This window comes from Carcharodon carcharias, chromosome 2, assembly GCF_017639515.1.
Source record: "Carcharodon carcharias isolate sCarCar2 chromosome 2, sCarCar2.pri, whole genome shotgun sequence".
Classification (NCBI taxonomy): domain Eukaryota; kingdom Metazoa; phylum Chordata; class Chondrichthyes; order Lamniformes; family Lamnidae; genus Carcharodon; species Carcharodon carcharias.
In genome coordinates, this window is record NC_054468.1 from 132141752 (window position 1) to 132256832 (window position 115081).

Genomic DNA, 115081 nt, shown 5'->3' on the forward strand with positions numbered 1-115081 from the left:
TGTAATTTGAGATTTTGATAAGGGCTGTTTCAGTTCTGTGGCAGGAGTAGAAACCTGATTGGAAGGGTTCAAAGTGGGAGTTGCAGGAAAGATGGAAATGGATTTGGGAGTCAACAACATGTTGAGTGGAATCATCCCAGATTTTGCACTAAGTGCAGTGCAGTGGCTGCGATGGTGGGTTTTCACACTGTAATGCCCCAAACCCGCAGCATTAATTATGCATTCCCAGGATGGCAGGTGAGCTCCGATTTGCCAGCCACGCCATCACCTCCCTTCACTTCATCACGCCTGGCGCCATATTTAAAGTACAGCCGTGCTCAGTGCTTCCAGCTCAGGACTACAGCAAAGAAGATATGGCCAGGAAAGGCAAGAAGACTGCAGTCCTTGAGCGCCTTTTGAACACCATGGAGGCCTGCTGTGATGTCCTCCAGCCCTGCTCTGGTCACAGGAGGGACAGCTACATTACCACACTGGCTTGGTAGGCGATGGCAGTGATGACCAGTGCCAATGCTGCACTGAAGGGGTTGGCCATTCAATGCAGATAGAGGATGAATGATCTCATCTGTGCAGCCAGGGTATGGCAACAATCTCATCACTCTAAACTCCCACACTCAAGCCTATCACACATTCATTGGCATCTCACTCACTGCCAGTTCAAGGGGCCTCACCGCCCATTCTCACACACATACCCTCACATGTCCATCTGGCCTCATCTCCTCTGGAGACTGCCTCCTCAGTCCTCACCATCTTGGGGCAACTTGCACAGATCAACATGTGCCCCCACACACACCCTGGGATACCCTCCTTCCCCAGTACAGCTCTCGTCCTGCAGCCTCTTCCCTTGCCTGAGGACACATCCCCATTCCCCAAGCAAGACCTAGCCCTGCAGCCATTGGAAAGCCAATCATATATTGCTGATCTGATAGGTAGAGACCTACCAGTGAGCCCCCCCCCCCCCTGTTGTGCTGTCTATGAAGCCTGGCACTGATGACTGTGAGGTAGGCAAACAAACCTTGAAGTCCTGGGTGAAGTGCAGCCCGCAAAGTGCACACTTTATACGTGCTATTGCGAAACACGTCGCTGGGAAATCATGCCATCATGGGTGAGCGATCTAGCTGGAGGGGGGGGTGCACAGGGTGTGGGATGAGTCGAGCGGCTGGCCTTATAACTATATGCTGATGTATTACAGTGAGGCTCCCGATGTTCGATGGTGGGGAGCGCAGCCCGTCATCGGTGGTGGAGCAGATGATCACAAACTGGTTTCACAATGTCATGAAACCGACTTTTGGCCTTTTCACCATATTGTCCGCTCACGCCACCAAACATGCTCGACGCCAGTGTGCACAGAAAATCCTGGCCATTGACTTTGGAGAGAAAAGGAAGGTGGAAATAGGACGGTAGCTTGCAAGGACAGGGGGCCAACTATGGGTCTTTTTGAGGGGGTGGTAATGGCAAATTTAAAGGGCAGTACCTGAGGAGAGAGAACAGTTGACACTAACAGAAAGAGTCACCATGGATTTGGAAAGGGAAGCTCATGCTCGATGATCTAAATTGCATTTTTTGAAGAGATGATTTAAGTACTGGACAGGGAATGTCCATGTGGGTGTTATTTATGTGGAAATCCAAAGATGATAAAGTCTTCCACAAGTGATTGTTAGTTAAAGTTGAAGCCCATGGTATTGAAAGCAAATAATACTAATAGATGGGCAAAACTGTGGCAAATGAATTTCAATGTATGGAAATGTGAGGTCATCTGCTTTGGATCTAGAAATGGCTGAACAGGGTACTTTCCAAACGGTGAAAAGCTAGAAACAGTGGTGGTCCAAAGGGACTTGGGGTCCAGGTACGTTAATCATTAAAATGTCAGGAATAAAAACAGAAAGTGCTGGAAAAAGTCAGCATTTGCGGAGATAGAAACAGGGTTAACAGTTCAGGTCAAACACCTTACTTCAGCACTAAAGGCTGGCCATTATATCTAAGGGATTAGAATAATGGGGGTAAAAATCATGCTTCAGCTGTAACAAAGCCCTGGTCAGGCCACACCTGCAGGCTGTTCTGGGCACCACACCTTAGGAAGGTATATTGGCCTTGGAGGAAATGCAGTGTAGATTTACTGAAATGATTCCTGAGCTTCAGAGGTTAAAATACAAGGAGAGATTAAACAAACTTGGATAACAGCAAAATACAGCGGATGCTGGAAATCTGAAATAAAAACAGAAAATGCCGGAAAAACTCAGCAGGTCTGGCAGCATCTGTGGAGCGAGCAACAGAGTTAACGTTTGAGTCCAATATGACTTCTTCAGAACTGAATTGGACTCAAAACATTAATCCTGTTTCTCTTTCCACAGATGCTGCCAGACCTGCTGAGCTTTTCCAGCATTTTCTGCTTTTATATTAAACAAACTTTGGTTGTATTCCCTGGAATTTAGAATGTTATGGGATGTTTTGATGGAAGTTTTCAAGATAATGAAGGGAACAGATAGGGTAGTTTGGGAGAAACTATTGCCACTCACTGGGGAGTCAAGGACTAGGAGTTATAGTTTAAAAATTAGAGCCAAATCTTTCAGGAGTAAAATTAGGAAACACATCTTCATGTAAGGGGTGGTGGAAATTTGGAACTCTCTTCCACAAAAGGCAACTGATGCAAGATCAATTGTTAATTTTAAATGTGAGATTGGTCAATTTTTATTAGCCACAGTATAAAGGAATATTGGGAAAAGGTGAGTGTATGGATCCACGATCTCATTGAAAGGCAGGACAAGCTAGAGTGGCTAAACAGTCCACCCCTATTCTTATTACCTAGCATGGGGAGCAAGAAGGGAAGTTGGGTTGTTCTGTCGAAGGGTCATGAGGACTCGAAACGTCAACTCTTTTCTTCTCCGCCGATGCTGCCAGACCTGCTGAGTTTTTCCAGGTAATTCTGTTTTTGTTTTTGTTTTGGGTTGTTAACAGTTTGGTGGGAGTAGGGCCAAGTGAGCAGGAAGTTTGCCTCATGGACAAAGTGAATCACTTGAAAAAAGTTGTATTTCCTAGAGCAGGAGAGGTTAGGATGGAATTGAACGGGAATGTTGAAAATTGGGAATGAAAGAGCAAATCATAGAATCATACAGCAAAGAGGGAGACCATTGTCCTATTCTCTTTGTGCCAGCTTTTTGAAAGAGTTGTCCAATTAGTTTTCCAGCGTTTTCCTGTAACCTTGCAACTTTTTCCTTTTCCAGTACACAAACATTCCTTTTTGAAACTTACTGTTGAATCTGTTTCTATCACCCTTTCTGGCAGCGCATTCCAGATCGGAATGACAAAATAGTGAAAGATTATTTCCACCCTCTGTACATTTGTGGCAAGGGGCATAAACTTAAGGTTAATACCAAACCCATATAAAGGGCAAAAAGAAAAAAAACTTGCATTTATATAGCACTTTTCACTGCCATTGGACATCTCAAAGCGTTTCACAGCCAATGAGGTACAACATTTTGGAAGTGCAGTCACTGTTGTAATGTAGGAATAAATTTTAATAAATAGCATAAATGTTTTCTGCAAAGGATTAACAGAATGCAAAATAAATTACTGCAAATAGCTATTGAAGCCGAACCAATCACAGAGTTCAAGAAGGAATTAAACATATGAAAAGGAAAATGCTTAAACACTGCTGGAAAAGAGCTGGGAAAATGCGATTAGAGAGGGGTAGCTCTGATATGGAGGCAGCAGTGATGCAGGTATGATTGACAAAGGTCTTCTTCTGTGCTGAATGTCTGTGATGCTATGATAAATCAGCACAAAGTTGGCAATCTCCTTCAAAGAAGAGATAAAGATTGCTCGCATGGGGAATGAAACAATTCAGAATGTTTCTCTGTTGGAGTGGATTAGTAGGAGTATTACTGGATATACTGCATTTGGACTGGAAGTATTTGATGCTGACCCTGTGTGATGAAGATATTCCATTATCCAGCAGTGACTCATCGCACCTCAACACACAGAATTTCACCATAAAAGCTAAATTAGAAATAAGCGCAGCATGACAAATGTCCTCTCTCTTCATCGGATGAGTTTTTTTCAGTTCTCGGTTAGACTGCAGGGCTGCTTAGATCCTCAATCTCTTGACTGCAGATGGGAGTCTGAAAGAGGGAGACAGGCATTGATTGAGGAGTCAAAAGGAGGATAATCGAAAACAAATAAAAACGCTGGGGGCTTTTTGGAGGGAAGTTGAGAAAGTGGCGGTTGCTGAATAAAATTCAGTTATAATCCTCTCCTTTCAGGGATACAAGAATCAGATAGCAAAAAAAAAATTAAAATAGCGGATTCTGAAAGTACACAGCAGGCTCTTCAACATCTGCAAATAGCAGCAAGACCATCATTCCATTAATTCAATTTCAAAATCATATGGTGTGAATTGTGTTCTTAGCAATGAGAAAAATTAGCTGGGAAAGATTGAACCACAGATTCTTGTGAGTGCATGTGAATTATCATACTGTGGAAGTATATTTTCAAGCTGTTTAAAAAACAATTCAGCCAAGTGCCATTCACAGGAACCACCCTCAAAGCAAAAAAAGATTGTTGCAAAACACATGTCAAATCACAAATATTTTACTTGGGACTCAGACACAAGACTGAAAAACGTGGAGAGCTTCAGTATGGTGACAAGGCTGAGAATGTAGGAAAGTGGAATGAAATAGGGAAAAAAAATAGCTGTAGGGAGAAATCAATTATCTGAAGGCAAACACTCAGAATATCTGATTATAAAACAAACTAACCGAAAATGCTGGGCAGGTGCCTGAAAAGATCATTTGAATTATGGAAATTTCAGCACAAAGAGGTACATTCACACTCTGAAAGTATACCCAATAGCCAGTAGTGGTGCTGTAACTGCTCAATTGTGGATCTCCCAGCTCCTCAACTTGTTCTACAAAGCAACAATTTCTACAATTAACTCTACTACCATGCTCCCCACCACCCTCACCCCATTGCCATAAGCCTTATCCTTAAGTATGATTAGCAATAGAAAGTCAAGGTCAAGAAGATGATGCAGAGCAGATATACTAGAATGATATTAGGAATGAGGAAATTAAGTCATGTGCAGAGACGAAAGAAAAGGAAATTGCTGCCCGTGGAGCACAGAAAGTTAAGAGTAGATTTAATAGTATTTAAAATTGTGATAAGCAGATAGAGAGAAACTGTTTCCACAGTTAGGAGGGTGTAATTACAAGGTGACAATTGATCATGCACCTCAAATTGGAGTGTGACTTGTATTGGAAGTTAAACTTTGAGGTGATGGATCCATTTTAAAATTGATGCAGGTAGACTTCATCTTCACTGTACTGGGTCATGCATGAAAAATGCACTTACACAACAGGGCCTCAGTCTTGAATTGTAGAATCTTACAGCAGTCGGCCAACTTGCCCATCATACCTGTATCAGCTCGTTGAAAGAGCACCCCAATTTTTTCCCTTTCTAGTACTTGTCCAATTATTTGTTATTTACGATTGAACCTGCTCCTGCCACTGTTTGTGAAAGATTTTTTCACATCCGAGTTGATTTTTACATATGCCGCATTTAATGGCTCGGTGTGAAACCATGTTTCCTTGCATTTTGCACCACGGACCAACATCACTCTCTTCCAGCCAACTTCTCAAGCTGATTCTGGGAACAAATCGATACTCGTGTACCTTCTGGATCTTGCCTTCTCTTTAGATTAATCTGGAATCATCATTCTTCAAGAGAAAATGTGATCGAAAACATTGGGAAATCTATGACTTGGCCAATGAAAGTTTGCACAGGCAATGATGACTACTTGAGTCAAGAGCTAACTGGGCTATTAAGGGATAATTGGGTATAGTTATAACTTGGCACTCAGATATTCCAAATTGGGCTGCCCATTATGAAACCATCCAATTTCATCACTAGTTTTAACCTGAAAGTTAAAAATCGCATCCCACTTGTCGGAAGGCAAAACCAGGGGTCATTAATATGAGATAGTCACTAATAAATCTTATAAATAATTCAGAAGAAATTTCTTTACTCAGAGAGTATGAGAATGTAGAACACACTACCACATGCAGCAGTTGAGGCAATTAGCATAGATCCCTTTAATGGGGTAAAAACAGAGCATGCTGGAAATACTCAGCAGGTCTGGCAGCATCCGTGGAGAGAGAAACAGAGTTAATGTTTCAGGCTGTGAGCTTTCATCAGAACAGGGGAGGCTAGGTAAATAATGAGAGGGAAAAGGTTAGAAGAATAAGTTGATAAAGCGTGAGGAAGTAAATTGGGAGCCTTGTGTGGAGCATCAATACCAACATAGACCCATTGAGCCAAATGGCCTGTTACTGATATGCAAATATTATGGCCTGGATCTTCCGATGGCAACAGCCGCGAATGTTCAGGATTTTGCCACTGTTGCACGCCGGACCCTGTGAACATTACAATACATGCACATGCTATATTGGGAAGGCCTTAAAATTAATTTAAAGCTAAACCCGAACAATTAACACCTCACGCCCCATCCCCAATCCCACCCAAAACTCCCCATTCACCATCCCCAAACTCCTGGAAGATCTGGGCTATATGTAATTCTACGTACTGGGTATACCGTCTCCTGCATTGGCTTTCATTAAATTAGATTCATCTAGACACGTTAAACTTCCTTCTAATTCCACTATGGGTAATCTTTGCCACAGATATATTTTTGGAAGACATTGAAGAGACAGTACTGTTAACTGAGCAAATATAACCGCTTTACAGAGTTATAGTCTCAGTATGGGTTGTGCACTGAGATGGAGCTAGTTAGACAACAAGCACACAAAGAGAACAGAAATATAGTGAGCAGTTATGGTGCTGCACTAAGAGAACTGAAGGCAGTCATCTGCTTAAATCACATAATTATGTAGGCAATGGAAAAGAAAAAGAAATATTTGCATTTATGTAGCGCCTCTCCTTGGCTATCCCAAATTACTTCATAGCCAATTAGGTACTTCTGAACAATCATTAGTGTTAAAATGTGGTAAATGCGGCTGCCAATTTGCACAGAATAAACTCCCACAAACAACAAGATAAATGACCAGATCATCTATTTCAGTAGTTTCAAAATTTGTGGATGGTACAAAACTTGGAAGCATTGTGAACTGAGAGGATTGTGTAGAACTTCAGGTTAGTGGAATGGGTGGACAAATGGCAGATGAAATGTAATGTACAGAAGAGCGGTAGAAAGAACATGGAGAGACAATATGAAATAAAGAGTACAATTCTCCAGGAGGAGCAGCTGCAAAGGGGCCTGTGTGTAAGCATGCTTAAGTCATTGGAGGTGGCAAGATAAGTTGAGAGACTGGTTAATAAAGCACACAGCATCCTAAGCTTTATTAATAGGGGCATAGAGTATAGAAGCAAGGAAGTTATATTAAACTTGTATAGAACACTGCTTCGGCCTCAACAGGAGTTTTGCATCCAATTTTGGGCACCACACTTTAGGAAGGACGAGAAGGCATTAGAGAGGGTGCAGAAAAATATCACAACAATGGTTCCAGGGATGAGGAACTTAGCTACACAGAGAGATTGGAAAAGCTCGGACTGTTTTCCTTGGAGGGGAGGAGGTTGAGAAGAGAGTTGGTGGAGGTAAATAAAATCATGAGGGATCTGGACAGAGTAGATACAGAGAAACTGTTTCCATTGGTGGAAGGATCAAGAAGGACAGAACACAGAAGTTAATTGGCAAAGGAAGCACTGAAGACATAAGGAGAAACTTTTCCACATGGCAGATGATTATGATCTGGAATGTGCTGCCCAAAAGCATGGTGGAGGCAGGTTCAATTGAGGCATTCAAAAGTGAATTGGATTGTTACCTGGAAAGGAGAATGTGCAGGGCTACATAGAGAAGGCGGGGGAATGGCACTAGGTAAATTGCCCTGTGGAGAGCCAGCCAAGGGTTGGGCCAAATTGCTTCCTTCTGCCCTCTAACTATTCTGTCATCATATAATTCTGCAGTGTTGACTGAGGGATGAATATTGGCCAGGGCACCCCTGCTCCTCTTTATAGTAGTGCCATTAATAAAAAGACAATCATTGATGCCCATTGAGAAGACATAAAGGGTCTCAGTTTAATGTCTCATCCAAAAGATGGAACTTCTGACAGCTGAATTTTCAGGCCTCCGCACAGTCATAAACAGAGATGGGGGCCAAAAATACCAGTGCCAGTCAGAGGGATGCATGAGGCAGGCAGGCAGGCAATTATAGAGCCTTGTAAGTTTAGATTGGATTTTCCAGTTGGCCTCCAGTTTCCTGGCATGATGAGGAGGGCAGATTAACTGCCTGGAGACAAGCACCCAGTGGTAGGCCAGGATACCAGTGCACCAGGCAGGACTACAGTCTGCCTAGGTGAGGCTCACAGACAAAGTCCACCCCTTAGAGGAGCTCCCACCACACCTCCCCCAATCTCCCACCCACGTTGTTTGACTCATCTGTGGAACAGCTCTCCCAATTTTGCACAAGCCCCCAGCTGTTAGTAAGGAAGTCTTTGCAAGGTCAACAGTGTTGTCTGGTTTCATTCCTTATAGACTTTGTAGTAATTGTGATATAACTGAGGTTTGCTAGGCCATTTCAGAGAGCATTTAAGAGTCAACCACATTGCTGTGGGGGTCTGAATTTACATGTAGGCCAGACCAGGGCAGCAGATTTCTTTCCCTAAAGGACATTAGTGAACCAGATGGGTTTTTACAACAATCGACAATGTTTCATTGCCATCATCAAACTTTTAATTCCGGATTTTTTGAATTCAAATTCCACCACCTGCCATGGTGGGATTCAAACCCAGGTTCCCCAAAGCATTACCCTGTGTCTCTGGATTACTAGTCCAGTGACAATACCACTAAGCCACTGCCTCCCCCTTAGACTGCAGCCATGTACTCCTCTGAAGCTTGAAGGACTCTGATTAGCCCTGCAACTTCAAGAGCCCACCTTTTGCTCTTAATTGGACAAGGAGCACACATCCATGCCAATTAAAGGCTCACCTATTATGGGGTCCCATAATTTTCTGACTCAGCAGTGAGAGTGTAACCACTGAACCACTGCTGAAGCTACTGGAGGAACAAAAAGAGAAAGGGAGCAAATTGGTCAGGGCAGAAGCTAACAAGGGACAGTTTTGCTTGTTTAAAATGCTTTGCTTAGTATTCACCAACTAGTTCCTTTGTTCAGCCCACATGGTCACAGTTGCCTACAGAAATTACAGAGAAGGCAGATATCAGTTTCATACTTTTGCCTAACAAAACTGGAGAATACTAATGATCTACTAAAGCTGCTGCAATAATTATTCAATAATGTCCACATCTGTTCAGAGTCAGTCTCATTCATCAATCACAATTCTTATGCTAATACCAGGATCAAAATGCTTTTTTGGGAAGGCGGGCTAGAGGGAGGGGTCTACTCAAGTCACTTCCCTGACAGCATTATTGGAAGTTGTTAAAATATATTGTGAAATATCAAAAATGTGTACATCTCCTCAAAAGATCCCCTGAGAATCAGAGACATACCTTGAACTTGTGAAGTCAACCAGAACCTGTGTTTCCATCCTACCTCTCAACAATATATTTCACACAGGTTGTAAGACATAACTGGGCAAGACGCATCTCTTCGTGGTGGATGTCATTCACATCCTCTTCCTAAGTCTAGATTGTTTGACTTGGACTTTGCAATTTAGCCTTGGCTCATTGATAGCCCTCTCATTTCTGAGTCAGAAGGTTGTAGGTTCGATGCCCACTCCAGAGATTTAAGCATGTAATCCACGTTGCACTGTTAGGGTGGCTGTCTTTCAAATAAAATGTTAAACCAGAGTCCCATTTTCACCCTCAGCAGGGTGAAATATCCCACTGCATTATTTCAAAGAAGAGCAGAGAAGTTCTCCCCTGTATTCTGGCCCATGAGGTTGTGAAAGGCAAGTTCTTTCATTATAAGTATCACTGCACTGATAGCGACATTTCAAGTTTAAAGCATTTTGCCACCTGCTGGAGCTAGAGGTCAGAGAGCCAAGGCCAATAAAGTCTATGTACAATTTCCAGGAGTCCAGCAATTACTGTGTGATTTCAGCAAGTGCTTCTACAACATTCCCACCTCCAGTGTTCTCCCTCCATCTGGACCCCTCCCTCTGGATTCTTACCTGCTCTTGATCTTTTCATTGAGAACTGTCGGCGTGACATCGGCCATCTCAATTTCTCTGCTCCTCTCACCCACTCTAACCTGTCTCCTTCTGAACTTGCCACACTCCGTTCTCTCAGGTCCAAACCTTACTTTGTCATCAAACCTGCTGACAAGGGTGGTGCTGTTGTTGTCTCGTGTGCTGACCTCTACCTCGCAGAGGCTGAGTGCCAACTCGCAAACACTCCCTCCTATCCCCCCTGTACCATGACCCCACCACCGAACATCAAGCCATTGTTTCCAGAACTGTCGCTGACCTCAGTAACTTTAGGGATCTTCTCTCCACAGTTTCCTCATAGTCTCCCAACCCTGTACAGCCCGCTTCTACCTCCTCCCAAAATCCACAAACAGGATTGTCCTGGTAAACCGATCATGTCAGCCTGTTCTTGCTCCATGGAACTCATTTCTTCCTATCTTGACTCCGTTCTCCCTCCCCTTGTCCAGTCTCTTCCTAACTACATCCGCGATTCCTCTGATGCCCTACATCATATCAACAATTTCCAGTTCCCTGCCGCCTCCTCCTTGTATGACATTCCTGTGTTGGCTACCCCCAAAAAGAATTCAAAATAAATGAGTTAACATCAGTTGCAAAATAGCAGGAAAAGATATTGTGCAAAAGTGTTTGCCCACTGTTATAACCAGCAGCAATTTCTAGATTGGTAGTTCCACATCTCTGATCTTTCTATCTTTCTCTGACCTGAAAGGCAATTGCAAAATCATGTGAATCAATACCTCCAGATCATGCTCTTCCTATAACATCCCTTCTACAAAGATTCCAAAGCAGCTAAAGGAGGGTCTATGGCCCAAAGACAGTTCAGCTGTACAATGAGCTATTTTTGCATTCAGAAAATTAAATTCCGCATGTATGGAAGCCAAATTTTCATTTTTTTAAAGTAATTTTCTCCCTCCTTTTCCTGATAGAAGTAATTCATGCTGGTCTATGTTGGGAGGCAGCCCTTCAGTCCTATATCCAAATAGCCACCTCCCATGAATGAACCTCAACTGTTTTAATAGTGCAGAGGAACATCACTGCTAGATGCTCATCCATGCATTTGTTACCTAAGGTTTGACTATTCCAGTGCTCTCCTGGCTGACCACTCAGCCTCAACCCTTCATAAACTTGAGCTTATCTGGAGACCAGTTGCCTGTTTTCTTAACTTTTTTAAAATTCTTATCCTCACATTCAACTCTCCTCATGGCCTCACAACCCTGCACCATTTTTGTAACATGCTACAAACCTACAGCCCTCCAAGGACTTTATGTTACTCCAATTCTGGCCTCTTATTGCATTGTCAACTTCCTTCAACCCATCATTAGTACTTTCGCATTGCAAGTCATAGACTATGTATTACCCATCTCTGCCGCCATTCCACCAACTGCCTCTGTGTCCGATTTCCTTCATGCCACATTGGCAATCAAGTCCTCAGCTGTCTAGGTCCTAAGCTCTGGAATTCCCACCACAAATCTCTCTGCCTCTCTACTTCTCTCTTCTTCAAGACACTCCTTCAAACGAAGCTTTTGGTCAACTTGTCTGAATGTCTCCTTCTTTGGCTCGGTGTCAAATCTTTTGCCTGATAACATACCTGTGAAGCACTCAGACATTTTACTCTGTTAAAGATGCTATTATAAATGAAGTTGCTATTGTAGATCCAGAGAACAGAGTGTAGATGTGATCCTGTAGAACACTACTTATCCAAACAGGCCCTATCCCTTTTTGAACATGTGACTAATTTGGACCATTGATTATTCATTCATTTCAATATTGTACAACATTAAACCACATTAATTCAACATAGTAGACAATAATAACATGTGATAAAATAATCCTATGCAATAAGGGCTATCTGGGTGGTTCGGTCTGTTCAGGTAAGATGCCAACACACTGTATCCCTAAAGTGGCTAAATAAGACACTGTTCTAGTTAGAATATGGCAACAGTTGGTGTCAATCTAGAATTTGATAACATAAAAGGAAAATACGGTGGATACCAGAGATCTGAAATAAAAACAGAAGGTGCTGGAAAAGCTCTGGCAGCATCTGTGGAAAGAGACACAGAGGAATATTTCAAGTCCAGTATGACCCTTCTTCAGAACTGGAGTTTGAAAACATCTCTTCCTCAAATGGGCCTCATGCAAAGAAATTTAAAGAATGGCTATTTTAATGTTCTGAACCTTTAGTTCGGTAAAGGAATATATATTAACTTTAGCCAGGCAGGTTTTATTTCAAGGCTTCTGCTATATACAGGATGGCCAACTATATTTGAATGACAGGTTCAGATATTTTTATGCTAGAAATTTGACTTTAAGTTGAAAGATATTTATTTCCAATTATTACTTATTCCATTATGATGTAAAATCACAAAGAGCTAGATTAAAGAGGTGGAATTTAATGCGCTCCCCCGAGGTGAGTTTGCAATTTTGACCTGAGTATGTGGCCAGTTTTGTGGATGGGGCCTGCTTCAAGCAAATTGTGTGAAATGAATTTAAACCAGCAGAAAAGATCACGATAAACACAAAAGGAAGCGATTTTAGGTAAAACTCATTGACATTTTACATTTCCTGATCTTTTGTATAGGCTTGGTTGAATCCACCCTGATTATGTTGATATTACTAGCATATACAAGCGTAAGTTCTGCTCCCTAGTACCCTAACTATATCTATTGTTCTTAGAGCTTCTATGTGCTTAAAATGAAAGGAAGTTACAAATCCATGTCCCAGTGCACTTTCAGCACTATCGCTTGCAGTCAAATGTCATAAGCTTTTATTCAGAGCCAACTTTGAGTATTAAGATTTTTGGGAGTTGTGTCAGGTTTTTGAAGCTGCTGGTCAGTTTTGGCTAGTTTCCTAATTTGGAGTGTATATTAGTTATTTATGGTAACTAAAGTTTGCAGTTTATTTTGAACAGCAGCAAAGCAGATAACCCTCCGGTCTAAGGTTGCATTCTACCCCACAATTTGGGTTTGGAGTAGATTTCCCACTCAAAGAAAAAGTTTTTCTCTATCCAGCCTATGGTTAGAATCCCAGCTAATGTTACTACTGGACAAGGCAGATCCCAGAGTAGAACCTGGCTTGATGGATCCTGACTTTTATTTTTTGTTTAGAAACGTGGAGAGTGGCTACTGAACAGAGTCACAGGAGTCAACTGATGAACTTTTAACAAAGGAATAAAACATTTAGTAAACAAGAACAGATGAACTATATTACAATGCTCCTTCACCCACAACTATATATTTACAGATATGCACAGATTCGTAAGGATAACACAAATTACAAAAGCTATCTTACATTCTAATGTTCACAGTAAATACACAAGTTCAATAAACCATTAGGCGACCTGTGGTCAGATACACCCATACTCTGAAACCAAGTGGCAGGCGCCACCCCAAACAGCTGCTATTGATCCCTCATCAACTCCCCCCAGACACTTGTCACACAGTGAGCCAACTGGTCTCACTGAACTCTGTCTTTCACATGAGGGTTTCCAATCTCCACTCTTGAAGAATCAACTTTAGAATCTTCTCCCAAATGACTCTTTCTCTTGGACACCATCAACAAGAGTCCACCTCCAGGGTCTCAAATTCTCCTTCCAATGTTCCTCTCCCCAGATCGTCTTGTGTATTCAAGCTTTCTTCCACGCACTCTCTCTCAGCCTCAGCCATGTCAACAGAACACCATGGCTTCATATGCTCGGAGTAAAGAGTTACAGACCTTCAGCTGTCTCCTTGGATCTTCTGGCTTCTTGTAAGCCTATTTTGCTTTACGTCGGGGTCCTGCAGCTTTCTCCCTTTAAGCTTGGAGCCTTTCTTTTTTTCCTTTAGGACCTGCTCCCTGCAGTCCCGTCTCTCAGTAGACTGCTGACAACTTGGGATCTCCCTTGAGATCCAGAAGTCACTTGTCATTCACTGTTATTTTAACTTTAGAGCAACTCATCTAAGATTCTTAGACTTATCCTCCTCAGCAGTGTGCTGGTATGTCAACTAGAGAGAGACTTAAACCGTTCCCTTCAACTTAGAGCTGAATGACCAACTGAAGTCAAACTGCTTTCAGTTTCTTTGGCTGGAATTTTCCAGCAGCCCCGCAGCGGGTTCCTTCACGTTGGGACAAGCAAGCTATTGAAATCTCCATTCATGTTGGCAGGAACGGAAGATCCCGCCGGCTTGAGGAGCTGGAAAATTCTGGCCTTTGTGTCTGTGTGGGGCCTCTCTCTCTAGACCCCTGTTGCTAAGCAACAGCACAGTTTTTTTCTGTTGAGTTCTGTTGAAGGGTCATGAGGACTCGAAACATCAACTCTTTTCTTCTCCGCCGATGCTGCCAGACCTGCTGAGTTTTTCCAGGTAATTCTGTTTTTGTTTCAGTTTTTTTCTACCCTGTTTGTTTGTTTTAACTCCCCTTCATGAATCATAAACCTCATTAAAATGTAGGCATCTTTTGAAGTGAAACTAAAACTCAACTTCTCCCTTTAACACATAAATTCAGGAACACAAATTAAACTTCATTCCTAACAGCCACAAATACAAATATAACTTACTTAAACTATCTCTAGTTCCTAACACTATCAAATCCTTTAACCATCTTAAACTCCTCAATTAGATCACGCCCCAATCTTCTATACTCAAAGAAATACAAACCTGGTCTAAGCAAAACATAGGACCAGATTTTGATTCTGTAAGTGAATTGGTTTTGCTGAGTTAAAGTCCCACCCATAGTTTCTGGGCTAGTGTGGCAGGAACCCACCAATAAGAAAGCCACAACTTCAAAGTAGAGCTCTCGTTGGATAACACATATGCTTGTATCAGGAAACACCAAATGATGGAAAAGTTGTGGGTAACACCTCCTAATCTGGAACGAAAAGGTCAAAAAGAAAGTGGCAAGACTGGTTATAAGATGGGTACGATGTTGGGAGTGCTGCTTTCTGTGTTGTTCACTTTTGGTTTGATCCATTCAGATGGCAAGTAACTCATATCTCTTGTTTTATCACTAAATATTGGATGCTACTGACTATTTTTGAATTCTGTATGTCAGTGCTTTGTGCAATAGTTGGAGGTGGTGGAGAGCAGTAGCAGCAGCCAGGCCTAGAGGTGTCAGAGCAGTGACTAAATGCGTTGTTCTCACTGAATCAGACAGGATGTGGCTTCTGCTGCAGCTCATTAAAACTTGTGTTACAGTATTTGGAAAGCTCATAACTGAAGGTTTTGTCAGCGATATCGACTCTGAGCTCTAGCAGCTCTAGTTCACTGGTTTTGTCAGCCCCACAAATTACTATCCGGTAACTAAGCAGCAACTTAGTGTCCAGTTTATTTGAAGTGCTCAAAAATCCACTTTTTAAAATTCCACCCCGCCCCACTTTCTTAGCCCCTCCCCCAAGCAGCAGTGTGTGAAACCTCTATGTCAGAATGCGCTACTGATCCTCACTTTTGGGCAGGATTTTCCACACCCGCAAATGGTATGACCACAAACCAACCAAGTCAGGAATTCAAGAGGAATTTCTTTACATGATGGTTGGTGAGAATGTGGAACTTGTTGCCACATGGAATGTGGAAGCTAAGGACATTTATGCCTTTAGGGGTTAAGGTAAAGAGGATGATGCAGAGGCAAGGCAGGAATAGTGGGAGGGAGCTTGTGTGGAGTAATAAACATGTGCATTGGGCTGAATGGTCTGTTTGTTTCTGTGCTGTTGAACTCCCAACAACAATGAATTTGCAGACTTGATTGATGCTGCATTGTCTAACCTTCAACATACTCAATAACTTTCCATCAAATCCATTGTTTTCCTTCTACCACACCCCTCTCCTATTATTACCTCAATCATTATAACACTGTGACAATACTGTCCCTTCTTTAATTGTAATACTTCACTAGTAATGCATCATTTACCTGAGCAGTTGATTTTTAATGGGAAACATTCTGTAATCAAATTAATTTTTAAGTCCAACAATAAAAGTGGGATGTGACCCTTTTTCCAATGGTATTTAATTAACTGCCTGTTCGAGGAGTAGACAGTTTACATATTAATCTATTAACAGTCCATAGAGATTCCATTTAGTTTTTATTCAAATATCACATTGACTTTGTATCTAAACTTGCAGCTGTAATATGAACTTTATGATCAATGGCAGTAAGTATAATAATGTAATTAACCCTCTACAATCACTGGCTGTGGATAATTCCATTGAGTGCTTCATGCTATTCAGAAATTATTTTGTCTGCTGTGCACAGTTTGCAAAATCATAGTCAATACCGTGTTTATTGTCTGCTTGTTTTCAAGCTGTTTTTTTTCTCCCTCCACTCCTCTCCATGTATATTCCTGCTATTCAGTAAGGTTGCTTTCACTTGTTATGTAGCATTTATGTAGTGTAAAAGCAAATCACTTGGTCAAACTGGTCAATGCTGGCAGAGCTCCTGTAGGTCAGTGACCACAGTGGTGATGGGTAAATGGGTTTGGTACCAGTTACAAGCAGGATATGGGCAGCTTTCCTGCCTGAGATAGGGTTGTCCTGATGTCTTCAAGAATTGAAGATTAATCTCCAGGTCACTGCTGCGAGCAACCAAACAGAAAAATCATGGGGAAATTACAGTATGTTGTTTTCTTTGCATTTTCTTTGAATACTTTACCTGTTATAAAAATATTTGGAGACTGGGTTGGGGATGAGGAGGCTTTGATGAACCTTCAAGGTTAATTCAATTGGATAACAAGAGTCTGTTCTCCTCCTTTCCAATTGAACGTTGGAGAGCAGTGCACCTGAAGAGTGGACCAACTGTGAGAGTAGGGAGCAGTTTGAGGCAGAAGGTCATGTGATTAAAACCTCCAGAAATACACCTCCAGAAATATACAAAAATAAGTTCCAAAGCCTAGTGGGTAAATCTTAGTTCCCCTCAAAACTCGGGCTGATCTTGTCAAAGTTCAGTTGGGACTGTTTTAAAACTTCTGGTTGCTATGCGTCTACTAGAATGTATTTTTCTTCTGTTTGTAACGGCGTACAACTCATCGGAGTACCTGGAGCATCAGGGCCATTCACCTAGATGGATGCTGATGGGAAGCATGCCATATGGGGCACTGCAAGGTGCTAGGGCTCGCACCCCCTGCTACACAGGAGTGGAACTTCAGCTCCTTAGTTCCTCATAGGTTTAAGTCCACCACACAGCCCATTGGGTTATTGTTACACGTTAGGGTGTCTGGCACACAGCTTTGTGAGATGAGTGTGCATATTGGAGGTGGGAGGGTTTGCCTATCAGCGCCTGTGATTTGTGGCCTTCTTACCTCACCTCGGGTTCTTTTGCCAATCACTTAAATCTGTGTTCTCTGGTCAGTGACCCTCCTGCCAGTGGGAACAGTTTCACATTATCTAATCAATAAAACCCCTCATAATTTTGATCATCTTTATTATTTTTTTAAAAATCTCCCCTTAACTGTCTCTGCCTTAAAGAGAACAATCCCAGCTGCTATAGTTTCTCTGCATAACTGAAGTCCTACATCCCTGCTACCTGTATGGCAAATCTCCTCTCTGTTCTCTTGAAGGCCTGTTTTAAAAATACTATTGGTGAGAGGAATGTCAAATGCCTGATTTTGGGAAGTATCCAGGTTCAGTAACTTGCTGCAGTGATAATACAGCACAAGTAATTTTATTGCATCGCCTAGGCATGTAGACCCTCCCCCACTTCATTCATCGCTGTTGTGTCTTGTAACATTCCAGGCATTGGCAGAACAGAAAAGACTCCCATTGGTCCAGGAGTTCCCAGAGATATTAACACAACTGACTCTGGAGTTCAAAATGCCACCCTGATTGCAATCTATGGCTACAACAACCAATCGAATGACATCTTCCTGTTTAAAGTTCATAGAATACATAAAGCACAGTTACAGGTAAGAAGGATCATGTCCAAGTGCCATATTCCTAAACTGACCAACAGTCCACATTTCAAAATGAAGACACACAATTTAGAGATTCATAACTACTCTACATTGCCACAATTCAGAGAAGTCTCTGTCTTCACTGAGGAGGGGGATAAAGCAGATATTCTACTTAAAGAGGAGTGTGAAATATTAGATACAATAAGCATAGTGAAAGGGGATACCAGAATGATAGACATCCTTGAAAGTGGATAAGTCACCAGGGCCAGATGGATTGTATCTCTGGCTGTTAAAGGAGGTCAGAGAGGAAATAGCGGATTGTCTGTGGACCATTTTCAAATCCTCACTAGATACTGGGGAGGTACCAGAGGATTGGAGGTTTGAATGTTGTGCCGTTATTTAAAAATGGTGCAAGGGATAGACCAAATAATTATAGGCAGGTCAGTCTGACTTCAGTGGTGGGCAAATTATTAGAATCAATTCTGAGAGGATAAACTCTCACTTAGTAAGGAACGGATTAATCAGGGATAGTCAGCATGGTTTTGTTAGGGAAATGTTGTGGTGTCTTACTAATTTAATCAAATTTTTTGAGGAAGTAACAAGGAGGATTGATGAGGGTAGTGCGGTAGATGTTGTCTACATGGATTTCAGGCACTTGACAAGGTCCACATGGCAGACTGGTCAGAAAAGTAAAGGCCCATGGGATACAGGGGGATGTGGCGAGTTGGATTCAAAATTGGCTCAAAGACAGGGAATAAAGGGTAATGTTTGATGGATGTTTTTGCAAATGGAAAATGGTTTCCAGTAGTGTTCCACAGGGCTCAATGTTGGGTTCCTTGCTGTTTGTATATATTAATGATTTGGACTTAAACATGAGTGACGTGATTGGGAAATTTGCAGAGGACACAAAAATTGGCCATGTAGTTGATACTAAAAAGGATAGCTGTTGTCTGAATGATATCAATGGTTTGGTTAAGTGGGTGGAAAAGTGGCAGATGGAATTCAATCCAGAGAAGTGTGAGGTAGTGCATTTCAGGAGGGCAAACAAAGCTAGCGAATGCACAATAAATTGTATTGTAAAAGTATCGGGTGGGGTAGAAGAAGTGAGAGACCTTGGTGTACATGTCCACAGGTCTGTGAAGGTAGTAGGACAGGTGGATAAGGTGGAAAATAAAGCAAATGGAATATTTTCCTTTATGGGTGAGGTTTTGAGTACAAAAGCAGGGATGAAATGATGGAACTGTATAAAACACTGGTTAGGCCACAGCTGGGATCTTATGTACAGTTCTGATCGCCACATTCCAGGAAAGACATAATTGCCTTGGAGAGAGTACAGAGGAGATTTACAAGAATGTTGCTAGGGCTTGGAAATTGAAGCAATGAGGAAAGATTGGATGGGCCAGGGTTGTTTTCCTTGAAACTGAGGTGGCTGAGGGGTGACCTGATTGAGGTATGCGAAGTTATAAGGGGCCTAGATAGAGTAGACAGGGATGCCCTGTTTCCCCTAACAGAGAGGTCAATTATCAGGGGTCACAGGTTTAAGGTGATTGGTGGAAGGATTAGAGGGGACATGAGGAAAAACTTCTTCACCCAGAGGGTGGTGGGTATTTGGAATTCACAGCCTGGTTTGGTGGTGGAGGCAGGAGCCCTCAACTCATTTAAAAGGCGCTTGGACCTACACCTAAAGTGCTGCAGCCTGTAAGGCCATGGACCAGCTGCTGGAAATTGGGATTAAAATGGGCAGCTAGTTTTTTTTTAATTTTCTTTTTTGGCTGACACAGGCACGATGGGCTGAATGGCCTCTTTCTATACTGTAACTTTTCTATGGGCAGGATTTTTGGGTCAATGGGCTAGGCCGGGAGCAGCCAGGAAACAATCCACCACCTGCGATCAGCCCCCAACTGCGATTTCACACTGGTTGGCCAATTGACAGCCAGCCAGCATGAAAGGCACGTTGAGAAGCTCAGCGCTGCCAGGGTGGGGGCAGAAGGAGCGCGAGCGCAAAAGCGTGCACATGTGTGGGGAAGGGCGCACTGAAAGCTCCCTGAAGGCAGGGAGCTGAACAATTTTAAAATCAAAAGGAAAGATTTTTAAAATCTGAAAAAAATGTCCCAACATGGGACTCACAATAAACAGAATAAAAATTCTGCCCAAAAATTTATATATTTTTTTAATTTAATTGTGGAAATCTCATCCTGCCCATAGGCCTTTTAATTGTCGACGGGTGTACTGGCAGCTCTCGCGTGCGCCCGCTGACTGAAATATCGCACGAGTGCACGATGACATTGAGATGCTCGCCCAATGTCATCGCATGCTATTTTACACCCGATCGGGTCTGGCGCACACCCGCCCATGGAATTTAAAATTGTGCCCTATGGTTCTAAATGCCAGACACTGAGGTACTTACTCGAGCCTGTCAAGCATTCACACTATATTGAGACAGTCACAATTGAGTTGGGCTGGTCATGTAGCCATAATGCCTGACACTTGTTTACCAAATCAACTCTTCTATGGAGAGCTTGGACCTGGGATACACTTCAATGGCAGTCAAAAGAAGTGCTACAAGGGGTAGGTGGAATATGGATTTGAGGCCATAATCAGATTAGCCATGATCTTATTAAAGGTGGAGCAGGCTCAAGGGGCTGAATAGCCTACTCCTGCTCCATTTTGTACATGCATGTGTATGTAAGGACACTCTGAAGGCTTTACTTATGAGTTTTCAAATCCACCGAGTCCTAGGAGAAGCTCACCAGGTTTGCTGCACCTGGTGCAACCAAGTTTAAACTGGTACGGCCTCCTTCGAAAGCAAGTGCATATCCGAGGCAGAGAGGAAACATAAGAAAAGGAAATCCCGAACCAGCAACTTGTCCAAAACTCAATTAAATGTGGTATTCTGTCCCATTTACAACAGAACCTTCAGGTGCAGATCAACCTTAGCAGCCACCTACATAATCACTGGAACCCTACCAAACACCACGGATGATTAACATGGTCAACATCATGTGCAGTATCTAGGTCACCTTACTTTTTTATCTATACTTGTACTTGTATTTGTTCCAGTAGCTGTATGTGAATATTCCAAGGCCTGAACCTTCTGGTCAGCGTTTTGGGGGCGGACCCCGCTCACCAACGCATAAAATGACGCGCGGTGATGTCGGGCGTGCGTCCCAATGTCACAGCGCATCATTCCAATCCTCAGTTCAGCAGGCACACAGCGGAGTCAGCTGCGCACCCGCCGAACTGTCAAAGGCTTATTAAGGCCATTAATTAACTAATTAAACTGCTTCTCAGGGCTGCCCGTCCAACTTTAAGGTTGCCTGGCAGGCAAAGAGCCCAGACGGCCTTCTCATTTTTTAAGGAACCTCATCATAAGATCATAAGACATAGGAGCAGAAATTAGGCCATTCGGCCCATCAAGTCTGCTCTGCCATTCAATCATGGCTGATAAGTTTCTCAACCCCATTCTCCCGCCTTCTCCCCATAATCTTTGATCCCCTTACCAATCAAAAACCTATCTATTTCAGTCTTAAATACACTCAATGACCTGGCCTCCACAGCCTTCTGTGGCATCTACAGGTGGGATGAGGTTTCATGAAGGTATTATAACTTCAATAAAAAATTTTAATAAAATTCATAGACATGTCCCAGCTTGTGCGACACTGTCACATGAGGGGACATTTCCAATTAATTTTTTCAAAATTTTTTTTCAGGTTTTCACAATGAAATTAAACTGCCTGAGGCAGCTTCATGCCTCAGGGAGATTTCTGTGCTCATTCCCGTGCATGCGCAAAAGAGTGCAGGCCCCGACTCTCCCTCGTCCCCCCACCCACACAGGGAGCGCTCAGGTAAAATGGCAGCGTGCAGCCGATTGTGGGCAGTGATCAGCTGCATGCCTGCCCACGCCCACTCCCACTCCCACTCCCTTCCAGCCCGCCCGGTAGGGAGAAAATTCTCCCCCGAAAGATGAGCGTTATTTATGTTGTGTTATGGGACAGGAACCTAATATAATGTACACAGACACAGATATGGAATCATACAGAACAAAAGGTGGCCATTTGGCCCATTTGTGCCTATGCTTTGAAAGAGCTATCACTTAGTCCCATTTCCCTGCTCTTTCCCCAAAGCCCTGCAAATCTTTCCTTTCCAAATGCTGGAGGAGGGGGGTTCCAGGATTTTGACCCAGCGTTATGACCGATGCAGTTGGTAAAGTGGAGTTATTTAAAAATCCCAGAGGGAAATTTTAAACAACTGTCATAAACTGTAATTTTAAGTGTTATGTTTGAGATGCGACTCTAAATTAGGAATCAGACCACCAGTTTTACATTAAACTAAATGAAACATTTTATTAATTTACACAGGTTAAAATATATAGATACACAGGGCTTCAAATTACCACTAACTTTTAACAAATTCCCAAACTAATCTCCATTAAGGCAACAGCAACCCATAGACTTAACCGGACAGCAGACGTTTTCACCTTACGAATTCAATATGAGGTTCCTTTCACTTTGATTCCTGTGGAGACAGTTGGAGGCTTACAGCTGCCTTTTGATCTCACGTTGCCTCTGCTCTCCACATCCGAAAACTGCTGAAGTTATACCTACCACAGCCTACTGAATGTAAATTCTCATTGTATCACCAGCCTCTTCTAACTATTAAAACCCCTTTCATAGTACCAATTTTATTAGTAATATAAACATATTGTTTGGTATCTGCTAGATAGGTGTCAGTTTTCACCCCACTTCTTGCATGGTCTTTTCAAAAAATGCAAATAGACTCTACCTCTCTGCTTACCTCTCAAAACTAGTACATATCAAAGCAAGCAGACTAGCTGGTTTTAATCCAATTAAGACACACCCATAGACCAAACCTCCATTTTCAAAGAAAAACATTTTCCAATAATATTATATACATTAATAGCTTCATGATACCCAGCGACAGTGAAGGAATGGCAATATATTTCCAAGTCAGCTTGTGCGTGGCTTGGTGGGGAAATTGGAGGTGGTGGTGTTCCCAAGCATCTGCTGCCCTCATCTTTCTAGGTGGCAGAGGCAAGTTTGGAAGATGATGTCATAGGAGCGTTGGTGCGTTGCTGCAGTGCATCATGTCTATAGGTACACATTGCTGCCACTCTACGTTTGGTGGTGGAGGGAGTGAATGTTTAAGTACTGGATGGGGTGTCAATCAAGCCGGCTGTTTTGTCCTAGATGGTGTCAAGCTTCTTGAGTGTTGTTGCAGCTGCGTTCATCCAGACAAGTGGAGAGTATTCCATCACACTCCTGACTTGTGCCTTGTAGATGGTGGACAGCCTTTGGGGAATCAGGAGACGAGTTACTCACTGCACAATTCCCTCACTGCACAATTCCCAGGCTCTAACCTGCTCTTGTAGCCACAGTATTTATATGGCTGGTCCAGTTCAGTTTCTGGTCAATGGTAATCTCCAGGATGTTGATAGTGGGGGATTCAGCAATGGTAATGCCACTGAATGTCAAAGGGGAAGTGGTTAGAATCTATCTTGTTAGAGATGCTCATTGCCTGGCACTTATGTGCACAAATGTTACTCGCCACTTGTCAGCCCAAGCCTTTCCTGCATGTGGCCACGGACTGCTTCTGAATGTTCTGAATCAAACTGGCAATGTCTTGAAGATGACTTTCTGTCTTTACCTTAGAGTTAAATGTGATTTAGTCTCTCTTTGACTTGCAATCGAGTATGTATCTAACAATTTCTGCAGACAAATTAGAGGAATCTAAAGATTTTAAATGTTCCTTGTTTTAGATGTAAGGTGGAAGTTTGCTGCTCTACACACTAATTTTGCACTTTATCAGTGATTCAAGAATAAATCCAGTCTATACAGGGTGAGCAACTGTGTTCCAAGGAGATATAAAAATGGACCTATTTGCTTTTAAAGATTGTTGCTGGACTGAAGTATTTTCTAAACGTTGATATTGGAAGAACAGTATGTCGTAAAGGAAAACCATATAACTTCAAGAACTGCTCATTTGAAACACGGCCGCCATTGAATAAGGTAAAACAATTCCCTCCTTTTTATCTGGACCTGAATTTGGAGTAAAAACAAAGTGCTGGAAAAACTCAGCATGTCTGGCAGCATCTGTGGAGAGAGAAACAGAGTTAATGTTTCCAGTCCAATATGATATTGGACTCAAATGCTAACTCTGTTTCTCAATCCACAGATGCTGCCAGACCTGCTGAGTCTTTCCAGCATTTTCTGTTTTTATTTCAAATCTCCAGCCTCCACAGTATTTTTGTTTTTATTCCTGAATTTGAAAATGGGCCATCGCACATACAAAAGGGAATTAACTTAATTTCCATACTTTAACAATAACCGTTCCCCTGCTGAAACATCAAAGCCTACTCACACAAAAAAAAACACAAGCCCTTTTAGGGTCAGAGAAAGGCCAATAAGCCTAAAAAGCCTGTCTCTGACATTCCCAGTAAATATCATGCTTGTCAAATGAGGGATCACTATCACTGAAAAGTGAAGCACTTTTCCCCATTTAAGATACCTAATATTAGCAATTGGGTCGCCAAATCAGACGTGGTACAATTGGATGTAGTAACGCTCTCTACGCTGCCCAAACAATTACCATAACCCCAATTTTTACTGCGCCAGGTATGACACTTAACATTTCCTTGCGCCATCCAATGGAATCAGAGTAAGATTACCAACTGATGCCAAATTAAGCAGGACATTTTATGCTGCATGCTCTTAGCCTTTTAAGTACTGTGTTGAGGCTATTCAAGTTCAAGTTTCAGATTTACAAAAACAGGCTATCATTCCAGCAGCATGAACTGCAGTCAAATGCTGGGCCCAGAAGTTACGAGTTCTGTCTGTTTCAATAGGTTAGCAAAAGAGTAACCCCTACCTTGTAGAAGGGTGTCCAGGTATATCCAAAGGTTTCAGTGTTGTGTGTCACTGCAGTAAGATTTATATGAAGAATTATATAGGAATCATGACTGATTAATTATAACTTTGGCTAAATATTGGTAATTTAAACTAATTCAATAATAAGTTTGAAGTCGTTAAAAATTAGAAGCTGAGGATTTTCTTACTTTTTCATGATTATGTCACAGACAATAACAAGGGCTTGTTAAATGTGGTGTATATTTTATATAACCCAGGGCAAAGCAGAAATACACTAGTTTCTAAGTGTGCAATAGGTTTATTTACAAGAGTTTTAAAATATTGCTGCAATTACAAGCTGTCTGAACTCATGCTTACAGCTCAGCTTCTAATAACTTCTGTGTGTCTGTTTTCTTTCCTCTAAGTCCACACCCAGGCTTAACCAATCTAGCGCAGTGAGCTTAAATCAATTACTAGATTCATAATCAAACACAGAACAGCTGAACACCACAAAATACACTGGATTGTAGGATCAATGAGATAAACAAGAGAATTAAACAATGTGGCACACTCCCCAGTGCAATTGTAGTAGTTAATTTAATGTTGGGTCACAGTTGGGGATAGATACTCAACATAGAAAATATAAGCAGGAGTAGGTCATTCAGCCCTTTAAACCTGCTCTGCTATTCAATGTGATCATGGCTGATTCTCTATCTCAATACCATACTCCTGCTCTCTCCCCATACCCCTTGACGCCTTTAGAGTCTAGAAATCTATCCTTTTTAAATCTACCCTTTTTAAATATATTCAGTGACAGCCCTCTGGTAGAGAATTGCACAGGTTCACCACCCTCTGAGTGAAGAAGTTTCTCCTCATCTTAGTCCTAAATGGTTTACACACTATCCTGAGATTGTGACCCCTTGTTCTAGACACCACAGCCAGAGGAAGCATCGTCCCTACATCCAGTCTGTCCATCCCTGTCAGAATTTTACATGTTTCAATGAAATCTCCTCTCATCCTTCTAAATTCCAGTGAATACAGGCCTAGACTACCCAATCTCCCCTCATACAACAATCCTGCCATCCCAAGATTCAGCCTGGTCAACCTTCGCTGCACTCCCTCTATGACAAGTGTATTCTTTATTAGATAAGGAGACCAAAACTGCACACAATACTCCAGGTGTGGTCTCACCAAATCCCTGCACAGTTGCAATAAGACATCCTAGCTCCTGTACTCAAGTCCCTTTGCAATGAAGGCCAACACACCATTAGCCTTCTTAACTGCTTGCTGCACCTGCTTGCTTGCCTTCAGTGGTTAGTGTACAAGGACACCCAGGTCCCTTTGTACACCAACATTTTCCAATCTATCACCATTTAAATAATATTCTGCCATTGTTTTGCCTGCCAAAGTGGACACTTCACACTTATCTACGTTATACTGCATCTGCCATGTGTTTGCCCATCACTCAACTTGTCTACATCCTCCTCACTACTCACATTCCCACTTAGTTTTATATCATCAGCAAACTTGGAAATATTACATTTGGTTCCCTCATCCAAATCATTGATACATATTGTGAATAGCTGGGGCCCAAGCACTGATCCCTGCAGTACCCAATGAGTCACCACCTACCATTCTGAAAAGACCCATTTATTTTTAAACTGCGTTTCCTGTCTGCTAACCAATTCTCAATCCATGCCAATATATTACCCCAATCCCATGTACTTTAATTAACTTATGTCGGACTTTACCAAAAGCTTTCCGAAAATCCAAATACACCACATCCACTGGTTCTCTCTTATCTATTCTGCCTGTTACATCCTCAAAAGCTCCAGTAGGTTTATCAAACATGATTTCCCTTTCATAAATCGATGTTGACTTTGTCTAATCCCTTGATAATTTCTAAGTGTCCTGATATCACATCCTTTATAATAAACTCTAGCACTTTCCCTCCAACTGATGTTAGGCTAACTGGTCTGTAATTCCCATTTTTTTTTTACCCTCCCTCCTTTTTTAAATAGTGGGGTTACATTTGCTACCCTCCGATATGTTGGGACGGTTCTAGAATCTACATCATTTTGGAAGATGACAGCCAATGCATCCAATGTTTCCATGGCCACCTCCTTTGGTACCCTGAGATGTAGATTTTCAGGCCCTGGGGATTTATCAGCTTTCAGTCCCATTAATTTCTCCAGGACTGTTTTTTAAGTATTTCTAATTTCCTCCAATTCCTTCTCCTCATTAGATCCTCGGTTCCCTAGCATTTCTGGTAAGTTATTTGTGTCTTCCTCTGTGAAGACAGAACTAAAGTAGTTGTTTAACTGTTCTGCCATTTCCTTGTTCTCTATTATAAATTCTCCTGTTTTGGCCTGTAAGGGACCTACATTTGTCTTCACCAATCTTTTTTTTCTTAAATACTTATAGAAGCTTTTGCAGTCCTCTTTTATGTTCCTTGCAAGTTTTCTCTCATACTCTATTTTTCCCCTGTTAATCAATATCCTGGTCCTCTTTTGCTGAATTCTAAACTGCTCCCAATCCTCAGGCTTGCTATTTTTTCTAGCAACTTTACATGACTCCTCTTTGGATCTAATAGTATCCTTAATTTATTTTGTTAGCCACGGTTGGGCCACCTTTCCTGTCGTGTTTTTGCACCAGAAAGAAATGTATAACTCTTGTAATACATACATTCGTTCCTTAAATATTAGCCATTGCCTATCCAATGTCATGCCTTTTAAGAAGTTTCCCAATCTATCTTAGCCAACCCACACCTCATACCTTCATAGTTTCTTTTGTTTAGATTTAGGACCCTAGTTTTGGATTGGACTGCTTCACTTTTCAACCTAATGAAGAATTGTATCATGTTAGGGTCACTGTTCCCTAAAGGACCCCACACAACAAAATTATTAATTAACCTCTTCTCATTGCACAAAACCAAATGTAGGATAGCCTGTTCCCTAGTTGGTTCCTTGACGTACTTGTCTAAAAAACCATTTTGTACAGACTCCAGGAATTCATCCGCCACAGTATTTTGCTAATTTGATTTGCCGAGTCTATATGTAGATTAAAGACACCCATGATTACTCTAGCACCCATGTTACATACATCTCTAATTTCCTGTTTAATGCCTGTCTCCTACACACTGTTGCATCAGGACCATTGATGCATGAGAATTAACCAACCTGCTCTTAAAATTACAATTGAGTTCTTGAGGAGCAGCAATTAAAAAAACAATATAACCAACACATTATCGTGGCTATGATGATATTGTGACTCTTTTTAACAAAACATATTTTTCCGAAAAAAGCTACATTTCTAAAAGGCTGCAAATCAAAATAGCGCTCAGCTACCAGGCAGTTTTTGTGGATCCAGCTGTTCACTTTCAAGAGGACAAAGACAATCTTTACAGAATTACCTGGAAAAACTCAGTAGGTCTGGCAGCATCGGCGGAGAAGAAAAGAGTTGACGTTTCGAGTCCTCATGACCCTTCAACAGAACTGATTTTTGTTTACAAGGAGAGGGGTGAAATATAAGCTGGTTTAAGGTTGGGGGGTGGTGGAGAGAAGTGGAGGGGGGGCGGTGTTGTTGTAGGGACAAGCAACTAGTGATAGGAGCAGATCATCAAAAGATGTCACAGACAAAAGAACAAAAGGACACAGAGGTGTTGAAGTTGGTGATATTATCTAAACGAATGTGCTAATTAAGAATGGATGGTAGGGCACTCAAGGTATAGCTGTAGTGGGGGTGGGGGGGCATAAAAGATTTAAAAATAATGGAAATAGGTGGGAAAAGAAAAATCTATATAAATTATTGGAAAAAAAAAGGAAGCGGGAAGAAACAGAAAGGGGGTGGGGATGGAGGAGGGAGCTCAAGACCTAAAGTTGTTGAATTCAATATTCAGTCCGGAAGGCTGCAAAATGCCTAGTCGGAAGATGAGGTGCTGTTCCTCCAGTGTGCGTTGGGCTTCACTGGAACAATGCAGCAGGCCAAGGACAGACATGTGGGCAAGAGAGCAGGGTGGAGTGTTAAAATGGCAAGCGACAGGGAGGTTCGGGTCATTCTTGCGGACAGACCGCAGGTGTTCTGCAAAGCGGTCGCCCAGTTTACGTTTGGTCTCTCCAATGTAGAGGAGACCGCATTGGGAGCAACGAATACAGTAGACTAAGTTGGGGGAAATGCAAGTGAAATGCTGCTTCACTTGAAAGGAGTGTTTGGGCCCTTGGGAGGTGAAGAGAGAGGAAGTGAAGGGGCAGGTGTTACATCTTTTGCATGGGCATGGGGAGGTGCCATAGGTGGGGGTTGAGGAGTAGGGTGTGATGGAGGAGTGGACCAGGGTGTCCCGGAGGGAACAATCCCTACGGAATGCCGCCAGGGGGGTGAAGGGAAGATGTGTTTGGTGGTGGCATCATGTTGGAGTTGGCGGAAATGGCGGAGGATGATCCTTTGAATGCGGAGGCTGGTGGGGTGATAAGTGAGGACATGGGGGACCCTATCATGTTTCTGGGGGGGAGGAGAAGGCGTGAGGGCGGATGCGTGGGAGATGGGCCGGACACGGTTGAGGGCCCTGTCAACGACCGTGGGTGGAAAACCTTGGTTAAGGAAGAAGGAGGACATGTCAGAGGAACTGTTTTTGAAGGTAGCATCATCAGAACAGATGCGACAGAGGCGAAGGAACTGAGAGAATGGGATGGAGTCCTTACAGGAAGCGGGGTGTGAAGAGCTGTAGTCGAGGTAGCTGTGGGAGTCGGTAGGCTTTCAATGGATACATCATTGTAAGAATGCAAATTTGGCCACTTTTTTAAAAAAAAACTGCAGGTGGGAGGATTCAGACTGTAATTAAAATGATCACATTACCTTATTTGGGACAATGTGACGCTGCTGTGAGGTCACCTGATAACAGTGGCTATCTTGGTTCCCTGCTAAAGGTATAGCAGAAACTTCAAACTGCTTTCCAATGACATTTTTTAGAGACAGAATTCCAGAGAGAGGAGGAATCCAGGGCAAACAAAGCTGTCAGACTCGCGTAGTCAATTGGGCAACTAAAGTGCCAAACTGCAGTACTTGAAAGAAAAACAAATAACCTCTCTCTCTTGACCTTGAGCCTACCTGAGAAACCAGCCTCTGGCAGATCAACTTTGGGGACCATTGCAGCTGCTGAAATATCTCTGCAACTTCAAAGCCTTCATTGCAATGTAACAATGCAACTGCGAAACAACAGGCCTGCACCAAAACATAGACTGAGTTAAATTCCATTTTTATAATTACTGCTGTTATCTTCACCTGTAACTAATTTTATGTGTGAGGAAGTGCCATTATTTTATTAACCTCTAGGGCAAAGGGTGTGGGAAAAATAAATAACTTTTTTCCTTTTTTAAATACAAAAAGCTTGCTCCTAGGTTATTTAAAATTGATGCAATCACTCCTAGGGTAAGAAATACACACTTCCACATACAATGTATTTGATCACGGGCAATAAAAAGTGACACCTTAAAATTATCCGTGCCAGGATCTGGAATTTAGCTGAACTTTTTATAGAAGTCCAGATATTCGCTTTTATTTTTAAAATGAAGCCCAAAATTAACAGTAGATGAGCTAGAGCAGGGGCTCTGAATCTGTATGCTTCTGAGAACCCCACCCCTCCAACATCACTTAAAAATTCTGCAGACACCAGTAAGACTTTTTTGTACTAAAAATAATTTGTACAATTAAACATATTTTAGTTTGACTTGCATAAAGTGAAACTTGCTCCTGGTGCTAATTCTGACAAGATGTGGGAGTATCTCCAACAAGCACTTGCACATTCACATCATGCTCAATGTTCATCCTGGCTCAGTATTTTGTTTTCTTTGTCATTGCTGAAAATCCAGCTTTGCAAAAGTAGAGGTTGTATTAAATGGGACCAACACATTCAGCACTGCAGAAGAAAGTGCTGTATTCATCGGAGCACTCACATCAAAATGTCATCAGCAGCATTTTACTGAACTTCTGAGGGAGCTGATTGATAAACTATCAATGGAGTCTTCAAATCGCTTTGATGAGACACTTTGATGAGAATTCTCACTAAAGGGGTTTGTAGCCTGCAGGTGTGCAAGATTGTTCTGTTGTGAGTTCTGGAAACTAAGTGTTGACTAGCACTGCCAGCTATGGTTTGATGATGTCAAAATCAATGCTTTTTCTTGAATTTTTTTTATTCATTCGTGGGATGTGGGCATCACTGGCTAGGCCAGCGTTTATTGCCCATCCTTAAATCAGAGGGGAATTTTTAAGCGTCAACCACATTGCTGTGGATCTGGAGTCACATGTAGGCCAGACCAGGTGAGGACAGCAGATTTCCTTCCCTAAAGGACATTGGTGAACCAACCAGTTATGGTTTTATGGTGGTCATCAAACTTTTACTTCCAGATTTTTATTGAATTCAAATTCCACCATCTGCCATGGCGAGATTCAAACCCGGGTCCCCAAAGCATTACCCTAGGTCTCTGGATTACTAGTCCAGTGACAATACCACGACGCCACCACCTCCCCCATATCAAAGAATATAAGGGCTCAAACATATCCATTATCCACCCTCTCCCCAACCCCTTAAAGAAAAGTACTTTCTAAACTTATTTTCTTTTTGAATACATCAATTTTTTTTCACACCAGGTAAAAAGGAGTTCTCCAATTTTGCAGTTTTATTCAGCAGAGTCATTTAATTGAACATGTCTGTAAGGAACATAGTTTAGTCAACCTCAGCTCACTGTTTCATCAGTTTGTCAAGATCAGGTTTCTTACCAGCTAAGAAAGCGCGTACCCCTTCCCTGAAATGAAAAATACAGATAAGCATTCTGTCTTGAGATAGCCACCTCACCTATGTATACATGAACAAGGAATTGTGCTTTCACTCACTTCCTCACAAAGTCCAGCAAAATGCATGGGACTGAATTCTAAAGTGGGCCTCGGGACCCCAACAATGAGTCAAAAAGCTGGTCGTGAGCTTGTACTGGCAGGCAGCAAGGCTGTTTCAGTGATTTTCACCGCTGGCAGCCTTCAGTTAAGAAGGATGGCAGGCAGGCTCCTAATGCTGCCTAATTAGAGGACCAGAAGATCTTAAGCCTCAGCAGCATCACAGGGAGAGGCGCTCACTTCTGAGGTAGGCAAGAGACCTGGGGGTATGGAGAGTCGAGGGTTTTGGGGGGGTTTAAGTGGTTGGGGGGTGCAAGTGGAGGCACCTTCAAGCCAGGTCTTTAGAAAAATAACATTTTAATTTAGGAGGCCAAATGCCCTGCAGGACAGAGGGGAAACCCATCCGAAAGGAATCGTTTGGGCCGGAGGGGCCACAACTACAGACTGTGGAACCTCTGAGTCTGATACCACCACCCCACCCTCACTCTAGGCTGCTGCAAGGAGGCCACATCCAGGAAGCTGGGGGCCTCGACACCCTGCGGGGGAGGGGGGCTGTTCCACTGTCAGCAAAATGTTGACAGCCCCATATGACGGCCCTTAATTAGGGCCTTAATTATGTTAATCGGCTACCTTCCTCCATAAAGTGAGACTAGCCGCCTCACAGCAGGCCTTTGAAAACTTCCCTGGTGGCAGGATAATGACGGGGTGCTGTCCTGACTTGCCTGCCTGCTATTTTACCAGCCCATCCCGCTGCCTCCACCTCTGCCGCCTGGAAGCTGGCTGGAATTTGTTGCTCTGGTTTAATAAAATTAACGGGTGTTACCGTTGTATTGAAAACACCATGAAAGCCTGGTTCAATATCTTTTACAGCAAACGCTTCTTGGTGTAAAAAGCAATGTTCCAAATAGCTCAAGGTGTACTGGCTTTTATTTTGCACAACTCCAGATGCTTTCTAATTACTGCTGCAGCACCATCAGTGCAGACCCCAATGCAATTTGTTCAGCTGTGTGCCACTAAAGTTATGAAATCAGCTAACAACTTGAAAAAGTAATTTGACTTTGTTGAGCTCTTTGCAAAACAAGAAGTCTTGTTTTATTGCTTTAGTCCATAAGTATCAAGTGTAGGTGAGTAAATGGGACATTTTAGATATGCCTCGTGTGGATTTATCAAGTTGCATAACAAGTCATTGTTAGGCAGACAGTCAATACATTGCAAAACTGTCGTTTGACAGGGTCATTTAACATTGATAACTGTTCCAGTTGCTTGGCCTGTCTCCTCCTCTCCAAACATTTCCCTTAGGATTTTGAAGGCCAATAGCATTATCAACTCATCAGCAATCATATGCTTCTTTTTCAATCAATTTCTGCACCACCCAGTAGAATGGGACTACAAGCTTTATACTGGTGGTAATTGTGGATTTCATTCCTGTGTTAGTACCAACCACTTCCTTAGCCTTTCGCATGAAAAAAACAAACATTGTTTGTCCTCTATATTTCATGTTCAGTAATTAAATATTTCTGTAATTTTGAGGGTTTCAAGGGTTTATTGAACAGTACTTGCACAGATATTATACACTGCAATTGAGGTATATTTCTACTTGAGGTACAAATAAAATTGAAATTCAAGTGGCTAACTTTGTATTTCCTTCATTTTGCATTTCATTAATTTTAAATTTCATGCCTCCAGCTCCTCTGTGTTTTTCAGCCCTTATGGTCGAATTTGATAAAGGACGTTCTGCACCTTGCTCTGGGTGTTTTTTTGTTGCTAATGGTTGTATTAACATTAATCTATATCTGGCATTCATTGTGCAAACTTACCCCTGCATAGTGCAATATGGAAGTTGGAGTTGTCACCACCATGCTCAACCATGGAAGCTTTCATAGCGTTAATTGCTACTGAGTACATGGGAGTGGGACTAATTTGAAAGTTCTTTCAAAAAGCTAAAACTGACATGATAGACCAAATTGTAATTTTCCATGTTGTACACTTCTACGTTTTGCAATGTTCCATAAAATTGATGTTTTTGTAATTTCATTCCATGGTAGCTTATTACTGTTCTTGCACTGACTCCCACTAACCTTGTACTTCTCTTTTTTAGAGATTGACTTGTCATTTTGAAGTCTGGATTGCTTCTTGGAAACAGAGTTGGAAAGTGATTGCTCTAAATTGCCAGTGAAGTCCCAAGGACTGTTTTCTCCTTCCCTGGCCCACAGTTTGAAGGCTTTCTACAGGGGTACTCTCCTATTTCACATTTTCTCTTTGCTGTCTGAAGTGTTGAGGAGAAGACCCAGTTTCCTGCACAATTCATGAGGAGTTCCTCCTTGGAGGACCTTGGAGAATATGTCTGCTGGTATTGGAAGCAGTGCACTCAGTTTTTGCAATAGCATTCCTTGCTTTAATGATATTAATCGCCTTATTTCAAATGGGTTAACAGCAGTGTTAAATAAAAAATAATTGCATTTATTTCACAAGCTCAGGGTATCCCAAAGGGCTTTACATTGCAACAAAGGGTTTTTTAAATGTAGCCACTGTTGTATCATCAGAATTGTGGCAACCAATTTGTGCAGTCTCCTGAACATCAATGCGAAAACGATCAAATAATCTGCTTGCCCGTTCTTCTTCAAAATAAAGAAAGAGGATCTTTAACATCAATCTAAGAGGGCAGACGAGGCCTCAGTTTAACATCTCGTCAGAAAGACAGCACCTCTAACAATGCAGCACTCAATACTGCACTGGGAGTGTCAACCTGGATTATGTTCTCAAACGCCTGGAGTGGGAATTGTACCCACAACTGTCTGTCTCTGAGATAGAAGTGTCACCCATTAAACCAGAAGTAACGGTCAACAAAAGCCATGTACAAGTGGCTGCTTGTATGATCTGGTAGTATCAAATATAGTCTTATGTTACCACTCAAGAGGAATTTCTGCCCCAGAAAATGCTGGAAATCCACAATTCAATCAAGATCTTTAAAGGATACATCTGAGCATTGGGCTCCCTTTCTGTTACCCGAAGCTGACTGGCCCTGTGTATGCTCAATATTTTTGGATATGCTCTCTTTTACTTACATGGAGTTTTCAAAGCTGGTAAAGTTACAAAGGTTCATGAAGGTATTCATAAGGTGTTAGCCATGGCTCAATGATGACACTCTCTTGCCTCTGAATCTGTAGGTTGTGGGTTCAAGTCGCACTGCAGGGAGGTGCATTATCAGAGCGACCGTGGTTCAGGTGAAAAAGGAAACTGAGGCTTGTCTGTCCTATTGCATGGTTTTAAAAGATCCAATGTTCCTAGTTTGAAGAAGAGGAGCAGAGTGCTTCCTATTGTCCTGCAAGTATTTATCCCTCAATCAACATCGCTAAAACAGATTATCTGTTCACCAAGATAAAAGCAAAATACTGTGGATGCTGGAAATCTGAAACAAAAACATAAACAAAAATACCTGGAAAAACTCAGCAGGTCTGACAGCATCTGCGGAGAGGAATACAGTTGACTCAAAACGTCAACTGTATTCCTCTCCGCGGATGCTATCAGACCTGCTGAGTTTTTCCAGGTATTTTTGTTTTTGTTCTCTGTTCACCATGTTGCTGTTTGTGGAACCTTGCAGTGCCCAAATTGACTGCTATGTTTCCTATATTATAACAGGAGCGACACTTCAATGACTGTAAAGCACTTTGGAACATCCTGAGGTTGTGAAACACTCAGTAAATGCAAGCTCTTACTTTATTATGAAAGTTGGAATTAGCTTTTCTAGTTGAGTGTTTCAAGAGCTTTTCTCATTTTCTTCCAAGAACTGAGGTGTTGCTTCTTCTGAACAAGTGCAAGAATTTCCAATGAGTTGATTGTATTTTACTACTATAATTGAATAAAATTAATTATAGGCTGGTTGACTGTAGTGTTGTTTGAATGGAATCATTCAGCAGTAAATCGAGCTTTGTATTGCTGAGGCAGAGATATGTCTCTATCCAGTGGTGAATTTTTAAAATGGTTGCAATGCTGTACTTGCAGGGAGTGTGTCTTTGGAGATCATAGCCACCCAGCTCATCTTCAATCGCCTTGAAATTGAACAAAAATGTTGTTTGCATTATTGGTAACCAGACTGCCATTCCCTGCAAGCACTAATCGCCCTTGTTAATCCAGTGGGCCACATAGGTAAAGTTCTTAAAGGAAAGAGAGTGGCCTCTTCCTACCACGAGCAATTTGCATTGAATTCAACACATGCACTGAAACCATTGTTCAATTATCTAAACAAATCCAAGGTTTATTTGGTGATCTTTGCTTCATGTCATTTAAGCCTTCATTTAATCCTGCAGTTAGAGCTCACTTCAGTAATTCAAAGCCACATTTGGGAGGGAAAGAAATAAGATCACCCTGTTGCGTCTTATAATGTCCAGAAACAAAGCATTCTTTTTGTTTTGCAATGCCTAATACAAGGTGGCAAAAAGTTATATATGAACTATACATAATCCATCTCTATCACCTTTCGGCTATCTGCAACTGTGCCCCATTTCATTGGTCCACCCCTGATGGCCATGCTTTCAGGTGTGTAGGCCCTAAGTGCTTGAATTCCCACCTAGACATCTCTTTCTTTAAGAAGTTCCTTGAAACTAACTCTCTGGCCAAGTTTTTATTCACCTGTCTTAATAACACCTTGTGGTTTAGTATCAAATTTTGTCTGATAACACTAAGTAAAGAGCAAAAACTGTAGATGCTGGAAATCCAAAACAAAAACAAAAATACCTGGAAAAGCTCAGCAGGTCTGGCAGCATCTGCGGAGAGGAGCACAGTTAACGTTTTGAGTCCGATTCTGTGAAGCACTTTGGGATGACTTACTACTTTAAAGCCACTATATAATGAGTTCTTGTTGGCTGTCACATTTTCCAAATTACAACAGTTTTTTTATTCATTCACAGGATGTGGGCTTCACTGGCTAGGCCAGTATTTATTGCCCATTCCTAGTGAGTACGTTTCAAAAGTACTTCCTTGGCTCAAGTGCTTTGGGACATCCTGAGATCCTATATAATTGTAACTCATTTCATTTATGTGTAATGTCATCAACATAGCTTAAGAAAGCTCTATCTGGCACATATGTGCTTGCCCCATCTTCTGTTGGACTCACCCCGATGTACCTAAAAGACATAGCTGCTAGACTGGGTCTGCGACAAGTGGTAAGGGAACCAACAAGAGGGAAAAACATACTTGACCTCATCCTCACCAACCTGCCTGCTGCAAGTGCATCTGTCCATGACAGTATCAGTAGGAGTGACCATCACACAGTCCTTGTGGAGACAAAGTCTCATCTTCACATTGAGGATACCCTCCATTGTGTTGTGTGGCATTATCACTATGCTAAATGGGATAGGTTTCAGACAGATCTAGCAACTTAAGACTGGGCAACCATGAGGCACTGTGGGCCATTAGCAGCAGCAGAATTGTATACAACCACAATCTGTAACCTCAAGGCCCAGCAGATCCCCCACTCTACCATTACCATCCAGCCAGGGGAGCAACCCTGGTTCAATGAAGAGTTCAGGAGGATATGCCAGGAGCAGCACCAGGCTTACCTTAAAAAAAAGGGTCAACCTGGTGAAGCTATAACACAATGCTACTTGTGTAATAGCAACAAGTGATAGACAGAGCCAAGCAATTCCACAACCAACAGGTCAGATCTAAGCTCTGCAGTCCTGCCACATCCAGTCATGAATGGTGGTGGACAATTAAACAACTCACTGGAGGAGAAGGCTCCACAGATATCCCCATCCTCAATGATGGAGGAGCCCAGCACAGCAGTGCAAAAGATAAAGCTGAAGCATTCACAACAATCTTCAGCCAGAAGTGCCAAGTGGATGATCCACCTCAGCCTCCTCTGGAGGTCCCCAGTATCACAGATGCCAGTCTTCAGCCAATTTGATTCACTCCACGTGATATCAAGAAATGGCTGAGGGCCCTGGATACTGAGAAGGCTATGGGCGCTGACAATATTCTGGCATTAGCACAGAAGACTTGTGCTCCTAGCCAAGCTGTTCCAGTACAGCTACAACACTGACATCTGCCCGGCAATGTGGAAAATTGCCTAGGTATGTCCTGTACACAAAAAGCAGGAGAAATCCAACCCAGCCAATTACCACCCATCAATCTACTTTCAATCATCAGTGAAATAATGGAAGGAGTCATCAACAGTGCTATCAACCAACACTTGCTTAGCAGTAACCTGCCTACTGATGCTCAGCTTGGGTTCCACCAGGGTCACTCAGCTTTTGACCTCATTACAGCCTTGGTTCAAACATGGACAAAAAAGCTGAACTCCAGAGGTGAGATAAGAGTGACTGCCCTTGACATCAAGGCAGCATTTGACCAGGCGTGGCATCAAAGAGCCCTAGCAAAACTGGAGTCAATGGGAATCGGGGGGAAAACTCTCCGCTGGTTGGAGTCATACCTAACACAAAGGAAGATGGTTGAGGTTATTGGAGATCAATCATCTCAGTTCCAGGACTTCATTGCAAGAGTCTCTCATGGTAGTGTCCCAGGCCCAACCATCTTCAACTGCTTCATCAATGACCTTCCTTTCATCATAAGGTCAGAAGTGGGGATGTTCGCTGATTATTGCCCAATGCTCCGCAGCATTCATGAGTCCTCAGATGTTGAAGCAGTCTATGTCCAAATGCAGCAAGACCTGGACTATATCCAAGCTTACGATGACAAGTGGCAAGTAAGTTTTGCACCACACAAGTACCAGGAAATGACAATCTCCAACAAGCGAGAGTCTAACCAACGCCCCTTGACATTCAATGGCATTACCATCACTGAATTCCCCCACCATCAACATTCTGGGGGTTACCATTCACTGAATGGGATGAGTCAAATACTGTGGCTACAAGAGCAGGTCAAAGCTAGGAGGCCGGCAGCGAGTAACTCGCCTCCTGACTTCCCAAACCCTGTGGAAGGATTGCCAATCAAGCTGGCTGCTTTGTCCTGGATGGTGTCAAGCTTCTTGAATGTTGGAGTGGAGAGTATTCCATTACACTCCTGACTTGTGGCATCTACATGCCACAAGTCAGGAGTGTAATGGAATACTCTCCACTCCAACATTCAAGAAGCTTGACACCATCCAGGACAAAGCAGCCAGCTTGATTGGCAATCCTTCCACAAACATTCACTCCCTCGACCACTGACACACTGTGGCAGCAGTGTACACCATGTACAAGATGCACTGCAGAAACTGACAAGGCTCTTTAGGCAGCACCTTCCAAACCCATGACTGTTACCACTTAAAAGGGCAGCAGATACATGGGAACACCACCACCTGGAAATTCCCTTTCAAGTTACCCACCATCCTGACTTGAAAATATATCACCGTTCCTTTACTGTCGCTGAGTCAAAATCCTGGAAATTCCTCCCTAACAGCAGTGTGGGTGTACCTATACCACAGGGGCTGCAGCAGCTCAAGAAGGCAGCTGACCACCACCTTCTCGAGGGCAATTAAGGATGGGCAATAATGCTGGCCTAGCCCACACCCCATAATGAATTTTTAAAAACCTACCCTTCCTCTCCTGTTAACACCTGAATACAAAGGAGATACACAAAAAAAAGAAACCCAAAGCCAATTGATCATAGTTTCATAAAGTTTAGATAAGCTATGGAAAAGGACAAAGAGCAATCTAGAGTAAAATATATTTTATTGGAGAATGGTTAATTTCAGTGGGTTATGAATGGATCCTTCCCAGGTAAATTGGAATCAAAGATTGGCAAGCAAACCTGTTACAGAACAATGGGTTTCCTTTAAAGAGAAGATAGTTCAGGTACAATCAGAGTAAAATACCACCATGGGATAAGGTAGGGCAGAGCCTGCTGGATAAGAAAGTGATAGAGGGTAAAATTAACCAGATAAAGGGTATGTATGACAGGCGCCAGATTGGTATACAATTGAGAACTTTGTTAAATGTAGAAAGTTCAGAGGAGAAATGAAAAATCAGAGGCAGAGAATAAGAAACTGGCAGTTCAAATGAAAGGGGGTCCAAAAGTCTTCCATAGGCATATAAATAGTAGAAGGGTTGTAAGAGGTGGGGTGATTAGGGACCAAAAAGACACATGGAGCAGAGGGCATGGCTCAGGTATGAAATGTGTACTTTACCAAAGATGATGCTGCCAAAGTCATAGTGAAAGAGGAGGTAGTCGAGGCATTGGATGGGCTAAAAATTAATCAAGTGGAGGTATTTTTTTTTATTCACTCATGGGCTGTGGGCATTGCTAGCTAGGCCAGCATTTATCATCCATCCCTAATTGCCCTTGCAAAGGTGGTAGTGAGCTGCCTTCTTGAACCTCTGCAGTCTGTGTGATTCAGGTACGTACATAGTGCAGGTAGGGAGGGAGTTACAGGATTTTCACCCAGGGCAGTGAAGGAAGATTAGCTTTCGTTAAAGTTGATAAGTCACCAGGATCAGATGGATTGCATTCTAGGATACTGAGGGAAGTAAGGGTGGATTCAGGGTCCGTGCCAGAGAACTAGAGAATTGCAAATGCCCAGCAACCACAAACTGGTCAGTTTAACCTCAATGAATGGGAAAGGTTTTAGGAATGATAATCCAGGACAAAATTAACTGTCATTTGGATTAAGGAGAGTCAGCATGTCTTTGTTAAAAGCAAATTGTGTTTAACTAACTTTATTGAGTTTTTGATGAGGTAACAAGGAGGCTTAATGAGGTAAATCTGGTTGATTTGGTCTGTATGCACTTCCAAAAAGCATTTGCTAAAGTTGAAGCCCATGGAATAAAATGGACAGCGCCTGTGTGAATACAAAGTTGACTGAGTGACAGAAAACAGTAGTGGTGAATGGCTGTTTTTCAGACTGGTGGTAGGTATAGAGTTCCCCAGAGGTCAGTATTCCTGCTTATCTTGATTATACATTAATGACACTTGGGTGTACAAGGCACAATTTCAAAATTTGCAGATGACACAGAACTTAGAAATACTTTGAGGAGGGTAGTGATGGACAGTTAGCCTTTAAACCGACAAAGAGAGGCTGGCGGAATGGGAGGACACATGGCAGATTAAATTTTTTTAAAATGAAATGATACATTTTGGAAGAATGAACAGGGAAAGACGATATAGAATGAGATACAATTCTAAAGGGGGTGCAGAAACAAAGACCTTGGAGGAGTTATATGTGCACAAATCATTGAAGGTGGTAGGTAAGTTTAAAAAAGTGGTTAAAGGGGCATTCTTTATAAATGGAAGCATATAGACCACAAAAACAAGGAAATTATGACGAACCTTTATGAAACATGAACTTATTCCAATTGAGGCCGAACTATTGTGTTCAAATCTAGGCAGCAGACTTTAGGAAGGAAAGGATTTAGAGAGGGTGCAGAAAAAATTTACAAGAATTATTCCAGGGATGAGGGGTTTTGACTGAGTGAATAGATTGGAGATGCTGGGATTGTTCACCTTAGAAAAGTTTCAGGGGAGATTTGATAGAGGAGTTCAAAAACAAGAGAGATGAACAATGTGGATAGAGAGAAATTCTTCCAGTTTGTGGAGGGTCAAAACCAGAGTTCACAGATTAAAATGATTGGCAAAAGAACTAAAAGTGACATGCAGAAAGACATATTTACACAGTGAGTGGTTAGGATCTGCAATTCACTGCACGAAAATGGTGCAAGCAAATTCAATCATGGCTTTCAAAAAGGAACTGGATAAGCAACTGAACAGAAAAAAAATTGCAGGGTTACAGGGAAAGGGCAGGGGAGTGTGACTTGCTAAATTGCTCCTGCAGGGGGCCCACATGGACTCATCAATCTGAATGGCCCATTTTTCTTTTGTAACTATTTTATGATTCTAATTCAAGACTTCTGTCAGTGATATATCTGTAAGCCTCCAATGGTGAATAGGTGAGGCCCAACTGTTACTTTGTGGAACAATGGCCCAAATCTTCCGATCAAGGTCAGAACGATCAGACAAAATAATACCCACTTACCTTCCTCCAGTTTTCTTGGGCAATCTTTCGATGGAGGATCCTTCCAAACTCACTCAGCGCAGGAAATCTTGGAGACCACAGCAGAGGAAATTCATGCAGAAGCCACGCCCTCTGCTCCATGTGTCTTTTTGGTCCGTAATTACCTCACCTCTTACTACCCTTCTACTATTTATATGCCTATAGAAGACTTTTGGACCCCCTTCCATGTGGACTGCCAGTTTCTTATTCTCTGCCTCAGATTTTTCCCTTCACCTCTGAACTTTAACAGCAATTATCCCAAATGATTTTTCTCCAGGGTTGCACTCAGCATTGGACTGGAGACTGATCTTCAATTCCTGGAGACTCCAGACTAATCCTGGAGGGGTAGCAACCCCAATCCCCAGGCATTTCAAGGTTGGGAAAGGCTCAACAGAATTAGTCTCACCCACAAATATGGCCTCCCACCCACCCACTGATCTTTGGTGCTGTTCCTGCAAAAGGCCTTCTAACTGTTCAGCATCAAAGGGAGGTGAGTAGCAGTGGATGGTTGCATACTGGTAATGTTATTGGACTAGAAATCCAGAAGCTTGTCTTAGTTGTTCAAATCTCACCAAAGCAGCTGGGGAAATTTAAACTCAATTAATTAATAAATCTGGAAAAAAAATGCTAGTTTCATTAATAATAATTACATTATCATAAAAACATCACCTTTCCTAGTCTGGCCTACATGTGATTCCAGACTCAGAGCAATGAGTGTGTGACTCTTAACTGCCCTCTGAAGTAGCCTTGCAAACTACTCAGTTCAAGGACAAGTAGGGACGAGTAACACCAGTGACGCTCAGATCCCGAGAATAAAAAAAATCTTTCCTGGGCCAATGTTACCACTATTCTGCCATCACTACAACTTGCATTTTAAAAGCTGCTACTTTACTCATTATTAAATGTGGGAGTCACTGCAAAGTTTGCAATTTATTACTCATCCCTAGTTGCCCCCAAAAGATGGCAAAGTAACTGAGTGAAGGTAATTAAGAGTCAATCACATTATGTGGGATTGGAAACACATCTCATTGCTATTTGATGGTGTTGTGCAAAAATTGACTGTGATGTTCCCTACAATAGTAACCACAGTTCAAAAGTGGCTGTAAAGTGCTTTCAGACATCCTGTGGTCAAAAGCTGAGATAATGACCAGATAACCTTATTGTGATGTTGGTCAAGAGATAAATGTTAGCCAGAATACCAGGCAGGACTCCTCTGCTCTTCCTCCAGATGCTTCATGTTCACCAGAGGGGGAAGATAGGGCTTTGGTTTACCATTTCATCTGAAAGACAGCATGTCTGACACTGTATCTGTCCTTCACTTCACAAAGTACTGTAACTGCTGGAAATCTGAAATAAAAACAGAAAATGCTGTAAATTCTCAGCAGGTCTGGCAACATCTTTGGAGTGGGAAATGGCATTAACCTTTCAGGTCAAGTGACCCCCTTGTCCATTTCTCTCTCCACAGCTGAGCCCCAGCCTGCTGAGTACTTCCGGCACTTTGTTTGTATTTCAGATTTCCAGCACTTTGCTCTTGTATTAGCTTTAATTCACTGTCACTTCTTTTCTAGGAATGCCCACCCACCTCCCGAAAAGCTTCTGCTCTTCTCTCCGACAGGATTTTCAATGGTAGCGTTTACTTCGTTGATCTTCGTTGTTTTCCATTTCTTCTTGTGCTTGATCACGTATCAGACAAAACTTGCTTTCACAGCCACCTCTTTTCTCAGCAACTATTTCCAGCTCAGACTTGTTCTACCTGGATTATAACCTTCACGTTTCCACCCAGTTACAGATACCTACACGATATTGAACGTACCTTGAACCACTGCTCCGTCGCCTATGCTCCCACATGCACCCTCTCAACCTCTTCAGCAGCATCAGCTCACCATCTCAAAGCTGTGCTGGTCCACAATTCCATTTCATCTTTCACTTCATCTGGCGCTTTAACATAAAACATTTCCTCTCAGGCATTATGGTCAACTCATAGATACCAACACTGCACTGGATTGTCCTTCTTCACTTTCCTCTATCCCTATCCCTTCTTCCAATCTGACCCTCGCTATTTCATGATCATCCTTGATTTTCCCCTTTCTAGTCCTGAACTAAGTCTTCATCAAAGGCCTCTGCTTATGCCATCTCAATGAATGACAATCGCTGCAAACCAGTGAGTTCTTCTTCCGTTGCCTTCATGCCTACTTCTTTGGCAAGTCTTTACCCTGCACAGCAGACCTTTTCTTGTCTTCCAATTTCATCTTCCACCTGCACCCCTCTGTCTGGCCTCTTACTTTTTCTAAACCTTTCCATTGAGAACTGCTGTTGTGACATTCGCTGTCTTAATTTTGCTGCTCCATCACTCATTCTAATCTATCGCCCTCTGAATTCACAGCACTTCATTCTCTCAGGTCCAATACTAACATTGACAATAAACCTGCCTGCAAGCGTAGTGCTGTTGTTCGGTGAACCAACCACTACCTCGCAGAAGCTAACTCTGACATCTCCTCCTCCTTCCCAATGAATCAGAACCCCACCAAATATCAATCCATCATTTCCCAAATTATCCCTGACCTCATCTCCTCTGGAGATCTTCCCTACGTATCCTCCAACCTCTCAAACCCCATCCAAGAACATCCCACTTCTTCCTCATTCCCAAGATTCTCAACCAAGACTGCCATGTTAGATCCATTGTTTCAGCCTGTTCCTGCCCCACAGAACTGATTTCTCCCTACCTCGACTATTTTTTCCCTTGTTCCGTCTCTGCCCACCTACAGAAACCCTCAGCTCATTTAAAGTGTGTTTGGATGAAGACCTGAAGTGCCATGACCTGCAGGGCTACAGACCAAATGCTGGAAAAGTTGGATCAGGCGGAGTGGCTTGTTTTTTGATTGGCGCAGACATGATGGGCCATTCTATGATTCTATCCTATGATTCTACATCTGACAGCTCTGATGAGTGGTCACAACTTGAAACATTAATTCTGTTTTTACCTCCACAGATGCTGCCAGAGTATTTCAGCTTTTTCGGACTGTAGTCCTTCAGTCAGTAATGGTGGAGTATCAGCCTAGATTATGTACTCAAGTGTCTGAAATGGGACTTGAAATCACAACCTTCTAATTCAGAACAATGAGAGTAGTACTGAGCTATGGCAGACACTTGTTTCACACAGCAATATAAGGTTTTGTGAGGAAGCCTGGAATCCCACCAGGAACATTAATGTCATGCCTGAGGTGGGATGGTATAGAAATGTTCCAACCAATTCTCAGTCAGATTTTGAGTGATGCCAAAATGACAGGAGGCCCCTAATGGGTTCTGCTCCTCTGCTGAAATTATGTCCGCAGGTACCTGGAAGTGTGGGGCTGTCATTACATTAGTTGTGTTCACATCCTGGCATTCCACAAACAAGAAGCAACAAATAGTGCTACATTATTAAACAAAAAACGAAACACTGAAGAAAACGAAGTTCCTCATTTCTGCATGGTCATTCTTTTTAATGAGCAATGTAAAACAAACATGCTGCAGTCTTATAAATCTAGATGTCTGGAACATCTTAATGACTAGAAATACAATCCTGCAATGTCGCACCAACTGTCTTACAGAGACAGACTGGAGAACTTGATTTAAATCATTTGGGAATGTGGTTAGTGATCTTTCCTCCCAGCATCAGGCTGTAATTTATACATTGACAATAACTAAACTATAAGCCACAACAAGTCCATCCATCTTCAGTACAGATATTCTGGTAGACAAATAAAACACATTCAGATCCAATTTATAATGCAGTAACACACCATACCATGACTTGCTTATACCCAGTCATGCAATCGAAAAATGTTATCAGCAAGTTCACTTTTCATTCATTCTTCTGTGCACATCACCAGCAGTACTACTGACAAAACAGGTTTGCAACAGTTAAGAATTTTTCAACTTCATTTTGAAAACAATAAGCAGCAAGACGACAAGCCAGTGTCCGAATGGAGAACAGCCACCAGTCTGACCCACCGCTGTCTACAAGTGATAGCTGCGACCACTTGCAAAATTAGAACATTTAGCAGCCCAACTCGTAGGAACCTGAAATGACAGCTTCTGTACCTGTACGTCTTTATCAATCTGAGGTAGCCTGAATGCTGCAATCAAAACAGCAGTACATAGAGGCAAATTTTGGTAAGAGAAAATCCCATTTAGTCCATCAAATCAGCATAGTTTGATGTAAATTCTATCTCACCCATCACCCACGGATCCCCATTTCAAGAAACATGAAACCTCGCTGGAAAAAACAATTTAGTATGATAGCATCTCAAAACGGTTTAAAGACATCAATTAGCTATGAATAATTTATCTTCATTGCTAGTCTGTTCCATATGTTTGCAATCATGTGGCAGTGGACAGGAAAATGAGGGAATATTTTTCCAAATCTCTAAGCCCTGAAACTACTAAAGTGGAGAAAAGTACTGGAAGGTTAACAGATAGAACTGGTTATCAACCAACATCAGCCCATTAACACTGAGCCACCATTTGGAATTCAAATCATTAATTCTATCTTTCCCCACAGTCAACAAGTTCCTGGTGTCTTTCCTAAATTTAAAAATCCATGAAGCGTGACCCACATGTATCCTCTGTAACTGAACTAAATCCAATGCTCAATTGAACTGAGCCTAAAACCTGTCACATTATTAAGCAGAAGAATTACTAAAACTACAAACACTGCAGTTCAACGCTTAAACAGTAAATTTCCAAGTCCATAATGTTCATCAGGTAATTTCACAAAATTGGTTTATATGATTGCTACACTTTTAAAATAGGTACAATTATAGGCTTAGTGCAATGTGTTAATTCTATTAACTTTTATTAACCTATCTAACTTCAGAGCGATGAACTGGTTGATAACTAACAGACCAATAAATCCTTCCTCATTGTCAGGTTTAACAATCCACCAAGGAAGCCTGTTGATCTCGAAGGACAAACTCAAGAAAAATTAAATTTTGAACATTCATGTTTATGATCTTCAAAGCATGGTAACCTTTCCAAATACGTTTTGTTTATATATCAGTTGGCGGGATGTTCTAAATTAGCTTTTGTAGAATGACCTTCAGCAGAAATCTCTTCAATCCACACTATGATGTTAAACCTCGTTGAGATTCAGCCGGCTGAGAAAAGGGGAGTAGTACGAACCAAGGTACAGGTATCCGTCATGCTCGTCTGCCTCACTAACTGCGGGCACCACCACTCCATGAGGATCGTGGAAGCTCCTCCTAATAGATCCATCCTCATTCAGCTCCAGTACAAGGCCATACTTGGGCACAAACTTCATGGTCATCTCCTGACTGAACAGCTAAAAAGGGTACAAAGACCATAAACTGGAACTTCAGAATTACTGTTAAGCATTTTGCAAGAGAAAAAAAAAACCAGAAGATAACGGCCTCTCCTCTCAAATGGATTTCATGTAAATAAAATTGTGTAATAGCTGGTACCAATGAATAAATAAATTAGACAAATGAACACGGGACTGAACAAAAATAGAAATATAGAACCAATTTTGACAGAATTCCAGCATTTCCCCACCAATCCATTCTTGCTGAATATCAACAGATCAAACTCTAAGTTGAAACTCAGGGTCGAGGATGTAACCACCCAATTAAAATAAAACCCATTTGTAAGCTGACCAATTATAATTTTTCTTCAATTTCCATCCCTAAAATTCCCTTGCCAATAGAGCAACGCCTCCCACTTTACTGCTAAGGGTTAGAACATGTGTGTCCAACCTCCAGCCTGCAGGCCGGATGTTGCCCCCAAGGCATTTTAATCCAGAAAGCCACGTCGTTGGGCTCGACGGTTGAAGACATTATGGTCAAAATTTTGAAAAAATGCTGCGTGCCTGCTCGTCCAATGACAGGCTTGTTCTTCCCTCCAATAGCTGATCAGCAGGTTTTGAGGGAAGGGTGGGTGCTGTCCGACATGTGAAAAGGGCAGGCTAGCAGGCACGCTAATGGGAAGGTGGACGGACGTGTGGGAACGACAGCGTGCGCTTGTCTTCCTCACTCCCAGTCTCAGGTTTCTCACTCACTCAGCATCACACACCAACACACACTCACACAATGGGTGAGTGAGTGAATAGCCTGAGACTGGGAGTAGGCCTGGCACACACACACTGACCCCCTCATTCTGGTCATTTTTATTAATTCTTGTTTATTAAAAATATCAATTTCTTGCTTTGACATTGCTTTACTTTCACTCAGTTTTTTCTTTTCTGGGTACAACTTTTAAAAAAAAATTCAGTTTACTGTTGTGCCAAACCTTATCCTTCCAAAATGTCCTCATCTGCCCCGACAGAGAGAGAGAGAGAGAGAGAAATGGAAATGTGGCTCCCCAAGCAAAAAATTTGGACAAGCCTGGGTTAGAGCTTATTCTCGGGTACAGTTCCAGGGCCCTCTGATGATAACCTCACGTGCACTTCAGAGTGCCCCAGGCATCAATCAGAAGATGCAACTCTGATCAATACTTAACTTACTCTTCCATACCTGGAGATTCAGAAGTTAAATTTAGCATTCTCAATGCAGCCCCAGCATACAGTTAACTCAGAACCCAGTATGGATCGAAGCTGGAATTAGCTCAAGCTGTATAGCTGTGTTAACTGTGCGTCAGTAGTAGCACTCTCGCCTTGGAGTGAAAAGGATTTGGATTCACCTACTCCAGAGACTTGAGCCCATATTCCAGGCTGATATTCTCATTGCAGCACCCTGGCAATACTGCAGTGAGAGAGTTTAATTTAAGGGGATAAGTGGAACCTGAAGGTGTTAATGCACCAGTTTGAAGAATATTCAAACCTCAGTAGGTCACAAAACAAAGACAGTTAGTGGCAAGTTTCACGGTCAAAAAGAAAGTAGTACTTACTATGAAATAAATTTGCAAACAATGGTCAACTCTTGCAAATACAAATCTCCTTTCGAATGTTAAGCTGAGGCTGTCTCTGCCCTCTCAAAGAGAGGGCAAAGAGCAGGCGAGATCCTGGTCAATACTTAGCCCCAACCAATTCACAAACAGATTATCTGCTCATTATCAATTTGCAATTTGTGGGACCTTGCTCTGTGCAAATTCATTGTTTCCTACACAACTACAATGATTATACTTCAGAAAAGATACTTCATTGCTGAAAATCTGAGTTATTGAGGCTGCAACAGGCATTAAATAAATGCAAGCTCACTTCCTTATAACTCCGCACCATTTCAGAAAGTATGCGCAGGATTTCCCAGTTGGCCATTTAAAAAGTAGTTGCACTAGTTAAGGTTGGTGGGCAGGTCAGCAGCCCTGGCGGGGTTCAGAAAAAGCAAGAAACCTCATCCACGGGTGGGATGAGGTTTCATGTAGGTTTTTAAAAATTTAATAAAAGGTTAATTAAAAGTGATGGACCTGTCCCAACTCATGTGACATTGTCACATGAGGGGGACATGTCAGGGAAATTTTATTTTTCTATTTTTAACATTTTTGAATTGGGCACTGATCTCCCTGAGGCTGCACTTAGCCTCAAGGAGATGAGTGCGCTCTTTCACGCGCATGCGCAAAAGAGCGCACTCTCAGCTTAGGGAATCACCCCCACCCCTGCCCACACAGGGAGCGCATGGGGGGGGGGGGGCATGCACTGTTCCATACAGATTTAACTCATTTCAGCCATAGCACTGGCAAGTCTTACCATCACACACTCCACAAAATACACCCGTTCCCTGCCACCCCATTCACCTGAAGGATTGTGTTGTGGGGGGTTAAGTAAGCCAGTTTCCCTTCCTTAAACTTTTCCAGGAACCCCTACTGGAAAGTGCAGAAAGTTGCAAAGGACATTGATATATTAAGTGAATGGGCAACACTGGTACATGGAGTTCAATGTGGGGAAATGCAAAGTCATCCATACTGAACCCAAGAAAGATAGATTATTCTCAAAATGGTGAGAAGCGAGTAACTGTGGCACAAGAGATTTATAGATCTAAATACAGAAGTCACGAAAAGATAGCAAACAGGAAAAAAAAATTAAAAAGCTAACAGAATGTTGCCTTTTATCTCAAGGTGACTGGAATTTAAAGGAGTTATAGCTATGGTACTGGTGTACAAAGTTCTGAGTAGATCCTATTGCTTTTATTTCTGGGCTTCATACTTTGGGAAGAATATACTGACATTAGAAGTGGTACAGCTCAGAGTCGTCAGAATGATACCGAGGTGAAAATATAGTGGGTTTGGAAGTGCTGCAGCTTGCCAGCATTTCACCGTCCATTCCCTCACTTCTTAAGCCACCACCCCGGGCTGGTAAAATTCTGGCCAACATTTCAAGTCAGTGACCGTTTGTCAGAACAGTGCTCAAAGATACAACAGCAAGGTAGGAAAACAGTGACAAAGCAGTTGTTGGTTCCAAATGCATCTTTTGGTTCTTTACTTGCCCCACTTGCCATCTCTTATTGCCTACACTGTCATCCCTTTTATCATTAATCTCTTTTACTCCTTCACAAACATCCCCATTTCTTCCCTCCCTTTTACCTGCTTTGCTTAAAAACTGCCAGATATGTTAAGCACTCCCAGTTCTGACAACTGGTCACCAACCTGAAACTAATTCACTAGTACTCTAGTTTCTCTCCACAGGCGCTGTCAGACCTAAGTATTTCTAGCATTTTCAGTTTCTATCATAGAAAAAATGTCTACATTTACAACAAAAGGCTTCCAAAAGAAAAAGCTTATTTCTAAAGATTTGTTTTGAAGTGACATGATATTAAAATAATTATTTATTTTTCACAACTAGCATTTACTCTAAAAGTTAATCATTTGGTAGCCAGAGACGGGATTGATATATAAATATCTTACGCTCCAATGAAACCAAATATTTTGATTGAAGTTTGAGATGTGCTGGAGTCTCCTAAGATTTGGTGTTCAAACAGACTACAAACAGCAAAATAATGTTGGAATTAGGATAGAAGTGGAAAGTTTATCCAGGGTCATTTCAGGCAAAAGGAAACACAAAAGCGTGGAGAAACTGATTGTGTTAAGACAAGAGCAATGATGGGCCTAGGGGACAACACACAAATGTGGACCAGTACTTTATCGCATGGACAAGGTACCAATCAGCCTGTTTAAGTAAAGTGGAACATGAAGGTGTTAATGCACCTGTTTGAAGAATATTCACACATCAGAAAGTCACATATTGAGGACAGTTAGTAGCAGGCTTCGAGGTTAAACAATGGCCAACTCTTGTGAATACAAATCCTTTTCGGACAGCTTTATTAAAGCTAGAATTGTATAATTGATATAAAGGATGATCAAGACATCTTAGGTTCTCATCCTGACTCTCTCACTATTTCAAAAATAAAGTTCTAAAATTAAAGTAAATTTTCCCCAAGATATCCATTACATCAAAATATTAACGCCAGTTGGGAGTATGTGAATTGCAGAAGCTGAGGCCTTTGCAACAACCCAATATGTGTGACCTGAAAATTAAACACTTGGATCTGTGAAAACAAATGTTAAATTGAAATCAAACCCTGCGCAGATTAAGTGCTAAGGCAGACAAAAATCAATGACAATGAAGCACAAGTGTTGAATTCATCAAAATGGACTTAAAACATTTAAAATAAAAATAAAACTTGATTATAACTTCATGGACTCTGAACAGTAGGTGCTCTTTAAAAATGTTAACCACAGAGTCCTTCCAAGTGTCCTCACAGCTGCTGCCTACAATTTACCTCATCCTAGCAACAACTTGCATTTTAGTAGGGAAGGATGAACTTAAAACAATCACAATCACCAGGGAAAAGGTGTTAGCAAAGCTATTAGACGTAAAAGCTGACAAGTCCCCAGGACTGGATTGCCCACATCCTAGGATCTTAAAATGAAGTAGCGGCACAGACAGCAGATGCATTAGTTGCAATATTCCAATATGCCTCAGATTCTGGAACTGACCCAGCGGATTGGAAAATAGCAAACGTAATACCTTTATTCAAGGAAGGAGGGAGACAGAAAGCAGGAATCTGTAGGCCAGTCAGCCTAACATTTGTCATAGAGAAAGTGCTAGAGTCCATTATTAAAGAGGCTATAGCAGGATACATAGAAAATCATGTGATCAGGCAGAGCCATGTTTAATTAATCTATTAGAGTTTTTTGACAAAGTAATATTCAAGATGGATAAAGGGGAACTGTAGATGTGGTGCACTTGATTTCCAAAAGGCATTTGATAAGATGCCACATCTTGTTTAGTAACCTTTGATAAGAGCACATGTGTAGGGGCTAACATATTATAAAAGATTGGTTAGCTAACATGAAGCAGAGAGTAGGGATAAATGGGTCTTTTTCAGGTTGGCAAGGTGTAACTAGTGGAGTGCCACAGGGATCAATGTTGGGTCCTCAACTTTTTACCGTTGACACCAAGATAGGTAGGAAAGTAAATTGTCAAGAGGAGGTAGAGAGTCTGTAAAGGGTTACAGACAGGTTAAGTAAGTGGGCAAAAATTTGGCAGATTGAGTACAACATGGGGAAATGTGAACTTCTCCACTTTGGCAGGAAAAATAGAAAAACAGTGTACTATTTAAATGGAGAAAGATTTCAAAACTCAGTGATACAGAAGGTTCTCGGTGTCCTGGTACATGAATCACAAAGTTCTTATGCAGGTACAGCAAGTGATTAGGAAGGTAAATGGAATGCTGGCATTTATTGCAAGAAGAATAGAATATAAAAGTGGGGAAGTTTTACTACAGCTATACTGGGCCTTCGTGAGACCACATCTGGAGTACTGTGTACAGTTTTGGTTTCTTTATTTGAAAAAAAATAACTGCTCTAGAAGCAGTTCAGAGAAGGTTCACTCGACTCATTCCTGGGACGAAGGGCTTACCTAATGAAGAAAGGTTGAAAAGGTTGGGCCTATAACCATTGGAGTTTAGAAAAATGAGAGGTGATCTCATTGAAACATGTAAGATCTTGAGGGGTCTTGATAGGATGGATACTCGGAGGATGTTTTTTCCTCTTGTGAGGGAGACTAAAACCTCGGGGCATGGTTTAAGAATAAGAGGTTTCCTTTTTAAGACTGAGATGAGAATGTTTTCCTCTCAGAGGGTCGTTTGTCTGTGGAACTCTCTTCACTAGAAAGTAGTGGAGGCTTGGTCTTTAAATTTATTCAAGACAATGTTAGGTAGAATTTTGACAGACATGGGGGTCAGGGGTTATGGGGGTAGGGTGGGGGAGGCAGACAGGAAAGTGGAGCTGGGACCATAACCAGATCAGGCATGATCTTACTGAAAGGCAGCAGAGCAGGCTCGAAGAGCACAGGGCCTTCTCCTGCTCCTAAGTCCTATGTTCCTTTGTCCAATGTAGTTAAGCATCCCAAGGAGCTACATAGAAGCATCACCAAATAAGATCTGACACCGAGTCACTTGCGATATTAGCATAGATGACAAACAGCTTGTGCAAAATACTGCGGCTGCTGGGAATCTGAAATAATAACAAAAAATGCTGGAAAAACTCTGCAGGTCTGGCAGCATCTATGGAGAGAAACACAGTTAATGTTCCCCTCTCCAGAGATGCTGCCAGACCTGTGGGTTTTACCAGCATTTTTTGCTCTTATTTCATGTTTTACTGAGTGTTTTAAAGAAGATTGAGATAGACAGGCAGAAAGGTTTAAAGGAAAGAATTCCAGACATTAAAGCCTAGATAGCAAAATACGACTGAGCATCATAATGAAAATAAAGGATGCACGTGAGCCCAGAATTGGAACAGCATAGCTATTTCAGAGAGTTGTACAGGTAGAGGAAGTTGGAGAGGTAGGGATGGGCAAGGCCATGTCCAATGAAAACGGATAAGAATTTTAAAATTTGAGCCAAACGTAGATCAGCAAGCACAGGGGTGACAAGTGAACAGGATTTGGTGCATAATAATAAAAGCAAAATACTGCAGGTGCTGGAGATCTGAAATAAAAACAAAAAGTGCTGGAAAAAATTCAGGTCTGGCAGCATTTGTGGAGAGAGAGTCAGAGTTAATGTTTTGGGTCCAAGATGATTCTTCATACAGGATTTAGTGCATGTTAGGATATGGGCATCAGAATTTTGGAAAAGCTCAAGCTTATGGAGGGTAGCTGGCTAATATCTGCTGAAAACAGATTCAAGAATTAATTCTCACAGGCAGTGCTCAATCATTATGGAGTCAACCTTCCCCAATTTACATTGCAATCCAGTTCACAGGTCTCAAGAGGTGAAAGGGCATGACCTTGAAGGATTTTTGAAATAAGTTCAAGCCCACCATTAAAACCATTTTATAAGCTGTATTCCCCATTGCTAAACTGTACAAAAAGCTGCTCCTAATTATGGCATAAAGAACTTGATCTTGAATTAGAGATGACTGTTCAACTGTGACAAATGTCTATCTTAACTCTTCCAGAAGTCTATTTGTAGCAGTTTTGTTTCTAAGTAGGAACACATTTGTTGCTGCATTCTTCAAAGGAATTTTCTAGGAAGAGCCTGAAAACATCATTCTCAAGTATCTAGTATTTCAAAACAATATTAAATTCAATCTTATCCTTAAGTTGTCATTTATTTTTAAAATAATTCTCCAGCAGATAAAAAACCACCATCCACGTTTGCAGAACTGATTTACAGAGTGAAGCAATGATGCACAGTAACATAGGACTACTGGGCATAGGCATTTATGCCACAGCATGCGATTGATTTGAATGACAATGCTCATAGTTAGAAGTGACTTGTTTGGACAGCCCATCTTCTCAGTTATGTCAAAAGGCATGAAGATTTGTTGGAAATTTGCAATGAACTAAAAATCAAAAAATGCATCAAGCATAGGAGTAACAATACTGAAGCAGAGGATTTTGTTACCATCAATTGGTGTTGGACTCAGCATTCCACGGAAACTGGGTTAGCTTTTCCCTTTCTAAGAAAAAACACAGGGAAAGCAGAAGAAAGAATTGAGCTAACATTGGAGGGTGTATAAATGCAGGGGTAGATCCATTGCAAGCCATCCAAACAAGGCTCATTGCCTAGTTCTGGGTCAAGCAAATTTTGGCATCGACATTATCTATATATCCACAGATGTCTAAGCAGTGGAAGTTTGGACAGGATGAAAGGATTCATTGAAAAGGACGAGAAGGGGAGCCAATTGTTAAACAAAAAAATGCCTGGCAAAAAGCTTCAAACAGGATCATTAAAAACAAAAGCAGCTGCAAATACAATTTCATAAATAGCCAAAATCCAACTACCACCAAAAACTAACCTGAGATTTGTTTAACGGCTTTTACCAATGTTTGTCCGGCATAAGGGTGGGGGGTGGGGTGGATGCTTAGAAACTGCAGCCACAGACGAAAGCGGAATTCCACAGTGAAGTTATTCAGTAATGCGTAGCCATCGCAACAGTGCACTAAACTGTTGCACAGTCTCAAACAAAGTCAAATTAGTTTGGATCAGCTACAGTTCACAGAAAAAAACCACCTGCAATTATCAGAAGTACTCAGGATGGAGTAACAGTGGTGTGAATATAGGATAAAAGCAATCTGATATTGTACAAATGATTGAGTAAGAGCAAGGAATAATAATGTTACAGCATTTCAAAAATGAAGATAATTATGGATGTCTCTTTACTGGGCTGTCAAATTGGGGACCAAAATTTAGAACTAGGTCAGCTAAAATGTCCCATAGTACTGCACAGATTTGATAAACACATCTGAACCAAGTAGCAGCATCTGGAAGTCCCGTACCCTTCTCTTATTATAGATCTCTTGGTCCATTGTTGATAAGAGGCGTTAAGCTGAAGCATTTCTTACCTTGAAAATCAAATTTTTAAGCCAAGGCCTTGGAGCTAGGAAATCCAATATAGAAAAGCCAGGATTCGGACGCAGTGCTGACATGCCTACCCAATAGCCTCCTGAGCTACTTGGTCGGATATTGTCAGGGAAGCCAGGAAGATTGTCAAAGAATATATCATGTCCTCCTTTTCTTAATCCAGAGATGTGATACCTGGAAAAGATACAAAATTTAAGTGATGAAGCAGTATCTTAGTAACCAGCTAACATTACTTTCTACCTCACAACAACCACAGCTCAGTTGGTGACACTACCACCTGAGTCAGTTCATGGATTCAAGGCCCAATTCAGAAACTTGAGCACTTAATCTAGGTTGACAGTTCAGTGCAGTACTGAGGAAGTTCTGCACTGCCGGGGGTTGTCTTTCGAATGAGATGTTATGCCAAGGCTCTCTCTGCCATCTCAGGTGGATGTAAAAGATCCCATGGCACTATTTCAAAGAAAAGCAGGGTTATTTTTCCTAGTGTCCTGCAAATATTTCTCTCTCAATCAACATTAGTAAAACAGATGGTACACTGCTGTGTGCAAAGTGGTTGCTGCATTTCTGACAACGGTGACTACACTTCAAATGTATGAACTTTCATTAGCTGTAAAGCTCGTTGGGATATACTGAGATTGTTAGAAGCACAATATAAATATCAATTCTCTCGTTACTGGGTCTTAGTCCTTTTTAAAGGATCTTCTCACCCGATTAAATCAATCCATTCACTTCTGCCTACAGTCACTATTATTCCCCAATTTAATATTTACTACCCATTTATTTGTTCTAGACTAGGGTGAGATGCAACAGCTCACAATGTATAAATATCCTACACTAGAGAAATGTGACTCTTACAGTCAAGGGGTCACAGATTGAAACTAGCAAACCTTCCAGATGTATGTCATTCTAATTCTCTGCATCACTCCTACACTGATTTTCTACTCTCTACCTTCTACACTGTTCCAACGAAGCTCAACATAAGCCAGAGGAACTGCAAGTCATCTTTCAGTTTGACACTTTACAGCCTACTGGTCTCAACACCGAGTTCAACAATTTCAGATCATAATCTTTGCTCAGTTTTTTTTTGGACAGCAGCGGTTGGTGATGGTCCTGTTTTTCTCATCTACAATTCCTCCAGCCATATCTTTTGTTTGTTTACTTGTCCCATTACTATCTCCCTTTGTCTTGCACCATCATCCTTTTTATCATTTAATCTGTCCTGTCCTTCACTCACAGACCTTCTCTTTTGTTCTTTCCTCACCTGCCCTCTTTTCCTGTCTCTATACTTGTATAAAACCTGTTGCATTTCTATCTTTTTCCAATTCTGATGAAAAGTCATTGACCAGACACGTTAACTGTTTCTCTCTCCATGGGTGCTTTCTGATCTGCTGAGTGTTTCCAGCATTTTCTTCGTTTTAACTTCAGATTTCCAACATCCGCAATATGTTGCTTTTGCAATTCTATAGTGTCTATCATAAGGTTCAAAGAACTTATAGCCAATTACATTTTTTTTGAATTATAGTCACTACTGCAAGGTAGAAAAACATAACTAATTTGCATGAAAGCAAGGTCCCACATACAGCAATATGATAATAACCAGATATGCTGTTTTAGTAATGCTGGATTATGTTGGATAAACATTGGTCAGGACACAGGAAGAACTGCAGCACTTTGCCTAAATTAATGTGCTCAAACCTCTAGGGTAGGTCTTGAATCCACATCTTCTGACTCAGAGACAAGAGTGTTACCAATAAGCCAAGGGTGACATCTTTGTGAAAAGTTTTGACCAGACTCAAACCAAAAAAACTGTGCTTCATCTAGAATTAAACTAGCTCCAAGAACAAACTCCTGGAGCTAAATAATTAAAAAAAACACTACATAAAGATTCTCAAGTTGAAGTTAAGACATCATTAGGGAAGAGTCAAAGTAGTTCTCTTTTTGGCTTTGTGCTATACTTAACCTGGGGTTACTTTGAAGGTGATGCAAAGAAGCATTCAGAAATTAAGTTAAAGTGTGAAGCATAAACACATCACAGATCTGTTGGGCCAAATGGCAAATGGCCTGTTTCTGTGCTGTAAAATCAATGGACAAACTGTAATATTCATGTGTTCTAAATTATTGACACATGTGGGGTATCCACATCATAAAGTATGATGAAATCAATGCCAACACAATGAAAGGTTCCCATAAATTATAAAAACAGTAATGGAAACACATCAACCCACGTGCATTGAGTGCTGCTAGTGTTGTGTAAACGTATAATGTTCTTAAAATTATTCCTGCTCACTAATGATGCAAATCTACAAGCACCAGCTTGCCAATTAATATCTAATTATTCTTGTGGTTAAGCAGACTGGCAGTCCTGCCAGGGCCATACAAGAACAGAGAGCGCAGCAAGCTGCAGCTTCAGGTGAATGCCCCAGTTTAGGGCCCAATTTTGTACTCAGATCATGGCAGCAATGGGCAAATTAAAGTCTTTTGTCTCCTTGGTTCACCTCAAATGATTGGCAGGAAATTACTGATTTTGGTTGCTTAATAGCAACACCTGTTTTTAAATAAATAGGTTTATGAGTTGTCCTTTAATGGGAAAAGAGTAGGACATCACACAGCAATCTACTTATTACAAGGACAGACAACAGACAAAACATCAACAATTGCCAGCAGAGGGGTCACACTGCTCTCTACTGGAAAGAGCCAATCCTTTCCCAGATGTAAAACTACTGCTTAAAACAAATTTCACTTAATAAAAACAAATAGTCGATGTACCTTTGTCACAGGGTTATGGGGCAGAAATTAGATATGGAAAACATGACAATTTCTGGCAAAGTGATTCATCAAGCTTCACAAAGTTATGAAACCTATTTACTTACTCAAGCATTTTTCAAGGTAAACCTCTAGTTTTCCTCCTCTCTCTCCTCCCCCACTCATGCTATCCTATTGATTTCAAACATTTTATTTCTGGCAATAGGATTGGATTTGTATTTTTCCCTAATCTGCAGTGAGGTAGATATTAGTATAGAAATGTTCCATCTGATCTCTAATTTGGATTGCCTGAAAGGGTGTGTGGTGGGGGGGGGGGTCCAGAGGGGAATTTTCCACAGTATTTTGTCCCACATTGGCCCTGAGAATTTTCTCTGAATTTTTGCCTTTCCTAGAAAATTATATGGCTGTGTGGGGGTTGGGGAGGTCAGAAATATTAAGTTATAATGCTTCAACCATCATGCTGTGGGAGGGCTTGATGGGCTGGCTGGTCTTTTCTTCCCTGTCAATTTCAAACATAATATATTTAAACACCCAAAAAAGGTTATTTCTTTCACAGCTTTTCCCCTTTCCTTATTTGTTGTTGCCCTACCTGGCTGATAATGAACCTCCCCAAAGGGAAATCTTGGGATAATCTCAACATCATCGGAAACTGCAGTAAATGTCTCCGTCTTGAATCTCTCTGGCTCAGTCACTAAGCTGGGGTGCGAATTGGAGATACTATGACCCATAAGAGAAGGGGAGAAGCATCTAGACAGTTTACTCCTGACTTGATCGCCCCTCAGAGTTGCAGATTCAGAATGGAGTTGCTGTGATAGATAGTGTGAAAAGGAAGAACCTAGGTGGGATAGAGAACGAGGACCCACAGAAACTGATCCTATCCAACAAGTACAATGAACATACTACCTGTGAGGGTAAGGATAAATACTATTGGAAGGACAGCCAGAATATATATCAAGGCTACCTTGCCAGCAGGAATATGACCACGGTGCGGGGTGGGGGGGCGGAAAATGGAGGGGGAGTGGGGAGAGAGTACTGTGCTAGAACCAACAACATCGGGGAAGCGTGGGCAAGAGGTTATGTTTGGAGAGTACCAGCAACTACGAGCTAATTTAAAACACAGGACATTAAGAATTACAATCTCTGGATTATTAACCATGTGCAAATTGATGCAGGGATAAACAGATTAGGGACGCTAACGCATGGCTGAAAGAGAGTGGAATGGTGTGGGAGAAAGAAGTCCTATTTCATGAGATATTGTCACCAGCATTGGAACAGGAATGAATTGTACAGTTGGGATGAGTTCCACATGAACCATACTGGATTTACTGTCCTAGAGGAAGAGATAAATAGGGCTGTCATGAGGGCTTTAAACTTGTAAATGGGTGAAGGGTTTGGGTGGTAAGGTAGTATAAATGATAGTTCAAAAATAAATGAAATGGAAAAGAGTAGAGTAACAGTTAGAAATTGTGTTTTAGGCACTATAGGTAAGGGTAAATCTAAAGATATAAAATAATTAAACCAGGAAAGAGAAATAAGAAACATGTAAGGAAGTCATTAGAGCAAAAAGATATGTTAGTGTGTGTGGACCAAAAAAAGCGCTCTTTGGATAAAAGTACAAAGCATAAGAAACAAATTGAATAAATTTCAGGTGCAAATTCAACTTGCAGGGTATGATATGACAGCCATTACTAAGGCATAGCTGCAAGACAGTCAGGATGTTAATGGTTTGTTATTTATATTGTTCAGATACACAGGTGAAGGGCATGGTTTAATTAAGTACTTTGTGAACATATAAATGGGGATAGCTGGGACACTAGGGTGTGAGGAAGCTGTGAGACTGAACAAAGTCAATAAACTCTCTCAGTAAAAATAAGCTCTGTGCCTTGGTTTTGACTTCAGCAACTGGCTTGGATCCCGTTGGTTGCAGAGAATGGTTGGCCTAAAGGTGAAGATTATAAACCAAGACTTATTTTCAGGCAGAAGGTTGTAATTGGAGTTACTTTGGAGAAGAATGACTGAAACCGAGTATAGTATCAGGAAATGATTTTTCACCGTTGTTCTGCGAAGCTGAACCTTATGACCAATGGAAGAATGAAGTGGATATGCACACATGGGTTAAGTTGTTACAAAGGGAAAAGCAAGGTATGGCCTTGGCATTTTCACTTCCCAACAGATCCACGGTCAGGTACAAAGTATTTTTGGAGCTAGAGGCTCATCAATTGGACATAGAGGAAGGTTTAGATAAACTGTTAAAATTTATGAACAAAATTTATAAGAAAGATGGCCTGTTAAATGCATATGAGGCATGGTCAGACTTTGATAAATTTAGAAGGATGCACGGTTATTCCATAGAAGAATATATCATGGAATTTAACAGGTCATATACAAGATTTCAGAAATTCTATTTGGCAATCCCTTATTCAGTGCTTGTTTTCACATTGTTGGATTGTGTTGAAATATCAAACATAGGGGAAGATGGCGCTACTGATGGATATTGGTCTTGATTGGAGTTAAATTCTCAGAACGAGATATGCTTTTGGAGCAGATGCCTGAAGCTTTAAAAAAATTTCTGGGGAAACATTTTTTTTGCCATTTTCATGGCACCAATGGGACCTTCAACAGTAACACAAAAGATGGAAGATTCAATGCTGGCAGCATTTAGATATGGGACACAGGAATCAATACAAAAGAAGGACCACAAACAAAAGAAATGAGAATGGGGACCCTTCAGCTAGCTCTAACACACAACGAGAATTGGGTAACTATGGCAGGAGAATGAACGCCAGGAATAACCGAAGAATGGACCACAAATCTTTCAAGTGTGACCTGAAATATCATTATGTGACAGAATGTCATGGAAGGCTCGGAAGGGGAAGATGGCGATACTGATCTGTCAGAAGGAATTCTACTGGTTACCAAAAACTTTAGTCTGGTAATGGATGTTCTATGCAGACTCATTCAATTGTGCTGGGCACACATCCACAGTATGTGGAGCGGACTGTTTAAAGTGTTATCTGGATTCTCTAAATAGTAAAGACAGAAATAAGGTTAAGGGATATGAAAGTTTTACTTCAGGTTCAGGGACAAAAACACATTAGGAGTCACGAAAGAGAGTGGTGATTCCATGCAAAATAGCCTGGGTAAAACATTTGATCAGCACAGATGTCACATCCAATGAAATACCCTTACTGCTGATTAAGCCGTCTATGAAAAAGGCTCAAATGAAATTAAATATAGAAGATAAAGCAATTGCTTTTCAGAAATCTATAGAATTACAGTTTACGCAATCGGGACGTTATTGTATCCCCTTAACAAGACCTAATACTTCTAAACACGATGTTAAAGTGTTGATGACATTGGGGGTAGGAGTTTAAAGGAAAAAAGACAAAATGTTCTAAAACTACATCAGTACTTTGCCCATCCGTCTTCTCATAGGTTAAAAATCCTACTAAACGATTCAGGGGCAATGGATGATAAATATATTAAACTTATGAAAGAAATCAGTAAGAATGCGATATTTGTGAAAAAAAATATATAGGTCACCACCACCGTCCAGAGTGAGTCCCTCATTAGCAAGAGACTTTAATGAAATTGTAGTAATGGACTTGACATTATGGGATAAGGACAAAAACATTTTTCTCTTACACTTCATAGACATGGCAACTGTATTCAGTCTGTCAACAGTAAAAATAGGAAAGACAAATAGGTAATTGTGGAAAAATGGATAGGAACTGGACTGGGAGTACCGGCTAAATTGCTAGCTGACAACAGGTGAAATTTTCCAATGAAGAATTTAAAAGTATATGTGAAAACATGAACATTGTAGTAATGAACAGAGCAGCAGAAAGTTCCTTTAGTAATGGGGTTTGTGAAAGAAATCACACCGTAATTGAGGAGACATGTCACAAAATCTTAGCAGAACAACCAAGCTGCAAACTGACTTCTGCCCTGGCGTGGGCAGTCCATGCGAAGAATTCACTTCACATGGTTGGGGGGGGGTTACAGTCCCTATCAATTAGTTTATGGGAGAAATCCAAAAATATCTAGGGTGATGTGGGATCATCCCCCAGCCTTGAAAGGGACTATGACTAGTTCAATCTTTTCTGAGCGCTTGAATGTCCTGCATGAATGAAGGGCATTAATCAAGGCTGAGGTTTTAGAGAAAGTTTGACGGATCTTAAAGTACCACATAATCAGAAATAAATTTTAATCCAGGAGACATGATATATTTCAAAAGAGAAGGCCAGGAAGAGTGCAAACGCCCAGGTAAACTACAGGCAGTGTTGGGAAAACAGTAATTTTACAACATGGCAATCAAACTGTTAGGGGTACATTCTTTGAGGCCACCTGGCACTGGTTGTACATTTACAGAACCTGAACAGGTAATAGAAAGTGAAAAGGCACCATGCACTTTACATACACATATGTTGGACAATTATGAGGAGATTATGGCAGGTAGAAGCTGACTGAATATGGACAAAGTGATACCGAAGCGCAGGCTATTTATCCCGAAGGACAATTACCTAAAGTTGGCACTAGAGTAACAGAGCCAGTAGGGGCCAGTAAATGGAGGGATGCCACCAATACAAAGAGAGCAGGAAAAGCCACAGGCAAATACAAACATCAGCTGACTGTGCAAGATGAGGGACAGGAGGTAAGATCCATAAGGTCCAAAACGAGGTAAAAATGTGGAAGGTCAGAAAATGCAGTGCACGTTCTGAAAGTAGGCCTGTTAAGTGATCACAGCCCTAGGAAAAGTTCATGGACTTGCAAAAGGAACTCTGATCGTAGAAAGGACAGAAAGAGTAGCAATAGTCCAGAAAGAGATAGGAGAGCGAGTAGAGATCGTAGCATGACAAGAACAAAGACCATACAACAAGGTAGGAATACCATGAGAATTAGAAGCCCTTATGATCGAGAAGTTTCAGTGGCTACTAACAAATTAGGAGTTAAGTTGATAAAGGATGCCAAACAAAAAGAGTTGGAAAGAATTTGGTGCATACAATGAATTTCCAAATAGGGGACAGCCAGCTTTATCAAACAGTGGATATGCACAGAAAAAGGTACTTGCTGATGGCACAAAATAGGTTAATGCCAGACTAATGGATTGGGGTTTCAAAGAGAGACTTGGTGATCAAGATGTCAGAGTGGACTTTCCCCCACTGCAGGAAAAGTGAATTTGAAGATTTTCTTAGCTCTTTTAGTAACATATTCCTGGGAATGTAAATCAACTTATATAAAAACTGCATTTTTGCAGGGTGAGAAATTTCAAAGGGAAGTGTATTTAAAACAATCTAAAGAAGCTGGAGATATAGAAGGGAAACTGTGGAAATTAAACAAGTGTGTGTATGGGTTGAATGATATATCAAGGGTGAGGTTTCTCTTAGTTAGGTCCATCCTGTTGAAAACAGGTTGTACTCAGCTAAAAGCAGACCCAGAAATGTTCTACTGGTATAAGGAGAAACTCGCAGACATCTTTATGATGCACATTGATGGTCTTCTGTGGGGAGGTTCTGCAGAATTTAACCAGTGAGCAAGAGATAAAGCTAAGGAGTTCAAGATTGGAAGTCAGGCTTTGGTCGGCTTTAAATATATAAGGTTGGACGTTAAGAAGAATAAGTCGGGACTGACCAAAATCAAAAGTCTTATTTTGAAAAGTCAATTGCATCCCAATAAATCAGGTCAGGTCCTCACAAAAAGAGGATCCCGCATCTAAGAAAGAAATAGACCAATTAAGAAGTTTGATTGGACAGTTGAACTGATTGTGCACTCAGACTAGATGTGATGCTAGTTATGACGTATTGGAACAGGGTACTATGATAAAACATGCTACAGTTGAGAAGGCTCTTGAGAGCAAATAAAACATTAAATTTAGAGAAAAGTGCACTTAAGTTTCCAGCTTTGGGTGATCAAGAAGATATGAAGTTAGTCATTTTTAGTAATGTTTCACATGCCAATCTTCTAGATGGACATTCTAGTACAGTAGGGTTTATCATATTCTTGGTGGGAAAGAATAAACCTTATCTATTGGCCTTGTAAGCAAAGAAAATAAAAAAGGGTCTTTAAGGGCACCTTCACAGCAAAAACACTGGCTCGCGTAAAGCAATAGAGATGGGATTTTACTTGTCAAACATTTTGCGGGAAATCCCATACAAGGGGCAGAGAAAAGTTTGCCCATTGACTGTTATGTGGCTAACCATTCTCTGTGTGATAATGTACATTCAACAAAGCAAGACTGAGAAAAGTTTAAGGATTGACTTTACTAGCAAAAAAGAAATGCTAGAGAGAAAAAAGATCGCTAAGGTAAAATGGGCTGACGCATGTCACCAATTTTTGGGCTGTTTTACAGAAAGGAATCTTGCTTGAAGAAATTGTTGGAGGTCCTAGAAGAGGGACATCTAGTATGATGATAAGTTATAAGAAATGAGGAAAATCATTCTGTGTGTTTTGAAATTATTTATGTTATAAAAGTACGGTTTAACAAAAGAAAAGGGAATCTGTTAATGGTTTGTTATTATATTGTTAGGATACACTGGTGAAGTTACATTGTTTCATAGTTTGCCATTGTGAGATTTGAACTCTTGATAGTTTTGCCATTGTGAGATTTGAACTCTTGATAATCTTTTAAATTCACTCAACTGTTGTCTGTAACTCTTTCGAGTACAAACACGTTTCCATCTGTTTCAGATGAAGTTACATTGTTTCATAGTTTGCCATTGTGAGATTTGAACTCTTGATACTCTTTCGAGTACAAACCTGTTTCCATCTGTTTCAGATGAAGTCACATTGTTCCATAGTTTGCCATTGTGAGATTTGAACTCTTGATCTTGGGGTTACAAACCCAGTACCATAACCACTTGGCTATTTAGGCCAAGCCTAAAAGGTATCATCATCCTGTAACTCTTTCGAGTACAAACCCGTTTCCATCTATTTCAGATGAAGTTACATTGTTTCATGGTTTGCCATTGTGAGATTTGAACTCTTGATACTCTTTCGAGTTAACACGTTTCCATCTGTATTCAGATGAGGTTACATTATTTCATAGTTTGCCATTGTGAGATTTGAACACTTGACCTTGGGGTTACAAACCCAGTACCATAACCACTTGGCTATTTAGGCCAAGCCCAAAAGTAACTCTTTCGAGTACAAGCCCGTTTCCATCTGTTTCAGATGAAGTTACATTGTTTCATAGTTTACCACTGTGAGATTTGAACTCTTGATCTTGGGGTTACAAACCCAGTACCATAACCACTTGGCTATTTAGGCCAAGCTCGGATACACTGGTGAAGGGGCATTGTTTAATTAAGTACTTTGAGCATATATAAATAGGGAACAGCTGGGTCACTGGGGGTGGTGAGGGGAGCCATGAGACTGAACAAAAGTCAATAAACTCTCTCAGTAAAGAAAAGCTGTGTCTTGGCTTTGACTTCACCAACCGCTTAGATTCTATTAACACAAAATGGGGTATTAAATATAGCAGAAAAGATGTGGGAAAAAAATAAAGGGGCTGAGTAGCCTCAATAGATAAAGAGGAAATTACTTCTACAATAAGAGAGGTAAGCAGGAAATGAAGGCTTTATGGGTAGAATAAATATAAAAAGATTTGAGACTGGAGCAGGAGTTGTGCATAGACCCCACCCCGGTAGGATCTGTGAAGTGGTAACTTGCATAAAAGACAAGATTAGACAAGTGTGCAGCAAAGGCAGCATAGTTTTCATGGGGGATTTTAACATTTTTACTGATTTGAGATAAGCAGACTGGCATGTCAGAAAAGTAGTACATTTCTTGAATGCATCCAGGTTAGCTCCCTGCAACAATATGTCCTAGAACCAACAAAGAGGTATTTCATGTAGATGTAGTAATGAATAGTGAGTCAGACTTCGTTAACAGCCTAATAGTGCAGGAATATTTATCTAATGATTATATTATTATATTATCAAGTTCAACAGAATGTTTGAAAGGGTGAAATGTGCAACAGCTATCAAGATTCTAGATTTAAGGAAGGCTGAAATCAGTGATGATGATGCAAGGACTGTCCACAGTAAACTGCAAATCTGATAATGGGTAAAATGACAGAAGATCAGTGGGAAGTGTTCAATAAAGAATTTATTATTCAGAAAGAGTTGATACTCTAAGAGGCAAGAGCTCTACCTGCCAAAAACACCAACCATGGATGATTAGAGATAAGAGACAAGATAAAACAAAAAAAAAGCACAGATCCTGAGGAATTAGAAAGATTTAGAACAGCAAGGGAGACAAAACAGATAGTAAAAGGTACAAAAAGAAACTTAGAAGGCTATCAAAATCAACACAAACATTTTTTACAATTATATTAGGTAACGAGTGTGATCAGGAGCAAAACAGGCCCCTTGAAAACTTATAACAGTAATGCTGTCAATGAAAATAAGGAAATGGTGGACATGTTGAATCATTAATTTATATCAGTATTTACAGTAAAGGAAGAGATTAGCTTCTTAGGTATGTCCACCATGCTAATGTAAAATCAGGAGTAGGGAGCAAAAGAAACAACTTAACAGTAATTAATAAAGTATTGGCAAAGAAGAGTAACAAATCCCCAGGGTTTTAAAGGAAGTAGGCAAGAACATCACAGGTGCCCTAACTATAATCTTCTAAAATTCAAGATTCAGGAACCATTCCTCTAGATTGGAAGATTGTGCATATCACTCTGCAATTTAAGAAAGGCGAGAGGGAGAAAACAGGGGATGAAGGACCAGTTAGCCTATCAGCTTTTTTTTCAGAAAATTAAAGGAGTCTATAATTAAGAATAAGTGACTGAGATTAGTGAGAATTTTCAGCTGATCAGTGAGCACTATCATGGAATTGTAAAGAGTAGGTCATGTCTAATCACTCTGATTGAATTTTTTTTGAAGCTGTGACAGGGGAGTGTCTATGGATGTTATTCATATGGATTTCCAGAAGGCCTTTAATGAAGTCCCTCAGAAGAGACCGTAAGCTAAAGTTGAAACTGAAGGAACCAAAGGCAAATTATTGACTTGTTTAGGTAACTGGTGAGCAGCAGGAGACAGAGGTAGACATAATGGACTGGTACGCCAATTGGCAAGAAGATATGATGAGTGACATCCCACAAGGATTAGTGTTGGGGCCTCAACTATTCACTGTATTTATCAACAACTTAGATGATAGGATAAAAAGCCACATATTCAAAATTTGCCAATGACAAAGACAGATGGCAATGGAAGGAGTGTAGATGGAAACATAAAATTACAACGATATACTAAAAGATGAAATGAATGGGCAGAACTACCTCATGTGAATTTCAATGTAGGCAATGTAAATTGAAGTTTAAGATATTAAGGGGAGCAGATAAGATCCAGAGAGAAACTGTTTCCACTATTGAGGAGTCTAGGACTAGAGAGTATAGAATAAGTTTTAGGAATGAAGTTAGGAAACACTTTCACATTTAAAAATAGAAGTTTGGAACTGTTCTGCAAACAGCAACTGATGCTAGGTCAATTGTTAAATTTAAATCTGAGACTGATACCTTTTTGTTAGCCAAAGGTATTAATGAATATGGGGTTAGATCATAGATCAGCCATGATCTCAGTGAATGGTGGAACAGGTTTGAGGAGCTAAACATCCTACTCATGCTCCTATGTTCCAAACAGATTATCATCTTGTAGCCACTATGCGGCTCTGTAATTTCTAGAGATATTTTTTCTTTACTAGGTCAAGCAGCCAATCTTGGACAATGGGCAAATGCAAAGTTCTCTTACTATCGTATCTCTCACTACCTGTTTAGATCCAGTAATCAGTTTTTCCACAATACGGAGTGTATTTTATTTAGAGTAATAGAGTTTGTGGAGAGTGCAAAGAATATGCAGGGAGCATTTTAAAGGAATATGATAGATTTGCTTTCAGTAACACTGAGTTGCAATTATACTCTTAATCCATCAATAGGCTTGTTCACACATACATTATTTATACACAGCAATTTACTCCCACCTTCTAATTCTAGCCATGGTGGTTTCCGAAACTAGTACATAGTCCTCAGCTGGAGAGAGCTGGACTCCGTTTGCAAATCTCAGGTCATCCATTAGTACCTCCACTTGTTTTGTTACTGTGTCATATTCCATTAATCTGCAATAAGAGGCACAGGATTATTAACAGTTTAAGAATATTTCAAAAGTGACTAAAAATGGTGAGAAAAAAACCTGAAAACTATCTAATTACTAACTTCAGTCTGTTGGTATTTTCATTCTTCCCACATCACAAACCAAAAGTGAGACAGGGAGAAGAGAAGGACAGAAAGATTTGCAAACTAATCCAGTCACCGCTACTTAAAATATTCATTTGTTTATGTTGGCTAAAAAGCAATAATAATTATTTATACCTGTTAAGGTCATTTTCAAATCTGGCAGTTGTAACCTCTCAAGCGCTCAGTTTATTTCAACAGAAATAGCTGCGCTTACTCACCAGCTCACACCTTGTAAGATGCATTGGATGCAAGAGTAAACATATGTTCCCCTTTGTTCACAGGCCCTTCTAATCCCCTCAAAATGAAGAAGTTATAGTTCATTCTAAACACCGAACGCATAAATAAAACTGCAGTTCAAAGTGGTTCTGGAAACAATTGGGCAAAAGCTCACTACACAGAAGGAACATCATTACATAGTACAATACAGTAATAGTGCTATCCTCACTTTTGCATGAAGGTGCCAGATATATGCAGTAGGGCCTGTACACCAATGCAGCTGTGTGACGGACAAAATGTAAGCAAATACATCACAGATCAAAACAATCACCAATCCCTCTCCAGGGATTGCTGGAGCCTGGTGTGGTTAGTACCATTTTGTACCATTGGTCGTGTTATATTTCTTCCCCCTTTTATTGGTACGGGATTTGAGTCCTTGACAATTTAAAAAGTCAAAACCTTGACAAAATGAAAGCATGTTTTGAAGTTAACCAAATTAGAATCTGGATAGATTAGTAAAACATTGATGTATTGGAAAAACAAGTCCAGGAAGTTTATAAGGAGAAAGATGAGGGAAAACACTTAGGATATAGGAGCTATCAAAAAAATGGTAAAAGGTGATTAGAAGGGCAAAAGGGATCTAGAAATGAGCATAGCTATAAAAGCAGAGGGAGAGAGGTCAGACTTGGCTGAATGGAGTTCTTCAGACGCAGATACTGGGGCCCTTGTTTACAATCTAAATAAACAACATGTATTTAGAAACAACAATGCAAACAGGTAAAGTTCACAGATAATAACTAAATAGGAGAGAAGGGAGCTATATTCAGTAGTCTGATGAAATAGGCAAGATGTTATAGAAGGACTTTGACAATAAGTGCTTTATTTTGGTGGGAAGAGCATAGAGTGCAACTCTAAAGGGGGTGGAGGAGCAGAGGGTATGTGTATGGTACATGTGCATAAGTCATTGAAGGTGGCAGAACAGATTGACAGCGTGGTTAATAAAGCATACAGTATCCTAGCTTTATTAAAGGGGCACAGGGTACAAGAGCAAGGAGGTTATGTTGAACTTGTAAAAGACACTAGTTTGGCATCAGCTGGAGTGTTGTGTCCAGTTCTGGGCACCACACTTTAGGAAAGATGTGAAGGCATTGGAGAAAGTGCAGAAAATATTCACAAAAATGGTTCCAGGGACGAGGAACTTCAGTTATGAAGATAGATTGGAGAAGTTGGAACAGTTTTGGAGAAAACTAAGAGGAGATTTGATAGCGGTACTCAAAATCATGAGGGATCTAGACAGAATAGATAGGGAGAAATTGTTCCCACATGTGAAAGGATCGAGAACAAGAGGGCACAGGTTTAAAGTTATTGGCAAAAGAAGCAAAACCAACATAAGGTAAAACCTTTTCACGCAGCTTGGTCGCTATGGTTTAAGTGGTTTAAGGTCTGGAATGCACTGCCTGAAAGTGAGGTGGAGGCAGGTTCAATCAACGAATTCAAAAGGGAATTAGACTATTATCTGAAAATGTATAATGTGCAGGGCTACAGGGAGAAAGCCAGGGAATGGCACAAGGTGAATTGTTCATTCGGAGAGCTGATGCAAACACAATGGTCTGAATAGCCTCCTTCTGAGCTGTAGTGAGTTTGTAATTCTGGGATTCTATTTGCATGTGGGTACAATTACAGCAGAAATTCAATGCAGGTAAGTGAAAAATCTTGCATACTGGAAGGAAAAAAGGAACAGGAGGATAGTTAGCCAATAAGTGCAGTGTCCTCTATGGCATGGAATCATAGCGACCAAGAAGCCTCCAAGTTTCAATCACTGGCCTGTGCATATCAATTATGTCTCATTATTCCTAAAGAGTGATAATGGAGAAAAAGCAAAGATTCTGACTAGTCAGCAATCCCTATTAGAAAGGGTACTTTTGTGAAGGTCAGACTTGGCTATAATGCTTCCTTAAAAAATTAGTTTACATCCACTAAGTTTGTGCAAGTAAATTTAGCTAGATAGTAGAGGATATCCAGCACAAACCAGTGCACCCAGGAGAGAGGGCTAAAAGGAAAAGATGCTAAACAAAAAGAAAACTTTCCACTTGTTAGTAATACCACAACTCCAAACTAGCAATAAAAACTGTGATATGAATCCAAAATCATTACCGTCCATCAGCAGTGCCCTCCATAACCAGGTATCGATTATCTCTCCTCTGCCACTTGCTGCTGGAGTCTGTGAAGTAGATCTTTCTGCTATCTTGTGTGATAGTGAGGTCATTCACAAAGGCCATTCTCTTGCCTTGGATAACCTTCTGAGCAGAGACCAGCATTTCCATTTCACCTGAAATTATTAAACATAGAAAAGGCAAGTACTGCCCATAATTGGAACTATGACGTATAAGCAGGCCAGTTTAGCTAAAGATTTCAGAGGACCGCATCCTCCACTTAGTGGATATTTAAATTCTAAACATCTATTTTTCAGCAGAGACTTTCATCAAGCTGCTACAGCAAAATGAACCCACATTCATTTTTAAGTAAACATTTTATAATATTGAGCTCTTTAGAATTAACTAGTTTAAAAAATAAAAGGTAAGTATGAGAGCAAAAGGAATGGAAGTATATGTCAACAGGATAAGATAAATAGAATGGGAAGCTCTGTCAGCATTGACATGGTGGGCTGAATGGCCCATTTTTGCTATTAATTTTGTTTGAATCTGTACAGTTCAGAATATACAGCATATTCAGTATAAGCCCTTTCATACAAACAGTACAATTAATGAGACAATGGTTTACAACTTGTAAACCACTCACCATCACAAGTGTAAGAAACAACACATGGAATGGCTGGCACGGTGTACACAGGCTCTACCCAGCAGATACTTATCATTTCAGCAAACAGCCAAATATCTGAGAGGATGTTGCAATTCATTTACTTCTATTCAGCACAATCTGGTGACGAGGCTTGCGCTTTTTTACTTCTCTGTAACAGGATTGCAGATACTACAGCACAAGTTCACCAATCAAATATCGCCCATTCCTTCAATGTCAGTGGGTCAAATTCCTGGAACTCCCTCCCTAACAGCACTGCCAGTGTATCTACAAGTGGGCTGCAGCAGTTCAAGAAGGCAGCTCACCGCCACCTTCTCAAGAGCAATTAGGGATGGGCAATAAATGCTGGCCTAGCCAATGATGCCCACATCCTGTAAATGAAAAAAAAAATTGGAATCTAATATCGGACAGTGAAATTGTTGGTTTCTCCCCTCCTTCTCTATTCCATCCCAACACCTGACCCCCTCCACCCCCATCCTTCTATCCCATTGCCCCACAGAAAAGGTTAAATGCTTTGAACTACACTGAATCATTTCAAATCTCATGGGCCTAAACTGACCTCAACTTAAGTCTTCAATTCTTCCCCGCCAAAAATTGTGCCTCCTGATTGGATTTTTAAATTGTCATACTTACAATTGCCAAGTGAAGTTTTTATTTGGTTTATAAGATTTCAATCCTTTGCTGTATTTATGCCCACAAATTTGTGGAGCTCTTGCTAGAACTTCCGATTCCCTCTTTTGTTTCTTTATATTTTGCCTGGACCTTACAGCAATTGTGCACCCAATTTTGTGCTGCTAATCAGGTGGGAAACTTAGGTGAGAATCTCGAAAGACAGATTTACTACCTGCCCATTTCTCTCTGATCAGCAGGAGCTCCATCCGGTTATGGAGAGCGTAAAGTCATGCTAAACAGGCAGCAATGGAAATGGCAATAGTTTGCATCCAATTTTCTTTCATTCCAGTCTCATTTACACTGATTCCAATTGATTCTTATTTAAAATGACCCCCATGGTTACTTGGCTCCACAATGAAAGCAGAAGTCAGTTCAATAGAAGCAGCTCACATATATTACAGGTGCTATTAAAATAGGTAACATTTTTCAGGGGTTTAGTCTTGCCATCTACTATTCCACCTCCACAGGTCTCCATATTTTGAACATGGCCATAGGCAGCATCTTGGAAAATGAGTAAAAGGGAGGTGGAAAAGTAGGTGGTAACAGCAAAAATAAATCCACAAAAAATTTCACTGTGGAGCCAAGTAATCATGGGGGCCATTTTATACAGGGATCAATTGGAATCAGTGCAAGTGAGGGGACTTCACTCTGCGCTCCTTAGAAGAACAGAAGAGGAAACAGAGGGCGATTAGGCTGGTGAGATTGCCCTGGATCCAGCTGGTTGCACCATAGGGCACACAGACAGAGGTGTTCTAACCGCATTTGATTCAGAAGCAGTGCCAAAAAATGTCAGCCATGGCTCAACTGCTGGCACCCATGCCACTAAGTTATGGGTTCAAGCCCCACTCCAGAAACTTATGTGTATAGTCTAAGAACAGACAGCTCATTCCAATCTCTTGGTCTCCAAGTTATGCTTACTCTCATTAGAAAGCAACATACCTCAGATAGATGGAAATCTTACACATCCTCGGTGGTCAGTTACTTATCAGGTAATTAAAATACTCTACCTGTGACTGGATTTATTTCGAATAGCCCATAGTAAGCATCAGCCACATACAGAGTCCCATTAGGTCCAACACGGATACCCAAAGGTCTTCCACAGGTTGGTTCATCTTCTCTTGTTCCTGGGTGCAAGAAAAAGGTTTCAGTAACATCCTAAGTGTGGAGGATATGGCAGGGGGGGTGGTGGCTTTTGAAGCACAAGTGGAGAGCAAGGTGGTAAAGGAAGCGAGAGAAGGATTGAAACATTCTCAAATCACAATTTTTAAATTAGACATGAATATTAATCGATTTTTTCCAAGGTTAACCCAACTTGCACTTTGTAGTTCAACTTAACACAGTAGAAGTTGAGGCTAAGGAGAACAGAAAATAAAGTTATCTGAATAAGTGACAATTTTGTTAAATATTGGGTCTATTACTGCAGGACCACCTGACTAAGCTCAGTTTGATGTAAAAGCTACTCCTAACTGTATCAAAAAAAGTGCTAATTTTTGCATGTTCCTTACCACAAGGAAGTTTGCCTATCCTTGCCAGGGTGTGTATTTGCCCATCACTTATTTTCAGAATCTGTCCATCAGCCGTACCAGTGAATATCACATCTGCAGAGATCCCACATACAGAATTCAGTTACAAACAAGCTGCACTCAAGAACTTTCTAGAAAAAAGCAAAACTAGAAACCTAATCATTCAATTCTTCAGCTTTAATTTTAATAAGAAATAAAAGAAAGACTTGGATTTGAGGTTCATGACCTCAAGAATTCCTAAAGTTCTTTACAGTCTATGTAATTTTAAAAGTACATCACTGTTGTAATGTAGGGAAAGACAGCAACCAATTAACGCACGAGTTCCCAAAGAAAACAATGTGATAATGACCAGGTAATGTGTTTTTATACATTGGTTGAGGGATGAATAATGATCATAACTAGGAGAAATTTTTTTACACTTCTTTAAATAGACTGTACCTCTGACACTGCAGTACTCCCTCAGTACTGCACTGAAATGTCAGCTTGGATTTTGTACTCAAGTCCTTGGAGTGGGACTTCAGCCCATGACCTTTTGCCTCAGAGGCAAGATTGCTGCCAACTCAGGTATGGCTAATACGAGTGGGATGAATGTTCCTTTCCTCACCATCAGTTGAAAAGATCCTATGCCTATAAATTTAAGTAGTGTGTCAATTTAGCTCATGTTAAGCACAGTATATATCACTAAACTGACTCTAAATCAGCATTAATGATTAATGTCATACAAAGGGCTTTCATAATTCCTGGTGTAGCAAACACAGGGTTAAAAGAAAGATTGCACATAAGGTTGGAACAGATTAAAATATAGTGCTGGGCAATCTTTCTTTTGCAGTCCTCCATATCGACCATCCTATCAATAAAAATTGATTTCAACTGCCAGGTTAGAGAATTGTATTTTTGATCTCAAAGTCTAGATCATAAATAAATTGTGAGCAACAGTGGCCCTGGTAGGAATCACTGTGGGACCCATTTCTACCTTCTGGCACTCTTAATAGCTACCTTTATGCCTACCCACTGCTTTCTGTCCTGCAGCCAGCTAGCTATCCATTCTGCTACCTGTCCCCTGACTCTACATGTCCAGATCTTCTTAGTCTCTATGCAGCACCTTATTGAAGGCCTTTTGGAAATTGAGATATATTACATCTATTGTATGACCATTGTCAACTCTCTCTTCTACCTCTTCAAAGAATTAAGAGATTGGTTAAACAAGGTTTTCAGTTTTGAACTCTATGCTAAGTAATCATGATTATATTTTTGGTTTCTAGGTTTTTAAAAATTTTCTTTATTAGGGATTCCATTATTTTTCCTGCCACCAATGTTAACTGTCCTATATTTCTCTGGAACATTCTATCTCCCTTTTTAATTATAGATATAAGGTTAGCCTTATATCTCAGCACAATCTCTAGCACAATTTGCCCTCTTCTAACAAATTATTGAGTATTGTAAATAGCAGTCTCTGCTATGTCCTCTAGATTATTTTCAAAACACATGGGTGAAATCCGTGTGCACCATGGGTTTTATCTTTTTTTAGTGCCATTAGTTAATTTAATATTCCTCTATTTTAAATGCGGTTATATCATTTCTAATCTCCTCTTCTGATTTCATGTCCTCATGTACTTAACCTTAATTGATACAATTAACAGTGTTATTTGGAAAATAAAACTATATTGGTCAAAAGAGTTAAAGGTTCTGAGAGTACACAGATCACTAAAAGGAGTGAAGTCAGTTAATAAGGCTTTTGAAAAACAAACCAAGCATTACAGTTTATTTCTCAAGGGATAGAATTGAGTAGAGTGGTAATACTGAACTTGTATCGAACCATGGTTAGACCACAGTGTTTACCATTCCCGTGGCAATATTATAAAAGGATAGCAAGTCACTGGAGGGAGTGCAAAAAAGATTTACAAGGTATCAGAATGTGAGGTTATAAAGGATGAACAGGCTGATTCTCCCTTCTCTTGAAAATAAAAGGCTATAGGGTGACCTAATAGAGATCATTTAAAATTAGAACGGTTTTGATAACAGGAGGCGCAGAGTGCTCCCATTTGTGGGGAACAACAAAACTGGAGGTAATTCACCCTCCTGATTCCCTAAAATTTGTCCACCATCTACAAGGCACAAAAGTCAGGAGTGTGCTGGAATACTTTCCACTTGCCTGGATGACTGCAGCTCCAACAACACGCAAGAAACTTGACACTATCAGGACAAAGCAGCCCACATGATTGGCAGCCCATCCACCACCTTAAACATTCATTCCTTCCACCACTGATGTACGGTGGCTAGCAGTGTGTACTGTCTACAAGATGCACTGCAGGAACTCACCAAGGATCCTTCAACAGCACCTTCCAAACCCACAACCTCTACTAGTTAGAAGGACAAGAGCAATAGATGCAGGGGAACACCAAGTTCCCCTCCAAGCCACTCACCATCTGACTTGGAACTATATCGCCATTCCTTCGTCATCACTGGGTCAAAATCCTGGAACTCCCTCCCTAATAGCACTGTGGATGTACCTACATCAGAGTGCAGTGGCTCAAAAAGGCAGCTCACCAGCACCTTGTCAATGGCAATTATGGATGGGCAATAAATGCTGGTCTAGCCAGCGGTGCCTACATCCAATGAAAGAATAAAGAAAAATCATTATAAGATGGTGACCAGGAAATTAAACAGGGAATTCAGAAGTGAAAACAAAAAAATGCTTAGATGAGGCAGAAGCTGCAGAGTTAATGTTTCAGATTGCTGACCTCATTAGAATGGACGAGAATTCCATTGTTATATAAATGTGGATCTTTCTCTTGGAGGGGTGGGGGGAGGGAATCTTCAGTTTTAAGAAAGCTTCAGCCTCTCAAACTTTGTCTGTGTCTGCCTCAGCTCTGCACAAGTCAGCTCATTCTCAGTTATGCTTAATAATTAAGCAGGAAATGGCAAGCTCACCCTGTCCATTAGGACAAATATTACAATCTCTGCCCCCTGCCAACTTGCTAAACTTAGTGCTGATATAGCTCCCCAGCCATAGTCACAGAAAAACAAAGAGGGTGAAAAAAACAAACTGGTAAGAAAGAGATAGAAAGAAGGGGAGAGAGAAAAACAAAAAGTACATAGTAAAAGTTAATCAGAGAAAGGAAGGAATGAAAGCAAATAAAAAAAGCTATGAAATTAAATTCAATAAAGCTGGCAATTGTGGGCTAGCAGCTGCCAAATAAAAGCTATCGCAAAAACCCAGCTAGTTCATTAATGTCCTTCAGGGAAGGGAACGTGCACCCTTGCCCAGTTTGACTTACATGTAACACCAGTCTAGCCATGTGTTTGACTACTGATATCCTCATAAGTGACCTAACAAGTCAATGGGCTATGAGAGCAAATATGAGCCATGTCAGAATTAGGTGGCCTCCCACAAAACTTCCCTCTTCTTGTACTTCTTTACTTTTTCTAGATCCAACGAATCTACAATTCAGGACATTAATGTTTCAGTTAGCTTATTGACTGACTCTCTTTTCAAAGCGCATTGATTTTCTATCTCCACCTCTTCTCCTTTAGTCATAATCCCATGGGCAACAGCTGGAAGGAAGAATTGCCATGGTAACCTAGGTTGCAAAATTTAGATGTTTTCAAGATAATTGCAAGACAACTGAGGCCCTGCAACATCTCAAATATTAAAAATACTCCATATGACACGTTGTTAAAACAAGTGAAATCTAGCAGTTTTACTGCATGAATGAGCCAGTCACTTAATCCCTCATTTCACCAATCTTAAAAAGCAAAATGCATTTTCAAAAGGAAATAGGATAAATACTTGAAAAGGAAAAAATGCAGGGCTATGGAGAAAAAGCTAGGGTGTTAGTTAGTAAGTTAATTATTCTTTCAGAAAGCAGCATGACATGATGGGTTAAGTGGCCTCCTTCTGTGCTGTGATTCAATGAAATATGCAAAAATAGGTTAGCATCCTACAGTTGTGATTTAATATGATAGTGCTTTTGCATGTTTTAATTATGTATCAAATACATAATTAGATACAGTATATAAATTACATTATATTTTATAATTTGCACACCTCAGGCAAATGGAATAACATTCCAATCCTCATATCTGCTTGTCTAAACAGCTTGGAATATAACAATCAATATCTCTAAAAAAACACCCTTACTTTAAAAAAAAGCATAATGGGGATTGATCTATAAAATCCAGGTTATGGACAGTGGCAACACTAAATTATGAGAGGCAGCACTTATTTTAAATTTTATAACTAATTTATGAAATCTTGTAAACAAAAATGAGTAGGGACCTGTAAACCAAAGAATCTGCTCCAATCTCAGCAGCTGATAGTCATGATGTAGCATTAGCTTAGCCATTCCTGTTCCTAAACAGAAGACAGAAGAGATTCTCTGATAAAAGCAGAGAAAGGCAGGAAAATTAAAGGGGAACATTTCTCCAATACCGCAACTAAATCTATTATTTCTGTAACAGATTCTGTCCCAGTATTAGTTCCCTTAATCTGTGCTATCATTACAGCTTATGATTTTACTTTACATTTACTTATTTACATGACAGAGAGCCAACATGGATTCAATAGACTGAATGGCCTCCTTCTCTACACTAATCTCCAGAAGTAGCTTAGACACAAAGAAGTTGCTTTAACATAGTGGCTTTCACAACTTCAGGATGCCCCAAAACGCTTTACAGCAAACAAAATAATTTTGAAGTGATGTCATTGCCGTAATGTAGGGAGACACGTCAGGCAATTTTTGCAAACCAGCTCCACAAAAAGCAATGTGATAATTCCCAGATAATCTACTTTTAGTGAGGTTGGTTGAGGGATAAACATTGGCCATGACACTAGAGAGAAATCTCCCTTATCTTTGACTAGAGCCATCAGATCTTTTATTTCCACCCGAGATGAGCTTAGGTGTGACAGTACAAAAACAGAATTACCTGGAAAAACTCAGCAGGTGTGGCAGCATCAGCAGAGAAGAAAAGAGTTGAAGTTTCAAGTCCTCATGACCCTTCAACAGAACTGAGTGAATATTAGGAGAGGGGTGAATTATAAGCTGGTTTAAGGTGGGGGGAGGGGGGGGGGGGGGGGCGCGGCGGTGGGAGGGGAGGGGGGGGGTGGGAGGGGGAGAGAAGTGGGGGGTGGTGTGGTTGTAGGGACAAGCAAGCAGTGATAGGAGCAGATAATCAAAAGATGTCACAGACAAAAGAACAAAGAGGTGTTGAAGGTGGTGATATTATCTAAACGAATGTGCTAATTAAGAATGGATGGCAGGGCACTCAAGGTACAGCTCTGGTGGGGGCTGGGGTGGAAAGACAAGCAGGGCATAAAAGATTTAAAAATAATGGAAATAGGTGGGAAAAGAAAAATCTATATAAATTATTGGAAAAAACAAAAAAGGGGAAAGAAACGGAAAGGGGGTGGGGATGGAGGAGGGAGAAGGGAGTTCAAGATCTAAAGTTGTTGTATTCAATATTCAGTCCGGAAGGCTGTTAAGTGCCTAGATGAGGTGCTGTTCCTCCAGTTTGCGTTGGGCTTCACTGGAACAATGCAGCAAGCCAAGGACAGACATGTGGGCAAGAGAGCAGGGTGGAGTGTTAAAATGGCAAGCGACAAGGAGGTTTGGGTCATTCTTGCAGACAGACTGCACTGTTCTGCAAAGCGGTCGCCCAGTTTACGTTTGGTCTCTCCAATGTAGAGGAGACCGCATTGGGAGCAACGAAGGCAGCAGACTAAGTTGGGGGAAATGTAAGTGAAATGCTGCTTCACTTGAAATGTGTGTTTGGGCCCTTGGACGGTGAGGAGAGAGGAAGTGAAGGGGCAGATGTTGCATCTTTTGCGTGGGCATGGGGAGGTGCCACAGGTGGGGGGTTGAGGACTAGGGGGTGATGGAGGAGGGGACCAGGGTATCCCGGAGGGAATGATCCCTACAGAATGCCACCAGGGGGTTGAAGGGAAGATGTGTTTGGTGGTGGCATCATGCTGGAGTTGGCGGAGGATAATCCTTTGAATGCGGAGGCTGGTGGGGTGATAAGTGAGGACAAGGGGTCCCTATCATGTTTCTGGGAGGGAAGAGAAGGCGTGAGGGCGGATGCGTGGGAGATGGGCCGGACACGGTTAAGGGCCCTGGCAACGTACGTGGGTGGAAAACCTCGGTTAAGGAAGAAGAAGGACATGTCAGAGGAACTGTTTTTGAAGGTAGCATCATCAGAACAGATGCGACGGAGGCGAAGGAACTGAGAGAATAGGATGGAGTCCTTACAGGAAGCGGGGTGTGAGGAGCTGTAGTCGAGATAGCTGTGGGAGTCGGTAGGTTTGTAATGGATATTGGTGGACAGTCTATCACCAGAAATTGAGACAGAGAGGTCAAGGAAGGGAAGGGAAGGGTCAGAGATGGACCATGTGAAAACGATGGAGGGGTGGAGATTGGAAGCAAAATAAATAAATTTTTCCAAGTCCCAACGAGAGCATGAAGTAGCGCCGAAGTAATCATTGATGTATCGGAGAAAGAGTTGTGGGAGGGGGCCAGAGTAGGCCTGGAACAAGGAATGTTCCACATACCCCATAAAGAGACAGGCATAGCTGGGGCCCATGCAGGTACCCATAGCCACACCTTTTATTTGGAGGAACTGAGAGGAGTTAAAGGAGAAATTATTCAGTGTGAGAACAAGTTCAGCTAGACGGAGGAGAGTAGTGGTGGATGGGGATTGTTCGGGCCTCTGTTCAAGGAAGAAGTTAAGGGCCCTCAGACCATCCTGCTTCCTGTAAGGACTCCATCCCATTCTCTCAGTTCTTTCACCTCCGTCGCATCTGTTCTGATGATGCTACTTCAAAAACAGTTCCTCTGACATGTCCTCCTTCTTCCTTAAGCGAAGTTTTCCACCCACGGTCATTGACAGGGCCCTCAACCATGTCCGGCCCATCTCCTGGGCATCTGCCCTCATGCCTTCTCTTCCCTGCCAGAAACATGATAGGGTCCCCCTTGTCCTCACTTATCACCCCACCAGCCTCCGCATTCAAAGGATCATCCTCCACCATTTCCGCCAACTCCAGCATGACGCCACCACCAAACACATCTTCCCTTCACCCCCCTGGCGGCATTCTGTAGGGATCATTCCCTCCGGGACACCCTGGCCCCCTCCTCCATCACCCCCTACTCCTCAACCCCCACCTATGGCACCTCCCCATGCCCACGCAAAAAATGCAACATCTGACCCTTCACTTCCTCTCTCCTCACCGTCCAAGGGCCCAAACACTCCTTTCAAGTGAAGCATTTCACTTGCATTTCCCCCAACTTAGTCTACTGCATTCGTTGCTCCCAATGCGGTCTCCTCTACAACTGAGAGGTCAAACGTAAACTGGGCGACCGCTTTGCAGAACACCTGCAGTCTGTCTGCAAGAAAGACCCAAACCTCCCTGTCGCTTGCCATTTTAACACTCCACCCTGCTCTCTTGCCCACATGTCTGTCCGTCGCTTGCTGCATTGTTCCAGTGAAGCCCAACGCAAACTGGAGGAACAGCACCTCATCTTCCGAATAGGCACTTAACAGCCTTCCGGACTGAATATTGAATTCAACAACTTTAGATCTTGAACTCCCTCCTCCATCCCCACCCCCTTTCCCTTTCTTTCCCCTTCCTTTTGTTTTTTCCAATAATTTATATAGATTTTTCTTTTCCCACCTATTTCCATTATTTTTAAATATTTTATGCCCTGCTAGTCTTTCCACCCCACCCCCACTAGAGCTGTACCTTGAGTGCCCTGCCACCCATTCTTAATTAGCACATTCGTTTAAATATCACCACCTTCAACAACTCTTTGTTCTTTTGTCTGTGACATCTTTTGATTATCTGCTCCTATCACTGCTTGCTTGTCCCTACAACCACACTACCCCCACCCCACTTCTCTCCCCCCAACCCCCTCCCCCACCTTAAACCAGTTTATATTTCACCCCTCTCCTAATGTTCACTCAGTTCTGTTGAAGGGTCATGAGGACTCGAAACGTCAACTCTTTTCTTCTCTGCCAAAGCTGCCAGACCTGCTGAGTTTTTCCAGGTAATTCTGTTTTTGTTTTGGATTTCCAACATCCGCAGTTTTTGTTTTTATCTTAGGTGTGACAGTGCCTGTCAGTGCAGCACTTGCTCAAGTGCTACATTGGAGTATCACCTAGATTGCATGCTCAAGTCTGTGGAGTGGTCCCGAACCTAGAGCCTCTGACTCCAAAACTGTAGTGCTCCCTATAGCTGACACATGTAACTATATCATAAAGTTTAAGACTTTTCATCCAAATCAGATTAAACCATGTCAAAAAATTATACACAAAGCACTTCCCCACAGTTCAATCAATTGTGAAATTCTGTTTGCTCCCTATATCATGTCTGAAAGACCTATCCTGCTGTCATCACTCCTTCAACAGAAATCACTATGGAGTAACAATGCGAGAATAAACTATCTGGTTCTGTCTTGTCCAACGTGAACTTGGAGACAATACAGACGAGATTTACTAGAATGGTACCAGAAATGAGGGCTAGGGAAGTTGGGATTGTTCTCTTTAGAAGGGAGAATTTTAAGGGAGGTTTAATAGAGGGGTTCAAAATTATAAAGGGTTTTGATAAGGAGAAATTGTTTTCACTGGCAGCAGGCTCACTGACAGAGGATACAAGTTTATTTTTGGAAAATGAACGGGGGTGTGGGAGAGGATGAGAATTTTTCTTTTATGCAGCAAGTTGTTATAATTTGGAATGCATTGCCTGAAAGAGTGGTGAAATTAGATTTAATAGTAATGCTCAAAAGAAAATGGATTTGTACTTGAAAAGAAGAAATAGTTGCAGGGCTGTGAGGAAAGAATAGAGGAAGGTGACGAACTAGATAATTCTTGTTAAGCTTTGGCATAAGCATGATGGACTGAATGGCCTCTCAGTGCCGTATGATTTTTGATTCTATAATAAGCAGGGCCACATTGACCTGAAGAGTAATAATGGAAAGAATTTACTTCCTACACTTAGAACTTTTCCTCCCTATAACCAGTTTTAATTTTTAATTATGCAAGGTGAGTCCATACCTCCAAGGTGTGCAACAGATTCTGGTCCAATCAGCTGGTCCTCAAACAAGTGCTCAGCCTGTCTCAGCTTAAGGTTAGGTTCCAAAGGACCAGTTAGCAGGGGAGGTTCCTTGTAACTGCAGGACAAAAAGCAAACATGAAGTTAAATAGCCTGAAGTAGAGGGATTACTTGAAGGATAAACAAACTTGATGCAACTGACTATGGGAAGAATCACCCCCCCTGGAAAGTGGTGGTGGGGTGCGGGGGGAGTTGCAGGAGCGGACACGGGCAGGAGCGCCTTCGACCAGCTCCCCCGATCGGGGGTGCACCATTTTACGTGGGTGGGCCAATTAAGGCCCGCCCAGCATGACATCCACCAGGATGCACTATGCGCTCCCTGTGCGGGCAGGGGGAGATTCCCTCAACCGAGAGTGCACTCTTCTGCACATGCTCGCGAAAGAGTGCACTGATCTCCCTGAGCCTAAGTGCTGCCTCAGGGAGGTCAGCTCCAAATTTAAAAACGTTAGAGAAAAATGCAAAATTTCCCTGACATGTCCCCTCATGTGACCTCATGTGACATTGTCACAAAAGTTGGGACATGTCCATTACTTTTAGTCAAACCTTTATTAAAAATGTTAAAACCCTCATGAAACCTCATCCCGCCCGTGGATGAAGTTTCATGCTTTTTCTTAAGCCTGCCAGGGCTCCCGGCCTGCCCGCCAACCTTAAGGTTGGACAGGCAGGTCCATGAGTTACATAAAGTACTTTGTCAATGGCCTCAATAGGCCGTTGACAAGTTGGCAGGCACACAGCTGATTCGGCTGCGCCCCTGCCGACCTGAAAATTGAAACGACGCGGGGTGACGTTGGGAGTTCCGCCCGACGTCATCCCGCATCGGCAAGCGGGCCCCGCACCCCCCGCCCTAAAGATCCTGCCCTATGTTACTGAATCAACTTGAAAGATTTAAACTTCAGGTTTTTAAACAATTCTTTGTTTAGAAAAGAAAGAATTGTTTAAAAAAGAGTACAGCGGTATATAAATAGCAAATACACTTGAATTGCATTAGTGGAATTGCCATATTTAGCAGAGTCTGTAGTCATCAGAGCAATTACTAGAAACAGCTCACTTTTGCAAATTTAGGTTTCTACTGAAACTGAAACAATTGTGTAAATGACATCACATTTCCGCAGATTTCCATTACTCTTTTTATGCGACTGCTTGCTGACATTACCTTTGAACGTTCAAGCTTTAATTTCAAGGTTATGCCTCCTTGTTCTGGAATCATCCACCAGGTGAAATAATTTCTCTATTTACTCAATCAAATCCTTCAATCGTTTGCAATACCTCAAATATATGAACCCTTTTCATTTTACTAGGCAGTAGCCTATTCTATTGGTTGACAAGCATAATTAAAGTAGTTAAATTATAAAATTCATACTTTAACTTCTAAACAGCTTCTCTCATTCTCCCATTCTGAGTTTGTATAAAGCGATACTAAAACTTGATTCTCTTCAATATTGAAAAACTTGGATCACATCTCATCACCCCTTCAAGTATATAGCTTCATTTTCCCTTAAAAATCTGAAATTATCTTTGCTGCCTCTCAGCTCTGTTCCTATATCAATTTTGTTTTGCAAATAGATTTTTACTAAGTAGACCTTCACTACGATTCTACGCGTATTTTATAAACCTCCTACACTCTCTGTATATGTACTCCTACAACAACACTGCTTTTGCGACTAATGCTCTATATTAGTTAGCACTGATCTTTGTTCTGACTTTATTTTGCAATGCACCAAATATAATGCTATTTTAGTACCACGTGTTCCATTTTATACACTAAATTCTTTTTAAACCCAGCTAACCGCCTGTAAATGTTTTTCCTTCATTTTAGCATTTTCCTTCGTGCACGCTGCTGTCTCACTCAACTTGATGTTTTCTCCAGGTGAAACATGCTATTTTGTTTATTTCTTCTTCTCAGACCTACTCTCCTGAAGGAGCTGCTTCATTCTGATATTGTTTCCATTGACCAGCAGCTCTCCAGTAACAGTTCCTCGCAGCCATTTCTCCATATTCAAGTCCAAGCAGCAAGAATTGGCAGGCTGCTCCACCACATAGGATTCACAGGCCATCCATACTCTCAGCTGCCATAGTGATGTGCTCACTCTTCAGCAAAGATCCATGGACAGTGATAAGCAGTAAGATCCAAGGATGATACTGTCTCCTCCCTAGTTGTGGAATACTGACACCACTTATACCCTTCCATCTCTGGTAATTAAGGCTCAGTATCAGTAAAGCACCAGGGAACCCCATAGATGTATTTTTAACATATTCATGAGAATGAAACAGAAGTAATGTCATTACCTATTCCAGCTGGCTGTGTACAATTGGAGCTTACTGGCTACAATATCAGCATCTGACCTGGGGCAATTACATTCTTACCTGAAAGGCTCAGGGTTTATTGGCGACTGCAGCAGTAGTGTTGCCACCAGCAGTGGGGCCAGAACTGTCACAATGAGTGTCGTCAAGGTTATCCGGAAAACTTTCCCACTGTATGCACTAAAAGAGAAACATATTCAGGAACTTGCAATGGTTATTGTAGATCGTATAGGAAGGGAGAATTATTTTGCATCTTTTTTTCAAGTAACTTTCCAGTGATGATTTTAGGAAATATGTGCATTATACAAGATAATTCAACCATCATGAAGTCTATCATGAAAATGTATTAAATGCAGTCAATCCCTACAGAGGAAGGCAAAAATTCTGTATAGGTAAAAAAAAATCTATGGGATTTTAAAATGTAGGCTTAAGGGGAGCTGAAGTGTATCTTCATGTGGTGCTCACTGACCTATATTGGCTCAAAATGTAGCAATGTCTCAACTTTAAAATTCTCATCCATGTGTTCAAATCCTTTCATGGTCCCACTCCACTCTATCTGCAAACTCCTCCAACCCTACATATCTCAAAGAGAACTCAGAGGTCGCCAGCACAGAAAAAAGTCCTGCAGCTCATCGAGTCTGTGCCGGTCAAACAAGTATCTAACTATTCTAATCCCATTTATCAGCACTAGGCCCATAGCCTTGTATGCCATGGCATCGCAAATGATCATCCAAATACTTCTTAAACGTTATGAGGGTTTCTGCCTCTAACATCCTTTCTGGCAGCGAGTTCCAGACTTCCACCACCCTCTGGGTGAAAAAATTCTTCCTCACATACCCTCTAAACCTTCTGCCCCTTACCTTAAATCTATGCCCCTTGGTTATTGATCCCTCCACCAAGGGGAAAAGTTCCTCCCTGTCTACCCTATCTATGCCCCTCATAATTTTATACACCTCAATCATGTCCCCACTCAATCTCCGCTGCTTCAGGGAAAATAACCCCAGTCTATCCAATCTCTCCTCATAACTAAAACTCTCCAACCCAGGCAACATCTTGGTAAATCTCCTCTGCACTCTCTCTAGTGCAATCACATCCTTCCTATAATGTGGATTCCAGAACTGCATGCAATACTCTAGCTGTGGCCTAATCAGCGTTTTATACAGTTCCAGCGTAACCTCCCTGTTCTTATATTCTACAGCTTGGCTAATAAAGGCAAGTAGACCCATATGCCTTCTTAACCATCTTACCTTCCTGTCCCGCTACCTTAAGGGACCGGTGGACACGCACACCAAGGTCCCCCTGATCCTCGGTATTTCCCAGGGCCTACCATTCATCTTGTATTCCCGTGCCTTGTTTGTCCTGCCCAAGTGCATCACCTCACACTTATCCAGATTAAATTCCATTTGCCACTAATCAACCCATCTGACCAGCCCGTCTATATCCTCCTGTAATCTGAGGCTATCCTCCTCACTATTTACCACCCCACCAATTCTCGTGTCATCCTCAAACTTACTGATCAACCCTCCTACATTCGTCTAAATCGTTTATATATACCACAAACAGCAAGGGACCCAACACCGATCCCTGTGGAACCCCAGTGGATACAGGCATCCAGTCACAAAAACACTCCTCGACCATCACCCTCTGCTTCCTGCCACTCAGCCAATTTTGGATCCAATTTGCCAAATTGCCTTGGATCCTATGGACTCATGCCTTTGTCATCAGTCTCCCATGCGGGACCTTATCAAAAGCCTTGCTGAAGTCCAAGTAGACTATGTCAAATGCCCTCATCTACACACTTGGTCACCTCTTTGAAAAATTCAATCAAATTGGTTAGACATGACCTCCCCTTAACAAAACCATGCTGACTGTCCTTGATCAATTCCTGCCTATCCAAGTGTAGATCAATTCTGTCCCTCAGAATTGCTTCCAATAGTTTCCCCACCACTGAGGTTAGACTGACTGGCTTGTAGTTCCCTAGTTTATCCCTTCCTCCCTTCTTGAATAACAGTACCACATTGGCTGTCCTCCACTCCTCTGGCACCTTTCCTGTGGCCATAGAGGTATTGAAAATGATTGCCAGCGCCCCTGCCATCTCCTCCCTTGCCTCACTCAACAGCCTGGGATACATTTCATTTGGGCCTGGACACATCTACTTTTAAGCCTGCCAGGCCACTTAGAACTTCCTCCCTTTCTCTCCTAATTTCTTTAATTATATCACAGTCCTTCCGCCTGATTTCCACACCCACGTCATCCCTCTCACTTGTGAACACCAACACAAAGTATTCATTTAGAACCCTACCTACGTCTTCCAGCTCCACACACAAATTACCACTATGGTCCTTAATGGGTCCTACTCTTTCCCTAGTTATCCTCCTACTCTTATTGTACTTGTAAAATAACTTTGGACTTTCCTTTATTTTACCTGCCAATTTTTTTTCATGCCCTCTTTTTGCTCTCCTAATTCCCTTTTTAAGTTTCCCCCTTACACATTCTATACTCCTCTAGGGCTTCTGCTGTTTTGAGCTCTCGGTATCTGCCATAAGCCTCCCTTCTCTTTATCCAGTCCTGTATATCCCTCGACATCCAGGGTTCCCTGGATTTGTTGATCCCACCCTTTGTCTTTACTGGAATATGTTGACCCTGTACTCTCCCTATTTCCTTCTTGAATGAGTCCCACTGCTCTGATGCAGATTTATCTAGAAGTAGCTACTCTCAGTCCACTCTGGTCAAATCATATTAAAATTGGCCTTCCCCCAATTTAGAACAACTCTGATTTCTGGCCCATCCTTGTCCTTTTCCATAACAACGTTGAATCTAACAGTTATAATCACTATCTGCAAAATGCTCCCCCACTGATACCTCTACCACTCGCCCCGCTTCATTCCCTAAAATTAGGTCCAGGACCGCCCGCTCTCTTGTAGGACCTTCTATGTACTGGCTTAAAAAGCTCTCCTGGATGCATTTTAAGAATTCCGCTCCCTCTAAACCTATCACCCTATGACTAACCCAGTTAATGTTGGGGAAGTTGAAATCCCCCACTATTACTACCCTATTATTGTTACACTTCTCTGAAATTTGGCTACATATCTGCTCTTCTATTTCTCTCTGGCTGCTTGGGGGCCTATAGTACACTCCCAGCAATGTGATTGCTCCTTTTTTGTTTTTAATTTCTACCCATATGGCTTCATTTGAGGAGCCTTCTAAGATATCATCCCTCCTTACTGCTGTAATTGATTCCTTGATCAATATTGCGATACCCCCTCCTCTTTTACCTCCTTCCCTGTCTCACCTGAAGACCTTATATCCTGGAATATTGAGCTGCCAATCCTGCCATTCTCTCAACCATGTCTCTGTGACAGCAATGACATCATACATCCATGTGTTAATTTGTGCCCTCGATTCATCTGCCTTATTCGTCAGACTCCTTGCGTTAAAATAAATCCATCCAACCTTGCCAAACTCCCTTGTGCCTTAACTGGCCTATAATTTCTATGCCTTCCAGACTCATTTGCTCTCTCTTCTAATTTTGGCTGTGCATCTCTCTCTGCTGAACCTCCTCTCAGGATCCCACCCCCCCTGCCAAGTTAATTTAAACCCTCCCCAACAGCACGAGCAAACCTCCCCACAAGGATTTTGGAACCATACCGGTTCAGGTGCAACCCGTCCACATTGTACAGATCCTACTACCCCCAGAAACGGTTCCAATGTCCCAGAAATCTAAAGCCCTCCCTCCTGCACCATCTCTCCAGCCACGCATTCATCTAGACTAACCACCTATTTCTATACTTACTAGCGCGGGGCACCAGAAGTAATCCAGAGATTACTACCTTTGAGGTCCTGTTTTTTAATCTGTTTCCTACTTCCATAAATTCTGCATGCAAGACCTCATCCCCCTTTCTACCTATGACGTTGGTACCAATATGTACCATGATCTCCATCTGTTTGCCCTCCCCCTTCAGAATGCTCTGCAACCATTCAGTGACATCCTTTACCCTGGCACCAGCAAGGCAACATACCATCCTGGAGTCACGTCTACGGCCGCAGATGCCTGTCTGTTCCCCTTACTATCGACTCTCCTACCACTATTGATCTTCCCTTCTTCCTTCCCTGCCCCACCACCCCCCCATGCAACTGAACCACTCACAGTGCCATGGGCATTGCTGCACTCCCCAGAGGAACCGTCACTCTCACTGTTTTCCAACATAGAAAAACGCTTCTCGAGCGAGATGCACCTTGGGGATTTCCTGACTACCTGCCTGACACCTTTCTTCTGACTGATGGTCAGCGATTCCCTCTCTGTCTGCACTTCCATAAACTGTGGGGTGACCACGTTTAAAAAAACTCAGCCTCGCAGATACACCTCTGTGCCTCTAGCTGCCGCTCAAGCTCCGAAACTCGGAGCTCAAGCAGCTGAAGCTGGTGACACTTCCTGCACACGTGGTCGGTCAGAGTGCAAGGAGCATCTAGGACTTCCCACATGTTGCAGGCGGTACATAATACAGGACTGAGCTGCCCTGCCATGTCTCTAGTTGAATAAAATAAACCCTTACTTTAAGTTAAATACAGTAAAAAAAAGTTAAATAATTTATGTTTAAATAAAAACTAGAACCTTACCCTTCCTTAGCTTAATCTATTTTGAACTGGAGAAAAAAACTGTCTTCCAATACTGGCCTCACGAGCATTCCCAATTCCCTTTGTCCCTTCCATTAGTAACCATAAATTCACCTATCAAAGCCCCAAGCTATGGAATTCCCTCCCTAAACTTTTCTTTTAAGACATTCATTAAAATCTAACTCTTTGACCAAGCTTTTGATCACCTGTCCTAATATCTCAAGCAACTTGGTGTAAAGCTTGTCTGATATTGCTCCTTTGAAGCACCAATGGACATTTTGCTACATTAAAAATGCAAGTAGTTGTTGTCCTTTTTGAGGTAGAATATTAACACTGGATATGCCACTTGGTAAGAAATGGCAAGCAACACAACAAACCCATAATAGATCTTAATCATTTACTTTTAAATTACTAATAATTACTTTGATCCTTATCTGTCAGCTATGCTGTTGGATGAGACATTAAACATCAACCTGCCTGACCTCTCACACAGCTGTAAAATATCCCATGATACTTTTCAAAGAATAGGGCTCCTGGCCAATTGTCACCTCTCAATTAACATCACAAGAATTGATTATCTACTCACTATCACACTGTGGTTGGTGACAGCTTGCTGTGAAAAAATTAGCTGCCACATTACAACAATGAGTACAATTCATTGGCTGTAAAGCTTTGGGATCTCCTGTGGTCACAAGTATATCAATGCAAATCTTTCTTTTTTAAAATAACAGGACATTCCATTTCCGAAACCTCCATTTTAAATCCACACAATCAATGCCACCATTTCTTTTTCTTTCAACCTTAAATATACCCTTGTATCAACATATGATAGCACAGTAGTTTGTTATAGGAATAGTAATGTAGAATAAAATCCAATCATGGCCATTTGAGAATTTGAAATCAGTTTTAAAAATCTAGAAATAAAATACTGGTGTAAATATTTCTTAATGGAATAAAAACCCTGTGGGAAAAGTGATCCTACTGTGGCTAACCAGAAAATTTAAAGATGCTATTAAAGGAAGAGGCTTATGACATTGCCAAAAATAGTAATCTTGAGCCTTGGGACATATGTAGAATTCATGAAAAGATGACTAAGAAATTGATAAAGAAGGTGAAAAGAGAATGAGGGTAAACTAGCAAGAGACATAAATACAGACTGAAAAAGCTTCTATAGATAAGTAAAAAGGAAGAGCAATTAAAAAAAGCAAATGCAGGTCCCTTAGAGACAGAGATAGAAGAAATTTTAATGAGAGTTAAGGAAATAGCAGACATTAAAAGAATACTTTGTATCTGGCTTCAATAGAAACACAGACCACATTCTGGAAACAGTGGCAAACCAAGGTCTAATGAAACAAAGAGCTTAAGGATATTGTTATTAGCGAAGAAATAGTGGTGGAGATATTAATGGGACTTAAAGTCAACAAATCTCCTGCATTCTAGGATATTAAGAGTAGCTACAGAGTTAGTCGATGCATTAGTTTTGATCTTCCAGAATTCCCCAGATTCTTGATTGGTCCCCATGGATTGGAGGATAGCAAACACACCCCATTGTTCAGGAAGACAGGGAGAGGAAACAGGGAACTTATCAGCTAGTAAGGCCGTCAGAAGTAGTTGGTAAAATGCAAGAGTCTATTACTTGCGTGAAGTGGTAACAGCACTTGGAGAATCATATTGAGCCATAACTTCTTCGGAGTGGCAAACAGCGTCAATGTCATGAGGTGGTTAGATTCTCTTGAAGATGGTCATTGCCTGGCACACGTGTAGTCTGAATTGTTACTTGCCACTTATCAACCCAAGCCTGAGTATTGTCCTGGTCTTGCTGTATGCAGGTAGGGGCTGCTTCATTATCTGGAGGAGTTGCAAATGGAACTGAGCACTGTTCAATCATGAGCAAGCAGCCCCACTTCTAACCTGATAATGGAGGGAAAGTCATTGATAAAGCAGCTGAAAATGGTTTGATCCAGGAGTGTCCTGAAGAACTCCAATAATACCCTGGAGCTGCTGACAGGATGTTTCCCATGCTTGGGGAGGCTAGAAGTAGGAGGCACAATGTCTGACTCCTTATTCTGAGACTAGTGGCGAAGTAAAATTTCTTCACTCAAAGGTCGAGAGTCTGGAATTCTCTACCACAGAACTGTGGATGCTCAGTCATCAAATATACTGAGAATAGAGATCAATAAATTTTTTTGATACTAAGGAGATAAAGGGATGTGTGGATAGTGCTAAAGCATAGAGTTCAGAGAGAAGATTAGTAATGATTTTACCAATTGGTGTAGCAAGCTTTAAAGGCTGTAAACCTATTCCTGCTCCTATTTCTTATTTAAATTTTTTTTTTTTATTCTTTCATGGGATGTGGGCATCGCTGGCTAGGCCAACATTTATTGTCCATCCCTAATTGGCTTCGAAGATGGTGGTGAGCTGCCTTCTTGAACTGCTGCAGTCCATGTGGTGTAGGTACACCCATACTGCAGTTAAAGAGTTCCAGGATTTTGACCCAGCAACAGTGAAGGAACATTTCATTTATTATGTTTTGCACAATAAATAGCAAAGTGAAGCTAGATATATTGATATACTATATTTATCCTTTCAGCATTCCGAATGGACCATTCCCTTTATAACACCTTGGTCCACTGTTCAATCACTATCCAACAGCACCTTCCCAGGCAAGCGCTGGAGATGAGACACCTGCCCTTTCACTGCCTCCTATCCCATCATCCAGAGCTCCAAATACTCCTTCCAGGTAAAACAGCAATTGCACTTTTCAATTTTTATCATAAATCACTGCTTGCAACATGGCCTCTGAACTGGGGAGAACAAACATAGATTGGGTGACTGTTTTGTTGAACACTTCCATTCAATTCACAAAGCTGGCTCTGAACTTCCGGACACTTATCACTTCAATTCTCAATTCCACTCTTCGTCCTCAGCCTCCTACGTTGTTCCAATGAGGCTCAGCGGAACCTTGGAGAATATGTCTTTCAAATGTGCATTTCAGAGCGTGTGAGACTCAACAGGGTGCAACAATTTCAGAAGAGAATAGCTATTCCCTTTTTTCAGACAGCACATACTAGTAATAATTCTGTTGCTGCCATTTACAGCTCCTCTAGATCAATTCTCTTGTTTCTTTATTTGTCCCTTCACCACTTCCTTTTGCCTTACACCGTCATCCCTTTTGTCATTAATTTTTCCTGTCTTCTGCCCTATCAGACCTTCATTTTTGTTCTTTGCTTACCCCTATGTTGCTTAAAACTGGTTACATCTACCCTTTTGCAATTCTGACGAAAGATCAGACTGACCTGAAGCATTGACTCCATTTCTCTCTTCACAGATTGTGCATGAACTAAATACTTCCAGGATTTTTTATATTATAGGAATTAGGTCCCATTTTAGGAGAACATTTGTAGACTACATGCAATTTCTATACTGAACAAGATATTACATAGCTGGGAAAGATGCAGCATTGCATACAACCCATTAACAAATCCCCTAACATGAACCATATTAACCATCATCAGCATCCCAGTAAGTTACCACTGACCAGAAACCTAACTTAACTAGCTACATAAATACAGTGGCTACAACAACAGATTAGAGGCTGGGAATTCTGCAGCAAGTAACTTGCCCTCCTGACTCCCCAAAGACTGTCCATCGTCTACATGGCACAAGTCAGGAGTGTGATGGAATACTCTCCTCTTGCCTGAATGAGTGCAGCTTCAAAGCTTAAGGTGCTTGACACAACCCAAGACAAAGCAGCCTGCTTGATTGGCACCCCATCGACACAGTGCAAAAGTGTGCATCACCTACAAGATGCACTGCAGGAACTCCCCAAGGATCCTTCCACAACACCTACGACCTGCAAGAGCAGGAGATGTGTGGGAACTCCAGTATCCTGACCTGGATCTGTAATCACCATTCCATCAGTGACGCCGGGCCATAATTCTGGAACTCCTGAACAGCACTGTGGGTGTAGCCACCACTAGATGGACTGCAGCTGTTCAAGAAGGCAGCTTCCTATCACCGCCTTCTCAAAATCAATTAGCATTGAGTGACAAACACCCGACACACACATCTCACAAAAGAATAACATATTCCACCCCCCCCCACCCCCAAACAACATGCATCATTGAGTGTCAATCAATACACTGCAAACATACAATATGGGGAGATGGTGTAGTGGTTACGTCACTGGATGAGTAATCCAAAGGCCCAGGCCAATGGTCTGGGGTCATGGGCTCAAATCCCGACACGGCAGCTTCTGGGGTTTGAATTCAATTAATAAATCTGGAATTGAAAGCTAGTCTTTAGATCCTAGATCAATGATGTTGTTAAAAAAAAACATTTGGCTCATTAAGGCCTCTTTAGGGAAGGGAATCCACTGTTCTCACCTGGCCCTGTGATTCCAGGTTAACTGCCCTCTGGAATGGCCACTCAGTCCAAAGGCATATTGGGGATGGGCAACAAATGCGACACCCGCATCCCACGAAAGAATAAGGAAAAAAAATATTAACCTCCCCACCACATGTATCTCCGCCAACAACAACTGAACAGGATTCTCTATACACGATACCTATTAAAGCCCCGCCCGCAACAGAATGCACCACTGCGTGCATCCTATTAGCCTTGCCCCACCCCCAATAGACAGGGCAATAGCCCAGCCATGGGGCTCTCAACACGGTCACTGCCGAAGCTCCGGTTACATGGCCAGATATGGCCACGACAATCCCGGACCCCTGTTCAGGCCGTTTACCTCACGTGTTTGGTCTCGGCGTCCCGTGACTCGTCCGAGATGACCTGCGGCGGCTGTAGCCGGCGGTACCGCAGACCCTCCGTCTCCTTCATGGTCCTCCCGCCCCAGGGTGCGCGCCAGTCAGGGACACCGCCGCCCGAGGCCAAACGGCCCAAAACTGGAAGCAGCCCTCGCGCGCCGCCTGCCGGCTCGCCCGCGCCGCTTGTGACCTCACCGCGGCGCAAGTCGGAGGCGCGCGCACCGCAGGAGGCAACCGCCAAACTGAATTGTGCGGAGCTGAACTGTGACTTCACCTGTAAGTGTCCTATTGACGGGGAGTCTACCTGTAAATTCATCTGTAACTGTCCTATTTGACGGGAAGTTTACCCGTAACTGTCCTATTGGCAGTCTGTAATTTTACCTGTTACTGTCCTGCTGACAGGGAATTTAATGGTGAGTTCATCTAACTGAACTGTTGATGGGGTCTTTAGCTGGACTCTTTCTTGGACTCGAACTCAAGTTCTGTCGAAGGGTCATGAGGAGTCGAAACGTCAACTCTTTTCTCCGCCGATGCTGCCAGACCTGCTGAGTTTTTCCAGGTAATTCTGTTTTTGTTTTTGTTTTGGATTTCCAGCATCCGCAGTTTTTTTGTTTTTATCTTTAGCTGTTGTTGTCCTACTGGTGAGAGGTTTACCTGTTACTTCATAGAGATGGGGATTGTACCTACGAGTTTATCTGTTATTATCTTGCTGATGGCGAGTTTTGCTGTGAGTTTTTCTTTATTGTCCTAATAATGGAGATTCACCTATTGCTATCTTATTGATGGAGAGTTTACCCGTGAGTTCACCTGCTATTGTCCCACTGATGAGTTTACATGTTACAGACTTATTGATGGGGAGTTTACCTGTTACTGTCCTACTATTGGGGAATTTATCTGCAACCATCCTATTGATGAAGATTTTACCTGTGAATTTATCAGTTATTACCCTACTGATAGGGGTTTACCTGTTACTGTCCTATTGATGGGGAGTTTACTGTGAGTTCACCTGTTGCAGCCAATTGTTTGAGAGTTTACCTGTTACTGTCCTACAGATGGGGAGCTTACCTGTGAGTTTATCAGTTATTTCCTACCGACAGGAAGTTTACCTGTAAATTTACGTTTTACTGCCCTATTCAGGGGGAATTTGCCTGTTACAGTTCCTACTGATAGGGGCTTTTCCTATAAGTTTACCTGATGCTAGACTATTGAGGGGAAGTTTACCTGTCAGTTTACCTGATACTGTCCTATTGATGGACAGTTTTCCTGTGAGTTTACCTGTTACTGTGCCATTTATGGGGAGGGTTTTACCTGTGAGTTTACCTCCTACTGATCCATTGACGGGGAGGAGATTATATGTGAGTTTATCTCTTACTGCCTATTTACCTGATAATTCACCTGTTACTGTTCCATTGATGGTGTTACAGACAGTGGATGGAGGTAAAACTGAACTCCTTTATTTTCTCACCAGCTGTCCATAAGTAGAGGTGTTTTAATTTTTGAAATAGGCTATGGTGCATTTCCCCAGACCTTATGTTTTGTGAAGTCAATTTTTTAAAGTGACTCGCAGTAAACTCTCTTTAGAGTTAAATCAGAAGTAAAGTTTATTCACACATTCAAACCCAGGAAATGGTTGCAACTTCATACATACACAAAAGCACACAATACGAAGATAGGAATGAGCAGTTTTTACAACTATGAACAACTTAAAGAAAAGGCATCACAGATGTGGATATTAGTTCACGTGATTGCCAGAGTCCAGAATGTCAGAATCCAGTGAGGGTTCCCTCACAGAGGAGCTACAGTTCAGCTACCTGAAGCAGGATTTTGCAGAATTCCATTAAAGTTGATAGTGATACAGCAAGATGAGGTTGCTATACAGAGGCTTGGTCTGCTTGGCAGACAATGGCAGGAATCTTCCAGAGAAACAGGATTCGAGGAGGCTTAGACTTGTTTTTTTTAATTCATTCACGGGATGTGGGCATCACTGGCTATGCCAGCATTTATTGCCCATCCCTAATTGCCCTTGAGCAGGTGGTGATGAGCTGCCTTCTTGAACCACTGTGGTCCATGGTGTGTAGGTACACCCACAGTGTTGTTAGGGAGGGGTTTCCAGGATTTTGACCCAGCGACTGTGAAAGAATGGCGATATCTTTCCAAGTCAGGATGGTGAGTAGCTTGGAGGAAACTTCCGTGGTAGTGTTCCCATGTATCTGCTGCCCTTGTCCTTCCAGATGGTAGCAGTCATGGGTTTGGAAGGTGCTGTCCAAAGAGCCTTGGTGAGTTTTTACTGTGATTTTGTAGATAGTACACACTGCTGCTACTGTGCGTCAGTGGTGGAGGGAATGAATGTTTGTGGATGGGGTACCAATCAAGTGGGTTGCTTTGTCCTGGATGGTGTCAAGCTTCTTGAGTGTTTTTGGAGCTGCACTCATCCAGGCAAGTGGAGAGTATTCCAATACACTCCTGACTTGGGCCTTGTCAATGGTGGACAGGCTTTGGGGAATCAGGAGGTGGGTTCATTACTGCAGGATTCTGAGCCACTGACCTGCTCTTGCAGCCACAGTATATGGCTAGTCCACTTCAGGTTCTAGTCAATGGTAATGCCCAGGATGTTGATAGTGGGGGATTCAGTAATGGTAATACCATTGAATTTCATGGGCCGATGATTAGATTCTGTCTTGTTGGAGATGGTCATTGCCTGGCATTTGTGTGGCATGAATGTTACTTGCCACTTGTTGGCCCAAGCTTGGATATTATCCAGGTTTTGCTGCATTTGGACTGCTTCAGTATCTGAGGAGTTGCAAATGGTGCTGAACATTGTGCAATCATCAGCGAACATCCCCACTTCTGACCGTAAGATGGAAGGAAGGTGATTGATGAAGCAGCTGAAGATGGTTGGGACTAGGACACTATCCTGAGGAACTCCTGCGGTGATGTCCTGGAACTGAGATGATTGACCTCCAACAACAACAATTATCTTCCTTTGTGCTAGGTATGACTCCAACTAGCAGAGAGCTTTCCCCCTGATTCCCATTGACTCCAGATTTTCCAGGGCTTCTTGATGTCAAGTGCAGTCACTCTCACCTCACCTCTGGAGTTCAACTGTTTTGTTCACCTTTGAACCAATACTGTAATGAGGTTAGCAGCTGAGTGACCCTGGCGGAAGCCAACCTAAGCATTAGTAGACAGGTTATTGCTAAGCAAATGCCGCTTAGTAGTGCTGTTGATGACCCCTTCCATCACTTTACTGATGATCAAGAGTAGACTGATGGGGCAATAATTGGCTGGGTTGGATTTGTTCTGCTTTTTGTGTACAGAACATACCTGGGCAATTTTCCACATTGCTGGATAGGTGTCAATGTTGTAGCTGTACTGGATCAGCTTGGCTAGGGGCGCAGCAAGCTCTGGAGTTTTCAGTACTAATGCTGGAATATTGTCAGGCCCATAGCCTTTGCTGTATCCAGTGCCTTCAGCCCTTTCTTAATATTGTGTGGAGTGAATTGAATTGGCTGAAGACTGTGATGCTGTGGACCTCCGGAGAAAGCCGAGGTGAATCATCCACTTGGCATTTCTGGCTGAAGATTGTTGCAAGTTCTTCAGTTTATCTTTTGCACTGAGGTGCTGGGCTCCTCCATCATTGAGGATTGGAATATTTGTGGAGCCTCTTCCTCTAGTGAGTTATTTAATTGTCCACTACCATTCACCACTGGGTGTGGCAAGACTCCAGAGCTTAGATCTGATCCGTTGGTTGTGGAATCACTTTGCTGTGTCTATTGCTTGCTGCTTATGCTGTTTGGCATGCAAGTAATCCTGTGTTGTAACTTCACCAGGTTGACATGTAATTCTTAGCAAAGCCTGGCACTGCTCCTGGCATGCCCTCCTGCACTCTTCATTGAACCAGGGTTGATCCCCTGGCTTGGTGGTATTGGTAGTGTGGGGGATATGCCAGGCCATGAGGTTACAGATTGTGGTCGTATACAATTCTGCTGCTGCTGATAGCCCACAGGGCCTCATGGATGCCCAGTCCTGAATTGCTAGATCTGTTCAAAATCTATCCCATTTAACACAGTGATGGTGCCACACAATACGACAGAGTACCCTCGGTGTGAAGACGGGACATCATCTCCACAGGACTTTGCAGTGGTCACTCCTACTGATACTGCCATGGACAGATGCATCTGCAGCAGGCAGGTTGGTGAGGATAAGGTCAAGTATATTTTTCCCTCTTGTCAGTTTCCTCACCATCTGCCACAGACCCAGTCTAGCAGCTATGTCCTTTAGGACTTGGTCAACTCGGTCAGTAGTGGTGCTACTGAACCACTCTTGGTGATGAACATTGAAGTTCCCCACCCAGAGAAAATTCTGTCCCCTTGGCACCCTCAGTGCTTTCTCCAAGTGGTGTTCAACATGGAGAGGTACTGATTCATCAGCTGGAGTGCACAATAGATGATAATCAGCAGGAGGTTTCCTTGCCCATGTTTGACCTGATGTCATGAGACTTCATGGGGTCTGGAATTGATGTTGAGGACACCCTCCTGACTGTGGAGTGCTGCCACTGTGCTGCCACCTCTGCTGGGTCTGTCCTGCCGGTGGGACAGGACATACCCAGGGATGGTGATGGTGTTGTCTGGGATATTATCTGTAAGATATGATTCCATAAGGATAACTATGTCAGGCTGTTGCTTGACTAGTCTGTGAGACAGCTCTACCAATTTTGGTTCTAGCCCCCAGATGTTAGTAAGGAGGACTTTGTAGGGTTGACAAGGCTGAGTTTGCCATTGTCATTCCTGATGCCTAGGTCAGTGCCAGCTTGTCCATCCAATTTCATTCCTTATCCAATTTTCTGTAGCAGTGAGTGGCTTGCTAGGTCATTTCAGAGGGCAGTTAAGAGTCAATCACATTGCTGTGAATTTGGAGTCACATGTTGACCAGACTAGTTAAGGACAGCAGATTTCCCTAAAGGACATTAGTGAATCAGATGAGTTTTTACGACAATCAACATTGGTTTCATGGTCATCATTAGACTTTTACTTCCACCATCTGCTGTAGTGGGATTCGAATCAGGGTCTCCCAGAGTACAATCCTGGATCTCAATTACTAGTACAGTGACAATTCCACTACCCCACCACCTCCCCATTGTTGCAGACTGTTGGTTAGCCTTATTTCCTGCTTTGATGTTTGCAGGTTGGAGTTTAAACAGCATACTGAATTGTGAGTCTGAATATGTAATATTAAAACATTGAAAAGGCCAGAAGCTTATGTCATGAGACGTTGCCCATTACTGAGTCAATTACAGGCTAATGAGCAGTTTTTATGCCTCTGGTCAAAATCCATCATTTACCTTAGGTGATAAATGGTGGCTTTTAGCACCTCTACAAGTATAATGAGTTTCAATGGTTTCCCCTTTGTAATAGGATCAGGCTGGAGAAACAGATCCCCTGCTTGTCCCTGGTTTTGTTGATGGTAATGTGTCCTCACAATGCAAGGTGTGAGATTCCACATGGATGAGAATTGAGCTTTTTTCCTGCAACTGCTGTTGGAAATTTCCAGAAACTGTAGCCAAATTCTGAATCATGTGACCTGTAGCAGCCACCTTTTGGTTCAGCAAAGTCCACTTTTTAAATAAACAAAAAAAAATGTTTGATGTAACAGTTGATGATCTCTTTCATGTCTTAGAGACATGCAAATGGGAAGGAGTATACCTCTGAGTTTACCTATTACTGCCCTATTGATGGGAGCTTGCTGTTACTGTCCTATGGAGGGGGAGTTTACCATCAGTTTACCTGTTACAGTCCTATTGAGGATGAGTTTATCTGTGACTTTACCTGTTATTGTTCCATTGATAGGGAGGAGTTTACCTGTGAATTCACTTGTTACTGTTCCATTGATGGGGATGTGTATACCTCTGAGTTTACCTATTACTGACCTATTGATGGGGAGCTTACTTGTCAGTTTTCCTATTATTGTCCTATTGTACCTCTTTCTCAGGTACTATTTGTATATTGTCCTATTGATGGGGAATTAACTGGTCAGTTTACCTAATATGGTATTGTTGATGAAGTGTTTACCTGTCAGTTTACCTGTTACTGTTCTAGTGATGGAGAGTTTACCTATTACTGTCCTAATGATGGGGAGTTTATCTGTGAGATTTTCTGTTATTGTCCTATTTGTGGGGAATTAACCAGTCAGTTTACCTAATATGATGTGTCACAAAACTCATACTTTTCATATTATTGTGGGGTATTGTAAAATGTTTGTGGGTGTGTGTGGATGGTTCTGTCTGTGTGGCTGATTTAATTAAATTAGAGACGGATAGACTGCAAGGTTGAAAATATCAAAAGAATTAGGTGTAAAAGGGCATGTGAAATGCTAATGAGTGAACTAGGGTGAAGTCTCAGCAGATAGGGTGTGCAGGAAGTTTGTATTTTATGATAAGTGGAGAGGTGTTTTGTTTTCAAAGGGACGTGGTAGGATGTTTATAAATAAAAGGCAGGTTATTATGCTGAATTTTCCCAAAAGGGCTGGCCATAATGACAACATTAAAAGATTTTTATGTAATGGGAAAATTAAATTCCAAAGACATGTGGGAACAATGGGAATTACCAATCAAAGAAGGAAAAATATATTTAAAGAAGGATTGGAAGGCAATGGGGTGTGGCCGTGTAAGATCTGAAAGATACACCGTGTGAAACAGACTGGGGAAAAGCCTCTAGCCACTTTGCAGAAGTCTGCTGTTCTGGTAACCAAAGTTGTGTTAAAAGCCTTTGGAGTTCCACTGTCGAGTGGGTGCTTGTGGTAACCTTGCTGGCTTGTCAGTGTAAATTTAAAATCTATTTTGGACTGTTGCCTTAAAGTGGGTGTGTAGTTGGGAGTCTGGTTAACTAGGAATTTTGAGAATTGCTGTAATATTAAGTAACCATGTAATTGTAATCTTGTGTATGTGTTTTTGCTTTTCTTTTGTTAATAAATGTTTAATTTAATTTGTAAAATCTAAAGGTGTTAGTGGACTTATTACTTCTGAAGTCTGTGCACACATCTCATAATAATTACAAATTGCAAAACCGTTGTGATAACGTGGCCAAGTTTCCCATGCGGACTTGGTCAGCTTGGCAAATACCACCTGCCATATCATAACAGGTGTTATTTATGGGAAATTTACCTGTCAATTTTCCTATTACTGTTCTATTGATGGGACATTTATCTGTCAGTTTACCTGTTGCGGTTTTATTGATAGGTAAATTGACAGTTAAAGACCCTGTGACTGTCCTATTGATGGAGAATTTACCTGTTTTTGTCTTATTGTTGGAGGGTTTTGTTTGATAATTCCTTCTTCATCCTTTAAATAAATTTGTTCATCTAAGGACAGTAATATATTTGTTAATTTACTTCTTTTATTATTGTTAAAACATTAATCTTAAGCACCCTAACCAATCATACACAATAGCCCAAATTAGTCCAAATCCTACTCTGTATAGATTTAATTTAAAGAATGAAGATGGCTCCTCTAGGCTTGTTCACATCCCAGGGGTCATGAATGCAGCTTTCTTTCCTTCTTTCTAACTGAGTAAACCATGGCTTTTGTCTTATGCTGTTTTGGTGTGTGGTTCTCATCCTACCGAATACAGCATTATCTCATGTTTTACAAGTACCAGCTTGTTTCACATGGTTTGCCAAACATGTAGGAGAGGCGCCATACCAAACTGTTAGTTTCTATTATTCCTCTCCAAATTCATGCTCTGTTGTAAAACAACCTTTGACGCATGCACTCATGTGGTGATGTAACACTGTGACAAAAACATGTATTTCAAAAGCTTTTCTTAAAAGCCTTTCCCGATGCTGCTGATGAGAACATGACAGGGAAAAGACAGGCTTTTTCAAGATTTAGATTTTTTGGTTGGGATTTCCAGGAATCGTGGCGGGTGGGGGATAAAAATTGGAGTGATGGTAAAAGTCAGTATTCTGCCAGCGGAGAAAATAAGTTGGAATTTTCCCCTCCGGACTTACAGGTTGGCAGGTTGAGTTTCCCACCGCTCCATATCAGGAACCACATTTGCACCCTTTGCATCTCATAAATGCTCATTAAAAACCCAGCTCACCAGAATTACGTTCGCATTCCAAATCTAATTGCCCCACCAACGGATAATTAGATCAGTCTGACCGGATCTGCATGAGCATGCACTTCACTAGTGACTTCAAGGTTTGTACATGCAGCGTTCGCCTATCTTTCACTACGCTGCTCTCGCAGTTGCTCCGACTCCATGCCAAGGCTGCTTAAGCAAGACCAGCAGGAAGTGGGGTGGAAGACACACACTTGACTGGGGGGTGGTGATGGGTCAGAGGCAAGAGAAGGGGCGCATGACTAAGCGGTGGGGAGATGGTTACTGGAGCCCAAGAGGAAAGGGGTAGATAGAGGTGCATGACTGAGTTGGTGGGTGGTGGTGGGGTGACTGGCGCCCCCCCAGGAGGGAAGGGGTGGAAAGAGATACATGACATGGGTAGGGGGGGGTGGGCGTGAGCAGGGTGTATGGTGGGCGGCGGTGAGGGTTAAAGGAAGAGGCTGTGAGGCTGTCCTGTCCTAGGACAGTGTCGGGGTCTGGATTTAAAGGCAGTCCTGGGGCAGTGCAGACCATAGTCAGGGCCAAAAATTAAGGCAGTCTTGGGGCAGTTCGCAGCACAGTGTCGGGGTCAGAAATATGAGGCAGCCCTGGGCAATGTGGACCATTCTACAGTGCTAGGCCTGGCATACATGTCTTGGACCCTCTCCAAGGAGGGGAAGGGCCTGTCTGTTGTATGTCTGTCATGCACAGCGTGATGTACAAGGTGTGGTCAGTCCCTGTGGACATAAAGGCGACTGACTGAGCTGAGATTGGGCAAGACATCATAGACCTGAGGGACATAATGGGAGATACTTGAGGAGGGGTGGCATAAGTTACAGTTGGGTGATCTTGGAACTGAGACTTTGAGGCAGAAAAGCAAAATATATTTACACATGTGCAAAGTATACACGGCGAGTGAACACCCATGCCACCGTTGTTCTCTCAATACTTCTTTATTTTTCTAATCCTACCACTACACCTAGGTGCATCCCCCAACATCTGCAGCAAAGGTGGAGGCAGCCTGCTGACTTCTATGACTTGTTGTCTGAGATCACTTAGGCGGACATCATCTGGAGGCCTGAGGCCTAGAGGGCCCCAGCCTGATCAGGGTCTCCTGCTCAGGGGCAGCTGCACACCCTTGGAGTGTCCTGTGCTGAGGTCCCTGGGGTGTTTGGCCTGTGGGTGCCTGATGGCCCCTCCCTGATTCCTTGAGGAGAAGGAGCACCCGCAAGGAGGTTGAGGTGTCCAGTCCCCCTCTCGCCTAGCCACTGATGGATCCCATTCATGGCAACAATGAAGGTGTGCAGGTCTGAGCAGATATCCGGCAGATACTGCTGGACCAGGGTCTCCATGGTGAACACCACCCTTCCAGTGGTGACCTTGATGCACTCACATGTCAGAGCCATGACATCAGACAGAGCATGGATGGACTCCCCCATTCTCCGTTCTAATCTGCTGACAGCCTCGGACAACCCTGCCTGCCATTCTTCTGCCTGTCTTTGGAACTTCAACATCTCCCTGAGGGCCAATTCCAGAGGCTCATCGTTGGAGTCGGACTCAGCAGGGGCCTGGCCTCCAGCAGTCCTCCGAGTGTCAGAGAACTTGGATGACAGTGCCTCCGCCTGCTGTGGAGCCGTTTCTGTGCTGTGCTTATCAGATGGTGACCCCAAGCGAGGTGTGTGCCTTTGTGCTGGTGGAGGGTGCAGGTTAACATATTGACTGGTCTTCTTCGGATGCTTCCTCAGCTTTCTCATCCAAGGTGGTCTAGTGGTGGGGTTTATGGGATGGCTGGCAGTATCCCTCCACTTTCTTGCTGGTGGCTATAGTAGAGAGAAGAGATAATTAGTGATTGGCTAGACAATCACCTACGTTAAAGAGCCCTCAGTGTCCGTGGGTGGGTGGACCCTCGCTGGCTTCTTGAGAGATGCCGATCTCACTTTCAGTGCAGGAATGGTCCCTGTCCTCACCAGCCAGCTCCTCGAAGGAGGTGAGTGCTTCAACTCTGGCATCCTCCCCCAGCTGGGATCTCTCCCTCTTGTAGTGGGCGATCTTGTCCTGCATAAAGACAGATGGATAGACTGTGAGCAGCAGGGATGCAAGAATAGATCATAAGCATGCATGCCAGCTGTGTGCGCTGAGTGGTTCCCAGTAAGGGCTGAAGATGTGACTTGTGCAGGATTTCACAGGAGATTATGATATTGAAGTATGTGTGAGAGAATCAGTGTGTGTGAGAGAATCAGCATTGAACTTGTAAAAGTTGATGTTCAGAGGCACTTCGATGTACTCATATAAGGCACACAAAGAGTTAGCATCCTGATACAGCAAATAATTGGGAAGGCAATTGGTATGCTAGATGTCAGCATTAAAATGAGTGGCTAATTTCTTTTTCCTCTTTGGCTGGCACACATACGATAGGCTGAATGGCCTCTTTCTGCACCACAACTTTTCTATGTCCCTTGTGCTGTTAGTGTATGAGATCCCAGTTGACTATAACCCTGTGACTGCCTGATGGCCTTATGAGAGTGTGAGTTGAGATTGAGAAAAAGGATGCCTTACCCTGATGGAGCAAATTATATCATTCATCATCTTCCTGCACTGCAGGGCCATCCTCTCCTGAGGTCCACCGGAACTGGCCTCCCTGGTGACCTCCTCCCAAACCTACGTGATGAGGTTGGTGGACTGCTGGTTTCCATCATGAGAGTAGAGGGCCTCCTGCCAGTCCTGAACTTCCTGGAGGAGTCTCTCCAGACTGAATTTGGGAGTCAGAGGGCTTGTTTCTTCCCAGGGCCATCACTTGCTGCAACAAATCCTGGGCTGCAGAAAATGAATGTGTGTCTGAGTGCAGTTTAGATATGGCAATCGGACCTTCAACCCCATGAGGTAATGGCGGGGAGGACGAATCCTAGCTCACCCTACCACGAGATTCGACGAGCTGCTCGTTTACGTATAAATAATGAGCTAAAACTTGGATGATCTACCGCGACAAGCTCCCAGCAGGAGTCATGCCGACTTCCCCACCGCCAGCGCACTTAGTCTCCAGATTGGAAAATTCCACCCATCCTTTCCATATTATAGTTTTGTCTCAACTATAAACAAAAGCAATGTAAAATTATATTAATATGCTTAATAGCTCACCTGTTCCTGCCCTATTAATAGGGAGTTTACCTCTAACTAATTGATATTTTTGCTACACTTTGCTTATGGGTTAATACAATTATAAATTCCAATTTGCAGGTCTGAATGATAAAAGGTTGTTTATTTTGAGCTGTATTATGGAATTTGAAGTTGAAAACTGTGTCATTTTTGCACATTAAATACATTATTTCTATTATTCAGCAATAAAAGAAAGAATTACATTTATATAGCACCAATTTTTGAAATGTGTTCACTGTTATCATGTAGGGAAACAATAACATAGATAAACATAAATAACTAAATGAAATAAACACCCATATACACAGGATAAAAGCAAAAAACTGCGGATGTTGAAAAACTAAAACAAAAATAAAAATACCTGGAAAAACTCAGCAGGTCTGGCAGCATCTGTGGAGAGGAACACAGTTAATGTTTTGAGTCTGTATGACTTTTCAACAGAACTAAGTAAAAATAGAAAAGAGGTGAAATATAAGCTGGTTTAAGGGGCCGGTGGGGGTGGGTGGGTGCAGGGTGCGGGGTGCGGGGTGTGGGGGGGGCGGGTGGGACAGGTGGAGCCAGAGGGCCAGTGATAGGTGGAGATAGCCAAAAGATGTCATAGACAAAATGACAAAGAGGTGTTGAAGATGGTGATATTATCTAAGGAATGTGCTAATTAAGGTTAGAAAGCAAGACAAGCAAGGTACAGATAACCCTGGTTGGGGTGGGGTGAAGGGAAGGGATCGAAGGCTAAAAGGTAGAGATAAAACAATGGATGAAAATACATTTTTAAAAAATGGAAATAGGTGGGAAAAGAAAAATCTATATAAATTATTGGGGAAAAAAGGGGGTGGGGATGGAGGAGAGAGTTCATGACCTAAAATTGTTGAACTCAATATTCAGTCCGGAAGGCTGTAAAGTGCCTAGTCGGAAGATGAGGTGCTGTTCCTCCAGTTTGCGTTGAGCTTCACTGGAACAATGCAGCAAGCCAAGGATGGGCATGAGAGCTGGGTGGAGTGTGACCCATATACACACAGCAGGCTCAAAGAAACACCAAAACAAAAATGATCAGCTAATTTGTTTCAGGAATGTTAATTGTTTTTCTCTCTCCACAAATGTGGCCTGACCTGCTGAATGTTTCCAACATTTTCTGTTTCTATTTCAGACATTCGATATTTTGTTTTTGTCATCTGTTTCAAGTGTTGGTTGGGAAACAAATAGTTGCCAGGATAGGGAGAGCCATCCTGCTCTTTTTTTGTCTCGCACCATGGGATCTTTTATTTCCACCTGAAAGTGGCCTCACTTAAACATCTAAAAGACACACCACCAACAGTGCAGCACTCCCTGGGTAGTTGCATTGGAATATCAGCTTAGATTTTGTGCTCAAGTCTTTGAGCAGGAATTGAACCCACAACCTTTTGACTTGGGGGTGAGAGTTCTAGCTATTAAGCCAAGATAACACTTAAAGGAGAAAGGGAAGATTGGTGGTGGCAATGAGTTGCACCATATCTCCTGGAAATGAATGAATTGAGGTGGGAATTTTCATCAACAGATATAGATTTTATCTCCCTCTACACCGTTCCAATGGCACTATTTAAAAGGGAATTTCCTGAGCACAAATTGACTGCCACATTTTTCCAAATTACAACAGTGACTTCAAAGGTACTTCATAGGCTGTATTAATTTGTGAGGTCCTAAGGCAAGTTATTTCTTAAAGCTCCTTTCTTAAAGTAAAGGATGTGTGAACACTTTAATACTCTGTGCCCTGTCACCATCAGGTGCTCTGGAGTCACATACTGCATGGATTGGATTTAAAGTAAATCTTTTTCTGCAGCACTCTAGGAAGATAAGAACATATGAACAGGATTACACCATTTAGCCTCTCGAGCTTGTTCCACTATTTAACGAGATCATGGTTGATTTGTGACCTAACTCCATGTACCTTTATCCCATATCCCTCAATTCCTTTGGTTAACAACATTCTACCAATCTCAGATTTAAAGTTAACAATCAATTTCGCATCAATTGCAGTTTGTGGAAGAGAGTTCCAAACTTCTAATAACTTTTGTGTGTAGAAGCACTTCCTAATTCACTATCTGAAGGCCTCTAGGATGATCAGATTATCAGAATGCAAAACTGGGCAGCTTGAAAAGCCTTGGTAAGGTGGGCTCTGTGATGATTGACATGTTGGGCGACCAATGGCAGGAGTCTGGGGAGGGGCAATTGAAGGTAGGAGGTCATGTGATAGCTCAATTGGCATAAATAGTAATGTAATAATCAAAACAGGGAAAAGCTTGTGACCAGACTGACATAACTGTTTCTGCTTGTATTACGTTTAGCGGATTTTTGGTATTAGGGTGCAGTAATATCATGAGATCGGTATTAATGTAATTGCATTTAAAGTGAGGGGATGGGAGTTGCAAAGTAAGTGGAGACGAATCAGTGAAGAGCAGTGCAGCCTTGTACAGGCCTTTACTGCAGCCTCTGTGCTCAGAATTGGCTGCCGCTCCCACCCCGGCTCTTAGTCACTCACAGGCTGCTGCTGTCCACCTGCCCTAGCATACTGCTGGAAGGTGCTAAGGATTTCCTCTTGTGCATTGGTCTCCTGTCCTCTTTCTCCACTGACTGGGCCTGGCTCATGGTGCCAGTGTTTGTGTGTTTGAACCGGTATCTCTCTGTAGCTGGCATCTGTTCCTGGTAACTAACACACCTCCCTGGATTTGAAACTGTCACAGCTCTCTGATTGGACAAAGCTCCCTCACAGGATCTGAAGCCGAAGACTTTTGTTGCAGGCCTGCTAATTTGTCAATTTCTGGATGTCAGTCTGGCCTTTTTAACAATTTACAATTTAAAGGAAGCTACTCTTAGAAAAAAGTCATGTTCAACTGTCCTGGAAGTGCTACTGAAGAATAAGAAATGGAACGCGAGGGGCAGGTTTTATATTTTTATTCATTCGTGGGACTTGTGTGTTGCTGGCTAGGCCAGCATTTATTGTCCATCCCTAATTTCTCCTGAGAAGGTGGTAGTGAGCTGCCTTCTTGAACTGTTGCAGACCATGTGGTGTAGGTACTTCCACAGTGCTGTTAGAAAGTTCCAGGATTTTGACCCAATGACAATGGAGGAACGGTGATATAGTTCCAAGTCAGGATAGTGGATGGCTTGGAGGGGAACTTGCAGATGGTGATGTTCACATGCGTCTGCTGCCCTTATAGAGGTAGAGGTTGTGGGTTTAGAAGGTGCTTCTGAAGGAGCCTTGGTGAGTTGCTGCAGTGCATCTTGCAGATGGTACACACTGCTGCCAATGTTTGTCAGTGATGGAGGGGTGAATGTTTATGGTGGTGGATGAAGTGCCAATCAAGCGAGCTGCTTTGTCCTGGATGATGTCAAGCTTCTTAGATGTTGTTGGAGCTAGACTCATCCAGGCAAGTGAACAGGATTCCATCACACCCCTGACTTGTGCCTTGTAGATGGTGGACAGGTTTTGGGAGTCAGGAAGTGAGTTATTCACTGCAGGATTCCTAGCCTCTGACCTGCTCTTGTAGCCACAGTATTTATGTGGCTAGTCCAGTTCAGTTTCTGGTCAATGATAACTCCTAAGATGTTGATAGTGGGGGATTCAACGATGGTAATGCCATTGAATGTCAAGGGGAAATGGTTGGATTCTCTCTTGTTGGAGATGGTCATTACTGCCACTTGTGTGGCACAAATGTTACTTGCCACTTCTCAGCCCAAGCCTGAATGTTGTTCAGGTCTTGCTGCATTTGGACATGGACTGCTTCAGTGTCCGAGTGGTGCTGAACATCCCCACTTCTGACCTTATGATGGAGGAGGAAGGGTCATTGATGAAGCAGCAGAAGATGGTTGGGCCTAGGGCACTACCCTGAGGAACTCCTGCAGTCATGTCCTGGAACTGAGATGATTGACCTCCAACAACCAGAATCATCTTCCTTTGTGCTAGGTATGACTCCAACCAACAGAGAATTTTCCACTGATTCCCATCCAGTTCTTCCAGGGCTCTGTGATGCTACACTCGGTTCAATGCTGTCTTGATGTCAAGGGCAGTCACTCTCACCTCACCTCTTTTGTCCATGTTTGAATATGAACAAATTTGTAAAGAGGTCAGGAGCTGAGCAGCCCTGGCAGAACCCAAACTGAGCATCAGTGAGTAAAAGGGGAAGGGACTCGGGAACTGAAAACCAGACATTTGAGCAATCCAGAGAAAACTGTTGGACACCGGAACGCTTATTGAAAACCCAAACTGTCTTGACAAAATCGGGATGTCTGGTCACCCTATCTAGCATGGCAGTGTGCATTGTGTGTCCTCTTCAAGGCCACCCAGGTATCTGTCGGAGTGAAAGCTATGGAGGTTAACTCTAGAATCAGAAGATGGATTTGACTGCCTGCAAGGTTGTCTCGCCTCATTGCAGGGAAATATAATGCATTTGTACTTTGCTGGTGTTTGCTTGTGTGTTAGCTTGCAAGAATGGGGAAATAACAGGATGTGTGGGAAGTGCACCCCCTAGTGTTGAAGTGTCTTTAGATGCAGCCTTCCTACTCCTGAAAGGACTGGCTCTAATTTTTAGACTATGCCCCCTAGTGCTAGACTTCTCAACTAGCAGAAATAGTTTCTTTCTATGTATCCTATCTGTTCTCCTTAATAACTTGAAAATTTCAATTAAATCATCTCTTTCTTCATCTTCTAAATTGCAGGGAATACAACGCTAATTTGTGTAATCTTTCCTCAACCCTTGGAGTCCAGGTATCATTCTGGTAAATCCAAAACAAAAACAGAATTACCTGGAAAAACTCAGCAGGGTCTGGCAGCATCGGCGGAGAAGAGTTGACGTTTCGAGATCTCATGACCCTTCGACAGAACTAAGCAAATCCCAGGAAGGGGTGAAGTATAAGCTGGTTTAAAGTGGTGGAGGGGTGGGGTTGGGTGGGGGGAGAGAAGTAGAGGGGGGTGGTGTGGTAACTAACCACACCACCCCCCTCCACTTCTCTCCCCCCACCCCTCCACCACCTTATATTTCACCCCTTCCTGGGATTCGCCTAGTTCTGTCGAAGGGTCATGAGGACTCAATGTCAACTCTTCTCCGCCGATGCTGCCAGACCTGCTAAGTTTTTCCAGGTAATTCTGTTTTTGTTTTGGATTTCCAGCATCCGCAGTTTTTTGTTTTTATCATTCTGGTAAATATAAGCTGCACTCTCTCCAATGTCAAAGTGTGGTACCTAGAACTGCTCACAGCACTCGATGTGTGTTCTAGCAAGAGGTGTAGCATAATTTTTACCCCTTGTATTCTAGTTGTTTAAATTTGATTATTTTCTGTGCCTGTTCATGAAATCTTAATGATCTACATACCTGGACACCCAAGTCTCTTTGGACCTCCACTTTCTCTAGCTTTTCACCATTTAAAAAGTACTTTGTTCCATCCGTTTTAGGTCCAAAGTGGATGACCTTACATTTGCCAGTTTTGCCATTCGGCTTAATCTATTAATATCTCATTGTAATTCTATGCTTCCATCTACACTGCTTACTATGCCACATATCTTTGTGTAATCGGTGATATGGATATGTGGCTTTCTATCCTACCATTTAATTGTTAATAAATACGGAGAATGGTTGAGTCACCAACACAGATCCCTGCAGAACACTATAAGTCACATCCTGCCAATCCAAGAACCTGCCCATTATCCCTACTTCTGCCACTTTGCAAATGTCTTAAGCAGGTCAATAATTTTCCTTTAATTCCATGATTTCAACTTTAGCTAACAGTCTTGAGGTAAAAACAGAAATTGCTGGAAAAATTCAGCAGTTTTGGCAGCATCTGTGGAGAGAGAAACAGAGTTGATGCTTCGAGTCCGCATAACTCTTCTTCAGAGCTTTTATGAGGGACTTCATCAATGCCCACTTGCAAGTCCATATATATAACATCCATAGACATTTCCCTGTCCACCACTTTAGTCACCTCTTCAAAAAAATTCAATCAAATTAATTGGACATGATCTCTTTACAAATTCGTGTTGGCTCCCTCTAATCAACAAAAACTTTTCATGGTGTTTAGTCACCTTATCCTTAATTATAGATTCTAGTAGTTTCCTGACAACAGATGTTTGGCTTACTGGTCTATAATTACCAGGTTTCCCTCTTTCACCTTTTTAAATAGCAGAGTGGCATGTGCAATGTTCCAATTTAAAGGAACGGTTCCTGAAACTTTAAAAGAGAAGATTTTAGTTAGGACATTTACAATGTTCTTATTTCCTTCCTTTAAAACCCTGGGATGGAATTTCTCTGGTCCTGGGAATTTGTGCCATCTTTAGTGCCATTTATTTTCTCATGAGATGTTTTGCTTAAATTAATTTTGGCTGATACCTGTCCCTGATTCAATTTTAGTTTCCTTGCCATATCTGGAATGCTAACCTCTTCCTCTACTCCAAATACTGGTGCAAAGTAATTATTCAACATACCCACCATTTCCTCATGTTAATTGAAAATATCAGTTTTCAAAGGGCGCACAATGCTCCCAACTACCTCATTTTACTAATATAATTGTAACAATTTTTGTGTTAATTTTGATATCCTTTGCAAATTTCTTTTCATAATCTGTCTTTTTTGCTCTTACTATCAGGATCTGTGCTTTTTTTTTTGCACATTTTTAGTTTTATGTTGGCTCTTATCTCTTTAGTCATATAGGGCTGTTTATTTTTTGGCAAATAAAGCTCTTGCCCCTTAGGAAAACTAGTTCTGTATCACATAAAATTCATTTTGAACATCTCCCACTGATCTTCTGTCATTTTACCCATTAACAAAATTTCCCAGTTTACCATGACAGTAAACTGGTCCAAAACAGGCCTCATCTCAAACGTAGAAGAGGATTTTGTGTTTCCATCTTCTGCAAGGGCCTTCAATACAACACAGCAATAAATGTTGAAAAGAAGCAACTTATTCCAATGAATATTAGGAACTGAAAAACAGACAAATGTGAAAAAAGGAACATAATGCTGCATCTGCCAAAAACAATGAGTTTCCTTCCCTCTGTTGGCCTGAGCTGGATTTGAAGATAGTGTACTAAACCACTGCACCACCCAGTCCTAATCATATCCAAAAAGCTCAGTGTCCCTATCAACTCACAAGAAGGTCAATTTCATCAAAAAAAAAGGTTACGTCCCATCATGTGTTGAGAGATTTTGCTGACTGTAGTCTAATTCTAGCCAAGCCAAGTAAACATGCTTCATGTGCGAGCTCTGATAGCTATCACCCTACTCAGTGTATGTAAAAGATACAGAAACAAAAAAGGAATAAACATTTATCCTTTTAATATCCTTTTAAATATAAATTTAAATATCCTTTTAAACTGCAAAATAGTTCAAAATTTTCAGCCTAAGCCTAGTAAACTGCAAGATTCTCACATTAAGATTTACATCTCTATTTTCCTTACTGTAATGACTCTTTTTTTAAACTAGTGTGGAATAACATGGATTACTTAAAATTTACAGCACAGGAACAAGCCTTTTGGCCCATGATGTCTCTGCCAGTGCTTAAACATCACACAAGCCTCCTTCCACCTTACTTCATCTCACCCTATCAGCGTGTCCTTCTATTCCTTTCTCCCTTATATACTTATCTTGACCTTAAATGCCTTTCTGCTAATCACCTCAACCACTCCATGTGATAATCAGTTCCACATCTTCACTATTCGTTGAATAAAGAAGTTTCTCATGAATTCCTTACTTGATTTATTAGTGACTGTCTTATTTATGGTCCTAGTTTTGGATCCATACAAGTAGATAGGTCTTCTCTAGGCTTACCCTATTAAACTTCTTCATACCTTTATAGACCTCTATACAGTCACCTCTTAGTCTTTTCCTGATCATTGTAGCCTCTCAGTTCTAATATCATCCATGTAAATCTTTTTTCGCACCTTCTTTAGTGCCTCTATAACCTTTTAATTTGGAAGGCTGCATCTATTGGCACCACAACAATAGGGAGAGGACTTCCCGGACATCCTCTAATTTCCCCACTCTTGCAAGCAAGCACACCAGCAAAGCACAAATGCATGATATCTCCCTGCAATGAGGCACAAGCAACTTGCAGATAGTCTAATTCCTCTTCTTTCTTTCACCCCCAGATCTCTCAGGCAGATGGGTGACCTTGAAAAGAGCACACACAATGACCACTGCTAACATGCTGGAGGCCTTAAAACACAGATTAACATTCTGACTTAGTTGGCATGGTTCCCTTTCGTTTTGTTGGTACAAAATGACTTATTTTGGCATCTTCTAGTTTGATTGCACCATTTATTTCTCCATTGTATTTATGGCACTGATTTTGCTGGTTTCAGTTTCAATGACACCATCACCTTTGTGCACGTGCACAGATTGTGCAAGCAGAAATAAGGCTTTCACTCTGTAACAGAAGTTACAAGGTTAGTCATATGGTGACAGGAAAGTGATTCGGTATTTAAGTATTGCTTAAAATGAGACATGCTGTCGAACCGTTCATGTTGCAATATTCAAGTTCTGTACTACCAAGTGACTACAGTCTTGGTCTAACCAAGAAAATAAGTTTAACATAACTTCACTGCTTTTAAATTCAGTTCCTCTAGAAATGAGCCCCAGTGCCTGCCTGGAGCCTAACTGAGCCATGTAAAATGGCCAATAAAGGCCCTCTTCCCACCTCCGCTGACATTTTACCAGCGACCAGAAGGCCCTTCGCCCTTTGACGAGACTGATAGGTAAGTCCTAGTAACCTCCCAGCAGGCTGTGGGGCAGGGGGCCCTCCATTTAAGGCACTAATTGGCCTGTCAAAGACACTGGGTGGAATTTTACGGTGCCAGCTAAGTGAGTGGACTTTTGAACGGCCCTCTGCATTTTAGGGCCCACACCCACCACGACAGGGCCATAAAATTCCGCCCTCTGACTGCAGCAATGGCTGCCCCCCCTGTCAGTGACCACCCTACCCAACCCCTGGCCAAAGCCTCCCATCTGGACCCAGCACCCCCAGACCCCACTTACCTTACTTTGAGGGTACTTGGTGATGTGGTTTCGTCCTAACGTGCAGCCTCAGCAGTGCCACTGGGATTGATGGCCACTGCTGGGGCTGCCTCTCATAAAATGTGGCTCCGGGGTTCCCACCCCCTGCCAAAGTGAGATTTCAACTTCTGCGGCGGGGCCTTGACACCTCCAAAAATATCCCTGCCAGTGTTTGAATAACCGGATTTTCATGGCACCAGTGGTGGTGGGGCGACAAGATATGTCGACAAGCCAAAGAGTTCACCAACAGAAATTTCCCCTTC

General features: G+C 41.9%; 2 protein-coding genes across 6 annotated transcripts; one reads left to right on the plus strand and one right to left on the minus strand.

The window, feature by feature from the left end:
- Window positions 1-15004: 15004 nt before the first annotated feature.
- On the plus strand, window positions 15005-35205 carry LOC121270879 (cystatin-F). Its single transcript, XM_041176445.1, has 4 exons — window positions 15005-15118; window positions 17862-18031; window positions 23929-24045; window positions 33863-35205. Exons 1-4 carry the CDS (start codon window positions 15055-15057, stop codon window positions 33938-33940), a joined length of 429 nt encoding a protein of 142 aa, XP_041032379.1. The 5' UTR covers window positions 15005-15054; the 3' UTR covers window positions 33941-35205.
- On the minus strand, window positions 22945-94728 carry LOC121270856 (adipocyte plasma membrane associated protein). Of its 5 annotated transcripts, XM_041176414.1 has the most exons (11): window positions 94539-94728; window positions 85241-85357; window positions 82819-82934; window positions 73756-73848; window positions 73258-73374; window positions 70916-71090; window positions 68293-68427; window positions 55527-55719; window positions 29986-30099; window positions 24905-24954; window positions 22945-23500 (listed from the first exon to the last, which is right to left on the minus strand). In XM_041176414.1, exons 1-10 carry the CDS (start codon window positions 94628-94630, stop codon window positions 24952-24954), a joined length of 1155 nt encoding a protein of 384 aa, XP_041032348.1. In that variant the 5' UTR covers window positions 94631-94728; the 3' UTR covers window positions 22945-23500; window positions 24905-24951. The 5 variants fall into 5 exon arrangements, with proteins under 5 accessions (XP_041032348.1, XP_041032334.1, XP_041032341.1 ...); XM_041176400.1 differs by lacking the exons at window positions 22945-23500; window positions 24905-24954; window positions 29986-30099 and adding an exon at window positions 45211-47072; XM_041176407.1 differs by lacking the exons at window positions 22945-23500; window positions 24905-24954; window positions 29986-30099; window positions 94539-94728 and adding exons at window positions 45211-47072; window positions 91428-91677.
- Between the last annotated feature and the right edge of the window lie 20353 nt (window positions 94729-115081).

Bases quoted from the DNA above. Each gene is read 5' to 3' on its own strand.
- LOC121270879 (XM_041176445.1), top strand. From the start codon at position 15,055: ATGGGTACGATGTTGGGAGTGCTGCTTTCTGTGTTGTTCACTTTTGGT. The intron at 15,119-17,861 runs GCAAGTAACTCA...GTAACATTCCAG, and splicing joins TGGTTTGATCCATTCAGATG to GCATTGGCAGAACAGAAAAG. The intron at 24,046-33,862 runs GTAAAACAATTC...TCTCTTTTTTAG, and splicing joins CACGGCCGCCATTGAATAAG to AGATTGACTTGTCATTTTGA.
- LOC121270856 (XM_041176400.1), bottom strand. From the start codon at position 94,630: ATGAAGGAGACGGAGGGTCTGCGGTACCGCCGGCTACAGCCGCCGCAG. The intron at 85,358-94,538 runs GTAAACGGCCTG...TTTCTCTTTTAG, and splicing joins GCCGAGACCAAACACGTGAG to TGCATACAGTGGGAAAGTTT. The intron at 82,935-85,240 runs GTAAGAATGTAA...TTTGTCCTGCAG, and splicing joins ATAAACCCTGAGCCTTTCAG to TTACAAGGAACCTCCCCTGC.